Source organism: Denticeps clupeoides, chromosome 17, assembly GCF_900700375.1.
Source record: "Denticeps clupeoides chromosome 17, fDenClu1.1, whole genome shotgun sequence".
Lineage (NCBI taxonomy): Eukaryota > Metazoa > Chordata > Actinopteri > Clupeiformes > Denticipitidae > Denticeps > Denticeps clupeoides.
The window spans coordinates 18921685-19063193 of NC_041723.1; the positions used below are offsets into that span (position 1 = coordinate 18921685).

Below are 141509 nucleotides of genomic sequence, written 5' to 3' on the forward strand. Positions count from 1 at the left end.
AGTGGTTTGCTTCCTACCTTGATGAGCGATCTTACTAAGTGACTTGGAAAGGATCCACCTCTGCCTCACGTAGACTCTCCACTGGTGTCCCTCAAGGCTCGGTGCTAGGTCCTCTCCTTTTCACCCTCTACACGAGATCACTTGGTGAGGTCATTTCCTCACATGGATAATTCTACCACTGGTGACGACACACAACTCATCTTCTCTTTTCCTCCATCAGATCCACATGCTGCTTCCAAAATCTCTGCATGTCTAACCGACATCTCACCTTGGATGGCAACCCATCACCTCAAACTCAATCCCACCAAAACTGAACTAATATTCATTCCAGCAGATTCTTCACCACATCAGGATCTATTTTCCTGGACAACTCACAGCTCTCTCCTTCTACAACAGCCCGCAACCTTGGAGTAACAATAGATAACCAACTCTCCTTCACGACTCACATCAGCAATCTTTCCCGCTCATGTAGATTCCTTCTCTACAATATCAGATGAATCCGCCCTTATCTGTCAACCCTGGCCACCCAGATACTGGTTCAGTCCTTATTAATCTCAAGACTGGACTACTGCAACTCCCTTCTAGCTGGTCTACCACTATGCACCATCTGACCTGTACAATTCATACAAAATGCAGCAGCACGACTGATCTTCAACATCCCAAGTTCTCCCACACCACCCCTCTGCTACGTTCCCTCCACTGGCTCCCAGTAGCTGCACGCATCAGATTCAAAATACTGATGCTGGCCTACAAAGCCAAACATGGAGTAGCACCATCCTACCTCACAGCCCTTATTACACCTCGCACTGCACCTTGTATACTCCGAGCCTCCAGTACTACTCGCCTGGTCCCTCCATCGCTAAAGGTAAAAGGAAGACATTCATCTAGACTCTTCTCCGTCTTGGCCCCTTGGTGGTGGAATTAACTTCCCCTTCAGAACAGCTCAGTCACTAAGTATTTTCAAACGACAGCTCAAGACCTTCCTCTTTAAAGAATATTTAGATTAACTTGTAACTTTCTTATTGTCGAACTTGTGTACAGAATCTATAACAGAGTGAATGAAAAGGTTGTATCCATAGTTGGGGTCCTAATGAACTGGAACTGATCACTTCATTGATGATAACTTGAAAGCACGCTGTAAGTCGCTCTGGATAAGGGCGTCTGACAAATGCCTTATATGTAAATGTGTGTAAATATGTAAATGCCTTATATTCTGATTTTAGTTGAAAATTAATTTGGTTTATTTGCAGTCTTGTACCTTCTGTACAAAAGTAGCCATCTTCGGATTGCCTTTTGCTTTCCTTATCTAGTAGTGTGCATAAAATGGACATAGCAAGAGTCAGAGTGAGGAGACGTTGGCACAGAGCTAGAACAGTTGTTTCTGATTAAATCTGAGCCAGAGTAATTGACCTGTTCCTTGATCACAGGCTGTCCCCGAGGGATTCAGGTCTGAGGGTACAACCAAACTTGCCTAGATCCACAGTGGCATCAGTAGTGAGGATTTTCAGGCTACAATACATTATTTTGATGTAATGTGCATGTACATGTAAATTAGTATAGTAATATGATTTAGGATTACTACCCCAGGACACAGTGTTTACCTACCACAGGTTAATAAGAAAGAATAATTAAACCTGAACAGGATAACCTAGTTTTATATATACAGTATATTGGTATATAAATGCACACACACATACACACATTTCGTTGTGTGGACGTGTGCTGTGCTGCAGTGTGTCACAATGACAATCACTTCACTTTCATATGGGTGTATTGTATATGAACCATCACTAATGGCTGCTTAGTCTACGTGAAGGTGTAGGTTTCTTTTTGACATTGGTGGGGACAAATGAAGTCCATTTGCCTTTGCACTTGTACTACATCCAATCTCATCTCAAAACTTTGGTGGTAACATGTTCCCACCATTCCATGCTAATTTTATGGCCTTGGTGCATGGACATCCATGTCAGGACATCCAGATCTGGATAATACATTTGAAGATCATTTTTCCTTGGTCAGACAAAATATTTTGTGAGATGTCAATGACAATTTATGGGCAAATGTGGAGGACTGAATAAAAAGTAGGCAAGTCAACTGTATACTTGGTATTTACAGTGATATTTTGGAATTTTGGAGTTATAATTTTTCTTCTCACCCAATTGGGTGAAGTATGAAGTGTTTTCATGGTTTTAGTGCACATGCTAAAGTAAGTGAAAAGGCAGACATGTTATTCAAGCAATTGGGACAACAATTGTAAATTGGAGGCTTATTGACAATTGTTTGATATGCATAAGGACATTTTCTCAGGTCTTGTGAAACAAACAAACTACATCAAGTGGAATGAAGAAATGTGTGGGTTTATATCAGCTACAAGCACCCCCTCCCTGTTTGGAGACCCAGGTTGAAACCCCATTTAATGTCCCTGAGCAAGACACTTAACCCTGAGTGTCTCCATGGGGGGACTGTCCCTGTAACTACAGATTGTAAGTTGCTCTGGATAATGGCGTCTGATAAATACTGTAAATTATGTTGATGAACACTTGGGTTAAGAAACAGACAGAAAACATCAAACATGCAGAAAGACAGTTTAATTTTCCTGAAGCACTTTTACAAAGGCCCATACAAAAATATGCACTAAAACAGATCTCTAGAAATAAATAAATACAACTACAGGTGACTGGAGTGTTAGTTCGACATCTATGCAGACCAGTGTTTCTCAGTCCTGCTCTTTTTCGATCATTTTTGGACCATTCCATCCCTGGAGCCAGGCCTGTATCTAATATATTATTTAATTCACCACAACCCCATTAATCAGATCTTTTGAGCTTTTGGGGAGGTTGAAAACCTATTCAAAAATAAATTACAATGTACGTTGCAATGTTTTTAGCCATTTTTTTGGGTGAAAAGTAAATTACAGGAAATTCATTTAAAAAATAAAAAGCAACTTGCTTCAGAGAGGAAAAATAGCACTGTCTTCAGCAATATTTTGTCCCACCTGTGTGCATGCTCACATGTTTATGAATTGATTTGTAAACTGCGAGAGCATTTATATGAATGTGAACATACATGCTGTTTAACGGAACAGTCATAATTTTATTTAAATAAAAAGCATTTTGGAGTGAAATGAAAAGTCCCTTCTATTTTGGTCTCTTTGGACACGTATGCATGTGTCACATTGTTTTACTCATGATTAGTAAGACTGTGGTAAGAAATTGGTCAGATTTACAGAAAGGTTGTGGTGATTGGACAAAGTCGCAAGGTCATGCAGGACCGTAAGGGGTTGGTTGAAATTGTTACAATTTCTATTGGACAACTCATCACAAACCCTGTACTAACACCATTTTCATTTGCAAATAAAACAAAACATACTTCTGGTCCATCGCTCCCACTATGGCTCTACCCACAATAGCAGTGAGAAGAGCTAAAGAGGATGTGGAAATAACGGAAAACATTTAAAAAGCACAAATGAGACCAAAATCTCTACCAGACTCTAACCACCTTTATCACCAACAACCCAACCCCGATCCCAACCTACCTATAAGTCACGTCCACTTTACAGACAAGTGCTTCAACCCCCTAAATTCCCTATGGAAATACTGCCACTGACTTACAATAACTCAGACACCAGTGGTCCTGTACTGCACGCAGTCGAACACTGCTGAAAAATACAGATTTGAACACAAAAGTTAGTTTTTGATGTATGACAAAATGTTGTCACCTAATTTTGATTTGATTTTATGTCAATGTAAACAAGTGTAGGAACATCCTTCAGGCTTCATGTCCTGCACTGCCATACAAACACACCAAGGTCATAACCATAATTCATAATTCTAGAATACAACATTATGACTGAGATGTCGTTCTAACAGATCGTCAGCTGAATTTGTGAAAATATAAAAACGATGGAATGGAATTTCTGCATCAAACATCCAACAGACAAGGCACAGTAGCAGGAAGGAAATGCAGTGGGGCATGTTGGAAAATTAGACACTCACTCACACGCACATAAAACTACATCTACCCCTCATCCAAATTATGTGTATTACAAAACAGGAAATGGCCAAAAATAAGACAGAGCATGGGGCTGCATTCCCCGTGTCCCATGCAAACACACGCACACACTCACACACTCATAAACATACACACACTCTCTTCATCATTAACACTGGCTATTAGAAGGCTATTAGAAGGACAAGCCATTTCACTGGACCCCACAGCGCCCAGCAGTGAGGACCAGATGGACTGAGCAAAACCCTCAGACCAATACACAGTACACTGTTTGACTAAAGCTCTTCGCCTGAGTGGGCTGGGTTTCTGCACAGTCATCCAATCACATCAGAGGGGTGGGCAAATGGGGTGGGTCAGCCAAGGGCACCATTCTTCATGACTCCTGTGGGACCACCTCCATAAGCTTCTGAAACAACGCAGTGGCTGAAACTAGAGCAGGAGAGAGAATGCAAGTCAGGGATTGATAAGAAGCTCATAAAATCGCCTGAAGGGGTGGATTTCAGCAGCCTGCACATACTGAAAGATCAGATATTACAATTTTTTCAGGCCACTAGATCCTAATGTCCTTGCTGATAATAAGAGCTAGATGATAAGAGCTGAATAAAACTCACACATGAATCTTACAGGATCATCCTGGTCACTGTAACCGAAAAAGCCAGACTGGGGACATTTTCTCATAGACAATCAAGCGTACACACACACACTTTTGTTTTTGCGTCCTTGTGAGAAGCAAGTAAGCAACTTCCTTTGAAATGAATAAAGTTTTCTGATTCTATGTAACAGGAATTACATGGTTCTGTACTCTCCTTCTGGGTATAAACCAAATGTTCAGTTGTTTCAATATTTTGAAATACTGTGAGAGCTTTTCCACAACCAATAGCAAGCGTCTTCCGACATGGTTGTTTTAAAAAAAGAAGGTATTCACTGCATTAGTTAAGAAATAAAATCTATTAATGACTGCAGTAATTTACGATATTAATCCAGATTTTTGCAGGGCAGTGTGTATGTCCCCTTTACCTGAAAGATGTGTTTGTGAAGACAGTTGCTTCTCACTGAGATACAAATACAGGAACGCACGCACACTCACGCATGCACACAGACACACACACACACACACACACACACACAAACTCACAGATCGCCTGAAGGATCCATTTAGGTTTGCTTTGCCACCACACCCCAAAGTAGTAGATGGGCACCCCGGTGGCAATGATCCCGAAGCCGATGCCACACTCTGACGGTGTCTTCCAGATGGACACGACAATCAGAAAGAGGCAGGCTAGCACAAAGAGAATGGGCAGCAGGATGTTGACCTAGTGTGCGGGATGAAGACAGACAGGGAAGAGTCTACTGGTTCAGTTTAGAACGAACGCCATCTGTAACCAGTCAAACCAACAGATCTTCATTTCATCACAAAACCATTTAGGTTCACACATATGTACACACATGTAAAAGTGAAAATCTGAATTAAAATTTACTAAAATTGTGAAGTGAGCAGAAAATAAACACATTTCTGTAACATTTTAAGCAGACTTTTTCCCCCATTACCAAAAAAACAACAAAAAGTGTGAACCTTGAAGTATGGAAGTATGGGATGGTAGTAGCCTAGTGGATAACACCCTCGCCTATGAACCAGAAGACCCAGGTTCAAATCCCGCTTACTACCATTGTGTCCCTGAGCAAGACACTTAACCCTAAATTGCTCTGGGGGGGACTGTCACTGTAACTACTGATTGTAAGTCGCTCTGGATTAAGGCGTCTGATAAATGCTGTAAATGTAAGTAATCAGTACTTAGTTCACTAGGGGTGTTAGAAAACATCAATACAGCAATATATTGTGATATTTTACATAGTAATTTTGTATCGATACAGGGACATCAAATATCAATATTTTTGCATACAAATTCAGTGCAAAATTCAGTTCTGAGCTATGTAGCTTTTGTTGAATTATTAATGTAATGTGATCCACACAGATCGTTCACAGCATCTTGTATATCTATGAGGCCATATATCAAGAAAAGCTTGCACATCCTGCAATTCGCCTTATTAGAATTGTCTGTTCCACCTTAAATGTTGATCAGCAGACTGCAGTGTCCATATTACAGGTAGTTCAGCGAGGCTAACAGTCAGGTTTTTTTTATAAAAAAATGTTTTTTCTAACAGTCAGGTCTGTTTTATAAAAAAATGTTTTAAATCTGTATGTAGTGATGATTCTCTTTCTCTTTTTTACTAGGGTTCATAAACATTGGGCCACTGAAAACTCACTTGTTTAGGGTAAAATAGGATTTGTAGAAATAGTATCAAGTGCTGTGACGATGCCATTAGGCTATTACTTAAATAAATGGTTTGACTCAGTGCTTCCTGACATTTTCCCAGGATGGTAAAATTTGCTTTCACTGTTCTGTCTGAATTTCCAGAGCCATGGTTCTGTGAGCGGGACTAGCTGGGCAAGCTGGCCAATGGCAATGCTCTCTGCACGAACCTCATTAGAATATTAGCTTGCACATACACTCATGCATGTACATACAAAGCTCGCAGACACACAACTTTTTCCTCGCACACATACCACTTACGCCGTGCACGCATTCACAGTTTTTTGTGTACCTCACACATGACATTTAAAAAAAAGTGTGTATGTGTAGATGCGTGAGGAATATATAGTGCCTGTGCGAGGTTTGTATGTAAATGCATGAAGAATATATGGTGTTGTCAGGATTGCCTGCAGCTGGGCTCCACACCTGACTCCAATCCTGACGCCCCATAAATGCCGGATGTTTCCGCCCCTTCTAGGTCTCCGGCATTTTTGTGGACTCTCTGCACGAACTTGACCTGGTTTAGTTTCATATGTGTTTTGAGTTCTGGCAATCGCCACACGCCTACGGGTTAGTTTGTGTTTTTTATTGTAGTTAAATTGTTTTCGGCCACCGCGCCGCTGTTTATTTGTATTTATTGTTTATTTGTTAATAAAACCCCATTCCCAGCATGTCAGACCTCTGCGCTTCCTTCCCCCGTAAGTCCGTAGTCGTGATAGAATGCCGGAGACCCACCCAAAAGCGCAGAGGTAAACAGCAGAGAAGAAACGTTGTGAAGGACGCAGCCCGGCGCGACGAACGCGGGTGCCGGGAGAGAGACACGCCGCCCGTTCTGGTCAAGCGCTTTCTCCCCGACGAGCCGTGGCGCGCGCCGCCGCGTGATGACGTCACCCCCGGGAAGCCCGGAAGCGACAACGTCGGCGGGTGAAGGGGCGGAGCGAAGACGATGGCGTGGGCAGCAGCGAGGAAGTGACGTGGGCAGCGAGCGCAGAGGACGCGAACCCCACGATCTTCGGCATGTCGAGCCAGGAACTCTGCGCTCTGCTGGCCAAGCTCCCCGTGGACTGGGACGACACGGACGATGATGACGACGAGAGCACGGGAGACGCGAGTTGGGCTCCACCAATCGCGCCCGTCCACGATCGTCACGAGGTCCGTGGGGATCCACGTCACTTCCAGGGGTGTAAGCGGCAACAACGGCGGCGTTCCTCCAGCGAGGCGGTGAGCAGGCTCCAGCCCGAATGGCCAGAGTACTGCCCATGGGAGCTGATCGCGCCATGGGTCCAGGATGTCCGCAGGGTGGACGACCCTCGGAGTCACCGGTGGGAGGACACGGATGACGAAAGCGATGATGACGTGGATTTTCGGTGGCCGGTCGTTGCCGGGATGGCTCCGCCCAGCGTGCGCGTCCGAGATCATCGCGGCGTCCGTGATGACCCATGTGACTTCCGGGGGTACGAGGTTGACACGGACGACGACCAGGATGACGCCGTTTGGGCAGTCGGTGCCGGGATGGCTCCGCCCATCGCGCCCTTCCAGGATCGTCACGAGGTCCGTGGAAAGCTGGTGGAAGAGGGCGACGGGAGGTCGCCAGCCAGCAACTGCGCTGCCGGGACTGCCTCGCAGGGAATCCTCCATTCCTGCTCCAGTCGCCGACCCGCCTTCCCTCTGCCCGGACGTTCCCCAGCGAAATGGCAGCGCAGCACCAGCGTCCACACCTGCTGGAGAAGACGTCCACCCCCCTCCACACCACACACCTACCACCATCTCCACCCATGAGCCCAGCCCCGTGTGGGACAGCCCAATGGTCCCGGGACCCTTCAGTGGGGCAGCAGACACTGCGTGTCTGCTTGGGTCAGCATGGGGCTGGAGCGCAGCCCTCTGGCAGCAGGGAGAGACCGACAGGAGTTTTCGGGACTTCAGGCAGAGACTGAGGGCGGAGTTTGATCGGCCAGAGCCTGAGCCAGGGATCGAACTCTGCCCCTCCACCACGTCCCGCGCCAGTCAGGATCTGGGGCAAGAAGACCCAGCACTGGCGGGCGACTAGAAGGTCACACCTCTCGAGATCCTGACTGTGCCCCCTGAGGAGGTCCCGGAGACCCCAGAGAGGGAGCCAGACGACCCCCCTCTTCTGTCTGTCTCTGTCTGTGTGTGTGTGTGTGTGTGTGTGTGTGTGTGTGTGTGTGTGTGTGTGTGCGTGGTATATGTGTCCGTATGTCGCCCCCACTTCCCCTCTTTGTGTCCACCAGATGGCGACCCAGCAGCAGAGCCGAACCCCAGGGAGGGAGTTCCCAACCTGACTGCACCGGTCCAAGGCGAGGTGGACGAGGCCGAGGGACCGGGGCAGCCACGCCTGACCACGCCGGGGAGCCAGGCCGAGGGACCGGGTCCTCCAAGGGGAGGATACAACAGGGCAGGAGCCCTGTGGTTGCCGCCATCTGCCCCGCCGCCTCCACTGATGGTACTGCTGGGGCTCCGAGGACGTAGCCCTTGGAGGGGGGCTCTGTCAGGATTGACTGCAGCTGGGCTCCACACCTGACTCCAATCCATGCCGGATGTTTCCGCCCCTTCTAGGTCTCTGGCATTTTTGTGGACTCTCTGCACGAACTTGACCTGGTTTAGTTTCATATGTGTTTTGAGTTCTGGCAATCGCCACACGCCTACGGGTTAGTTTGTGTTTTTTATTGTAGTTAAATTGTTTTCGGCCACCGCGCCGCTGTTTATTTGGATTTATTGTTTATTTGTTAATAAAACCCCGTTCCCAGCATGTCAGACCTCTGCGCTTCCTTCCCCCGTAAGTCCGTAGTCGTGACAGGTGTATGTGCAAGGTTTGTATGTAGATGCGTGAGGAAAGGCAGTGAATGTGCAAGATTTTCTGTATATATGGTCTAGGAGACACCTCATATATATATATATATATATATATATATATATATATATATATATATATACAGTATATGCTATGTTTTTACATTTTCAGTGAACTGCAGAATATTGTACAATATCACAATATATCATTATATAATCGTATCATGAGATCCCTTCCAATACACACCCCTAGTTAACACTATTTTTTTCAAGTATCACATCTTACAAACACTTTGTGTGGCAGGTAAGAGCCATTTCTCCTAGTAAAAGGCTTCTAATTTTGCAAGATTCTTGTCTCCACTATCCCGTACTGGGTGGAATGCAGCAACGTGTTCCTTTATTTCAACAGTTCATTGAGAAAATGAGTGAATGGAAAAGTAAAAGCGAGGGAGAGATCACAATGGCCTCTCAGTGTCCCAGTTAAACCTGATGCCCTCTACCCCTCCTACGCCACGACCAGTCAGTCCTTAATCATGCCTCACCTTGATTGGCCGCTCCAGCTCAGGCTTCTTGTAGCGTAGCCACATCATGCCGATGATGGCCATGGCAATGCAGAGCCAGTTAAAGAAGCTGAAGAAGTTGATGACGGAGAAGATATCATTGGAGAAGGCGTAGAGCAACGTCATCACACACTGGAAAGATGGAGATATGAGCACAGATGATTATGATAAGGGTGGTAGTAGCCTAGTGGGTAACACACTCGCCTATGAACCAGAAGACCCAGGTTCAAATCCCACTTACTACCATTGTGTCCCTGAGCAAGACACTTAACCCTAAATTGCTCCGGGGAGGGGACTGTCCCCGTAATTACTGATTGTAAGTCGCTCTGGATAAGGGCGTCTGTTAAAGGCTGTAAATGTAAATGATAAAAAAGCTGTGCCTTTATACTTCACCTGACTAATCTGTGGCTCGATGGAGGACCAAACCTGAAACCTGACCGTGAGACCAGACAGAGCCTGGCATGCTGCAGGTTTGAGGCCAATCACATTATTGTAGAAATTTTCACAATCTCAAATAAAAGAAGTATCATTGCACATGCTTGTGATTTCCAATACATACAAGTTGGATAAGGTAAAAAGTACTACTTCACTTGTGGTACAGAAATTAATTAAATAAATTGTATAAGAGTGATTGTAAGACATTATACTGACTCATCCAAGCTGACTATTAAAGAGCTTCAGGTGTTTCCCTGGGCTGGGCGGTGTGTCTGTTTCAGCAACTTATTACCCATAACTGTCATTCCTACTTAACGTACCACAAGCACCTCCTATATAAGAATAGGATTATTAAATGTTAGATCTCTCAAACCTAAAGCACTCCTTGTTAATAAAATTATTACAGATCAGGGGTTTTATGTTCTGTGCCTGACCGAAACTTTGGAACTAAATGAACGAGCATTAAATGAGTCTACCCCTGCTGGATACAGTTATGTACACCAACCTTGCTTTAATGGAAGTGGAGGTGGCGTCGCAGTAATTTATAATGGTTTTACACATAAAACTGTCCATTAATTATTTTGAGAGTCTCTATATGAGCATCACCTGAATATAGTCTCACAAAATTATTATGAATTTACAGATGCTGTTTTAAACCTGGTTGTGTCTGTGGATAAAGCCTTAATTTTTCCGACATACATACATTTTAACCATCACCCTTGGTGAGCAGTGGGTAGCCATGAAAGGCGCCCCGGGAGCAATGTGTGACGGTTCTTTGCTATTACTATGGAAAATAACCTTCCAATAGCATACCACTGATTTGAATGCTTAAGCATAAAGAGCCTGAATTAATTAAAACTAATCTCATCATCAAATCAATGTACTTGAATATTAGATTCTACAAGTTTCATTAAAAAAGTAGCACCCAATGTTATAAAGCCTAACCTTAAAATTATTAATTTGTCGTTTAGCACCTGCCACATACCAAGTTTGTTCGAGGTAGCAGTCATCAGACCCACCGATATTTTAAAAAGGTCGTAGCCCAGCAGCTTTGTGCATACCTACACAGCAACAACAAGTATATCAGTTGGGATTTAGACCCTTAGTACTCAGCGATAGTTAATGACCTGCTGTTGGCCTCTGATCAGGGCCGCATCTTGCTGCTTGTCCTGCTTGACCTGAGTGCAGCGTTTGACACTATTGATCATGCTATTCTCGTTGACAGGTTAAAGAATGTTGTTGGGATCAAGGGGATAGCCCTTATATGGTTCAGATCATATATGACTGATCGGTACCAGTTTGTGGACATTAATGGTGATTATTCTTCACATAGTAAAGTGGAGTTTGGTGTTCCACAAGGTTCTGTCTTAGCTCCACTGCTATTTTCCTTATACATATTACGTTTAGGTCTAGTTATTCACAAACATGGTATTAACTTTCACTGCTATGCCGACGTCACACAGTTGTACGTATAGGCAATGCCAGACGAGAGGCAGCAGCTGAACATATTAGAGAATTGTCTAAAGGACATTAGATAGTGGATGCTCAGCAACTTTCTTCTGTTAAACCATGACAAGAAAGAAACGTGAGTCAGATGTAAGCTGACTGACTACATCATATAACTCTGGATAGAATTTAAAGTACAGAAGTAAAGGATCTAGGTTTCCTTACTGATGCAGGTCTCTCATTCGATGTAGATAATACCACTAAGACACAATTCTTTCACCTTAGAAATATTGCAAAGATGAGAAATATGATCTCAGTGCATGATGCAGAAAACTTGATCCACGGCTTTGTTACATTACATCAGTAGGTTCATGAGAAAGATCTAACTAGAACCAGAAAATATGACCATATCACACTGGTCTTACATTCACTGCACTGGCTACCAATCAAATTTTGGATTGACTACAAAATCCTACTCTTGACCTATAAAGTATTTAATTGTCTCACCCTTCTATACCTGAGTGAACTTTTAGTTATTTATGATCTGCCATGACCCCTGCGTTCGAAGGGTGCTCCCTGCTGGTATCCAAAGTACATCACAGCTGGGAGCAGATCTTTCTCTTACAGAGCTCTGCAGTTGTGGAACGGCTTGCCAATCAGAGTTTCAAGATTCAGACACTATCAGTGTTTAAATCTAAACTGAAAACACATCTGTTCACTCTGGGCTTCTGTTAAAATCCCAGATACAGTGTCAATCATTAAGTCCACTTTAATACACAGTCACCGAGTCAAGCATGGACAATGTTCAGTTGTTCACCTAAGTTAGGCTGTCCTAGTTAGGTTAACTGGCCACTATTACACAAATGTACCATCGTAACCACATATTTCTTTACAAGTAGTACAATGCCAACGTCTGTCGCTGTTTCTGTTTGTTCTCTCAAAGGGAGAGAACAATGAAGCCCCGAGACCACCTCCAGAGTTCAATGATAAGACCACCAGAGAGATCCTGGTTCCTCGCAATGACTGTCTGACAAGACGATACAGCATGAAATGTATCAGTTTCACCACAGCAACCACCATCGCGATGACTAAAGCTTCAGGGATCTTCAAATGGACGAGTAGCATTATACATTTTGTAGTTTGTTTTGCCCACCTTCATTACTAAGACTGACCAATATGGGTCGATGTTGGATCTTCTCCTATTAAACAGACTATCTCAGGCATGTGGGTTGGGTTTGAGAAGAATGTTTGAGACTTGTGACTTGAGAGCAGTTAAAGACCACAGAAGGGATTATAGTCACACCATGTCCCACATCATAATTTGTAGTACGCTTCCATGCAGTACACGGTGTACTGTGTACACTATGGAATTTCTAATGTGTGTGTGACAGTGTGAATTTTGACAGGGAGGTGTTGTCCGAAGGCTGGCAGTTAGTGGAAATAGCGATTGTAGCATGTGACTACAAATATCACCCACCAAAATATCATATGGAATCAGAAACATAAACAGCTGATGCTGCAGTAACTATGTGGGCTCTTACACAAATAACTGCTGGATTTTCCTTGCATGATTAACAAATTTCCTGTTCTGAACATTTTCATAATCAAACTTTTTTGTTAAAGTTTTTAAAAGAAATGTATTATTGATTTTTCATGTGTATCTGCTTTACATTTAATTTTCTTTTTCTTATTATTCAGTCCTGCAGGACAAGGTGCTTCATTTAACACACCACATTTGTCATGCTTAACAGCCAGGTCTTGACGTATCATTTGCAATAACCCAGGATACTAAGCTGTTCAGGACTGTGGCACTCTAAGAATTAAGTTGGTTCCAGGACTCCCCTCTTCCATGTATGTGTGTGTGTTTGTGTATGTGTGTGAAGGCTCTCACAGTAAAGATGAGTGATGGTAAAGGGGTCAGCAGTGTTGGGTGGATCATGGACAGCAGACTGGGAAGGTGTCCTTCACGGGAACCAACGAAAAACAACCTGACATGAGAAGAGAAAAACAGTCTTACCCACAGCATGGTATGAAAGCATGTGTGTGTGTGTGTGTGTGTGTGTGTGTGTGTGTGTGTGTGTGTGTGTGTGTGTGTGTGTGTGTGACAGATATTTAACAGAGATTTTGTGGTGGTAATAGCCTAGTGGGTAACACACTCGCCTATGAACCAGAAGACCCGGGTTTGAATCCCACTTACTACCATTGTGTCCCTGAGCAAGGCACTTAACTCTAAGTTGCTCCAGGGAGACTGTCCCTGTAATTACTGATTGTAAGTCGCTCTGGATAAGGGCGTCTGATAAATGCTGAAAATGTAAATGTTAATAACTATAAGAAGGTAAGACAAAATACGAGATAATGATGGGTGATTTCAGTGAAGTAATGTGGTATGTCAATACCTGGAGGAGGTGAACAGTGATCCGTTGACAGAACCAAAGCAGGAGAGACCCACAAACACTGGAATGATCCAAGCCATAGGACCCAGGTGCTTGTTCCCAAAATCCTGAAAATTTACAGTCAAAGTAAGTCATGAACTCTGTATTTAAATTTCACAATTTTTTCCATTGTCAGGTTCTGGTGGTCATACGGGGTTTCTATAAAATTCAGTCATCAAATCTACATTCATATGTCTTAATTAGGTGGGTTTGATGTCATACATTTCTCAAAAAAATGTTTGCAACTATCTTAAGTTTGGAAACTTAAATTAAATTCTTTTTTTTACTATTTCCAATTCCAAATTTAAGTTCCAAATGTTCTGCTTGGGAAGCAACATGTCAGAATTGTTCCAATATCTGTGCCCTTTGTTCTTTACTTTCACTTAATGTTGAGGGTGTCTTACTGTCGGTTTCACAAGGTAATTATTTTGCACACAATCTGGCTTGTGTTAAAAAACCATTTTTGCAACTTGGAAAACATAAGGAGCAGTGTGTGGGGCCAGTGGCACCTCAGTGGTGGTTCGGGAATCGAACCAGCAACCTTCTGATTACAGGTCTGCTTCCTTACCTAGGCCAACCACTGCCCAAACTACAAGCACACAATCACCAAACTCCAAATCCATTTGTTGTGAACTTACACATACGACTTGTAAAATATGCGGGGTGCATTAAGAAAGCTACGCCTTTGTACAGGTTGGTGTGGTTTTGAACGGCAAGGAAGAACTGAGCGCCATACTTGAGAACCCTGAAGTTATAGAATCAGTTTCCATATGATCGCCATAAGATTTGTGCACACGATCAACTGCATGACTAACCAATTGTAAGTATTGTTTAAATACGGCCATTATAGTGTGATCCATATGTGATGGCTAATAGCTGATGCAGCTCTGCGTGTTCTTGAAGCCCACGTATCTCACAGTGAGTGTTCCAGGGAACTGAGCTGTTACTGAAATACCAGCTGGCTAATGAGGTGAAGCCCCTCCCACACAAGACAGGCAGTGTAAATGTAAAACAGGGCGTAGTGACTGAAAAGCCAGCAGTGAAACTGTAAAAACAAGCAGCAAAAATTAAAGGAGCGAAATGCAAGCAAAAACATATGTTGTCAAAATTCCAACCTCATATTTTACATTTCAATGACATGTAAATGTCCTGACTAGGCTATTCCTGATCCCCCCATGTTTGTTTGAGTTCTTGGATTTCTTTTTTCAGTTTAAAGCTTGGGTTTGTTTTCTTCATCATCATTTCCTCATGCGTACAATTCTTGGCTCTTAGTTTGGGTCTGACATTCCTCCATTCATTTGTCATTTTTATTCTATTATATGAAGAAACAAGTTTGTTTAGACTGTGAAATCAACCTATTATACATAATAATGTAACCAAGAAGTCTGGTTATAGTTTTGTAATCTTTTTTTGTATTTGTGTGTGTGTGTGTGTGTGTGAGACTCACCACAGCCACAGCCTCAGAGTTGAGCATTAGATCAGGAGACAGTGTGGTGAAATAGGCCAGGTTGGTGAGAACGTACACTACTGTCACTATCGGCAGAGAGATGATGATTGCCCGTGGCAGGTTCCTACACATCAGTTAAAAAATGACACAACAATACACATCTCACTCACATTATCACACACAAACACACCTAACAATAATCTATCACTCACTTGTATGGCTCGATCATTTCTTCTGTGACAAAATTCAAATAATTCCTAGAGGAGCAGAAATGAGAAATATTAGTGAAAATGCGGCCACACGCACGTATTTGTATTTACGTGAGTGGTCAAGTATGTGTGTGTATGATGAATCTTCCTGGTACTGTAATACCAGCAGTGCCATTAGATCCAGGTCAACTGAAAAGCTGAAATTTGTGATTGTTCTAAAGGCCATCAGAACCTCAATGGATTTTCAGAGAATGTGCATGAAAATAAGAGCACACACGTTGTTCCTTTTCATCTGATCAGCAGTGCCAGGCCAGGCCAAACTCACCATCCTCCATAAGCGAACAGGCCGCTGTAGAGCGCAAGACCCATGTTCCCAAAATCCCACTGCGTCCCTTCAAATGACTTACTGGGATGCAGGTTGGTTGCTTCCCCTGTAAGAACAGAAGAGTCCATCAGACAAATCAGACCAAAAAGGTCAGTACATAAACACATACATGTCAATCCAAGCTTTACACACTCACTCAGATAACATGACCCATATTATCAGTAAACATTATATCTTTGCCCATGTGGATCAATCCAAGCCTCATCAACCCATTTTTTCTGGTCACAGAGAAAACAAGATCTGCATACCTGCAGCGACTCTACACAGTAGCTCAAAAAACTGCACTGGGAGCAGTGAAAGAAACTCAATAAGCGCGAGCAAATCCCAGTTGAAAACTCCAGAGGGGAACTGGTTTCTCCTGCTTACAAAACCAGCAGTGGATCGACATTTCAGATGCAAGTCTGTGTGTAAAGAGGGTCTCCAGAATTCTCATGGCTCTTGGAGTGTGTGAGTGTGTGTGTGTGTGTGTGTGTACAGGGTCAGGCATTCATCTAAGGCTACATTTCACAGACCCTTGAGCTCTAAGGCACTCAGGTATAAAAGAGAAGTGCTTACACTGCAGATCCCACAAATCAACAAACACACACACACACCAGACACCAGTTTCTAGGTATTTATAAGGACCAGGTGTGATAATTCAAAAAATAATTTGTTACATTTAGAATTGATAGATTATATTAATTTGTATTTCATTTTAAATTAAAGGAACAGTTCCTGATATCAGAAAAAAATCTATTTGGTAGACATTATGAAGATGATAAAAGAACACATAAGGAAAAGCAATTGACCTGAGAGTGCATAATTCAGTCAAGGCACATAGACTTTTCAGTCTTACTGGAGGATCTAAGCAAATTCAAATTAAAACAATTTTAACAAATTAAAACAAAATGCTTTAGCGACTGCTATAGACCTCAATATTGCAAATATTGAAAGTATTCAAGTGAAACCAATATGAAAATATTTGAAAACATAACCAAATATTACAATTTTAAACATAAAATATGTGTAACAGGTAGGATGAAGGTGTGCAAATGTGTAAAATAAAGTGATAATTTGTGCAAAATTCTGGGGGTTGTGTCCAGAAGTGATTGAAAGTGCTGGAGTGTATTAGACTTTTGTCCTATGTAGTGTTGTTGTTTTAAGAGTTTGTATAGCCTGCGGCTATAAGCAAGGGTGAGTTTTATAAGATGGCCATGTCTGTTTGTATAAGGTTCTGCTGCCTAGTACTTAACCTCAATACTAATTAATGAATTATCTTTCACTAGCCAGTATCAGTCCTAAAGTGAACCTTGAGCATGCAACAATACTGGCTGCATTTGTGCAAGTCCATGATGATCGTGACTTTTGGTGTCACATTTCCATTATTAGACATAACTTTGATCTATTTATGTATCGTAAAGACAGCCCTAGCTGGAACAGTGTAGTGTGCTGTCCCATGAGTTCTTTTTTAAATAAGTGCAACTGATTGAAAGATGTGTTCTGTTTCAATTAGTCGCATTTATTTAAAAAAAAAAGTCATTCGCGAGTCATTCGCGAACAATTCCTTAGTATAATAAACACGAGAAGTGACAAAACTTTGAACAAGGATTTCAGTAGTATGGTGAGTGAGGGAGGGATGGAGGAGATTGATATTATGAAGAATGCAGCATTCAGACCATGCACTGATGTTGAAAGGATGTTTTAAAAGAAAGGGAGCAGTCGACGATCACAGCCAGACTTTTAACCTGCTGAGAGGGGCATATGGAACAATTGAAATTGAAATACTGTCAGCTTTGGATAAGGTTAGTTTTTACAAATGTGTTTGTCAAAAGAACACAGCCACAAGTTGGGTTCACAGGCTCCTCCTGCTCCTCCTGCTACACACTGAATGATTCGGTGAACAAATCTTTCGAACAAATCTTTTAGTGAACTGATTATAACGTTTGATTACATGTGAAAGAACTCCCCTGCCCATCACTACTCAGGTGTGAGGTGTGTGAGGACGCTCCACAGCAGGAAATATGTGTGTGTATGTGAAAGTGGAGTTAGGAGGCTGTTTCACAGGGCAGTGAGAGGACCAGACTGATTCAGTATGTGGGTCAGTGCTGTGAGGGCAGAGCCAGGCAGCAGCTCCACAGTAGCAACGCTGTAAATAATCCACCATGGGATCCCCTTTCACTTGCCCAACCTGTTGCTTCCTCCAGAAAGATTTTCATTCAACAAAGCCTGTCATTTCCTGACATGCCCCTCCTATCATTCAGTTGTATTACAGACCACAAACATCCAGCTCTTGCACCAAGTTTGCACGCGCAAACTCTCTCACCTGAATGAAGCACCACAAACATAAACACAGACACTCACACACTTTACAACTCACACCGCTTCATGCCCACATACGTCACACAAACACACACTATAAATCACGCCACCCTGCACTCAGATTTAGAAGCTGCATCTCCATCCCCCAGCACAAGGGACAATCAGGAGCACTGTTCAAGCCAGCCGTCACCTACCAATCCGAGCGGACAGGGCATGGCCACACATACGGATACGGAGCAGAAGGGTGACCACAAGTCTCATGCATCGGAATCAGCATGGGCCACATGGTCAGCACCTACACTTTCCCAACACTGGACATCACGTCAAGTCACAAAGATTTAATTGTGTAACCTGCATGTGAGCTGACTGATACCCTTAAAAACACATTACTCTACTGAACATAATTCCATCCATAATGTTGGTCCACAATATCCATGGACTTAAAACAAATTTTTACATGTTTCCACTATTTCAATATTCATCGAAATGAGTCCTGTCAAAATTAATATATTCATTGTTGTGATTATTTTTTATTAAACGGCTGGGGGGGTTTTCTGTGTTGGGTCTGACCCTTGACACGGATGTCACAAAACTGATGGCCAGAGACAGTCCAACAACAAAGATGAAGAAGAAAAATAACTTTCAGAGGGAAAGTTTACACATTAAACATTGCCTGACAGAAACATTTTATGAAAAAAGTAATATGTAAAGCTAAATTCAAGCATATCTTTCAAATATCACTTCAATGCAAGACACCCCACAGAAACAATGTGTGCTGCTCATCAGGCTACATTACAGTAGTGTGGCACTCATGGGCCAATACCTAAGCCAGTAAGGGAACTCTAAACAATGCTTGGATAGCAAAAACTGCCAACCCAGGAGCCTAGCAGAAGACGGTGGACTAACAGAAATAATTTGGTTAGCGTCAGGAGACACAAAAGCACTTGTAATATGACTGCAACTGTTGGACAAAATATACAATTATTGAGTTAAGAAGAAATTGTATATCGGAATTAATCATGATTAAAATAAAGATTTTTATTTGGATTAATTGCAGTTAATTAATGGCATAATGTGAATTTTTTTTTATCAATTGACACCCCTAATATAAATATATAAAAAATGATAAAGAAACTGTTTACTAACAAGGGGTTGTAAGTTTTTCCAGATACTATGATACTTTCCATCATACCATTACAGAATTTGTCTAGAAATAGTTAGTCATACTAGTTCATTATGACAGAAAACAAGCGATATATATTTCATCAAGGAATGCACTCATCCATTTTTTTTTCACTTCTAGTATCAACACCAGGGGCATTGGTGGCCTAGCGAGTAAGGAAGCAAACCCAAACTGCCAAAGTGCCATTGAGCAAAGCACCGCCCCCACACACTGCTCCCTGGGCACCGTTCATGGCTGCCCACTGCTCACCAAGGGTGATGGTTAAGAGCAGAGGACACATTACATTGTGTCACAGTGTGCTGTGCTGTGTTTCACCATGATAATCACTTCCCTTTCACATAAACTGTCACCAATAGTTTTCTGGACATTGTCTGATTCGTAATGCTGATCCGATACTAGTACTCAATTAAATTTCCTAGTGTTCTTAGGCATTATGCCTCTGTACATGCTTTATTATTACTTTATTTATTTATGTTATTTATTCATGCTGCACCTCTCAAAACGTGCGGATATTGTAAGTAGCCATGGAAATTCTTAAAAATATAGTAAACATATAAAAAATATTTTACCAAATCTGTAATCGATACATACATAATTTATTAGAAAACCTATAAAATTAACTAAAAGTATGAAAATAATTTAAAGAATGAACAGTTGTGAGCTTCTAAATCTTCTAATGCCAATCAGCATCACCAATGCTTCCACTTTTGCCTCATTCTTTAAGTGAAGTGATTGTCATTGTGAAACACTGCAGCACAGCACATTGGCAGATTGGGATTCAAACTGGCACCTTCCTGATTATGGGGCCACTTCCTTAACCACTAGGTGACCGCTGCCCCACCACTTCTTCATGAGCTCATTATTACAACCTGCTATATCATTGCCATAACTGCCATCAGAAGGTCCTTCTAGTACAGGGGTTGGCAACCCGGAGCCGCAGCGCTTTCATCCTTACATTGCAGCTCCCTGTGGCTTTGAAAAATAAATAATCATTTAAGTGTATTTTATTTTAATCTGTTGTTTTTTTATTATAGTTAGAAATTTGAAGATTATTGTGATCTTTTAACATTAATGTGTTAAATATTTTGTCACTCTTGGTGTGAGTAAACAGTTCTTTGCCATATTTTTTTGTTTAATGATTTGCATATGCTGACTAAGTTGATAAGTAAGTTGTCATCGACTTCTACACGCATGGTCATGCTAGTAAAAAAAACACAACCACTCTTCCACCATGTCTCTCTGTTAAAGGTTTCCCTCTTCTAGTGGATGTAACATCAACATGAATGTAAATTACGTAGATGCTGTCGGTTGGTTATTCAATACACTATGTGTGCATGTGTTATGACATAACAGCACAAATTGAAAAATAAGTCTATTTGTTCTCATGGTCTACTATAATTCCTTTCAGACATTAAGAAATCTGGAAAGTTTTTTCAGACTCATTGCCAGGAATGGGCTTAATACACTCGGATTTTAGATTCTGTGGGTTTAAAACAACACCTGCCCATTCAAAGGCAACAGATTAGCGTTAGCTTGTTAGCATGGTGCTAGGCATTACTTTGTTTTCCTACCCAACAACTGTACCAGTGCAGATTCACTTAAAAATGCTCCACCAATCCCGAGCTGGCATCTTATGACCATTCCTCATGTTCAACTTTCTGATGCTGCTGCACAAGAGGGCAAAACCACACACAAAAAACATTTTATACAAATGGAATTTATTTAATCCCACTAATAAACCTCTGAAAATGAAACTCAACACCTTTATACTTAACACTTCAAAGACACCACAGGTACGTTGGTGGTGCATTTTATCTACAGCACTAGCTCCCTAGATTCCAGTGGTAAAAGAAGTTGCTCCTGCAGGGATGAAGGTGTGCAATATGTATGTAGTGCAAATGTATGTGTCACCTTTGCCAATCACCACAAAGCCAATGATGATGACCAAAACCAGGGCTAGGAGCTTCGCTGCTGCAAATGCATCCTGGACCCGTGTGGCAGCTTTCACACTGTAGCAGTTCACAGCAGTCAGCAGCACTGCAGAGTGAGAGTGAAAGGGAGAGAGAGATGGTTTTAACATTGCGAGAGAGAGAGTGCACTATACAGCTCATTTAGCATCAGTCATATTGAATTCTGTTCAATTACATATAGTTTGGACACACCTCATTCAAAGTGTTTTCTTTATTTTCGTGACCATTTACATTGGTAGATTCTCACCAAAGGCATCAAAACTTTGAATGAACACATGTGGAGTTATGTGGAGTTAAATGCTGTAAATGTAAAAAACTAATGTACTTAACAGAATGTAAATGGTCATGAAAATAAAGAAAACACATTGAATGAGAAGGTGTGTCCAAACTTTTGGCCTGTAATGTATAACAATGCTGCTGTAGGTTTCTAAGTGAATTGAAATGAGAGACAGAGATTCTGTTAACATTGTATTCCCTCTAGTAACCACATTAATAACATGTAGTTACTGCAGTATAAAGAGGAGCTGTCTATGGTGCTGATGCCTGGTGTCAGAACCTTCTCCACACTTTACTCTGAGATCTAATTATGTGCGCCTTGACAGATTCCAACCTGAATCTACTACGTTCACATGGTTGGCTCATAGATGGGTAAGTAGAAAGTGTAGTCATGACCCATGATTTATCTGCTGTAGGCTTTTAGAACAGGCCCCAAAAAAACTCCATACTCCTCCCCATTACAAGTGATTAAGTGACCAGCACTTCAAAGCTGGATCCACACAAACAATAGAAGCAAAGTGCCCTGTCGCCACGACAACAAAGGAGGTCTGTGTGAAAGTAGTACAGCAGTGGTATACACACACACAGAGAAATATGCAGACTGAATGCACACACACAGACAGACAAACATGCTCAGATAGACTTTCTAAAACATACACACTTGCACACACACAAGCTGACATACAGAAACCTCATTATGAATATGTATTTCAAAATTCATTATGTTCCTTATAATGATTGTGTGTAATGATGAATGACATTGCAGTGCATGTTATTACCAATTAAAAGTCCTTTGATTCAATATAACAACTGAACAATTGTTCTGGTCCAATAAATGTAAAAAGACAGACTTCAGAATAAAATAATCAAATGTCTCAGTTAGGAACACAATCAATCCAGTAATTAGAGATGAGTGGAGCAACAGCTAAACAGGGTAAGGAAGCTTATATATAGGATTACAGTAGTCGCCCCAGCATCCCCACCCACACCCACACAGGAGAGCAGGGCGTTAAGCTGGTCGGCCGGTCAGGACCGCTCTCTACCTGTCATGTGGTCAGTCTTACCGGATTAACCACATCCACCCTCCACCCACGGCTCTCTCACCCACACACAGATCCTGAAATATTCAACAAGGAACATGCAGGCAGGTAGACAGACAGACAGGCAGGCAGGCAGGCAGGCAGGCAGACAGACGGACGGACAGACAGACAGACAGGCAGGTAGACAGACAGACAGACAGACAGACAGACAGACGGACAGGCAGGCAGGCAGGCAGGCAGACAGACAGAAATACAGACAGGCAGGTAGACAGACAGGCAGGCACATTAGTTTCTGAATTTGAAAAAGGAGCCTGGCTTCCTGTGGCAGGAGGACATTATGAAATCAGCTGCACGTTTACAACAGGAGCCCACGTGTTCAGACCAGTCCTGCTCCACCACCACCATCACTCATCTTTAGCACTTACAGATGCAGAGGCAGGCGACCAGCTTGGCCCCGTTCTCGGGCACGGGGCACGTGGGGAAGATGGGCTTCAGCAAGTAGGTGGCGAACACGTACGCCACGATGTACTGCGAGGACGGCCGGATGATCAGCAGCTCGATCCACAGCTTCAGGAAGGCCGGGAGGGAACCGTACACCTCGAGGATGTAGGCATAGTCGCCGCCCGACTTGGTGATGGTGGTACCCAACTCGGCATAGCACAGGGCGCCCACGGTGGAGAAGACGCCGCACACTGCCCACACCACCAGGGACGCCCCGACGGAACCGGCCTCCTTCACCACGCCGGTGGGGGTGACGAAGATGCCGGAGCCAATGATGGTGCCCACGATGATGGCCACGCCGTTGACCAGGGTGATCGTTCTCTGGAGGACAACTGTCTCATCCCCCGTGGCGACATCCACGGGCGCGGGACCCGTGGAGCGCCCGGTGTTCCCGTTCTCCCCCAGCATCCGCTCCGTCACCTGCTTCAGCTCCTCCTCTCGGTCGGCCGAGCCGTTGGAGTTCCTCTTTTTCACAGCTGACATCGCGGCTTCCAGTCGAGTTATGTAGCCCTTCAGTCGAGCAGCTCCGCTCCTCCCGGCTCCTTTCGCGGAATGAGTCGGGGGAAAGCTGCGTGCGAGGTGTACATCGTCTTCTCAGACGAAGAGCGAGGTCGCCGGCGCCCTCTGCGGGGAGAGCGACCCACATCCTCGGAGCCGATTGGCCCGTGTATGATCATAACGACCAATCCTGAGCGGAGCAGCGAGAGGGGGCGGGACTTGTCGATGAGACGTGGAAGTGGAAGACTGCACCGACTGAAATAAAAAATTATCTTGGTTTGAGGTTAAAAAACAAATATTCAATATTGAAGAACCGCTACTTTTGTAGCTCATGTTTACAGTACAGCATTATGTACATTAAAGACATATTTTTTTATATGCCTGAAACTTCAACTGTGTTCAGCTGTGTAATATCCAGCATACAGTTATGTAATATTCATACATTGCAATAGAACAGCAATAGACTGGACCAGAGCCAGGGTCACAGACACCAGTCCTGTATCACTGGATAGCCTTAAATAAAAAAATTGAATCATGAATACAAGAGGCTCAATGGCACCTTAGTGGTTTGTGAAATTGAACCTGTGACCAGTAATCAGTCCTTATTTGCGTAGCAAGAAATATTTCCTGAGCATTTCATAATGGTGTTAATTAAGTAAATGATTATTAAGTAAATGTGTTATTAAGTAAATGTGTTACTAATGTAATAAGTAGAATAAAGGTATAGTTTGTAACATAAAGTCAATTCCAATCTCAAATTTTTAGAAGACATACTTTTTTTCTTTTCCTCAGTTGGGGGGACAGTTTTTTTTTTACCTTGGTTAAGTGCATGATTTGTGCAGTTTGTCCACCAGTGCCATTGTACCATCCTCAGAAGACCTGGTCAGGCATCTGAAATGATGTCACACTTGTGAACCCAATGGCACATTTCATGTGGAACATCAGATCAAATATACTGTTCATTTCCTGACGTTAGGAGAGGCAGGCAGGGGTCAGTGGGATCTGCTCTTGGTTTTCTGTTGGTCAGATGCAGGTTTATTACTTTCACTGTGTTTTGATTATTCAGGTTTACTGCTTCCCTGGTAAAATACCCATGAAGGTCATTGGCATCTTATCTGCCCCTTATTTGCAGCCTCATACTTCCAGTTGTTTTTCTAATTGTTTCTGGAAAGATTAACCATGAAGCAAACAAAACCCAGCTGCTGCACTGGTGACACACCACTTTTCTTTGGTAAGTTCTACCTACAAAAGGCCTGAACCATATCATCTGGCTTTCTTTTGCTCTAGAACATTCAGGCTCCTAAATCTGTTTGTTCAGCTGAAGCTCATGAGAAGCGGGTCTGAAGGTTATTTTTTAGTTGGAATGGAGGATCTCAGGTTCCTGGTGGTTACAGACAGACCCAGATGGGGGTGAGTGATGGATCATTCTCGTAAAAGACAGATCCGGAACAACCTACGGTTATCTTGGCAGGGTGGATATGAAAAGCCCCAGGATATTTCAGTGGAACAGCTTCTTGTGTTTATTGAGGATGGACACAATATTATGTTTAATATCAGTCACCAGTTTCTGCCCAGTGGTGCAGCATGTATTTTATTACCACATTAATATTCATACTTTGTATTCATACCATCATGGGCCAAAATGGCTAAGTTTGGAGAGCGTTAGACTGAAGATATAAACGGTCCCTGGTAAAATCTTGGGTTTCGGCAATTTTTTATAATTTATTTTTTTGTGTGATTTTTTTATCAAGGCAGTGGTGGCCTAGCAGTTAAGGAAGCGGCCCCGTAATCAGAAGCTTGCCGGTTTGAATCCCAATCCGCCAAGGTGCCACTGAGCAAAGCACCGTCCCCACACACTGCTCCCCTGGCGCCTATCATGGCTGCCCACTGCTCACCAAGGGTGATGGTGAAAAGCAGAGTTCACATTTCATTGTGTGCACTGTGCTGCAGTGTTTCAAAATGACAATCACTTCACTTTCACTACTCAGTCTCAATCAGTGAAAGCCAATTAATTAATGTTAGTGTAATACTGATGTAGTACAGATGCACCAGAGCTATAATGAAAATGTACACACACAATGGCCATTAAAAAATAGGAGTGTTAGACTCAGCGAAGGGCATCAGAGTGACTTGTGTATCTGGAGTGTGTCAAACCTCCATGGCCGGGACCAGAAGTGCATGATGTGCTGAAATAAAACATCTTGGCATTCAAAGTTCTGAATGCACTACTGGCTCAGTGTACACATGGGACTCAAGAATCTGAACTAGACACCATGTGGAGGTTAAAATAATACAAAGTGCATGGTGCAGCATGTGCCTGAGTAAAGCGAGTAAAATAGTTCAGGTGAAATACAAAGCTATCCACATACTGGAGATTTAATACCCCATGGCACACAATTGTATTTGACAGTTTAATTTTATCACAAAACACGCATGACAAAGTCAAACCGGTCAAAGTGGAGTTTATGCTATGAATTCCTATACACTTCTATCCACATCTCCATCCTGCCACTACAAAGAAAACACCCTTCTGCACGTAGTGCATGAAACAGCCAGTTACAGTCATTTCTGGGGCACAGGAAGTGAGGGGGACTTGTGTGTTGTCGAACCTCTGGTTCCTGTTTATGAGACTCTGCCTTTCATTCGGGCTAAAATTACCTTAAAGAGTAGCAGCGTAAAAAACGAGACCCTGTATATGGCTTGAAACAACATAATAATCACAAAATAAAGTGTTTTTTCTTCTAATCCATTTAACATTATTTGAATATCTTTAACCACACACTGCACTGTCTGTTCTGTTCCTTCTACTTCTACTTCTCAGGATTTTGTAACATGGGTAGAAAAGAAATGGACTTTTAAATAAACAACATTCTCTCAACCTGGAACACACACATATTGTGTCAAGGACTCCAAAAGCTTTAACTGTTTCTGAAGTTTAAAAAATACATTTTGCTTCATGCAAAATGCAAGATTTGCCTCAGAGCTGATTCAAACCAGATTACAGCAATTTTACTGCCTCAAAATAAGTCTCAAAACAATTAAGGGTTCCTGAATATTTCAGTTGCTCTTGTGCAGGTTTGACTGATTTTGTTTCCTTTAATGAAAGATGTGTTCAGCTGTTTCATATGATTAAAATGGTAGGTTACAAATTCCATCCTGATTTATCCATTAATATTGGGTATGTCTCATTTTGCAGACGCTTTTTACAATCAAATGGGATATAATCAGGCTGATAAAGCTGCGGCAATTTTAAGGGTCCTTTAAACGTGCCCCACAAAAATGTCCTTCATTTCCTGGGCCATGAAGCACTCATCTGATTATTTCTGTGTCGTCCGATCTATTACATAAACCAAAGCACAATTTTTTTTCAGAGCAGGAATCATACCACAAAGGAAAACACATTTCTTCAGGTAAAAGGGATAAAATAAAGAAGAAATTATTTTATGCTCCCTTAAATTTGTTCTGTGCTCTGGCAGAATAATAAAGGAGACATGAGGAAAAATGTATAGTTGTAGATGCTGTGATTTTCTCTAGGCTAGACATTCTCATTAAACAATTATGCAAAAAGTCTGAGGCTTTGGAATTCAAAAATGTGGACAGACCTCCATCGGATTCAACATATTATTTCAGACATGCCCACGGACTTGGTGGCCACCCTAGGGTGGCGATGAGATGATGCCTCAGTGAGGAGGGAAGAGCTGAGCTGAGAAAAAAGAGAAAATAAAGAGACTGTGGGGGCTATACAATGATGAAACAAGGACAGCACTTTCCTAATTTGCTCTTTTTAGGATCATTTAGGATAACAGTGAAAACAACAGAACATTAGTCCTCCAGGTCATCCTGTTCAAAGGAACATCAGAGTGCAGAGGCTGGGTGAGTGGGTCTGATCTGTTAAATGTGGTGTGATGGACTAGGTTTCCTGACTCAACTGAGCCCCCTCTCTTACCTTTCCATCAAATGTGAGTTTTTAACTGTCAGACTGAAAACAGGAAATATCACACATCCTGGATCCACTCACATTATAGATGTCCAGATCTCCTATTGTACTTCTTTTAAAGGCCTTCAAAGAGCATCTACTCTGACTCTCCCACACAATCATGGGAAACCATTTTTTTTTCCCCCTGCAATGCTCCACCACTCACACGCCACCGGCCAAGTCAATGGCAATAAACACACACTCAGGTTCTTTTTGAACCTGATTGAGATAAAACTAAACCAGGTTTCCTAAACATTTCAGAGCACCCACGCCCGGCCCCATTCTCTGTTTTGTCTTCAAAGCACCGTTTATAGAGCTTCAGCATTGTAGCCCCTTGGCTCCTGTGTCTAGACAGAACAATAGAAATCCAGTTCTGACTGGACAGCCTGAGTAGCCCTGAAGAGGACAGTTACGGTCTGCAGGAGGTCTGGGGTAGATTAGAATTCCTACAGCATGCAGCTATAGCCATGTTAGTGAGGCTCAAAAACCAAAAGGTCAATTTCCTGAAGAAGCCCAGGTAAATACACATTGAATTATTTCTCTTTTAATCCACACTTCCACATTAATACAAGAAATGAAGAAAGGTTCCTGTTGTGTGAGAGTTCCCATGCCATTCCAGTAGCGCTAAGCGCAACTTTCTACTGATTGTTTGCTTCATCTTCATTCCGTTAAATGTAATTTTTTGTTCCTCATCGGTCTTGGTTACAATGCAATCAGCTGGAAAAATGTATTGACCAGCTCTGATGAAGACTACTGTGTTGAGCCCAGTGTGCTGTGAAGCATTTTATTTCTTATTTTATGCTTATGAAATTCACTACCACCCTAACTCTACCATTAGCATTATAGATCATAATTATAAGCATGGTCACTCATCATTTCTCTTCTTCATATTATAACTATTCCTACAGTCAGACACTTGATATATTCGCTGATTATATCTGTATATAATACACCAATCAGCCCCTCTCTATTGCCTACACAGCCCGATACAGTTGAGAATGGAATGCAGCTCTGCAGGCGCAATAAATCCTTACAAAACCAACAAACTGAGGCAACACCTTGTAGTCAGGGTTGAAATAAAACAGAGTACATGTAACAGTGATACAAATAGTAATCATCTTCTTTCCCTGCAAAAAATACACCGTCACCTGCAATCAAATATGGCACATTTTACAAAAACCTTAATTTCAAAAAAGTATTTTTTGTGCATTCCTTTTTTTTCTATTCAACCCATTTGTCCAACCCAACCCAGTCTGACTAGGTTACTGTAAAAAACACAAGCAAATTGCATTTCATTATAAAAAATATTTAGAAAAAAGATGGAAACACCACACTATGATTTCACATGTACTAACTTTATTCGGTTATTGACAAGACATATAAATCAATCTGAGATTTTTTTTTTTTCATTTTAATAATAATACATTAATTTATAAAGCATATTTTCCAAAACAGAAAGCTGTTTACCAAAGTGTTGTACATATAAGAAATAATACACAGAATAAAACAACGGGTGAGGATAAAATTAATAAATACATCAAGAGTATTTATTACTATTATTTTTCATTTTGAGTCACATGAATCATCTCTAATCTGCAAAACTTGAAGATATGCAAAATAATAGAAATCAACAATGAAAGATTAATCTCTGCAAGCAGCACTTCCACTAAGTAACATCACTCTTCATGTGAATCAGCAACATTTGTTTGTTTTTTAGCCAGTGATTTACATGTAACATACTCATTACCTTCCAAAACTCTTTATAGTTGTCAAGGCAGAGCATCCTGCAACATCTCTACCCACTGTAGGACAGAGTGTCTGGGAAATAGAGAAAGCAGTCAGAGTGACTAGCATTTCCACTCATGAATAAGTCTGACTATATTCCTGGAGACTTCCCTGATCTAATATTCTTATTCCAAAATTCTTTCCAAACTGCCAGAAGGTTGTTAATGACATCTGGGAACAGGCACAAACCAGCTGCATTGTGATCACCACACAGTTCCACCTGCTCCACCTGTCAGCCTTCAGACCACCAGGAAACAGCACAGTGGACAATCAATAAAAAAAAAACTAGTGTAAATGTGGAGTAAAGATGGAGTAAAGAATTGCCTAGTGTTCACATCTCACATGTTTCTTCCAGCCGTATAAAACAGAACATGTTAACTTGAAAAAAGATACCTATGCATCATTTTGTTTTTTAAAGCTACCTATTTTTTCAATTGAGAATGAAGTTAAACAATTATATAAATATATGTATATATAGGTTCTTTTCCACTTTCTACATCTCAATTCCACATAATGAAGGCATTAATCAACAAAAAGGTCAGTTGTGCGTCAGTTTTTCAGAATTGATAAAAATAGGCAGTAATGGTAAATATAACCTACAGTACCATGATCTCTAGATAAAATTAGTATTTAAAAAAAATCTGTCTTAAATAAGATTTTGAAATTAGAAAGTTGTCTATAAGTGTGCATTTTTCACAAAAAGAAAAATAATCTCTCTCAGGCTTTCATAAAACATGGTCCAGCTGCATACATTATGCAAGTCCTCTCCATGCCCTGGAAGTTGGAGCTTGGAAGATGGAATGGCTAGAGAGGGTGGAAAGCCATGGTCGCACCACTCCCCGTTGCTCTGACAATGGACTCCAGCTTTTCAGATCGGGTTAGCGTCAACCCAGTGGCGGGAAACAGGTGGCCCATTGAACGCTTGCGGGCTGCTCCAGTTTGCACAGGGGCATTGTGAGGCCCTGATTACAAAGAAAACCATCCCAAGCAAAAAAAACCCAACTAAAACAAGCATCAGGGCTCACAAGCCCCTTCTCCAGCAGGGCCCCTCACTTCCCACATCCCCTCTATCCTGTGCTGGACTTCACAGGGACCTGAAAAAACAGAGGGCTGTGGAATGAAAGGGTCCTGCATCCTCAGCTAGGACAGTGAGACAGGCAGTCTCAGCATGGCTGCATGGGTTTTTCAAGATCTCTAGGTCCCCATAGTGGTCAAGAGTGGGAATGACAGGGAGAATTTGCTGAGAGAACTTTTCCTGACACTGCTAGTTACAGAAAATGCTGAGCTGAATGAAAATCTGATCACAGTCCAGACCTTCCCAAGAGCAGAAGAATATTTGTGCTTCACATCATGTGGTGGTAGGGAGAAAGAGAAACAAGGCACAGACAGGTCAGAAACGCACAATGCAATATTACAGTAACAAAATGTCAATAAAGGTCCCTCTGTGAAATGTTTTTTGTAAAAAAGGCATTGAATGGCCATGGAAAATGTACATACGATACTTGATCCCAGATTTTGATCCCAAAATCTAATCTGGGTGAATCAGTAAGGCAATTTTCTTTCACAGCAGAGGCATCAGGTGAAGCCCCACCACCCATCTACAGCTCATAGTAAATAATTGACATGTTAAAAGATGTGTTCAATTATGTTTTTCTGAACTAAAAGTTCTCATCTTTAAAAATCCCTTTCATCTTGGGTTTTAAAGCATGTGGCTGGGCAGGTTAAATGTTCTGCAGTCCTTGGACATTGGGCAAAGTTACTGAGGGCTAGGTGGCACCCCCTGGAGGAAGGGGTTGAAGGAGGAGCGGACAGTGCGACCACACAGTGGCTGCTGCACACGGAAGTTGTTGACCATGCTCTTCTGTACCTCCTCTTCGGCTGATGTGAACAACAGGCTACGAAACACAGCCAGCTGCAATGAGGAGAGCAGAAACAGGAGGGAGTGAGGGAAGAAGAGAAGTAGCTGGTCAGTAGGTGGTCACCTGTTGCCATGGCACTGTGGACCCCAGCAGAACAGAAAAACAGGATGTGAGCTTGGAGGCACTGGTCTTTCATACACAGGTTGCAGGGGAAAGAGCAAATCCCTCAAAGTCATTCTCTCATTCTTGTTATAAGCAGCATAATAACAGTGTAGTTTACTGTACAACATACATGTGTATTTTATGATGTATATATTTAACTTTAAAGTAAATAAGTTTTTATTTTAACCTAGTCTGTTATTTTAGTTATTTTTAGTCTTAGTCACGTCCAGACTCATTTAGTCTGCTCAGACTCTTATAGTCAGAATTATGACTATTTTAGGCTAGTTTTAGTTAACAAAAACTGATGACACTTTAAAATACAATTTTCTTTGTCAAAAAATTTGATTATCATTATAAATCAAATTTATGACTATGTAATTTTATTGAATGAAACATGTGCCTCATGTATCAAATCATTTATTCGACAAGTCTGAGCAATGAAAAACAACAACAACACTAATAATAAAATGATTAATGAAACACCCCCATTCTTGAGGTGGTGGTGGTGGATTTAGTGGGATGTCACTCTTACCTCTAAATAAACCAATTGCAAATTAAGAAATAATTATTTAGAAGAAATGTTTTTAAAATATGAGTTTGAGCTTGTTGACATAAAAAACAATCACCCACGAGCAGCAAGTAAAGCTATTTATAAATATTTATAGACATTTTTCGATTAAAACAACAATAGTTAAGTCACACATCTGTAACACTGAGAGCCTTGTATTGCTATAATTGTGAAAGATTGATTGATTGGTTGATAAATATCCATCTATCTATCTATCTAACAGAGAGCAATATAAAATATAATTTCAGGGAGGTTGTTTAAAATACTAGTATAATAGTGTTATTCATTTTTATAAAATGAATACTATAATATGATACTATTAACTATAAACAGTGATGTTAAATAATGTCTCACTGGCTGATACTGAGCTTGTAAAGTGTAATATGTTGCATTAGCGTAGCATGAAAAATACAACCTTGAGCAGTACTTGTGAAAACTTCAACTTTACACATGCTATAAAAGACAAAGCACATGGGGAGTGTTTGCTTTTGTCATTTGAAGTTTCACTTCTCCCTTTCTCACCATGTTATAGACATCTCACAACCATATCTGCTACCAAACATTCAGATTATCAGCACTTTAATGCAAGGATTCACATTGCTGAATTAATGAATGTACTGTTCTCAAAAACCAATGTGTTATGTCTTAGTAACTGTAAATAGTAACTGAATTACAGAACAGTCACTCACCTGGTCATGGCTGACTTCAATGTGGTGCTTCATGAGCATCCAGGTGACTGCTTCAGTCAAGGGGGGTGTAGTGAGTGAGCCGCTGTAGGTCCAGTACTCCTCCGTGTTTTCAGGAAGCAGGCAAGCGGGGTCAAACTTGGTGAACTCCACCACACTTCCCTAAAGAGAACAAAACAGAACAGTATTAGTACTAGACTGTTGGTAATAGACCTGACACATAACATCTGAAATAGGACACACATCACTCAATAAATCTATTTCCCTCCTGTGCCCGTATACTGGGGCCAGTCATAACATGAAATTTGACTAAACTGTACATGGAAACATAGTGAAGAGCTTTGGTGACAGATTGGACATACATACAACTTACAGGTTTCATTTCCAAAGTACACTGCTTATGTCAGAATACAATGATTTGATCATATGTGTGTGTGTGTGTGTGTGTGTGTGTGTGTGTGGCATTGACTGAATGTTTATTCTCATGTAACTGTAAAACATGTACCTCATAAATGTTCAAATAGGTGTAATATCGAGTTATGATATACAACAGTAACATTGTAAATAAAATAGCTCTTGGATCTTGCCCAGCTTCCAGGCTGGTCATTGCCCACACTGGTTCAATCAGTGGTCATCATTTTGGCTCCACCACTTGTCTTCTGTTTATAAATATATGTTAATATATGTTTTTCCTATGAAACATCGTTTAGTAACCTTGAATCAGCCACATGAACCTGCCCAGCCACATGCTTTAAAAGCTTTGGCTTTTCCTCAGACCTTTAAGCAGGTTGTAAAAGGGTTGACCAGTGCCACCCCCTCTACACCAGTCTAATTTAAACCAGTCTCCCCTCTGGACTCACCTTGTGTCTGACTGCCGGCAGAGCGTCCACCAGCTTCTGCAGGCCCTCATGTCTTTTCCCAACCTGAGCAGAGAAATGCAAGCAAACATAAACACTACCACATACTTCACTATTATTTTTCTTTTATTTTAGCTGATATTATTGTTCAGTACAGTGAAATTCAGTACAGTGTGAACAGAATGCAGTCATATCTGACTGTGTAAATATATGATAAGAGTACAGTGGTACCTTCAGGAAAACTCCAATGACCGCGAGACCGTTGTCTTCACTCACCGCCTCTTCGAACAGATTGTACTTATCTCTGTTCCAGTGCACCACGTGGAGCTGCACAAAACACAAAAAAACAAGCTGGGTCACCAAAATCTTAACTTTAATATGGTATGAATCAAGAAAGACTAGTTCTGATTGGTGAGGGTAAGCTGATACCACAACAGTGTTCTATATCAGGCACTGATAAACCAGAGCTCAGGACTACTAATTCAGGAAAAAAGGCCTATATTTGTGTTTGTGTGGGGGTGCCTTACACAACTCAAATCACAATGAAAAGCTAAGTGCTGAGATAAGAGTGCAGAACAAACACACACCAACATTCACTAAGACGTTCAACAAAACCATTGGTTCTTATTTGGTTGACTTACTCAACATCTTACTAAAGGACTTGCGTAGCTCTTCGTTAAAGCCCAATTCAAGTTCGCTTTCAGGCTTGGCTGGATTGTGCAGCGAGGTTCCCCGGCTCCTCTTAATAAATCCCCCTGCACACATCTGCTCCCTCTTCACTCATGGTACTCATCTGAGCCACATGAGTTTGGAGCGCCAACGTAGCAGTTTATAATTAACTTTTTTTATGGTACGCTTGCATGTGCTGATGTATACTTTTCCCCCAGTGAGTCTAATTCTTCCCACCCTGGACAGGGTGAGGTTTGGGGCATTCACAATGACCATCAGAATTGATGATTGGCGGAGGTTGACCATGGAGATAGATCAGCTGCTTTACGTATCACTGTGGTGTCTCCGCCAGTTCAGGAAATTTCTGTATCATGCTAGGGGAAAGACTTTTCATCCCTGTCTGAAGATCTGGGCTTTGTGGGCCAGGCACATGACCTGGATGGTCAGTGTTTGAGAAGTGGTGAGTGGAATGTCAGGTGTTGTCCTATCGGTTTCCTATTCCCATGCTGCTCTAGTTTTTTGCAGTAGATATTGTAGTAGGGCAAGGCCTTCTCTACTATAAAGGTGTATGTGGCAGCAATTGCGTCTTGCCACATGGAGGCAGCATCAGTGGGTGCTATGTGTGTGCCTTCTTTTGACAGAGGTGAAGTTGAGAGTGGTGTCTTATAAGACATACCTGCTGCTTGCTTTGGTGTCAGCTAAGTGGGTAAGTGAGTTTCATGCCCTCTCTGTGCATCCAGCATGTACTCAGCTTTCTGAGGGTGATGCAAACAAATCTGGTGTTCTCAAGGGTTTTGAATTCCATCAACTGCCTTCCTCACATGTAGGAAGGACGCTGGTCTGTCTGCAGTCGGGGGACTTGTTACAACTGGGCACAGAACAGGTCACATTCTGCCCTCAGCTCAGACAAGCCTGAAAAGGCCACGCTGATCTCACTCTACACTGAATTTTATGGCTCACTTTGGGACCAAACTGGAATGAAACTGAATGAGGATCCTTCCAAAAACTGTTCTCAATTGACCATTCAGTTACTATGGTAATGTAACTGAAAGAAAACTGAAAGAAAAACTGGTGCAACTAAAGACACACAGCAGTTTAAAGAGAGTGGTGATGAGAGTTTTGAGGATCAGGTTACTTGTGTGTTTGTGTGTGTGAGCTGGCGCTGGGGCTTCATTGCTCCAGCTGTGTGATCTCCACCCTCACAGCTGCAGAGGAGAAACAGCTCTCTAATTCACAGGAACCAAATGTAAAATGTGTGTAACATGACCCGCAGATTCCATCAGTCAGCCTGGGAACAGATGATGGGAAATCATTTCTCATACAAAACCCCCTCATCCGACACACCTCTGCAGGAAAAAGGCGTCTGTCCACAGAATGCTCTGAGCCCCAGGCATTGGACTCGCCCCAGTGGAAGTGAAACTGGCAGAGGCGGAACCGGTCCTCCAAAGGGCCGCCCTGAAGCACTATGACAAACAGAACCAGGAACATGGATCAGCTGCAGAACACACACACACTTCTTTATGAGGATCTACAGGAATGACCCTGTAACTATGTAACTTTCAAACTTCTCTAATATCAACCCAATGAATTCAATCTTATTTTTTGGTAAAATAAAAGCATATTCCTTGACAGAAAGAGAAAGAAGGACTGAAAAACAGGGTTTGAGAGGACATCACGTGGCCGGACTCTTACCGGACCGGTCGCTGGTGTCATCGTATTCCACGATGAACGAGTATCCGTTGTTCCAGATCTGCTGACACGTCCGCGGATCGTAGCGCATCTGCAGCGGCCGCAGCCGCGGGTCGAACTGGGTCCGGCGCACCGCGATGTCGATGGGCGACTGGCGCTCTCCGCCCGGGACGGCCAGCGGCTCCTGCCAGATGGGGTGCACTGCGGACGGACAGCAGAACTCAGGCGACGACATCGCTCTCGGACGTGGAACCAGGGTCTTACGCGCGCACGTGATCCTCAAGAACCGAGAAAAGGCTTCTCTCCTGTTGATCACGAGTCCAGCGGTACTATAATCCGCTGAGAACAATCTTATCGTGACTCTGACCAATCTAGTTCTATAGCTTCACATTGTTTACGTTACTATAGAACCAGATAGAAATGCACTGCCGGGAAAAAACGACTCACATTTAACATTTATTTCAGTCCAATGTTTTTTTAGTCCACATTTTTCAGAGATTTAATTTTGAGGATGGAAAACTATAAAATAATAAAAAATTATAAAAAAAATAATACAAAAATAATATTTCATACCCCAGATTATGATGGGTGCATCACTATGGATATGGTTCACTCATCACGTGATCCATATTCCAATCTTTGTGAATTTTTATTAGCAAACGTGTGAAGTAACCAATTATATTTACTCACGTGAATGTAATTGAGTAGTTTATGTGAGTAATTTGTAATTTTTTAAAGTTGTTTTTGAAATAGGTCATTTTACTATTGCTCAAGTACATTTTTACATGGAAAAAACCCACATTACTAAGTAAAAAATAAAATGCAGAAAAAAGTCTGCCTGAACTGAAAGGAAAGTGCAAAGGTGTTCACATGCAGCATATTTCTCAGACCACATATTGTAGTGCCTCACTACACAAGCACTGTGTCCTATAGCCTGTTAAGTACCAGCCAATCAAAAACAGAATAAGTCTACACTATAGCCAATCAGAACAACCAATAATCCAAGATTTCAAAAATAAACCAACTATCCGTGAATTCTTCTGCTACTTGATGAAAACAATGATGAGCTTCGCATAACAAATGTACTATTTGTTTGACACAAACGACAACTTGATTGCTGTTAGAGAACGTTACACAGATAATTAGCATCAGTTTTTCGATGCTGAGTGTCTGTAGCCTAAACTTTTATAGCCTGCAGCATGAAAGCATGTGGTAATAAGTAGTAATAGCCTATACAGAATATCTGTAAAGTACATCATAGTACATCAGTTTTTCCACATTCTGCTATGTTACAGCCTTATCCCAAAACACATGTATATAAATATTCACAGCATTTACTCAAAACTTTGGCAACAATTACAGCCTCAACTCTTTCTGAATATGATGCTACAAGTTTGACACACCTATCCTTGGCCAGTTTGGCCCATTCCTCTTTGTAGCACCTCTCAAGCTCTCGGGTTGGATGGGAAGCATTGGTGCACAGTCATTTTAAGATCTCTGCAGAGATGTTAACTTGGATTCGAGTCTGGGCTCTGGCTGGGCCACTCCTTTGATATCTTGCCTGCTTAGAGTTGTTGTCCTTCTCATGAACTGAGTTCAAGAGTTCTCTGGAGCAGGATGTTGCTGCAGTCATCTTTCCCTCTATCCTGACTAGTCTCCCAGTTCCTGCAGCTGAAAAACATCCCCACAGCATAATCCTGCCACAACCATGCTTCACTGTAGGTATTGGCCTGGTTTCCTCCAAACGTGGCACCCGGCATTCACACCAAAAACCAGAGTCCTTCAGGTGCCTTTTGGCAAACTCCAGGCATGGTTTCATGTGCCTTTTATTAAATTGTCCTGCAGTGGCTTGAAATGATGATATGTATAAAGAGTGATTTGGCCATTCTGCTTCACCATTCAGAGAATGGCAGCTCAGACGGTTGGATCTGTATTTTGTCCCCTTATGTCATCATTGGGGCAAAGGTTACCTCCAGTTTCTTATGATTTATCCGCCCAGAGAATTTCCCATCCCTCCCCTAAAAAAAGTAACTCCACCGATTGTCATGGGTTCCAAACATGCAAAGCATTCCAATTGCTCGATGTGAAAATTAGCAAACAAATTTCCATCACGCTAGACCCTGAAGAACCAGTGAGATAATTAAAATAGTTTCTTCTGGAAAAACACTACTCCAAATAGGAAGCGCTGATAACATAATTTCTGCAAATGCCTGTGCACTTCAACTGGCTGCTCTAGTCACCGTCCCACCTCTCTCCTTCTCATTTACATTTTACGGACACACACACTGGAACGGAGAATCAGAATCAGCTTTATCCACATACAAGGAATTTGTTTTAGTGACAGAAGTGCAACAAAAAGTGTAGTAAAAAGCTCTTATGTACAGATACAGAAAACACAATATAATTATATATATATATATATATATATATATATATATATATATATTTTTTTTTTTTTTTTTTTTTTTTTTTTAGGAAAGCTGATTGTGTGACTGGCTAAAAGTGGCTGTTCTGCTCCAAGGCAGAATATTGGAAAGAGACTTCAGATACTGTATTAAGGGACCACTAAGATATATATATATATAAAAGCAAAAAAAAAATCAAAATGGGGTGGTTCTTAAGGAGTGGTTTCCATCTGGCCACTCTACCATACAGCCCTGATTAGTGGATTGCTGCAGAAATGGTTGTCCTTCTAGAAGGTTCTCCACTGAACATTGGGTTCTTGGCCACCTCTCTGACTTAGGCCCTTCGTCCCAGATTGCTCAGTTTAGGTGGCTGGCCAGCTCTAGGAAGAGTCCTGGTGGTTTTGAACATCTTCAACTCACAGATGATGGAGGCTACTGTGCTCATTGGGACCTTCAAAAGCAACAGAATTTTATCTGTAACCTTCCACAGATTTGTGCCTGGAGACAATGCAGTCTCGGAGGTCTACAGACAATTCCTTTGACTTCATGCTTGGTTTGTGCTCTGACATGAACTGCCAACTCTTATATGAAGACAGATGTGTCTTCATTATTTTATGTCAATTCTCAAATCTCGTCTATGTGCTTTCTCAGTTTTTCTATTTTTCATAAATTTGCCACAACCTCAAGTAAACTTTTTTTCACATTTTCATTATGGGGTGTTGTGTATACAATTCTTTTTGGAATAAGGCTGCAAAATAAAATGTGCAAAAAGTGATGTGCTGTGAATACTTACTGAATGTACTGTATATGCTTTTTGCTTGTGTATTTCATACATTACATTGCACAAACTAAACAAGAGCTTTACAGTCTAATACTGTAGTATTTGGTGGGGCAGGGCTCTTTATTTAATTTCTTATCAGCAGTCAGTGTGCTCATTTGTCAGTAAAGACAACTGATATTTATGCTTGCTATAGAAAGAATGAATAGCACACTTTGTTAATAAGAAAATGTTGAACATTTTCACAGTTTTGGATACTTTGGCTTTATTATTGTAATGTTGGACCATAAAATTCTGTTTTATGGTCTGTTCTTAAAAACTTGGGGCAGTGGTGACCTAGCGGTTAAGGAAGCGCCCCCATAATTAGAAGGTTGCCGGTTCGAATCCCAATCTGCCAAAGTGCCACTGAGGTGCCACTGAGCAAAGCACCGTCCCCACACACCCCGGGCGCCTGTCATGGCTGCCGACTGCTCACTGAGGGTGATGGGTTAAATGCAGGTCAAATTTCACTGTGTGCACCGTGTGCTGTGCTGTGAAAATCACTACACTTTATTTTATTTTATTTAGAAAATATTTTATGGGGTTTATACCGCCTAAAAGTTAAATTAAAAACAACTATTGGTGTATTGGATTTATGACTAGTCCTTTTTTTACATCAAGTAATTGAAAGTAAGTTTTAGTCAAAGTAAATTCTAAAACGTCATTTTTAACTTTTACTCAAGTAGATTTATAGATTATTACTTTTAATTAAATGTTTTCAGTGCTTTTACACCTCTGTTTATTAGACACACCAAGAAGTGTTCTTTAACCACATAACAGTTAATTTATGATCTCCTTGGTTGGTTTTATTTGCTTTATTTGCTTAACATTTTACATTTACAGAATTTATCAGAGCGACTTACAATCAGTAGTTACAGGGACAGTCCCCCTGGAGCAGCTTAAGGTTAAGTGTCTTGCTCAGGGACACAATGGTAGTAAGTGGGATTTGAACCTGGGTCTTCTGGTTCATAGGCGAATGTGTTACCCACTAGGCCACTACCACCCTTTTGCTTGATGGAGGCAAATAATTTCACACTCTGACATAGATGTTTAAGAAATAAGACGCAATTCACTGCATACATATCATAACACGTTACCAACTGAAATATATTAATCACTGCCTATTTGCCTATTAAATAAGAAGTAAACATTTTAAAATTATTCACATGGATACAGTAAAGTAGCCATCTATGCAAGCATGACAATGTCTACATACAATATATTAATTGTAAATGCATTATAATGTAGTCTTGCTCTCATGCAAGTATGTCAATTGGCAGCTCAACCGAACAAATTCCCTCTAAGCAAGGAGGAAATTAGTTAGTTAGTAAGGATTTGTTTCTAAGACAGATCCCAGATCTACATTCTATGGTTTTGCAGGCTGAGAACTCAGCATAGATCCAGATGTTCCTGCTTGCTGGTGTCTCTGGTCATGCTGATTAAGCCCAGTTCCCTGAATGTCATGTGCAACAGAATAGAAGAAACATCCACTGCTGGGTGGATCATTAAACACCCTACCTCAAAAGAATTGCAAAGTACAATTTCACAAGAAAAAACACCTGACTGTTCATGGGTGGAAGACTAAAGGGCAGAGGTTTACATGACAAAACAGCACACAGGGTCAGTTACACACACAAAGCATTTCTGTGTTCAAAGCATTAGTGACAGGGTTTGTGTTTCACTGAAAAAAACACCATGGCTTTTATGTTTTCACACTAGTCATACCAGCTTAGTTTATGGCCACACTGTGTGTTTAATTTAGTAGCACAGAATGGCAGAACAGTTATGGAGTACATGCCATGTTCCCTCAATAGGAGAAAGCTGTTGGTGGGGTAGACTGACAAGAATCCTGAATTTTCACTGGTGATCAGCCTTTCCAGACACTGTCTTACAGGATTTCTTCTTTCAATCATATTACTTAAATTAGAAGCAATTAAAAACCAATAAACCTATCATGGTATTCAACCACACAGAATAAACAACTGACCTATCAGAACCACGCTGTTCAACCAGCATCACCAGCAGGTTTGTCATCCAGCAGCTTCACACCAGAGCTTCATAACATAACAGACGCTTCACCCACCTGGAGGTCAGGGGTCATAACAGTGATACCGCGCATGCGCCACTCACTCTGCGATACGACGAATTTGCTGGAGCACGCGCTCAGGTTGCACCTCCGGGCAGGTACCCAGCGCCTGGTCCGCGCATGGAGCAGGCGGCGGCACAGCGGCGTCAATACCGCGGACAAGTGTACCATGATGGAGTCCCGGAGTTCCCCTAGTACGCCACTATAAGAGGCCAAACGAACCCGCCCGTGCCGCTTCCGCACGGTCTGGGCTCCACTGCGCGGCGACGCGCCGTGACGTAATCGCTCCCAGCAGCCAATCACATTCATCTGAGGAAGGGCGTTCCGCTCGCATTCTTTTGTTGACGTCCAGCGCATGAGCAGCGATAACATGCCGTCGGTGTTTAAAAGGACAATTTAGAAACAATGAAGAGTAGTCATGAGCTCTTTTTTCACTCCTCTGGTAATAAAGTTCCTGTGCTTTACATGTGTGCAGGTACCGATGAAGACACATCTGCACGTGGCATTACCTACAACAGAACGATGAAGAAAAGAATAAAAGCCGGATGTTCCATCTTCTTAAACGGGTGCTTCAGGTCCTACAGGTTATACATGTTATTGTCTAAGAAAAAATATACTTACTACTCAGAGTAAAATTATCCATTTAAGGATCTACAATTGGGGTGAAAACACGCAGTGTAGGGTTCCCTTCAATTAAGCAAATTCCCCTTTATTTTGTCTTACTGATATCAGCATTATACACAAATAAGTGACTAAATTCAAACAGCTTGTTTCTGTACATTCCATACTCCTAGTATGGGTATATAAATTACTGCATGAGGTATTGGGTGTGAAGGTATAGACTGGTGCTGCTTACTGTCAATTGCAGTACATTTTTGTGATTTTATGCTGCTGGGTGTAGCTTAGTAATATTGGTGGAGATTGCTATGTATTTTTACAAGCACTGACATGTAGTGCTGGGTGTAGACTGCTGAACATTTACTATGCAGGCTATTTGTGTCTATAAACAGAGGCACGTGCAGATAAAAACTGTCCAGGTACACGTTGAACTCCAACCCCTGCCACGTAACGTTTGTTTTCATTCACATCTGAGCAAAGGTAACCTGCACCTTCATTTACACACAGAACATCTCCAGCTATTCAGTCTGCACAGATTATTCCTGCAGCACTCAAACACACACACACAAGCAGCATGCAAGTCACCGATCCATTACTGTTTATTCAGCCTCGCTCTGCTGGCTCAGAAATGAGGTTTCAGGCTTCACAAACAGAACTCCATGAAGACACAGTTCATAGTATAGAGCAGGATCATGACTCCAACACGCAAATATGCACCACTGGCTTCAATTATTTCACAGAGCTTATTCTTATAAAAATGTTAAATATGGAAAGTTGCCAAAGAGTAGAATAAGATCAGGTGAAACGAGTGTTGGATTTCTTGTAGCCACCCTAAACCAACCAAAAGTCCTAACTACTACTGACAAAACACTGTAAAAATACAAAAATGGTTTCTCATAAAATATTTTCCAAAGTGCTCTCATCAACCATATTCCAGTAATAAGAGCAAAATGGAAAAAGATGCACAGAAAGAACTTACAAGGTGTCAACATTTTTGTACAGATATATTTACAGGTTTGGTAAGAGAAGCCATAAGAAAATAAAACAAGGCTTCTGAGTGGCACGCTAGTCTAAGGCTATGAGGTCATCATCATCTTCATTGTCAGCATGCTGCTGCTGGCTGAGTCGCTGGCGTTTGGCAGGAGCTTCGCCTGTTTCAGCATCCAGCAGTTTCCGCTTGAGGGCTCCACAATCAGAGCTGGAAGATGGTTCTTCATCGGAGTCAACAATCAGAACGTCATCTTGATCTGTAGGAACTGAGCATATTGCACAAAACATTAGAAATGGTGTTTGCTCATTTAATAGTGTTATGATTATTATGCAGTATTTCAGTTTTTAAGGACCTTTTAACCAAAAGAAAATGTCATATAAAATCTTTTCATGGATGTAATTTTCCAGGTTTTTCCATGATGTATGAGAAGCCTACAGAGAATAAGTGTGTTTGATCTGATTGTATTCATTTTTTTTTCCCTGACATGATCCTGCTAAACGAATCACAGCTGCTCTGTGGGGACATGCATATTGTTACCTGTAGATGAGGTAGAGGGCTGTGCAGAGTCTTTGTTGCCATTTGTAATATTTTTGCCTTCCTCCTGTGTACTGGGGGTGGGGGCCTTGTCAGGGGCGTCACCCACCACTTCAAATTCCATATCTTTTCCCAGTTCATCACTGTCAGACGACATACACAGTTTGTAACACATTACAACCAAATTCTTTGCTCAAAATTTGAATGAGCGCTGATATTTGACCATGGTCACCCTCACTGAGGACCAGTTGTATTCAGAGGTAACACATGTTATTTGAGAACATACACATACAGACCTGTGCAGCACATTCACAAGAAGAGTGTAATCCTGAAGGAAGTCGTCAGCTTGCAGGCGGCTGCCATTACGAATCCCAAAGTCAGACAAGAATTTACTGTTGTTTCCTAGGGAAAGACATACAGGATTACAGAAAAGACAATCTGATGTCCCATGACCCCTCGGTTTTGAGTGTGATATGGTCATAACTGTGTTGCAACCTCACCTTCAGTCTCTCCCTCCTCAGAGGAGATGAGGATAGTGCCCTTGCCATCCTCTATCTGAACATCAGGTGCTACCATGCCAAACCTCTCCTTTAGAATCTGTGGCATCAACAGAACAAATTAGGTTACAAGCAGATGAACACAGTACCATGGTCACTCTCATTGAAGCTTTTAATTAAATTTTAATTATAAAGGTATGATATGGAATGACAAAAGAACAAAAAGACTTTTTAATAATCATGATAATAGAACAGCGGCGTTATTCCTGAAATTATAGAGGGCTAGAATAGAAAATTACCAGAACACTTGTGCAACACATCCAACTCACTCAGCATGTAGTCCCATGAATGCTCTTTAACAAATAATTCATAAATCTTTCCTCAAAACAAGTTTCAAATTTATATATATATATATGAGAGAGAGAGAGAGAGAGAGAGAGATAGAGATACTCATGGGATTATCAATATATAGTCAGGGAGATTTTTTTTCTTTTTCTACCGGTGTGAAAGAATGACACTTCACGACATTGTCAGTTTGTGTGTAAATCATATTGGCAAACAGCGTGCACTAAGTGGCATAACACATTATGAATTATGATGCATGAACACCATCAAGGGAAGGTATCAGCACATGATGCCTATTTGGACTTCTATTGAATGCTTATTGAAACAGTCACCCACCTTATCCTGTAGGGTCTGTATCATGGTGGAGCTGACATTGAGTCTGACAGTGACCTCTGGTTTGCTGGCACATACATAACAGTTGAGGTTGGGTGGGTCAAGTGCACATGGCACCAGCAGTTTCTTTTTTGGGTTGGGCTGCTTATTCAAGAAAATCTGTAGAACACCAAGTATAACAAAAGTGGCATCAATAATGGTGTAGGACATCACATTCTGAGAGAGAGAGAGGAAGGGGTGGGAGGGCTCACCGTGCAGCACTGATCCAGATCACCTGATAGGACCTTTAGTGCCTCCAGTACGATAAGTCCAGCAATGACCGCGTTGGTGGTGGCAATTGCTGGAATGATGTTTCCTGCCATGGCTGCAGGAAATAGGCGTAAACTTCAGCGTGAGATGACAAATCATGTCATTAGGGTTCCGTCTAATCAAAACACACACTCACATTTAATATCAAAGCGGCTCTTCATGTTCATGCTAAAGACATGCATGCGCAAGTTTGCTGCTGCTGTAACAAAGTCCATTGCGGGTGGATCATCCTGTTGAGAGATTAGAGATCATGAGTTACATTACACAGCTATATATTCCAGTTTAATTTGGATATGATTAAGAACCAAATTTTTAGATTCATTTAGCATCATGTGAAGCTTTATTTTATAGCATTATTTGTATTATTAAATGCATGATTGACAATTACCACAAAATACTAAATGCTCTATATTCAATAGAGTATAATAGTCACAAAAAAAACCCCAAAACAATCACAAAAGTTTTGACTGCAGTAACAACGCAGTTTTTTTGTTAAACATTGAAATGTGAAGGTCATTCATTCAGGACAAGCATCTTATTGCATCTGTACATACACACAGTATGGTAAAAAGTTATTACTTCTTGATTCCGGATTAATAAAAGCCCTTTTCTGCTCCACGAATTGAGCATTTTACAGCATTTCAAGTATTTGCTCTTGGTGGGAACACATATGCAGTCGTGTTGGGACACATCTGACCGGTGAACATTACCTCTAACAGACAATGGTAGAGAGCTGGTCAGTACACTTATTTCATCTGGTTTCCTTAATCCAAACTATTTTGATTGCTTTGCTTATCTGGTCCACACGAGAGCAACTTCATTTTGCAATAAACACATAATAATAGCAGTAATACTGCAAAACGTTTCACACACACCTTATCCCAAACAAGCTCTGCACCAGCACCCCGTTCAGCCAGCTGAGAACTCAAGGTCTTCACACTCTCTGAGAAGAGCTGGGAGTATCCATACACACCCAACACATGCTGGTCCTTCAGACCGCCACCCAACATCTCCTCTACAAGAGAGACTGCAGAACGTGTACACATACAGGCACACAGCATTTAAATGATAAATATGGTTAACCAAAACACTAAAAGGGGTGTTGACAGTGTGAGTGTTCACCTTGTTTCTGAAGCTCAGACCACTCAAGTGGAAGAGGAGCCTTCCTCTTCCTCCAGAGCTTGTCCATGGTGAGGAGGTACATGATGTCATCTTTAAAGAGCTGGTGAAGGCAGAGACAGGGTGAGCTGAAAACCACGAAGAGGCCATCACACCCCATGGCATATACTTTCAATGGGCTGGAAAGTAGGTGTGCGCGATATACATTGTGCGAGATGAAATCGAGTATGTAACTAATGCAACAGTACTGAGCATTCATAAAACATAGGTGCACGTTCAGCAAGCCAGATGTTAATGGGGCTCGCTGCTTCAAAATGAGCCAGACAAGACCAATGACCAGTTGCAAGCAGAACTGTTGCACTGTTGTTGATGTAGATACACACCCTGCCACTGTGAGATTTTCCCCTGAGAACATTGCTATACCTTCTTTGGTATACCCCTTCCCAGTAGCGTGACATGGCATGTAGACTACCAATCTGAATGAAAACAGAGCCGCTGAAAAAAAGCATTCTATTTCTAAAAAAAAACTTTTTTTGTTATGGGTTTAAAGTTCTTTTGTGATATTGGTAATGTTGAAATCTGTTAGCACTTGGAATTATTGTGAAGTAAAAGTCCTATTATGTATTGAGTTTTTTTCTAGTAAATCACACCGCTACTGGGAAGGGGTACACCCAGGAAGGTATAGCAATGATCTCAGGGGAAAAACTGACATCTACAACCGACGAACACAAGCAGAATATTCACACTATTCTCCAAACATCGAATCATATAAAGATCATATAAATCACCGAGCCCTAAATCATTTTATAGAGATCATATAACTCACCGAGCCCTAACTTACACCAACAATACTAATAGAAGACTAGACCCACTACATTCTGCATATTGACCAAATCACTCCTCTGAGGATGTATATCCACTGCCCTCCTCCATCTGGAGAAGTACATGTCCAGATTTTTGTTTAGCCTTTAATACAATAATCAAATAAAACAATAAACACAAATAATAACACCTGGGCCTTGTAAAATTTGATTCTGGACTATGACACGCCTCAAATAGGTTGGACAGAGCATACTGAGCAACTTCTCACTACTGGCTCTCCACAGGGGCATGTACTGAGCAGGCTTGGGGAGTAACAAGATACATGCAACTGAAATCTGTTATGTTACTTTAGGATAATCTGTAATTAAATTACAGTAATACTGTGTACAAAACTTTGCGGATATGTTCTGATGTATCCTGCCACAATGGTAGTAAGCGGGATTCGAACCCGGGTCTTCTGGTTCATAGGCGAGTGTGTTACCCACTAGGCTACTACCACCCTAGTGGGGGCCGTATTCCGCTCAGTGGCACCTTGGCTGTTCGGGACTCAATTCCTTACCCACTAGGCTAACCACTGCCCCTTATTAGCAGCACAGCAGTCCATTTTTTAAAGCTGATATGTTAACATTGTAACCACATTTGAATGACAAAGGACAACCAATCCATGCCAATCTATTCTCGCTCCAGAATCCTGGCAGACAGGTTATTGCTCTTACATATGTTAATGACTTCTATATTAAATGATCAAACAAGATCATTCTTTTTTTTTCATAACGTGAAAAATACATCTTTAAATGTTTTCTTATCTTTAATAAACTATTCTAATCTTGTTATTTGAGGTTCATTAAACCAGTAAAGAAGAGAGGAAGTATCAACATTATAGCACATCATGAAATTAACAGTGTGACCCCTGAACCCTTGCTGTTTGCTGAATTGGTGTAATGCACCTTGTTGAACAGTTTGACAGGGTCGTAGCCAGTGGAGCGAGCCCAGTCTTTGGTTGACACCCGTTTGATATCTCCATCCTGTTCTGAGGCTGTGGCACGAGCAGCAGCTTCTGATGGGTCCCCTGTTGAGAAGACCCACTAGCCTCAAAACACACACAGCTGCTACACCAAAACAGAAAGACAAAAACAGAAATAGCATCTAAAATGAGCAGACAGCAGAACTCACATGCAGCCTCAGGGTCCGCCGTGTCTGGGGAGACCTCCTGATCAGCGTCCTCTTCTCCAAACAGCTGGCTGGTAGAATATCACCGTATTAACATTAAAAATATGTACTTGCATCTATATAACAATACAACTATGTGACTAGACCTATAAGATTAATTAACAATTTTTCAAACCAAGGAGGCATCTGGTTTTCATTTGACCAGTACACTTCTTGTGCTGCCAGGTGAATAAATAAAAGAAACCTGGTCATTTCACTCACTTGAACAAGTATTTTGCCCACACAATGCAATGGATGGGCTCTGAAGGGGTGTTACGAATGGTGCATCCTGGGAACGTTTTCTGGGTGGGTTTGGGCTGGCACTCATAACACTCGGTCAGACCCTTCAGGAGTAAAATAGCAATGGAAGATGAGCAGAAAGTGATCTCAGCAGCACATCCACAAAATATAATAGTAGGGAGGATGATGAATATAAATCAAAAATCAATTCATCATGGTAGAACAATGTAATCACATGTATTGTGGGGTTGTGCATAAATCTGCTTTATAAAACCACTTTTAAAAGAGTGTTATTTCTCTTATGCTATTTAAAAAAAATAGCTTTTTGTCCACTTAATTACAAAAATAATGCCTGTACCTAACTGTCCCTACTTTTAACGCAGCCACTTGTAAAACAGTTAGGGTTCTGTCACAACTGTATGTAGTGAGCCATTCTACCTAATCATTTTTGATTAATTGTAATGGTATTTTGCAGTTATGTGGTTTGTGCCCATCCGCACAGTACAGGCAGAGGGACCAAAAAGTTCATAATAACTGTTGAGAAATCCTACAAAGGGTCTTGAGACCAAACTTCCTAGCCCTCTGTAACCAGTTTACAGTCCAAATGTTTTGAGAATAACAAATACTGGTTTTCACTAAGTTTGCTGCTTCTGTTTTTATTATGGCAATTTGCATTTACTCCAGAATGTTATGAAGAGTAGTCAGATGAATTGCAAAGTCCCTCTTTGCCATAAAAATTAACTTAATCCCCCAAAAAACATTTCAGCCAAAAACCGACCTGCTCAGATAATTTCAGTGATCCTCACACAGGTGAGTTTTGGCAAGCACAAGGCAGGAGATTATTCTGTCATGCTGATTGCGTTAAAATAGCAGACTGGATGATTTAAAAGAATATTGACTTGTTGCATAAACTTGATGTAATTGTCAATAAAAATGTAATTGTGCATGTGCCAGCCAGGAGTGTTTTCTGGATTGGGGGGGTTCTCAAGAGCAAAGTCAGTTGGTTTTACATTACAATTTATCCTTGATTGTCATGATACAGTCATTTACTACATCGCATGTAAAAGTAATCGCAATACAGCAAGTATATTCAATATATCGCCCACCCCTACTGCAGATGTATGTAAGGAGTTTAGTGATTATGCTCTTACCTTTTTAATAATGGTGACTTGACCCAGGTACCCAGCTGTGCCACTCTCAATAAGCGGAATATCAGCAGCCAGACACATTCGATTCACATGATTCCGGGCAGCTACCACAAAACCAAAAATAAAAATATGAACAAATAGCCAAAAAGTCACCTGGAAGAATGAATGAGATTTACAGGGAAAAAGAATTTAACCTCTGTTATCCAGAGCATTCATCACCAGTGCAAAGTTCCTGAAGAACTCCACGCTGTAATCTGGACTGCAAACGACAAGGACAAAAAGACGACGACAATACAAAGCTGCAATAAAACAGCAATACTGCAACATGATAGGGTGCTTGGGCTACATGGGTAATTCAGATGTCACATGGAAATTTCTGCATTTTTCACGTCATTGTGTAAGTGAAGTGATTGTCATTGTGATACACAGCACAGCACACAGTGACAACAAAATGTGTCCTCTGCTCTTAACCAATCACCCTTAGTGAGTAGCGATGAAAAGAGCAACGTGTGGGGACTGTACTTTGCTCCGTGGCACCTTGGCGGATAGGGATTCAAAGCCACCTTCTGATTATGAAGCCACTTCCTTAGCCACCACTGCCCCACAATACAGAGGCATCAACTGCCCCAAGAACTACTTCAATCTCAATCCTTACGAAAAGACGGCGTCTGGCTAGGATGAATTCTGCCTCCATCACTGTCAGAGGTCAGCCTCACACAGGAAGCAAATAAAAAAATAGCAGCAGTGGATATTTAGAAATTATATTACAGAGGTAAACAATCACTCTGACATGCCATTTTTAATTACATGTATGGGAGGATCAATCAATTAATCAAAAAGATGTTGGCCACACCTCAAAATTGTGCTATATGCATTAAAGGATCTGTTTCTTTTTCACTAGTTGTAAAAGTTTTCCCCCCTCAAGACATTATGTTTTGTTATAAATGTAAGGACGTGAAAGCATAAAACATGACCATTTTGTTACTAAAGTTGCTAGATGTGAATGATGTACATACAGACAGTTTTGAGGCACATATGTATTGCATGGCCATGGTTTTGATAAATGTAAGGACACGTAGACTTGATAGAACTCATCCCCAGGCAGTTATCTGTAGTTGGGAAACCATACTCACTTCATAATGCTGTCATGGTAGGCTGTGATGTTGGCTTTAGGGCAGAACTGCACGACACTCTCTTTGGCCACCTGAGCAGAATTGGTGATTGTCCAATCAGTTCCAAAAAATGACAAAAATTGAATTTAGGGTGCGGGTGCATACAGCACCTACCTGAGCTTTGGATTTGCCCACATGTTTCTTCTGAAAGAGAAACTGTCTGTTCAGATTGCTCACATCTATGGTGTCCAGATCAATCTACAGAAAACAAACGAAGCACACGGTCCTGTAAAAAGTGCAGATGTCGCAGAATTAACATGTAAACGCTTAATGGTGCAGGAAACCGGGCGGAAAATAGATAACGACAGTTCTACGTCACTTCAGGTTGTGTCTAACGGTGAGCAAATGACAGAAAGCAGGACTTTACAGGCAGCAGAGCTGCTGCTCGTAACTGTAGCACATTTGGGCGCGAAGCTCCGACGCGAAGACAATTTCCACATAAGTGAAGGGATTTCCTCGTTCCCACAACTCCAATCCTTCACCCCGAACCCGCGGAACGAACGCGTGGAGCTCCGGGCCACAGTCCGGTCCGTTAGCTAGCATCAGCAGTACAAAGACGCTGCGCTCACCACCTCGATGTTCCTGAAGCCGGTGAGAACCAGGTTCTTAAGCAACTCGCAGCCGATGCCGCCGGCCCCCACCACCAGCACCCGGCAGGAGGACACAGAGTCGGCCAGTTCTTTACGGAGAGGCCCCACTAGCTGCACCATTGTTACGCGGTGAAAGACACGGTTCTGCTGCCCTCTTCTCCTCCTTTCTTCTCACAGAAAGCAAGCTATTGGCGGCGCTCTGTGGAGGAGGCTCAAGAGTCAAACAAAACGATCCTCCTTTTACCGCTAGCGCCATCTGTCGGCCTGGCGGACCTTCTACAAGCTGACATTTTCTCACCTCGAATACACTGTACGTCTCCACTTTACTTATCCTATTGGCTAAATTTCATATTCATAAATGTAGATTCATTGGCAAGAATCCCCAGTTTATTCTATATAAAAGGAGGCTGAACAGTACTATTCATCTTATCTGGTAATTCAAAAGCTAAAAAGAAATGTTAAGTATTGTTCTTCATTTAACATTCTTGCATGAATCATTGTTCAGTTTGTATTGTTTATGTTTCTTTCTTGACATTTAACTTTGTTCCCTTAATAAAGCTGTTGTTGAATGGTATTGTAACTGCTTGTTTTAATTACTAAAAATGTAGATGGAATACTAATTCTTTGAAAATTGTCTCCCTGAATAACATGAATACATTTTAATAACATAATAACATTTTAAAGTACACCAATTAGCCATAATATTAACATCACCCAATTTTGAGAAAGTCCCCCAATTCACAGCCAAAATAGCCATGAATAAATAAGGCAGTGTTTATCAACCCAAGAAGCACCTGAGCCTAAGTGAAATACGATTGGAGTGAAGATTGAGTTTTGATGTGATATCCAAGCTGTCATGACATCCTAACCTGCAAAGACACCTCCCACCCCTGGAGATGTCACACCTCCCCATTCAATTTGTGAGCATCAGGGACTTCTGGGAGACTTGGGATGTCTGTGACAAGATAATTGTAATAAGATAATCAATAATAATGACTTTATCAGCCATTGGTGCTAATGTTATGGATGGTTGTAGCATATTTAAAGCAGGGCCAGTGGCACAATGGATAACGCATCTGACTACGGATCAGAAGATTCTAAGTTCGACTCCTGGCTGGCTCATGCTTTGGGCCAGTGGAGGCCTAGCAGTTAAGGAAGCGGCCCGTTATCAGAAGGTTGCCAGTTCGAACCACTCAGTCACTTCACTTTCACTTCAAATATGTAAATTCAAGAATGTGCTCAAAAAAGTTCACACAAGTACCAAACCTACTACCTTGAAATGATCACTGGTTCCCCTCATGTTTGAAAAAATTGTCATAGTGAATTGATTTATATGTCTTGAAGGTTCTCTTAGTGAGGATGCAAGAAAATCTTATAGGCAAAAAGAATATGCATGACTGTGGGCTGTATTGATATCTTTATTAACAATGAATGAAAAAGATTAGTTCAATCTATGCTGTAGCCGTTTTATCATGTTTATGGTATTTGATACGTATGGTTTTTCTTCTTTGTCATCTTCCTGAGTCTTGGAGAAGTTGTTTGTTGGGGCCAGTTGAAGATCCTGCTAACAACACAGACACATTTTGAACAACAATCTACCAGACTGTATTTTAAAGTCTGGTTGCAATTTTCCCACAGTTAATAGAAAGCATTCTATTTCTTCCCTAAACTTATTTAAGATATACTTGCATATAAAAATATTCCAATATGCATGCACAGCTGCACCACTGTCTGGTACGGCAACTGCAATACGTCTGACCACAATAGCCTATAGAGGATAATGAAGACCACTGAGAACATCATTGGGATGCCTCTCTCACCACTAATGGACATATTGCACAAATGCAGCGTCTGCAATGCCTGTAGCTTTGTGCAGGACCCTTCACACCCCTCAAGTATGGCACCCTGCACTTTAATCTCCCACTGACTCACACTGTGTTATTATTATTATCATAATAAGGATTTTAAATTATACCTGACTCAGGCTATCTAGTTCAATCAGGTGGTGCCACAATGGGGCCAGGATGTCCTGCTCACTCTTCTCCATCTGCAAATGTTTGTTCTAATCCATGCGGTCATAAGAGAGGGAGGAGAGAATCAGAAGACAGACAGAAAAAAAAAGAAAACTAGAATGACATTCTGAACCAAACATCTAGCATGAAAAAGAACAAAATCTGTACACATGTAATGACTACTGTTTACTTTCATTGGGTATTGCACAATGGCTACACCACTGGAAAATGGGGCCCGAAGAGAACCTATTCTACAGCACATTATTTGTAAAAGTATATGAGACCTACTATTCCTCCATAAACTGGGTGTGGAGCTCACTTATTGATTGATTGAGCAGGCATAACAATCCACAGATGGACCAATGGCAGCTGCACACCGGGAGGCCCACCTCACTACATCAGTCACACCGGAATGGCCTCTCTCACACTCTTTCCCGTAAAGATCTGTGGACTTTCCTCGGTGCCCAGACTGTGGCTGCCCCCTGCAGACAGTTCACAGGCGAGCTGTCAAGGGCCTTGCCATAGAATGCAGGCCTGCAGTTGCTTTTTCTTAAGGTACCAAAGCTTCATTTTGCTTAATTTCTGGGGAGGATTGCGGTCTCAACCCCCCTAACCCCCCGGGACCTGTGGGTTCATGATCTCAGGCAAGGACTTCCACCCTATGTGCACTACGTGCTGACCCGGATGGCTGCGTTCACTGCAAGACCATAAGCTTTTTTGTAACCACGGGCTAAGGGCTGCTCTGTTTTGGACATTGGCTGCATGGAGGAGCTGGGCTCTGCACCCATAGTCATACTACGGGTCTCGCTGTCACGTGGCTGACCTATTTGGCCCAGCAGTGGAGGCAATGCAACAGAGGTGCGACCTCCGGAAGATAGAAGGAGAAGCCTTTTTACTGTGGAGAGGTGAAGGAAGGAAGGAGAAGCAGGTGTTAAAGTGTATTTGGCGAATATATCATTAATAGGAACCTTTATTGAGGTTGTGGGCAATTATGGAGGTCACATGCCTGTGACATGGCTCTCAGTGAGTTTTAATAAATCCAGTCTCACCCTGTAGTTTATGAAGATTCTGGTGTTCTCAAAGATCGGCAGTTCTAGCAGGATATTCCTTTCCTCCTTCTTTCTTTCAAGTAGGATTCCGCTTACCTAGAGCACATGACACAAAAACATCTAGACCAAAAGACACATGTGGACTCACCAACCCTTTCCCGGCCCAGTGACAGGGGTCTGGTTATATGACGGATTTGGGATGCTGCACCTCAAGACTCACCTCTACCTGTGATGTGTTTATTCTGTTCAACACTTTCTGCTCCTCTTCTATCAGAGCCTTCAGCTGCTGATACAAAAAGAGGTTCTTCTTTGGCTTCTGAAATGGGTCTGGCTGTTCAAAGAGGACACAAATACAAGTCCCCCAGTGCCACATCTTCAGATTCTGATCACAAGGCCATCCTTCTTACCTGAAAGGTGGATACCATTTCAGAAGTGAATAAGTCAAGGTTCAGGTTTCCAGTGGTGTCTCTGGGTTTGATGAATTTCGTCTCTGCTGGGATGACACTGTTGTTCTCCAAGTGGTATGTCAGATGGATGCGGTCCTCAGATAGCAGGAAGACCTGCTCTGCCACATCGTGACTTGCTGTTTTTGAGCGGTCTCTGCGGAATCGCTCTGTGATTTTCTGCTCAACAGAATAACATGTATGTCAAAATAAAAATATATGATAATATGTTCACCACACAGTTATTACCATTTTTATAATTAACAAATGATTTTACCAAAAATTGCAAGAGATGCAGAAGATCCTGTTACCTGTACAGAACGATTTAGCCTCTTTTTATTCTCAGCAAAAGTTACATTACGGTAGGATGTGAAGATGAAATTATCATCAAATGTCTCAGTCCAATCATTGGATGTCACCACTATCTGGACCAGGCCGTCTTCTCTGCCATGCTTGTAGAACTCCATTTGCCACTCACCCTCATTAGACAGGGTCAAATACCTGTGGGCTATCACAGTGCAAAAATGTTTATGTTCATTTCATATATAAACTCTATTATTTATTTCCGTTTATGAAGATGAGTCAAAAACATGACCATGCACAAAATCTATCCTGTTTAACAGAGGCAGAGCCTGACTCTTAGTAGAAAGAGGGTTAGGTTCAAATCCCACTTACTTCCATTGTGTACCTGAGCAAGACCCTTAACTGTCCCTATAACTACTGATTGTAAGTTACTCTGGATAAGGGCATCTAACAAATGCCGTAAAAGTAAAGTAAATGTAAAAATTGGCCATTACACCACAAAAATACAGGAGCAGCACGAGGAGGATTGTGAGAATGGTTACAGACAAACCACAGCTACAAAACCTGCAAGAACATCTTGCTGCAGCCTTGCTGCGGTGTATCTGTACATTGTTTTACAATTCACTTCAATTTGCAAAAAGAAAGAAGACCTGTCTGCACTCATGCCACAAAGAGTCACTTGTTGTTTAGACAAACCAGCTTGTTTAGACAAGCCAGACTAATTTTGTTCAAAAATTCATCATTGGACTGATTACATTGTATGTGATGGTAACAAAAAGTGCATAGAGGAAGAACAACATTGCATTCCAAGAAAACATTTGCTACAAACTTCAAATTTGGTGGAGGTTTCATCATGATGTGGGGCTGTGTGGCTAGCTTAGGAAATCAAAGGCATTCGTGGAACTTGGTAATGGTCATCAAAGTTCAATGAATATCATTGCAAATTGATGGGATGACTTGCAGCAGTCTGTCCATGCTTGGTTGTCATCATATTGAACTGAACTGGAGAGATTTTATATGGAAGAATGGTCATATACAATACAGGCCAAAAGCTTGGACACACCTTCTCATTCAATGTGTTTTCTTTATTTTGATGACCATTTACATTGGTAGAATGCATGAACATATGTGGAGTTATGTCCTTAACAAAAAAAGGTGAAATAACTGAAAACATGTTTTATATTCTAGTTTCTTCAAAACCGCCCCCCTTTGCTCTGATTACTGCTTTGCACACTCTTGGCATTGTCTCGATAGCACTTGTTGGCCCCTTTGCATTCACTCTGCGGTCCAGCTGACACCAAACCATCTTGATTGGGTTCAGGTCCGGTGACTGTGGAGGCCAGGCCTCCACTTTTTGTTAAGTACATAACTCCACATGAGTGAGAATCTACCAATGTAAATGGCCATGAAAATAAAGAAAACACACTGAATGAGAAGATGTGTCCAAACTTTTGGCCTTTAATGTATATTCAATACAATTCCATAGAGAACAAAAAAAACTAATCAAAAGCTAAGGGAGGATATTATATTAGCAAAAGCAGGCTCAACGTGTTCCCTATAATTAATTTATTTTAACATGTTAAATATCTGAATTAAATCACAGCTATTCATGTGTTGACAGCTCTTATAATAATTCTGTATAATTGTTGATGCACTTAATAGGAGGTACAATTACTTTTTAGGAAATCAGGTCTGCCGGGTCTGAAGCGGTCAGTTTTCACACCACTGCTCATCTGGATCTCGCGCTCTTCCAGACAGTCCTGTCTGTTCTTAAACCAATAATTCAGCACAAAGACATGCTTACCTGCAGAAATCACAGACAAACAGGGGATCTACGAAAAGGACGCCGAGTGATCAAATGTCAGAAAATTCTTGAATGCTTCTCGGCGAGAGTATATGTACATGTAATTACATATTTACATTTTTAATTATGATATGGTTCATAAAGAGATATTGTTCAATGCACTGAATTAGAATAGAATGACACTTACAGTCCAGGTCGCTGTAGGTGGTGACTTGCATCACCAAGCCATCCTTCTTCAGACAGGGGACAAACTTCTCCAACTTGGCCTTTTTGTACTGGATGACTTTCATTCCTCCTGGAAAACTGGTTTCCAAATCTGAAGACGTGAAGGCCCATGAACCAAGAGGCGATAACAAAATCCAGGTCAGACATTGTGAATACACGTCTGTTCTGAACCTCAGCGCGTGAGTCTTGAGATAAGTGAAGTGAATGTTGTTGTGAAACACTGCAGCACAGCACACGGTGCACACCACGAAATGTGTCCTCTGCTTTTAACCCATCAACCTTGGTGAGCAATCGGCAGCCATGACAGGCACCTCAGTGGCACCTTGGTGGTTTGGGATTTGAACTGGCAACCTTTTAATTGCGGGCCTGTTTCCTTACCCACCACCACTACCCAAGATATGCACCATACCAGGAAATGTGACATAATCTGCTAATCTATAGAAGTGAAACAGTTGTGAAGTTTTAATATAAAAAACAACAAAGGCAAAAGGCTTCTGTTACCTTCTTGAGAGATGTGAAGATTATCCACCCAAGACAGAGGCATCTCCACTATCTTACAGTCATCCTCCTACAGGACATTAGTTTCAATTTAGCTATTCACACAACCAGCACCAAAAGGAAACACAAGGGGCTAATGAAATAGTCAGAAGGACACACCTCTTCTTCACTGTCGGGTGGGAGCAGTAAGGAGCTCCATTTCTCCACATCAGCCAGGTCATAGGTCATTTCCTGTTTACAGCCTTTCGTTTACTCAGCTAATATTAATTTTTGTACACTCACCACAAATACAACTTTCACTCTTATCCACTCAATCCTCACCCTGCAGCCATATGTGCAGTCCTGCAGATTCACCCAGTAGTTCTGATGGTTCCACACACTCTCTATACCCAGGAAGGAGTGGCAGGTGGTGGAGAAACTCCTTCCGGAGAGGGGCTCAATGAAGAAGTCCTCTGGAATGTCCTGCATGCCGCTCTTCACTAGAACCCAACTGTGCACACGCAGACCATGCAGTGGGTCTGGAGGGAGGAGCTTGTGTTCCTATAACACACCATCAATTAGAAATGGCAAAACCTACACTCATCACTTTTCATATAAATAAGAGGATGTCCTTCACTGAAGAACGTAGATGCCTGTTGTGAATACCTCAAGTGGTCTATTTGGCAGTGCCGCCTGCGTCTCGGCCTGCTCTTCCTGCGTCTGCAGGAAGCTACTGCGCAGCTCCCTGGATGGCTTAACTCTGTACTTCTGGTCAGACTTCTCAGGCTCAACAGTAGTCTTCTGCAACACAAAGAGAACCGTAAATATTTTATAACAAAGGGTGATGCAAATAAGTAATTCAGCGGTTACATTATTAGAACAGTTTCAGGAATGGCATTTGCTCCTGAAGCCTGAACAGGAAAGACGAAGCAGAAACAGGCAGCAGGGGCAGGGCTGGTCACTCACACTCTCCTGCTTGGCCAGCAGGGGGCACTCCTGGTGGGTCTGGTCACAGAGGCATATCTCTCTTTCAGCGTAGCCACTGATGCAGTATGCATCATAGCCTGCACCCAACAGAACACTGCAGAGCAGGATGGTAAAGTCGAAGCACGTGCCCCTCTGAGTCTTCAGGACCAGCGTGGGAGAATAAAGGACTTTGGGCTTCAGTATGAACAAACACACAATCAATAATAAAATCTTCACATCTGACCCTGGAACCAATGGAACCAGTGTTCTCTTCCTCACCAGTTGACTGGGTGTATCTAAAGGCACCAGGGACAGGTAGTCTGACACAAAGCTGGCAGCGTCTGCCCAGTGGTAGAGCTGTGGGTGGGGCAGGAGGCTGTTTCGCAGGGTGGTGCTGACAAACTTCTGCTCAAACCACAACATGAGCATGAGAAAAGAAAAGAGGCATCAACCATATTGTACTCCGATACTGGTGGAGTGTGCAGGTAAGTGTGAGGTAATACCTGAACTCCATACTCGTTGGGTGGAGACAGGAGCAGGGGCCTGCGGTTAGGGTGCTGGCTGCTCAGCTTCTCAGCAAGGGCCTGGATGAGCATCTCCTTGCTTGAGTTTTCTCTATAACTGGTCTGCTGCAGGTCTACCCCCTGTTCACATGCTGACCGACAAATGTCAGCAGCACCACACCCATCAGAATGCTAGGAACCCACAAATATATTTCACATCTCATATTAACACTCAAATCTCATATTTGTCTTGATTAGATTCTTTAGACCTTTAACTCGGTGCTTACACCATGTCTACACCTCTGTGTTGAGGCGTTACATGCTGGATGACCCATAGCCCAGACTGGGGCTCCTTTTTATTGCTTACTGTATTACTGACAATGTTCTAAAACAATGACGTACCACTTAAAAACTACAAAACATATACAAAACAACAGTGGAAATTTCGAGATGCTACGTCATCGTCATTTACGAGGCTCTACGAGCCTGTATCCGAATCATCCACACGTTCGGTAAATGTAAATGAACTTACATTTTACTAAACTCCCTACATGGTGGACTATAAGGGCAAAGTGGAATTTCGGATATGCAATTAGTTTCTATTTCGACAACAAGCAGAAACAATGTATGAAACCAACAAGTAAATGAAAGCGTTTAGTTGCTTGTACTTCACCTCAGCAGCCCTGGACATCGTCACAGGCGGATTGTTTGCGTCCGTCTCCATAGCGGCATCGGAATTACATCACGTGTGTGTGTGTGTGTGTGTGTGTGTGTGTGTAAAGATGGGGTTAAAAAAATGCAATATTTTTTATGCAATAGTAAGTAATCGAGAAGCTGATATATGTGCCATTTCACCAGAAACATTGACTATTTCTCTTATACTTTAATCTCAACATTAGTATTATCCCCTAACTCACCAGTGGTCAATATCATTGCCGTATTTGGTCAAATGCTGTCACTTCCTGTAAGTAACATTTTAAATAAACGTGACAGAAAACGAGGGAATTTGTAAAATTATGAATGCCTTATTTGAATACACCGAGAACAACATTTTCGGGGTTTGTCGTCATTGTCGTGGACTGGCCGGAACTCGTGCAGGACAGGTGACGTTTGTCCTCGGCAGCTTGTGAACCGTGGCGCCCCCGCCTTCTCCCGGTCAGCAGCAGCAGCAGCAGCAGCAGCATTCACAGCCCCGCTGACCCAGAGAGAGGAGCTGGCGCCGGCAGGACGGGGACATGAGTGGACAGTGGCACCGCGCGCGTCTGGCGCTTCTCCTGCTCGCCGTGCCGCATGCGACGGCCTTCTGGCTCCTGAACGTCATCTTCCCCCCGACTGCAAAGCCGCACATCGCCAGCAACAGCACCCCGCCCGTCATTATAGGTGAGAAGCGCGATCATCGGGCTTTTTCCTTCAATCGTTAAACGTTCCTGAGTGTTTACTGTGTGTTTTTTTTTTTAATAAAGTGCGAAAACGGGACAGACTTCTAGCCCACTTTAAACAGGATTGCACAACCTCCCCCTCCACATGCATCTGCCTGTGACTGAAACGTGTCCACCTCATTTCCTGTCCTTTATGGGGTCGTTGACCTCCTCTTCTGTCTACCAGTTCCAGGGAATTTGGGAAACCGCCTTGAAGCCAAGATAGACAAGCCGAGCCTGGTGCACTGGATGTGCTACAAGAAAACCGATGACTTCTTCACACTGTGGATTGATCTGAATATGTTCATGCCCATTGGGATTGATTGCTGGATTGATAACATCAGGTGATGTAAACCATTCGACTAGCCGAGACTACCACCACCTTTAAGAAGCAGTTGAAAACCCGCTTATTCAAAAAGTATAACACTTACACACGCACATGCAGACACATTGCACAAAACAATACAAAAAAAAATACATAATAATCATTTTTTCTTCGACTAGCACTTAACAAGTTAGGCCTTATCAGGGATCTTAGTTTTTGTTAACTCAAAATCTGTAGAAATCAAATGAGAACTACTTTCCTACTGTAAGTCGCTTTGGATAAAAGCGTCTGCAAAATAAAGTAAAGTAAGTAAAGTAAACCCTAATGCTGATTCCAGGGATAGCTGGAAAGTTCAAGTATTCACCAGCATTTCATACCAGACAGATTACTGGATGTGTTGGTATGCAGAGGAGGCAATGTTGCAGTCCTCCTATGGCTCAGATGATATCAGCTCTTATCTTATTATCCTGAGCTCTACATCTTTGATTCTATGCAGGATAAATAGATTATAGTATGTTTGGTATGCATGCTTCAATTGAATCACTAACATGATTTCTTTACAGGATTGTGTACAACAGAACAACACGTCAGACATCCAATGCCCCTGGGGTAGAGGTCAGGGTACCCGGTTTTGGACAAACGTATCCAGTGGAGTTTCTGGACACTAACAGGCTCACAGGTAACTGCACTTTTTTGCCACAAGTTCAGTCTTAGCAGTATGTGAAAACAAAGTTCTTCTTTCAGGGTACATGCACACCATGGTTCAACATTTAGTCAACATGGGGTATGTTCGCAACGAGACTGTGAGAGCAGCACCCTACGACTGGAGGATTGCTCCAAGTAAGTAGAAACACAGTGGTCATCTGGACTGGATTTGGCAATGAAATGAATAAAAGATCAGTCAGTCATTTTGGAGACTACTGCTGCCTGCCTCTGTCCTGCAGATGAACAAGAGGACTACTTTAAGCGTCTGAAGGGTCTTGTTGAGGAGATGTATGAGGAGTACCAACAGCCAGTTCATCTTCTGGGACACAGTATGGGTGGCAACTACATCCTGTACTTTCTAAACCACCAAACACAGGCCTGGAAGGATCACTATGTGAAGAGCTTCATCTCACTTGGAGCACCCTGGGGAGGAGCAGTCAAGCCCCTCAGGGTGCTGGCCTCAGGTACCTGTAATATGAAATCATGTTTACCATTTTGTGTAGCAGTTGATCTGTCTGTGTGTTTTATTGTAATACTAAAATGTCCATTTCTATTATTAATGTCATGGGGCATATCTGCAAATGTTGTTTTCATGTTTGGATTTTGCGTTTCTCAGGGCTAGCAGACACACAACGGCCATTTGCTACTTACTGTACATAAAGGGTCCAAACCCTGGATCTGAAAGACTGCATGTTTTTGGGGTTATCTACATGCAGAAGATTGTTGGAAGTTTTCCTGCAGAATCATTTGATTTTAGCAAGTTTTCTTCTGTCTGCCAGGTGAAAATGATGGAATCCCTCTTGTGTCCAACATCAAGATGCGGGAAGAACAGAGGATGACCACCACCAACCCATGGATGCTTCCATCAGAAGATGCATGGCCTTCAGACCATGTATTCATTTCCACTCCATTTTTCAATTACACCAACCGTGACTACAAACGCTTCTTTGAGGACATCAGTTTTGAGGATGGTTGGAACATGTGGGAGGACACAAAGGACCTCATTGCTGGATTGCCCTCTCCTGGTGTGGAGGTGCACTGCCTCTTTGGTGTTGGTCTACCAACACCAGTTAAATATGTGTATGATGAGGAATTTCCGAATGCAGACCCCATAGATATGCTGTACGATGATGGCGACGACACGGTGGACAGCCGCAGCATGAGTCTCTGCAAGCGCTGGATAGGGAAGCAGGAGAAACCTGTTCATGTAACTGAACTCCGTGGTTTGCCACATTTAGATATTGTCTTCAATCACAAGGTCCTCATGCTAATTCAGAGAATCTTGGAGGGACGAGCTGGTGAACCCATAGAAGAAACCCCAACAGCTTCTGAACCCAGAAAAGCTCCTTCAACCCAAAACCAGTCACTGCCAGACCAGCCCCCAATTTCTTCACCTCCTTCTCCTTAGCCTTGTAGCTTAATGCTAACATTGTTGAACACAACGATGAATTGACGTTTGATGCCAATTTTGGTGCCAGACTCCTCACCAGCAGATACTCTTCATTATGAAAGAGCTGACCTGTTTTTTAATGACGTTGGCCACTAGAATCAACTCAACCTTAATAAGTTTGATTCCAGGGTGAGAATGTCTGTGAAAATCAATCATTCACAAGAATGACTTTTTTTACTGTTACATACTGTGGCACTTGACTTTCAGCTGCTGACATGGCCGCTGGTGTTTGGCAAGTTATACCACAGTTTGCCTTGCAAGATTTATTTACGGTTGGTATGACATGAAAAGGCAAAAGACAGAGAAAGGTTTTTTTACGGTGTCCATGTTAAGCTGCCATGTGATGCTGTAATAAAGCACAATGATATTTACAGAGAGTGACATTACTCTCAGGTGTTATCTCAGCCACATCAAAACACCAGGTTGGAACTAACTGGTATAATCCATATTATGTTTTTCATTATATTGTCCAGTTCTACTTATACCAAAACATACATATGAATTCTTGTTGTTCATGTATATGTTTATGAAGTTACAGTGGCAATTATAAAACCGCTTTTCTGCACTGTATTATTCTATTGTTGCATACCTGAGATTATCAGATCATTTTATTCAAGACTAGGGTGTTTATATAATTGTGTGATTCATAAATTGACTAATTTTACTTTGTTGTGACAGTTGACAGTTACCCCTTGTCACAGTTCATTTGAGGGCAAAGAGCAACCACTATTGTGCTATCTTTTTACCTAAAGAGAAATAGACAGTTTATTGTATATGAGCCGAGACTGCTTTTTCAGCGCAAGTCAATAGCTGCTGATTAGATTAAATGGGCAGACTGTTGCTGCTCAGTGATGTCTTAACTGCACTGTTCTGTTCACTCAGACACTTCATCAAAACCTGACTAGTTTAGATTGCATTAGAATGGGCTGATCAACAGGTGATGTGCACACATTTGAAATATCAGAATTTTTTCTTTTAAAAATAAACCACCTTTAACCTTAGTGTCTACATTCATTAACTAGACTCTGGATTAATCAGAAAACATCTGTGTGAATATCAGAATAATATCAGTACATGATAAACACAATTATCATTTAATCAAACAATGAAATGATAATATGCACATTTTGTGAATGTGTGATGTTGTGTTCTTACAGCAGTGGTGGCTAAGCGGTTAAAGAAGCAGCCCCGTAATCAGAAGGTTAAAGCCAAGGTGCCACTGAGCAAAGCACCGTCCTCACACACAGCTCCCCGGGCGCCTGTCATGGCTGCCCACTGCTCACCAAGGGTGATGGGTTTAAATCAGAGGACACATTTCATGTCACTGTGTGCTGCAGTGTTTCACAATGACAATCATTTCACTTTCAATTGAAGGAAAAATCAATGGCAATTTACTCCAGTATGGCAGGCGGGGTGGCAATTCATGAACACACAGCATGATAAAAAGATAAACCTATATTTAATTATAAAATGTAGAGGGTATGCAAAATGAACTATTACAGGATTTGAGTGATGCAATGAACTAAATAACACAGAAAATGTGTCAGAAACTGCACATCAGCTCGACGAGACATTAAATGACCAAGAGATCTCAGTGATCTTATGATAAATGCATAACACTGGACAGGTGTTATGGTAATAACCGCAGCACACAGAACTGAAGAATTACAACTTTACAAAGAATTATACAGCAGGGGGCAGTAGCATGCAGGGCAAAACAGGCCAAATGAGCAATGCAATTTAAAAAATGTTATACTCAGTGTTTCATTGAGGTTATACTTGAGGTTAAACACTAATGGGAAACATACCTGCTAGAAAATAAGATAGATTTAAGTTAGATATTTCATTTGCAGGGCTGCTTTTTATTTTTATACTTTAACTTGAGTCAAGGAGTCAATGATTTTACCAGAGTCAAAAACAAATACATTGTGCCAGTAATGGCTTAGTGGGTAAGGAAGTGGACTCCTTGCAGATTCAAATCCCGAACTGCCAAGGTGCCACACACTGCTTCCTTGGTGCCTTTCATGCTCACAAAAGGTTATGTGTTATGCGCAGAGGAAACATTTCGTTGTGTGCACTGTGTTGTGAATCGGAGTGAATCACAATGGCACTTTCACTTCCCCATTGCAATCTCTAAACGTTAGTGAGAATCATTGTCCAATGAGAGAGTTCATATGGAGATAACTGTAATGATGCATAAATGGTTGTGGTTTCTGTTTATAGTTTTTTATCCTAGTTCATACCCTGTGATGTCATGTGATCACGCCGAGCGAATCATGTGACGAGCCAATTACGCAATAGCAGAAGCACCGCCCACCCTTCCGCCCGTTCGATTCTCTCGAGCATCGTTTGATCCGGCCTGGACAAGTTTAAAGCAGATGTTTCAGGCGCGCAGAGCTTTACCAGCGACTGTGTGTTTGGGAGCGAAGTCCTTTCTTGTGTTTCTTCTTGGACAGCAGACTGGATCCATGTAGACAGGGCCGTTGATCCAGCGGAGATGGTGTCCTGCCTTGGGCTGCTGCTCGGTTTGTTGACATCGTTCAGCGGCGGCTCGGCTTTACCGAGATGCGCCTCCCGGGGAACGTGTTCCGACCGGAACCCTGTTGTCGTGAGTAAGTTCATAGAGTGCTTTTTGTTTTATGATCTGCTGATCCACTCACAACTGTCCATTAAGGGTTGATGCAGATTTCGCCGCTGTTTATAGTGAGGAAGTTTCATATGACGGGCTCACATGACCATCACCGGCAGGCAGATCAGAGTCCACGCGTGACCGTTCCTTTCCCCCTTGTTAATAATGCTTTCCTAAGGTCACCTGTCCCTTCTCAGAAAGCCGCAGAACGATGCTTCTTATCTGCAGCCCTTATCTGCTGTTTGTAAAGTCACGGAGTCACATTTGAACTCCGATAGCAGCAGCAGTAGGTCTACTTCTTCTGATTTCATGTGGTTTTCTAACACACAACACTTTTATGAATTACACATTTACACATGCTCACTTATCTAGGATTCAACCATATATCTGTTCATAAGGCCCCTATACCCAGTTCACTCATTTCCGGGGAGACAGACGTGCGTGTGAGACACGTCATCTCAACTTGGGCAGAATTAAGTAGCCATGATCTGATGAGAGGAGATTAATTGATTCTTATCCCCTTTAACTGGCTTATGGTAACATTGTGGTGTCAGTGATAATCTATTACAGGTCAGTGAAAGTACTCTGATGAATAGAGACTTTCTTGATCCCAGATGGAAGTCTAGGCCTGATCACTGTGTCTGTGTCAGTTCCTGGGGATTTAGGAAACCAACTGGAGGCAAAGCTGGATAAGCCCAGTGTAGTGCATTACATCTGCTACAAGAAGACCAGCGACTACTTCACCCTGTGGCTAAACCTGGAGCTGCTGGTTCCCGTGGCCATTGACTGCTGGATCGACAATATGAGGTTCGTGGCATTTGCACATGCATATAAATTCATGTGCAAAACGGGTAATGAAAGTGTAAACTGTACATTAAACTGTACCTCTGTGCGGGGTTTGTATAGGAACTGCTGCCATGAAGCAGTTCCTGCAGGTGGTTCTGTTGAAGGCACTTTCATATCCCTCCTGAAACCTGCATGGCAGAAGAAGTGACTGACACACCACAGAGCACCATACCTTTAGTATCAGGCAGCAGCTGGATAGACTATAAAGTATGAAAGGGTGCAATGTCAGAAAAACACATTGTAGAACACTAACACTGTGTCTGGTGCAGTTTTATTACTGACAATTGGAAAAAGCTGATCATTTATTATATTGTTAGCTATAGGTTTCATCTAACAGTGTCAGTGGCCTCTAACATAGGCTACTTTAAATTTTAGTTTCTTTATATTCTTTTTCCAGTTTCTTTTCATTAGTTCAATAACATTATACACCATGCAAAATTCTGTAGTTGAGAGAATGTAAAATTAATCACCATTTGTATCGTCTGTAAGACTGCAAGCTTACAATGTGTTGCTAATGATTCTATCAAATTTTTATTTTGTATAAGGGTAATGAGATTATCTAAATGATTCCACCCCCTGGTTATGGACAGGGTGGTTGGATCTGGGTTGTCAAACCAACTGTGTGAGCACCCCTTTAAGTTGTATGATGCAGGAAACTTTAGAATTGAATACACTACAACCATTAATCTATAATAAACAATGTTGTATAAAATGAATAAGATTATGCTTTAGTGCACCAATTGTCACAGTTTGTGTGATAAATGTTTAGATAGATGTAAACTAATCACAGAAAGACAAAAGTACAAACTGATACACAGATCTGTAAAAAATGTACTTACAAATAATTAACATAGAGGTTGTTAGACCAAGTCTCATATGCACATATTGATATCTCTCATGGTAATTATAACTATGGTAATCAGAGTGGTGGCCAATTGGTTAAGAAGCGGCCCCCGTAATCAAAAGGTTGTCTGATTGAATCCTGATCCACCAAGGTGCCACTGAGGTGCCACTGAGCAAAGCACCATCCCCTTACTCTTCTCCCCAGGCACCTGTCATGGCTGCCCACTGCTCACTAAGGGTGATTGGTTAAAAGCAGAAGACTCATTTCGTTGTGTCACCGTGTGCTGTGCTGCAGTGTATCACAATGACAATCACTTCTTGTGATTGTCATTGTGAATCACAGCTTGTGAAACCTGTGGTATTTTCAGGATCTGTAACAGTGTGTTGTGAGTCTGTTCTCTGTTTTGCATTTGGCAGGTTGATTTATAATCATACCACAAGGAGCACAGATGCCCCTCCGGGAGTGGACATCAGGGTGCCGGGGTTTGGGGGTACAGAGACTGTAGAGTACTTGGACCCCAGTAAGCGCAGTGTTGGTGAGTGATTTGACACTGGCCCCTAATCCTAAAATGTATTTCAAATAGACTGAAGTCAGTCGGATCAATTTAATAAGACCAGTACAGTTCCACTCTGGTGATTATTTGAATGCTGTGATATTTTGAGTCTGTGATTTATAGCTCTGCATATTTATAGCACTGAATACTGAATCGGTCATTGTGACTAGGATGAGATAATTGGAGATACTGGGCCAGATAATAGTTCAAGATGAGCTTTGTCATTTTATATACATGCATGTTGGACAGTACATACTGAGATGAAACAATGATTCTCTGGAACTAGGTGTGTAAAATTTAAACAAGGTTACATACTTACATAAAGTGGAAGGTGTGAAAGATTGTTAATTGGGCCTCCTTAAAGGGCAAACATGGGACACAGGCAGTGCGAGATGATTGTAGTGATGGGTGCCTAGTAGAAATAGTGCGGAGATTGCACAGTCTGGCAGTGAGGGCCCGAATGTGAGGGGTGTGTAGAGTCCTTCACATTGCTGGTGGCTTTCTGGGTGCAGTGTGTTTGGTAAATGTCCGTTATGGAGGGAAGAGATATTTCTCTCTAGAGGTGACAGCAGGGGAACACATTTCCAAAAAAGATAAACAATCTGTGCTCTGTGTTTCAGGCATGTATTTCTTCCCCATCGTCCAGGGGCTTGTAAATGATGGTTATGTGCGAGGAGATGACATCCGGGCAGCACCATATGACTGGCGCAAAGCTCCGAGTGAGTGATTGCACAGGATAGGATCTGTTATCAGGGGTGTCATTGTGCCCGACAATCCCATTAAACACAGAACGGTCTTTAGTACAGTTCTAAGCATGCATCATAGAACTCTCTGCAGAATTTCTGCACTGATGTTGCTCTTCCTTTGGCTAGATGAGAACAAGGACTACTTTCAGGACCTGCGGCATATGATTGAAGGGATGGCAGATAAAGCTGGGCGCCCAGTCGTGTTAGTAGCCCACAGCATGGGTAACATGTACACCCTCTACTTCCTCAACCAACAGTCGCAGCAGTGGAAGGACCAATACATCAAGGCCTTTGTGGCTCTAGGGCCACCTTGGGCTGGAGTGGCAAAAACTCTGAAAGTCGTGGCAACTGGTAAGAGGGGGGGTTCAATAAAATCTGAATTACTCTTGACCCTCTGAACCAGAAGGTTTGCTCTGAGGACTGGGAACTGAGAACCACTTAAAGAACCACTTTTTATTTTTATATACGTCTTAGTGGTCCCCTAATATTATAGCTGAAGTTTCTTTGTGGAATTCAGTCGTGGTGCAGAATTACAGCCCCTTTGATCCAGAATTACAGCCCCTTTGATCCACAATGAGATTTCCCCTGGACGTGCTGTTTGGTTGCAGTGTGCTTTATATGCTAATTAGGAGGAGAGACAGAGCAACAATATGCTTCAAACGTGATCAATTTCGGTTCTCTAGGACTCCCAACTATGAATACAATCTTTTTATTCACTATGTTGTCATTTCTGTACATAAGTCAGACAATAAGAAGGTTACAAGTTCATCTAAATATTGAAAGTACTCAGTGACTGAGCTGTTCTGACCTCAAGGGGAAGTTCATTCCACCACAGAGGGGCCAAGACAGAGAAGAGTCTAGATGAATGCAGAGACTTTAGAAGCAGCATGTAGAAAAAGGGTAGATGAGCTGTGTGTCATCGGCATAGCATTGGTAGGATATCCCATGTGAGGAAATTACCTCACCTAGTAATCTCATGTAGAGTGGAAAAAGGAGAGGACATAGTACTGAGCCTTGAGGGACTCCAGTGGAGAGTCTACGTGAGTTAAGAGGTGGATCCTTTCCAAGTCACTTGGTAAGATTGCTTGTGAAGGAAGGAAGTAAACCACTGCCATGCTGAGCCCCGATAGACAAGAGAGTCTTGTGGTTAACTTTGTCAAATGCTGCAGAGAGGTCAAGGAGAATAAGAACCGATGACAGTTTTGCTGATCACATATAGCTTCTCAGAAACAGCCAGAAGGGTAGTCTCAGTAGAATGAGCTGTTCTGAAGCCAGACTGCTTAAGATGTAGTGTATCGGGAGTGTTTGCAAATGTCACAACTTTAGTGTCCTCTAGATTTATAGATGTGCTGCTGACTAGTTTTCTGGATAATGCAATCAACTGCCCACCAAGCCCTTAATATTTGTGTGTAAATATTTCTGACACCAAGAAGACTAATTTAAAATAGGTTTTTAGAAACAGTAACTGTAAAATTGGAGGAAGATCTTAATCATGTGGACCATTGAAACACCAACCTGTCTGCTATAAACATTTAGCGACAACAACCCATACAAAACAAACATGCAGATAGATTATCAGCACTTTCTTTCACTAATCCCATTAGTGAATGTGAGATTTCCACACACCACTCCTTAAATAGCCTTTAAATAATCCACCTGGATGAAGCTTGGTTTGATTGATTTATGTGCTGCTGAGTGTTCCTCAGTCTAATCCTGCAGTTTTAATTGCTGCTGTCTGTCCTCCACCCTCCTTTCTTTGCTTGTCTCTTTGCACAGGTGACAACAACCGCATTCCAGTCATTAGTCCCCTGAAGATCCGGATGCAGCAGCGTACCGCTGTCTCCACCGTTTGGCTCTTTCCTTATGCCCACACCTGGCCTGCCAGCAAAGTGCTGGTGGAGACGCCACAGGCCAACTACACAGTACGGGACTTCCAGCGTTTCTTCCTGGACCTGGATTTCGAGGATGGCTGGGAGATGTGGCAGGACACAGAGAAACTGGTGAGCGACCTGAAGGCCCCGGGGGTGGAGGTGCACTGCCTGTATGGCAGTGGTGTGCCCACGGCCGAGTCTTTCCGCTATACCACTTTTCCAGACACCGAACCCACTGTGGTGTATGGGGACGGCGACGGCACTGTGAACCTGCTGAGCGCCGTGCAGTGCAAGCGCTGGGTGGACCAGCAGAAGCAGCCAGTGCACCTCCTGGATCTCCATGGCAACGAGCATGTCGGCATGCTGTTGAACCAGACCACGGTAGCCTACATCAAATCTATACTGAGCTCTCCCTGAGCACCATGGTGGAAAGGGGGGACCATGTGGACCATGTTGTTGTTGTTGCCTTGACTGCCAGTGGCTGTGAACTTTCACAGAACAACCCTTCAACTTTTCACAATCAGAGCAGATTACGTTTTATATATTGCTCCAAATTTTAATGAGCATAAAATCACTATTTATATTTGAAAAGTGGCAGGTGTTGTGGTGCCATTTTAACCCCCTATTAGTCATCAGCAGGAGTGAACTTTGAATGGGTGCCAAGATCTGCTTTTGCTAAAATCTGTTTTTTTTTTTTTTTTTTTTTTTTTTTTTTTGTCTTTTTTCTAATTTTGTTCTGAAGCACTTTTAGTTTAACTACAATTGAGTTTTCATTTAATCACTGGTTTTGTTCACATGTCAAATTTCTATGTTTATTGTGTTAAGAGAAATTGAGAAACATTACTGGTGTGTGTGTGCATTTATTTATTTATTTATTTATATTCCCTTTCTCTTTGGCACTCACACACACCCACATCCTTCAGCTGATGCAACATTTGTCTGTATGATGTTTCCCGTATCGTTTTTGAGATGGGGAAACTGGCCGTAAGCACAGAGCTATGTGGTAAGTGCCGTGTAAGGTCAAATTCATCTGCAGGATTTATATGAATAAATAGATCCAATTGGCTGAAATAACATAAATCTTATTTCAGCTCAGCTTTAGCTGAGAATGAGTTCACTGATAATAATGAATCAGTGCCCAGTACCCCCCACCCCCACTCCCCAGTGTGGTAATAACATTGTGCCATGATGGCACAAACCCGCCCCAACATGGGAAGAACCCGGATTCATCATTGGAGGTGTTCGAAAGGCCACAACGCGGACGTCCATGCCACCATGTTTCTATGTCCAGTAGCTTTTCACAGACCTCTTTCCTTTGAATCTCTGCAGCATCTTGCATAGACAGACTGCTGCCCACATAACGCTACATGTTCATTCATAGTTTTGATGCCTTCAGTGACAATCTACCAATGTAAATGGTCATAAAGAAATGAATGAGAAGGTGTGACCAAACTATTGGCCTGTACTGTAAGTTAAAGATAATTAGCTGGGTATGGAGTTGTGTTGTGAGATGTTGACAGTAATGTGATGATCTACTGAACTTGTAACACATTCGGCCGAACAAGCCATGACACAGAAACACCTTAAGTGTTGATTTATTAATGACATATTGATAATATTTGTGTAAGGTCTCTGGGACAATCAAGACTTTACTAGCTAAGAAGCTTAAGATATATGACTATCGCTCATTCAGATGATCCTGAGCAACGTCATCCAGCAGGAACGGATCACAAAGAATGTTCTATGATTGAGATACTGTCACTTCCTGAATTCTTCTCAGGCCAGTGCCTGTTATATAATACATCAGCCTATGCTGCATCATAAAACCATGAGGAATAAAAATGACTTTAATAAGGGGATATATTCCTTTTTTCCCTGTAAGTTCTACTGGATTCCATTTTATTTGTCAGACAGCCTGACATTATTACAGGTCTGATTCACGCTGAAGCTTTTGTGTGATTATGTTTTCATGCAACATTTTTAGGGAAGGATGCCCAGAACACACAGACTGCCATGCGGTCACAAGATGCACATGTGATGCACAACTTCCCAACACCCTGTTTAACTGAGCTCACTGATGCCACACTGTGGAGATTTACGAAATTTCCCCCGCACACAGCTCAGAAAATCCAGGGAATTGAAGGCCATTATTTAGTAGCCTGTGTTGCAGGGTTTATTTAAAAACAGTTTATTTGGTATAAATTTCCACTTAAAACAAAGATTCATTTCTATTAGTTCACTCTCACATAAGAAAAGTGCAAGTGCGAATTTGCCACATCAACGCAGGGGAAAACAGAACACTTTGTTGCCAGACTTGCAGCGCAGCTCTTCATATTTGATCCGTAGAGGGAAAACGCCCTCCTCAGTCTGCTCCACCACAGTCTGAGTTCAGAGACAGATTATTTTACAACAAAACACCTGCCAACAGAATATTTCTTATTTTGCAGTTAAGGGTTGTAGTTATTAGCATTTTACCTGCAGAATTGATGTAGAGATGTTGCGCAGCTGCTCTATCCGGTCACCCACACACCATGCTATGCTGATATGAAAAGACGGGTTCTGGCAAAGAGCGGAAAAGTATTCCTTGCTTATCTGTATATTATTAATCATAGTAATATAAATAATCATAACTTAATAGACAATTAAACAGACAATTATTAATAAGGTGCACATGGTTAATAACATGTTGATGCATGTTGAAGTCCAATGAGGTGTGTTTATATCTGATATGTATAAAAAAAAACTTTTGATGATGAGTAATTGTTTCTGACACATAAAACAAGAACTTTTAATGTTTAATATGGGTTATGAGTTTAGTTATGAGTGACAACTTTCACACACCCACTCCCATCAATACTTCACACACTGCAATGTAGTGCCCCATCATCTTGGTCCTTTCTCCTCTGTTTCGATCAGTTCTCAACACTCTTATACCCTTTGTATACAGGTTCTGGTACAAGATATGTTCTATCTTATATAGCAGCATGACACTCAGACCTGGTAAAACGTTGGAAGTCCGAACTCCTCCATTGTTCGGTCTATTACTTGCACCAGTTCCAACAACTGAGCATGCCCAGATGACACCTCCACACCCAGAAAGGTCCTGTGAATACAGAGACAAATCTCATTATGTCTATTGGTTTAGGTGGTAAATCTTCAGGAATTTGATGTGTGCTAATACCTGGTTTTCTCACTGTTTGAATACACTTGTAGTCCCTCTGCGAGACACACATGCCTGTTTGTTATAAAAGTGTTCACACAAAGTTTTAATACTAAGGTTAATGTAGGGAAAGAGTAAAAATAGTCAAAAGAGCCAGAGAGTGACCGTGGGCTCTGGGAGAGTGATGTCCGGAGGGACTGTATGAAGGGCTGGATCCAGTGGTGGCGAAGCACCACCGTCTGAGAGAGACTCAAATGAAAATCTTCTACTTGAGTCAAGTTGATGCCACCGGAACGGGTTGCTTCAACCAATTGCTCCAGCAGCTCTGGAAAGGAGTCGTCTGGGATATCTGGGAGTAGAACAGTACGGCATTACCTCAAGTTTGGCATTACCTTTTTTCTCCATGTTGGTCCTTACAAGGAAGATAGACATATGATGCCCAGTTGCCCCTCTCGTGCTGGAAAGACCGGATCCGCCCACCATGCTGTGAGCGGTCTTCGTGGCACTGGTCCTCAACATCTCTAAACATCTCCAGCACTGTGTCTGGTAGGGGCAGGCGTTCTGGGTCTCCAATCAGACTTCGTTTTTTTTTCTGCACTCTGTGATCCTCCTCACTGTAATTATTAACAAGGTGTGATGTAAATTACTTCTTTTCATTATGAAACAGAGCACAGCACTCAGTGCACACAACAAAATTTGTTCTCTGATTTTAACCCATCACCTTAGTGAGCAGTGGGCAGCCATGAAAGGCACCTGGGGAGCAGTGTGTGGGGGCGGTGCTTTGCTCAGTGGCACATTCAGATTACGGATCTGGCCTTACCCGCTAGGCCACCACTGCCCCAGATCGGCGGTCACAGGACAAATGCTGGCTGGATATTATTGGGTGATAAACCTGATGTTTGTGCAATCAACGTTGACCAAAACAAAGAAATTACTATTATTTATTTAAAAATGTATTGATGTTGGCTGATTTTCTGTGAATAACACATTCAGATAGTTTGCTTGTCACGTGACTGCCACCAAATAGCAAAGTGGAATGATATTTAATGAGACGTTTCTCACAGTTCAATTTGGCAATGCACAACGCCGCTTAGATCTATTAAAATCGTAAAATTGCACAGCTGAAGTGAAACCGAACAGAGCGAAATGCAAGAAACTCCTAATTCTGCAGCTGTTACCTGCTTCCAATAGCGCTTTTGCGCTTCTTACAAGATTTGCTACTGAAGTCGTCGCCATCTTCATCATAATCATCATCAGAGCTGCTGGTGCTGCTGTAACACACCAGCATCCGACTGCTGCTCATCTTCACGGATAAACACAGCAGCAGTGTTTCCGGCTAAGAGCTGCGCAGTCGCATTTTCAACACTGGGGGCAACAAAACACATTCAAATGGTTCCGCATGAAAAGCAGTAAAAGTGGTAAATACACGGGTAATAAATGAATAGTTCTGCAAATTCGGATTACATTCGGGATTTTACAAGTCTTGTGTTTTAATGGATTAATGACAGTAAGTAAATAAATTGTGTGTAATGTATGTATTTTGAATATCCTGGCTACTTCGGTCCCGTCTACAGCGCAAGGCGACTTCCGGTTTTGTTCTTTATTCAGGTTCCTGTCTGTCGGCCTGCCTGCGTGCCTGCCTGCGGCGCTTTCGCGCTTCATCGGCTCTCTGTCCTCCCAGGAACCGTAACCGGGTGCACGGTCGCCTTCAACGCCGTGGGCCGGCTACTCAGTCCTGCTTTGGCGGATATTTTCGTGTAAAAGGCGGAGTTTGGCGACTGGTCGGAAGAGCGGCTTGTAGCTGCACCGGTGCATCCGGACACGGAGAGCGGCCTACGGCGCGGGGCTGGCCACGACAGGGCGCGGATGTCCGAGCATGCAGGCCCACGAGTGATTTCGGGACCCAGTGACCCCCAAAAAACGTGACGGAGGAAGGCGTGTGGAGGTATTTAAATTCGAGCGCGCAGGAAAGTGCGCCGCGCTGCGCGAATCGCCCAGTTTCACTGGTCAGCAGCACCAGCCATTACGAGTTATGAGTTGCCAGGTCGCTCGGCAGGTTGGGTGCGTGTTTCGGTGTGAGTGTGTTTCTGTTGTATGAAAGTGTGTGTATTTTGGCTGGTAAGGGTGTAGCAGCTGCGCTTTAATTTTTCACGGATTTTGACGCATCAGATTTAGTAGCCTGGTGGGTTCGACACAAAGTCCCAGGTTCAACCCCCACTTACCACTATTGTGTCCCCGAGCAAGACACGTAACCCCGAATTGCTCCGGGGAACTGTCCCTGTACCGTCGGGTAAATGCTGTAAATGTAGAAGCACGTTAATGGTAGAGATCGGGAGGGGACGTGGACATGGTCCTTCATGGGGATGCACAAACCGGAGCACGTGTGTGTGTTCGCGCATGTTTTGTTTACCAAGCATTATTCTGCACTTTTGTGACTGTGTACATCACAACAGATGTGTGATGTACACCTGTCTAAAACATTTCCATGGGCTGCCTTTCTCCTTTACTGTTAACTGTGGCATTGCAGAAGCTTATCAAAACAATTTCCATATAGAGTTTGCTTCATTTTTTACCAAGATCTTATAGACATGGTGGGACAGTTGGACCGCTGTGCAAATGCTTCACCAGAATTGGGACTGGGGTGGCCAATACGTATGTGAAAGTAATTTCATGACTCCGGAACTGCTCGTTTACTATTTAAGCCTGATTTATTGTGCCATTGTCATCTGAGAATATGCCCGTGCTTTCAGGGAAGAATAAATTCACTGATGGAATAACCTGGTCATTCAGGTAGTCAGCTGACCTCATTCTTTGGGGACAGATCATTGCTGATCGTCGACCTGACCAACTGCAGCAACCCCAGATCATAGCACTGCCTCCACAGGCCTGTGCGGTAGGAACTAGTCATGATGGCTGCATCACTTCATGCACCTTTCTACTTACTTTTATTTCGAATTTAAATATGCAATACATACTGACATGATGATATTTATAACAAGATACGCAAAACAAACAAGAGCTGAAAACAATCATGATGGCTAAATCTCAAGCAGTCAGAACTTCATTGACTTCAGTCGTTGCCCCTCCAAAAAACCACACACACAAATAGTTAATTGGACCGCCTTAAGCCTTGATTTGTAGCATGCATTCGCATGCGTTTCCTTACACATCAATGCATAAAAAAAATATCCAATGCTCCTTTAACCACACTTTCACGATATGAGACCATGGCCCATGCCATCAGGGTCATTCAGTAAGTTCAGGTAGTCAGCTGACCTAATTCTTCAACAACCCCAGATCATAGCACTGCTCCCTACAGGTTTGTACACCACTCGTCTTACCTTGATGAGCCCATCATTCTGAAACAGGGTAATTCTGGACTAATCAGACCTTCATGGCCTTCTTTCACAGTGTCCTGGGTGTGTCCTGGGTGGTAGTAGCCTAGTGGGTAACACACTCACCTATGAACCAGAAGACTGGGGTTCAAACCCCACTTATTTATCATTGTGTCTGTGAGCAAGACACTTAACCCCAAGTGTCTCCAGGGGGACTGTCCCTGTAACTACTGATTGTCTCTCTGGAAAAGGGCATCTGGTAAATGGCTTAAATGTAAATGTTGTTCCAGTTTTTAATAATGTGTTGGACCATTCTTAACCCAATTTTATTATTTTCCGAAATCTCTTTAGATGTTAACTTGATTGTTTCAGGCCTGCATCAGAGTAACATAATGCTTAAGAAATGCATCTGTTTGGGTTAAATGCCTATAAACCGAAACATAATCATCCATGCAGTTATTATACAATGGGAACCTCTTACCTATTTGCTTTGTTAAATCCAGATGTGACTTTTTTTACATTTTTTTTTTTTATAATCCCTCAAACTTTGTGTGATTTTTGAACATCTTGAACATGTCATGGGATTTATGACAAAACTAGCATTTTAGCGCTGGCTGTCTGCCTGCATTATTGATATGGAAATGTCATGCTGTCTCACTTATGTGCAGTTTACTTACTTGCAGTTTTTTTTTCACTGTTTCCCTTAGGAATGTGTGCAGTGAAGAAAACAGATCAGTGGATCAAACAGGGACACAGAAACAAAGACTTTCCCACCCTTTTCCAAAGAATCTCACCTGAAACTGTCTCATAATTATTCCAAAAAGAAGGTTTCTGCCAAAACAGACTTTTTTTCCAGATTTTTTCCAGAGGCTAATCCTGAACTGGCAAAATACGTGTCCCTACAACCCAACCCCCTCCCCCCCATCTGCCCCACCACGGCCTGTCCTTCAACCACTTCTCATTGGATCAACACAGTAAGAGGTCCCACAACATTACAAAGCTGAATCCCTACAGCAGAGCCAGGATGACTGAGGCATGGCAGCAGCATGCCGTGGCCCCGCCCCCCGTGGTGCACACAATCCCACCGGGCGCGGAAAATGCCCTGGGCTGCGCCGTGTATGGCATAGTGCTGCAACCGGACCCTGCCTTGCAGCAGCAGCAGGCACCGCCCCAGCCGGCACCTCACGGCCACGGGCAGCAACACAGCCAGCAGCACCCAGCACAGGCCCAGCAACCCACCCTGCAAGTAGGGGCGGAGGGCGGACACAAATGTGGCGCGTGCGGCCACGACATCTCCCATTTGGCCAACCCTCATGAGCACCAGTGCATGGTGAACCAGGACCGCTCCTTCCAGTGTACGCAGTGCATGAAGATATTTCACCAGGCCACAGACCTCCTGGAGCATCAGTGTGTGCAGGTGGAGCAGAAGCCATTCGTCTGCGGTGTGTGCAAGATGGGATTCTCATTGCTGACCTCCCTGGCCCAGCATCACAATGCTCACAACAGCAGCAACCCCATGAAGTGCTCCATCTGCGAGAAGACGTACCGGCCTGGCTCTGCTGGCAATGCCACGCCCACCTCCTCGGCCACCAACCCCCAGCAGCCGACGGCTGACGCAGCGACAGCCAGCGGCAGCGCGGCCGTGGGCACTTCCAGTCAGCCCACCTTCGAGCCCTCTGTGCCCGACCGGCCGTACAAGTGCTCGGTGTGTTCCAAGGGCTTTCGGCACCTGTCGGAGCTGACGCGGCACGAGCGCGTCCACACGGGCGAGAAGCCATACAAGTGCGACACCTGTGATAAGAGCTTCAGCCAGTCGTCGCACCTGGTGCACCACCAGCGCACGCACAGCTCGGAGCGGCCCTACAAGTGCGCCGTGTGCGAGAAGAGCTTCAAGCACCGCTCCCACCTGGTGCGGCACATGTACGCCCACTCAGGAGAGCACCTCTTCAAATGCAACCTGTGCGAGCTGCACTTCAAAGAGTCGTCCGAGCTGCTGCACCACACCTGCCAGCCACAGGGGGCGCGCCCCTTCCGCTGCGCCACCTGCGGCAAGGGCTTCAAGCGCCCGTCGGACCTGCGGCAGCACGAGCGGACGCACTCCGAGGAGCGACCCTTCCACTGCGAGGACTGCCAGATGAGCTTCAAACAGCAGTACGCACTGGTCCGTCACCGGCGCACTCACAAGAGCTCGGCTGACCGGCCCTTCAAATGTAACCTCTGCGACAAGGGCTTTCTGCAGCCATCGCATCTGCTCTACCATCAGCACGTGCACGGCATGGACAACCTGTTCAAGTGTGCGTCGTGTGGCAAGGGCTTCTGCCAGTCCGGCGAGCTTCTGCGGCACAAGTGTGGCGAGTCGTCCAGTTCCAGCAACCCGGACAAGCCATACAAGTGCGACGTCTGCGGCAAAGGTTACAAGAAAGCGGCGACACTCCAACGCCACCAAAACTCCCACTGTTCCGAGAAGCCTCTCAAGTGCTCGCTGTGTGACCGGCGCTTCCTGTCCTCGTCAGAGTTCGTACAGCACCGCTGTGACCCGTCCCGCGAGAAGCCGCTCAAATGCCCCGACTGCGAAAAACGCTTCAAGTACTCGTCAGACCTCCAGCGCCATCGCCGGGTCCACACCGGGGAGAAGCCGTTCAAGTGCTCGAGCTGCGACAAGGGCTTCAAGCAGCGCGAGCATCTGGCCAAGCACCAGAGTGTACACGCCCGCGAGGCGCAGTTCAAGTGTGTGTGGTGCGGCGAGCGCTTCGCAGACCTCAGCACCCTACAGGAGCACACGGTGCAGCACACCGCCGAGGGAGGGGGCTACCCTGTGGCCCCCTTAATACAGTAAACCTGCTCTGCGGAACGATGGCCTCCTGCTGTCCCCATGGTCCAGTTTAAACCGAACTCTCTGCCAGCACCCTCTACAGACAAACGTTTCACCTCAACAGACATTGTGCCCCTTCATGTCACTAATTAGGTAGTTCTAGGGGATTTTTCTCAGTAGTAAAACCATAAAGTGTTTGAGTGTGTGTGTGTGTGTGTGTGTGTGTGTGATATAAGAGGTATAAATGGAAAGTTGACACTGTCCATCAGCTTAGGTGAAGAGAAAAGATAAAGGGAAGTGTCTTGTTTGGTGTGTTTTTTCAGTTTCAGTAAAGAACAGGAAATGAATGATTTGTTGCCCTGTCAACACTTCTCCACATCTTCTACACCCCCTGTGCTCTGATAGCAGTGGTTCTCCGATGAACTTGAAATGTGGTTTAATCTGCTGCTCATGTGGGTGGTCTTATCATCTGCTGTTGCCATGCTGGTTGTTCTTCAGGGTGTCACAGTGCTGCCCCAAAATGTGCCTCTCCTTCAAGTTAACACAACCCTTACTCCCTCAAAGACCTCATTGTTGTTGAGAAAGTCCTGGGTCAGTGCTGGTCATCTCTGCGTTTGGTCTGTACAGTTTGTTAACTTCTCTTTGCAGGGCCCGTTTCCACGTTTTGCAGTTTTGTGAACTGCAGTTGACCTGTGGTTAGCGTTTTAAAAAATAAATAAATATATGTATACTAAGGTGGGGTTGAGCAAATGTTGTGGTGTGTGTATATGCTCATTGTGGTGTGTTCCCCCAAAACTGAAGGAAAAGTACCGCTGTACTGTATCAGAGCTCAGAGGGGCCAAGGATGTTAACCAGCTTTAGCAAACCAGCCTTCTAGGCCTCTGCATTTCACTGATATACATATATGTATAGAAATTGTATTTAAAATATATATTTCACTCATTTTATCACAGAGACATCTATCAGTCTTGATAAAACCCTGAAAAGCTTCCTCTATTACTGTATGTACATAGATAGTATGTATACAAATGTTGACTGGTTCTGTTATAGATAAACATTTGCATTGTCTTTCTAAAACTGTTACTTTTTATCACATGAATTTTTGATTCATATTGTTTCTATTTCACTCTTGCTTAAAAATAATACTTTTAACTGTAATGTGTGCTTTGATGTTGAGATTAAGCCCCTATGTTTGTGGAGAGGAGGAAAACAAGTGGTTCTTTTGGTTCAGTCTGCAGTCGCCCTTCCTGCAAAAAGAAAGTATACATTCACCTGAATGTCTGACTGCATTCCAGCCGTTTTACCAGCCCAGACCGGGTTTTTATGTCCCTTGTAATTAGTCAACAGGCCTGTTCTGTGTCTGAATTTACTGTAGTCACCTTGCTTTAATGGAAGTGGATAAAGCTGGTAGGCACCTACAGTTGGTGTAGAATTTCATTAAGGTTGTGCTCCACTGGTTGGCTGTGCAGTATTATTCCAGCTCCTGCTGTTCTGTTGACACCCCAGGGAAACTGTTTTTCTTGATCAGATCATATACTTTTTATATCTGTGGGGAGGGTGGACCCGATTTATTCTCCAGGTTGAATCAAATGGAATTCAGATTCAGTGTTTATGTCTCCCTGTCATGTTTTTATGTTCCCAAGTTCACATTGTATGCTCATTTTTACCAATATGGTTTAAAATATATAAATATCTATATTCTTGGTTGGAGTTGTCAAGTGAGGGTGATTTGGAGTGTCGCTGGGAACGTGGATCACGTGCCCAGTGGCCTGCCTGGTGCGTCTCCACCATGTGCATGCCTGCTGTGTTAGTCCTGTAGTCTGCCCCACGTACCTGTGCCCTTTGGGGGCATTTAGTCACATTTAGATTCTTCCCTCCCCCCTCTCTTTTTTATAATTTTATTCAATCTGTAGATTGTGGATGAACTAGTTCAAATGTGGCGATGGATGTGTACATTCATGATAAAATAACTATGTAGCATTTAATATACACAGCACTAACAAATAAACTTTTTTTTTCATTTATTGTGTTTTTCTTTATTTTAAGAAGTTAATTTAATTTAGTTAAATGACTGGATCATTACAACTGGGTCTCCTCTTCAGCACTGGGATATAATCATGGTATGTGGTGAAACAAATTGTAGATAACTGGGCAGAGCATAATTAGTGGTAGGGATTAGATGTCTTTCCAGCAGCTTCACATAGCAGCTTCCAGGCTTTGGTGTTTGACTTCAGCACCATCTGCAAATCAAAAGAAATCATTACGGATAATAGAAGGTTATAACTTATACAAACTGAGTAGGAATGAGAGTCATGATTACAACAAATGCGGCAAAATTTACGGCAAAGTGGTAAGAAAGTGGACTCGAAACCAAATCTTGAACTGCCAAGATGCCACTTTTGTGTTCAGAATTTTTTTTTGCAGAATTTGTTTTCAGAATTTTTTTCCATGACTATAAAAGCTAGAAAGCATTTCCATCAGTGGGTCTCACTAAGCAGCTCATAGCACCAGCAGAGGGAGCAGAACAGACCGCATTCACCAGAGACAGCTCAGATTCACTTTTAAATTATTATTTTTTTTTTATCTGGCGCACCATCTCCATCCCCAGCCAATTGACAACCTAACTGCGTTTGGCTAAGTTATGTTAATCAATAATACCTGTAGCTAATTGGTAAAAATTAGAGAAAACAGGATGATTTTCAGGTAAATTGTTGTTATCTGGTCCAAAATTTAATTGAATCATGCTTTCAGGTCATAGTTGTAAATTAAGCTTGTAATTGCACATGGTTTCAGCACCTTCATTGGATACACAGGAAAGAATATTTAGTTATTTTTAGTTTTTCTATGGCATGCTCCCTCTTATATCAGAACACTAAATTAATATATATCACAATGTAAACCCCAAAACATTAACATTAAAAAATATATAATATTATGTGACTTTACATTCTGTACGTTTTTCAAACTCCTTTATCATCTGATTACTGAGCAAGAAGTCCCTCATTCATGCCTTTAATCTCACTCCGGAGAAAGTAGAATGTTGTGGGAGCCACATACCACCCCTTGACATAATCCAACTCGCACCCACTGTTACACAGCTGATTTATGAGGACCAGCCTGACACAAAAAAACAGTGCATGCCTAGTCATCCGGATTTCCTCACCTCTGCTGTCTGTACCTTGTGCTCCCAGACTCTAATGGCCTTTTCCAGTTGGCTGCGGGAGTCCGTGGCTGACATATAATCGGCAACATCCGGTGCACTGTAGTCTGCCAGTCGCTGCCGCAGATTTCTGTTCAGAGCCTCAGCTTCCACTTGCTGCTGCTGGCAGCACAGAGGTCACTGGTCTTAATTCAGTCAAACGGAATTAAAAAGTGTTAAATGACCTCTGACCTCTTCCACCTGCACCATTTCATCAGTCTTCAAGAGCATTTTCCGCCGTGCAGAGATGTCAGTGCTCAGCTGTACGGACTCACTTGTCACGTCTTGCAGCTTCTTCTGCAAAAAGCGTTTTGTTAAACATGTACACTTTTTTCATATAACCAACACAACCTGTGACACAGGAGATCCAACCTTGTATGTGTTGAGGATCTGCTGGGAGTTTCCTGCCTGCACTTTGAGGTAGAGGAGTTCCTGGTTGTGGCAGTCAATGCTCTCCAGATAATATCTGTTCCCTATTTGGAGCTGCTGGAAGTCCATCTCCTGGAGATCCTCACTCACCTCCTCTTTCTGCCGAAGCTGAAGCTGCAGCTTCTTCCTCTGCATGCACAGAGATGCATTTTTCTGTAGCAGCTTCTCCACCTGAGATTTCTAGAGATGAGTAGAGTTGATGAGAATTACAGGGTACAGAGTAGGTTGCAACTCAATTTAATGAGGAAAAAGTGAACCATTATATTTTCTTGGTCCCACCCCTTCGTATGAAAAGTAATTGGGTGTAGTAAGTAAAGTAAAAGGGTGGTAGTAGCCTAGTGGGTAACACACTCACACCAGACGACCCACGTTCAAACCCCACTTACTACCATCGTGTCCCTGAGCAAGAAACTTAACCCTGAGTTTCTCCAGGGGGGGACTGTCCCTGTAACTACTGATTGTAAGTCGCTCTGGATAAGGGTGTCTGATAAATGCTGTAAATGTAAATGTAATTGTGCCAAGTTTCATGAATATTTACAGGTATCTCAGTGGACTCAAATATTCATGCTGCATAGACTTGCAAAAATTCAAATATTAGACATAAAAGGCAGATATTGCAGATTTATTCCCAAATCTATCTGAAAATTGAAGGCAATGATTTTTGCTTATTTATATTTCCATATCAGTGTCATGCTTAACATGCAGGCACCATATAATGGAACTTATTGTGGCAAAGGTGTTTGATTCACTGATGGGACCCTCTAGTGGACCAAACATTAAATTGTTCCAGAGATTTTGTGAATATTGGTGCCCGATTGACAAGTCGGCTCTCAATCCAGTTTAGAATGAATTCATTAATTTCATTCAGCATCAGCAAACAGTGTTTCAGCCCAGAGAGGATCATCGTGAGCTTCTGCAACTGACTCTTGCTTCATTTTCTCAAAGCAAATTGTATTGCTGATGTAAACATTCATCCTTCCTTCATGTGGAGAACTCTGATTCAGTGCTAACCATTCAAGAGGAACAGAAACAGAAATGCTAGAGGATTATCATTTGGTAATGTTTGTCACTGTTGAGCTCCCAATAAATATTATCAATGCACATCCATTTTTGCCGGGTTTATTCTTTTGGCTTTATGACCACATTTTTGGGGTGGGAAGATGACATTTTTTTATTTTTTTTGAGTGGCACTCTAGCACAGGGGTTAGCATTTCAGTATCCATTGCTACATCTGCACAGACCTTCAGATTTATCTGATCCTTGATGTAACGCCTTGCCTTCTCTGCATCTATCTTCAAGCCTTTCCTGTTGTGCAGCACAACAGCCACGTCACGGTTAAAGTCATCTCTCGCTTTCTTCACCTTCATGAGCTGTATCTCAGCTTCCTTCAGAGCAGCCTGTCACACATAGGTTACTTGTGTCTGTGTCAGTTACATTTTTACATTTATATTTAAAACAATGTAATTAAGGAAAAATAAGTCATTGTGACTTCTTATATGCATCATATGCAAATATATTAAAATCACTCAAAAGAAAACTGACTTGTAGCTAGAAAAGCAAGTCTACAAAAGCAATTTTGGGTTAAATGTGGAAAAGAGATTTGATTTACACACCACAGGTCCCAAAAATGTTGGCACGGGGATAGCTGATGGCTGGAAAAGCAAATAAAGTTTAAAAAGACTTAATTGATATCATGTCTGTGACATGATTAGCCATAAAAGGGACGTCATAGAGAGGAAGAGTCTCTCAGAAGTAAAGATGGGCAGAGAGTCTATGAAAGATTATGTAAAAAGATTGTGGAACAATGTTCCTGAATATCAAATTGAAAAGGCATTGCAAATCTCATTTCCTACAGTGCATAACATCATCAAAAGAGAAACTGGAGATATATATGGGACAAGGCCAAATACATTTATTAGATACCTGTGGTCTTCAGGTAGTCAGATGAAACTGCATCACTCATCGACATGATTGGCAATGACATTACAAAATGGACCCAGGAATACTTCCAGAAACCTCTGTCAATAAGCACATCCCACCATATACCATCTGCAGAGACCATATTGCTCTATCATGCAATTAGGAAGCCATTTGAAATTGGTCCAGAAGTCATGTCCTGTAAGCCAAGACTGGTTTGAAACAGACTGTCTAAAAGTGGGAAAGACTTGTTGGTTATCATGGATGCTGTGTACTCTAGGCTTAAGAGGATGGAGACTGAATGTGAAGTTGAGGGAACTTAAAAAATCTTTGCATTAAAGTGAGCGTGACAACTTCAAAGATAATTACCGATAATGACACTAAAAATGCATGTAAAAACCTTGTTTTTACAGTGTGGTAAGAAGATGAGATGCTACACCATGGTAAAATGTCTGTGTATTTTCTGTTGGCTTATGTGATTTGAAAGTATTTTAGTGCTCATTTAAATTCAAACGTCCCAACATTTTTGGAATTCAGGCTGTAGTAATAATAAAAATAATTATTAAAACCACTGTGTACCTTATTATTGACCATGTGTTTCTCTGAAAACGCATCCAGCGTTTCCATCTCTTTTTTAACGTTTTCCAGTTCAAACTGTGCCACATGGCACTTTTGTTCCCAGTTCAGACACCCAGACACATTCTGGACCTCCGACGTCTTCGTCCAGTTCTGGAAGCACACAACAAATCCTTTTTTTCCATCCCACCAGTCGCATTAACAGTACATATTTTACTGATGTTTAAACGTACTGCGGCGTCCAGAACGTTTTTAAACAGAACGTTTTCCGCCCGCAGCGCCGCGTTGGACTTTCTGCAACCGGAGAATAAAGTTCAAACCCGAGAAGCGAATAAACACAGAAACACAACAGCATTTACTCCACCTGAACCCATCCATTCGTCCCGCGATGTCTTCCGCTTTTGGGAGTTTGCCCTCTATGGTTGCCATGGTGGAAAGACGCGCAGTAGGTGGAGTGCGCATGCGTGTCTCCTCGACCTATTACATTTCGTTTTTGTTAATTCCTTTGTGGGTGCAAATATTTTATTAATCCTGCGAACTCAATACTACTACGGAGCCAATCTGTGCGCACAGATTATTTAAACTGGGTGGTAGTAGCCTAGTGGGTAACACACTCACCTTTGAACCATAAGTGAACCAAGCAGTGGTGGCCTAGTGGTTAAGGAAGCGGCCCCGTAAGGTTGCTGGTTCGAATCCTGATCTGCCAAGGTACCACTGAGGTGCCACTGAGTAAAGCACCGTCCCCACACACTGCTCCCCGGGCGCCTGTCATGGCTGCCCACTGCTCAGGGTGATGGGTTAAATGCAGAGGACAAATTTCACTGTGTGCACTGTGTGCTGTGCTGCTGTGTATCATGTGTGACAATCACTTCACTTTCACTTCACTTTCATAAGACCCAGGTTCGAATCCCACTTACTACCATTGTGTCCCTGAGCAAGACACTTAACCCTCCAAGGGGGGACTGTCCCTGTAACGCCTGATTGTAAGTCGCTCTGGATAAGGGTGTCTGCTAAATGCTGTAAATGTAAATTCATTCACTATGAATTCATCTGTATAAACTTCAGATACACACAGACACCACATGATGGAGGGGTTTTATTTTCATCTTTCTCATGATCTGAACTGGCCCTGATACTCCAATTCAAGATTTCCTTATGTTTCTTTTCCTGTGGTTCCTGATTCTGTTTCCACCTGGACATATTGTATAAATGTACCTTGTGTGTCTAATCAGCTGGCTACTATGATCGTTCAAATTAAAAAAAATTATTTGTCACATACATAGTCATAAACGGTATGATATGCGGTATGATATGCACGGTATGATATGTTGTATTGAAAATGTTGCAAGTATACAATGAAGACCAATATGCAAATGTTGCAAACATAACCAAATATTACACTTTTACATCTTTAACATAAAATATGTGTAACAGGTAGGGTTAAGGTTTGCAAATGAGTGAAAGACGATGTATAAGATAAGATGTGTCTTCTTTCTTGTAATGTATTGTTTTAATATTAAAACGGAGTCGTGGGAATGCGTCCTTCCCTGCACCCCGTGACAATATTGGAATATCATACATCATGCAGTTGGGCACATTTTCTGTCCATACCGAAGTATAACAAGGACTACACAGACGTACGTCGTGTTATTAACTTCATCCAGGAACATTTACAAGGTCCGGGGAATACGTGGATGTTGATGAAGTGCAGAAAAACCTAAATAAAGAGTTAGCCGAGTTGGATTCTAAGCAGTCAGTAAGACTTGTGCACAGAAATTTATTTTCACTTCATGGTACAGCAAGCCAATAGTAAAGTTGCTGGCTGGCAATGAATGATTTCTCCAGCAGGTGTCAGTGCTGCAGTAAATCCTATATTGCCTATATTGCGGTAACCGAGTCCTAAAGCAGAGTGTATTTTGAAGTGAAAGTGAAATGGTTGTTATTGTGAAGCACTGCAGCACAGCACACGGTGCACACAACGAAATGTGTCCTCTGCTTTTAACCACTACCCTTAGTGAGCAGTGGGCAGCCATGACAGGCACCCAGGGAGCAGTGTGTGGGGATGGTGCTTTGCTCAGTGGCCCCTCACTGGCACCTTGGCGGATCGGGATTCGAACTGAAAACCTTCTGTTTACGGGGCCACTTCCTTAACCGCTAGGCCACCACTGCCCCTTTTTTCATATTCCATATTCCATAGAGGTTAACAAGTCTGCAGTTCAGCGTATTTCAGCTTCCTTTGTTTCCTTGCTGTTTTAGGCTTGTATTAGTGTACTCTTCATCCCAATAACATGTTTGCATGTATTAGGAAATATTATATGCCAGTCAAGTGAAGTGTTTGATAAAAATGTTGAACGTAATAAAAAGGTAAAGAGGATGAGAGACATCAGAATGTGTTTTACAATTTTGGAGACAGAGGCCAAAAATTGAGCTTTCATTTCAGCTATATACATGTTAGACAGTACACAGTGAAACAAAATAATGTTTCTCCAGAACCTGGTGCTACATGTAACATTTGAACAACTAGAAAATTTTACATTCTGACATAAAGTACATGTGTGTGACACAGACAAACGTAGCAACATAAAGTGCAAACAGGGGACACAGGCAGTGCAAGAATAGCAGTTAACAAAAAACATGTAGACAACAGTGAGACAGACAGCACTAAACAGGTGAAAGGAATAACAACAACAACATTTATTTCTTATATAGCCCAAAATCACATACAGTATGTCTCAATGGGCTTAATAATAAATGTGCAAAGTAAAATAGTGCTAATCTTACTGTGCAAAATGGAACGGTGCATTAATAGATAATATTACAGATAAATAATATTACAATATGACAGATATAGTGAGAGTGTGTGTGTCAGTCCAGATAGGTAAGTACCTGAGAGTTCAGATGTCTCATGGCCTGTGGGACGAAGTGACCTAATTAATAGACTCATGCCACTTATGGCAACAAATTAAATTCAAGGAACACGGATCTTCCAGGAAATGCTCGTTTAAAGTACTACGCCACACGTTTTTCTGACCTCCATTCTTTCAAATGAAAAATGAAATTAAACATGAAAGAACTATTGCTGGTAAACTGTATAATAGTCTATTAAATTAAACAGTAGATCATGTCAGTAGCATCTGATGCACTTTATTTGTATTATTTGTATTGCTTGAATGTATTTTTTGTAAAAATGTCTAGATCATTCTTGTTATTATGTGGTTTAAAGGACAGCAAAAGGATGTCCAGGACTTCTTGTAACTTCTACCCTGAGTGACTCAGGTTACTGAAGTGCTGAGTTGAGGTGCTGACAGCATTTCTCAGATTAAATTCATCCTCCCCTCACAGTTGAAAGGCCACCATTCGGCTGTCCATTAATTAAAAATGAAGACTCCCAAACAAACCCCAACCTTCTTTACTCTTAAGAACATTTAAAAAGCTTGTGGCTTCTGCAAATTGTGCTCTTCAGTGTTTTCTGTGCTACTAACTTACCTTCTCTCTACGGGTTCCCTGCACTACACTGAACCCTGCACTGACACCATCTGGGGCAGTGGTGGCCTAGCGGTTAAGGAAACGGCCCCGTAATCAGAAGGTTGCCGGTTCGAATCCCGATCCGCCAAGTTACCACTGAGGTGCCACTGAGCAAAAGCACCGTCCCCACACACTGCTCCCCGGGCGCCGGTCATGGCTGCCCACTGCTCACTCAGGGTGATGGGTTAAATGCAGAGGACAAATTTCACTGTGTGCACCGTGTGCTGTGCTGCTGTGTATCACATGTGACAATCACTTCACTTTTTTTCTTTTTTTTTTTTTCTTTGCAGGCTCACTCTACCCTGGAAGGGGTCCCTCTCTGTATCACGCCTTCCCAAGGTTTCTTCCTTTCTTTTTATTCTCTTCTGGAGTTTTTTTGTGTGCAGAAGGGTCAAGTGTGGGGGTGTCAACTGTAGAGTCTTTCAAAGCCCATTGAAACATACTATATGTGATTATGGGCTATATAAGAAATAAATGCTGTTCTTGTTCTTGTTGTTCTCTGAAATGATGGTGATGTATTATTACCCAAGAGGCAAGGATATGTTTCTTGGCATCATAATTACCTTTGAGAACTTAGCTGCAAACAAATCAACAATGATCACATTATATTTATATGCTTAATTATAATACTAGGTTGCATATTTCCTTTGAACAAGAGTTCACATTGCAATAAATTCTGTTCTTGAATAAAGCAGTTTAGCTGTTATTCCAGTTATTATGCAATACAACTGTATGTTACTTTATGAACCTATGTATTTTTAGATTCTATTAGTATATCACATGTTATTTTGCAGTAAAATAATACAACAAAAACAGACAGGTATTATAAATAGTGAATAATGAAAAATAAAAATATTAGCATTATCACATATTACAGAACCTAAAACAGCTGTATTTATCACATGATGATACATTGTTTCTAGTGAATATTTTCATGACAACATGTTTAGCATTAGGTGTTGTTTAGCCCTGATGATCCCCTGTTTAGTGCTGAATAAAACTACAACTGCACTGCTGTTTATACCATAATGGATTATTATTCTAGAAACACACATTTGGCCCTGCGTAATGAACAAAACTTTGGTGGGATAACAGAGTGTTTAAAGAGGCTGTGATTACTGTCAACCTCGACATAGAGAATGAGGATTGTGTTTCTCTGGGCTTTACTGCATGTTGAATGAGGAATTGACCCCTGCATCCTATTACTTATACAAAAACCACTCATTGAGAAGGGAAATATTCTCTTCTGGTCAGCACTATCCTAGTGAAGAGTGAGATACATCCAGGAGTTGCTTGCATAGTGAAGATGCTACAGTCCAGTTTTGTTAGAGATATGTTAGAGTTCTAGGGAGGTATCAGCAGACCTGGTCCCCCCATCGCTAAAGGTAAAAGGAAGACATTAATCTAGACTCTTCTCCGTCTTGGCCCTCGGTGGTGGAATGAACTTCCCCTCGAGGTCAGAACAGCTCAGTCACTGAGTATTTTCAAACGACAGCTCAAGACCCTCCTCTTTAAAGAATATTTAGATTAACTTGTAACTTTCTTATTGTCGAACTTGTGTACAGAATCTACAACAGAGTGAATAAAAAGCTTATATTCATAGTTGGGGTCCTAAGTTGGGGTCGCTCTGGATAAGGGCGTCTGCCAAATGCTTTAATTGTAAAATGTAAATGTTTTACAGGCCAAGCTAATTTAAACAGGGACCTTGGAGGTCAAGGATGTCACATGATCACTCCACACCAGGATGATCTCTGGGAGAGATTTACCATCCACACGGGAGTGAATATTGAAGGAAAATGCTGCATTAGTATTTTCAGTTGACAGTAAGTGAGGTGAGAGCTCAACATTTCCAGCAGAACTGACTTTTGCAGCATTGCTATTAGTGAAGGGAGTGCTGGTTAACAGTTCTATTGTATAGGTAGGTTTTAAGCCTATATTATAATATTGAAACTGTGTCAAATGCCCAATTATTTCTTGGAAGGTTTTCGATAGATTTGGAATTTTTTTTACAGTCCAATCTATATTCTGGTAATCTACATCTAGGACCAATCATCAACACTTCAGTCTTATATGAATTGCATGAATTGTATGAATTATATGAGTCATATAAAGAAGGTACATGTAACATACATAAATGCAAGGAAAAAGAAATACATAGAATGCCAGGCAGAATGGAAATTTAAAATGGATGAAATTGCTTGGCCAGTGTTTGTGTGTGTGAGTGTGTTTGTGTGTGTCTATTAGAACGTGACTGCTGTATCAACTTCCTACTCAGGGTGACACATGAACCTCAGTTTCCTGTGCAATAACCTAACAGCCTCACCCCCATAAAAATTTCAGTGGTTCAGTTGCTAGATCCCGAGCCAGAGCTTGGCTCTGGTCACCGCTACTGTGCTCTCTGAGACCTGTACTTAAACTGTACATGAACAGCATCTACATCGCCTGCTACCAGAACCCGCCACACCCAGTCATGATGGAATTATACAGCAAACTGACCTACTTTTTTGTTCAAGTTCAATATCATATTTTTTGCCTATATGAGTAAATATTGAGTAACTGCTATTAGTGAGTTTCATCTGCAGAAAATACTGGCTTCTGTCTATATGGCCAGGACAGCTGTCAGTCTGGATAATCGTTTTTCTGGCAAGGGCCTTCATGCCCTCAGCCCATCTTTCCTGTCCAGCCAGTTACCTCAGCCAGTGACCCCACCTCATCCCATGACCACGCCTGTACCTCAGCCTGTGATTCTGGTGTTGACACAGTCTGTATAGCAATACTATTCAATAGCAATACTATTATAAGGACATGTTTCTCCTCATGTGGAGGTCAATTCTTGTGTCTGCCAATGTGCCAAGCGGTCATGCCGTTGACCCTTGTTTCTTCTCAAGGTTTCTTCCTTTTTCCAAAAGTTTTTCCTTGCCACTGTCACCTTTGGCTTGCTCACTAGAGGCCTTGAGCACTGTTCTAATGTGAGGTGCTTTGTGGCAATGTAGATTGTAAAAAGTGCTGTACAAATAGAATTTGGTTGAAATTGATTGAACCTGTGAACTATTTTGGGAGCTTGACCAACTTTTTGTTTTTCTATTAATAAATATATATTTATAATACTTGTGCTAATCGAGCGGCATTATGTGAGAATTTACCTTTGAAAATTAAAACCAGTCAAGTGAATTCACAGCAAATTTATTCCACACATAAAGCTCAAAAGCCTAAACAATGATAACAATACACATGTTTGTTGCACTGCAATTACATTAAAATGGAACATTCTTAAATCTTGTCTTGTCAATTTTGTTATTCATGATATTAATTCATGAAGAGAATCAATTCATGAATAAATAAAGATGGACATTGGAAAATGTTTCATCAGTGAAACTTGTGGTACTAAGCTGGTCCTGCTAGGAACAGAACATTTAATTTTACAAATTAATCACTCCTGCAGTTAGGGAAGGGCCGCATAATAAAAAAGGCACCTGAAGAACAACTGTGTCCATTTCCTGATGGCTGTGATTACAGTGGCACCTAAAAAGACATCAGGTGTGTAGTCCAGAAAAAAGGTGATATATTTAAATCCTTTGTGTTAGATGAAGATGGGTATGAACGAATCAGTGAGAAAGCCAGGAGAAGTGATGTCTCTTCCTTTGATCCTTCTCAACTAAGAAAACATGTTGATCCCTTGATCCCTTGATCCCTCTCAACAAAGAAAACATGCAACATTGGGGTCTCTTTCAGGGAGTTCTGAAGCCCTTTGCGCTCACTGCCTAATAGAGGTCCACTGAAGGTCTGCTCCCAGACTAACCTGCTCTTTTTATATTGGCCGGACGCCTGCGTCTGAAGCAGGCTGGGAGACACCGCCGCTCAACTGACTTAATGGACGGAGAGCTGGGGACAGGTAGTGGAGACCCTTGTTTTCTGCAACACAAAATAGCTCTCCATGAGTAACAGCACACATGTATCAGCTACAATAAATTCATGCATTCAAAAGGTCCAAGATGGAGGTCCAATATGAACCCCAAGAGTGCAGCAAAGTGCTCACCAGGTTTGGTGTAAAACCCGATTTAGGCTGCACTAGACTCTAGATAGCATCTGTGGTTCTTCCAGTTTTTGTTGGGGGGGCATACAGTGACACAGAATATTGAGTTGCAGAGGTACGGGCTGTTAGCGAGACTGTAGCAAGGTGGCACACTAATATTACAATTTTATGCCCCGGTTGTAAGTCACTCTGGATAAAGGCAAATGGTCATAAAAAAGTGAATGTATTCCATGTAGCATGTAGCATCTGTGGAAGGATTCCACAGTAAGGATTCCACATGTGAATTTATTACTAGCACGGATATGCATATAAGATGTGACGAATGTTTAATCAGCTAAAAAACCCAGACAACTCTAGAAACCTGTTCGGATATGCACCCTCAGCATATGCAAATCATTAAACACTACATATTGCAAATATTTAATATCCATGTATATATATTTTTTGCTTTTATATCGTTCTTAGTGGTCCCCTAATGCTATTGTGCAGAATTACTGCCACTTTTAGCCAGTCCCACAATTTTTTCCCCCAGGATGTGCCATTTTAAATGCAAATGAGGGAGAGGTGGGATTTTCTAGCAACTGCAGGACCAGAGACAAACTAGGGGAATTAGTATTAATGCTAAATAATCTCACGAAGTGAAAATTTCATAATAGGGGACCTTTAAATTGTTCAGTAGATAGAGAGGACTCTCACAAATTAATATTCACTTCTGGAATCACAATTTGGTTCACAAGGATAATAACACAAACAAGAAGAGGACTAATAATGTCTGTAGCCATATTGATGAGCTGAGAATCACCACTCTGCAATGATATTTTAATTCTTGATTGTTACAGGGTCAATATCCCTTCCCAGCCTATTGTCAGCCAAAATGTATTGACTAGGTTGTGCAAGCAATATATATAGCTAAATTGTGAAAATGGTGATGGTTGTTAGGAAGATTATTTCCCTAATGACAAGAGTTTTATTGACTTGTTCTTGTCGAGTCCATGACCTGGTGGGTAGGTGATTTGCAACAAACCACTGTTGGCTTGAAGTTTCATGACTTAAGGTTTCATGAATTTGAGCCTGATTGTGTATAGACTGTAAAATCTAAGCAAACAATTCCAAAACTGAAATTTGTAAGACTGTGAACCTCATTTAACATGAAATAACCCCAACAATTTGATCCAAAATCAGATAAAACAGAAATTGTTACTAAGGTCAATCAACTGACCTGGCAGCGGCAGCAGCGGCAGCAGCCTCTCGGGATCTGAGCTGCCTCATGACTCGGAGCATGTAGCAGATCTGCCGCAGAGTCATCTTTGGGGCATGGCAGGCTAGGCGGGGTCGGGCGGTTTGCCGAGGGCCATGGTATGTCAGGAGGGACATGTATGCCCCACCAGCATTCTTCCCAAAAAGCTGTAAGGGTTGCACACTGCTGCTGGCATAACATGATGCGCACTGGAAGAAGACAGAGGAATGGAGCAGTGAATCAGTTATGCTCATGTGTGAGTCATCATTACAGTGAAGAGCTACTTGAGATGAGACAAAAAATGTGTCCCACAGGAGCAGACCTCCTGTTGAAGCCAGAAATGAACACAATAAATCACCATTCCTTTGAAATGTGATGACAGACACACACTCACATCCACAAATCAGCAGAACACTTATCGAAGGATCTGTTCTCCTCTAAGGTGCCAGACAAAGAGATTGTTTGACCTGACATCTGATGACCACAACATACTTGAAGTGCACATCCACACCTTGATATGGCAGTAAAGTCTCACATTAAACATGAGGGCATTTAAAGACGTCAACCACATCTCCACACTCCTCCCAGCATCATAAAACAGTGACTTTTACAGAATATTTCAATTAGTTTACAAGGCCTGAATAACATCTTTTTTCAAATCTCATCAAATTCCAATACTCACTGGTACAACTGTAGCCATGGTGGTTGTCTCTGCTCACTGAGGTGAAAATCTGGCCTGCAGAACGCTTCTGCTACCTTCTTCTACCGAGTATGGACATGTGCCGTTCATCTGAAGAAAACAGCGAGTCTCTCCACCCCTTCTGAAGTGACATCACAAAATGAACTCACCTTGTTCAGAGGAACAACATGGGGCAGGGCAGTGTCATGTTACTACTGCCCAGAACCACTAGAGAACAGTGAATAATTTAGAAACCTTTTGTCCTCAAGGGGTAAAATTAGAAGCTGGAGTGGGAAGGGTGCAGATACTGCTCATTCATTACTACCCATAATATATTGCTACTGAGTGTCTTCCTGTTTATGACCCCGTTTGTCCCAAGTTTTGGATTATCCCCATCTGTCATGATGTTTGTGGATTACCGACATTTCCTGACCCCCGAACACCACTATTACAGCATGTTGAATTGGACAGACAGAACTTCTTGTTAATGACCCCTGCCTGCTCATGATTCAAGATTCAAGATTGGTTTATTGTCAGTGAAACAGTATACACAGTATACACAGTATACCCTGTGTTGAAATAATGTTTAACCAATCATAAAAGAAAGAAAAAATATATGTACACTAAACTAAACTAAACTAAACTCAAATACTCTACAGATCTCTATAAAAGAAAAGTAAAACATTTCTGTACAATGAACAGGACACACAGGACATAACTGGACAACATCATGTAGGATTCTTGTTAGTGGATATGTTACATATTTCAAACAGGACACACAAGAAAAGACAAACATGTGCAAAATGAATTGAGATGTGCAAAATGGTCAGTATGTTAATAGGTGCATAGGCTAGAAGTGTATTGTTGTTGAGTTTATCAGTTTTTGGTGATGGCAGTGCATTGAGAGCATTGAGAGCTCTGACTGCTTGTGGGGCCCCCCAGGGCCTGCCTCTATTCCCTTATCATAATTAAGAACAAACAAACGTCTGCCCAGTAGTAAGTCTGCCTTTCATGACTGGTGGGAGCCAGTGGACCTCCTCCTCTCCACACCCTTGTCACATTTTTTAGCTTCTAGACTCAGGAACGTGACAACCACACATTCTGTTTTCTTTTTACATTTTATGGAAGAAAGTAAGTACAAAGGTTGCTTCATATTTTCCAAAAAGTATTTTCCATATTCTGTACCATAAATGTTCTGAGGCTGAGGCAGAAGAATGGTCAAGATTGGCAACATCAGAGGCAACAACAGGAACACTAATCCAGAAGAATAGTCGGGGGCAGTTGGTTGGCATGAGGCAGTATAAATCCTGGCACTATCATGTCTTGCAACAATGAAGAAAACAAAATTGAGTTTGTGGCATTCAAGATGGCAGCCAGAGCTACTGGGGGTGTAGGTGATATCTGGGTACCACCCTCAGTTGAATGGCCAAATGGAGCGGGTTAATCAGGACGTGGAGACCTACCTGTGCTACTCCTGTTCATCCTGATCAATATCCTAGTCCAAGCACCTCCTTCTTGCAGAGCTCACCCAGAACCAGCAGTTATCCTCAGCCACAGGCCTCCCACCTTTTGATTTGTCACTGACCTGCTTGGATCCTGAACAAACCAAGCTGGGGTCCCATGCTGTCAGTCAGCCTCCAACACCTCCGACAAATGTGGTCTCTGGTCCACCACGCTGTTAGTGAAGACCACCTAATCTGAGACCAAGACATTGCCCAGACTGAAGGGTGTCAAGACCAAGACACTGGTTGAGACAGAGACCAGTACTTAAGGGCCTTTGTAGTAGTGATTTAGCTGCTTGCATAAAACTGTAAGATGGGGCGTCACAGGACCATGGCCTTTCATTTTGTTTTGCATGACAGGCATCTGTAAGAAGAGATGTGACATTCCTGTGCCTTTGTTGTGCATGAAGATTCAACACCTTCGTTTTACATATCTTTTGTCGGACGGCAGATATGAATTCCCTAATAAAGGTTTAATTCTCTAATCATATTGCAACAAGCGGGATTTTTTATTTGTATTTATTTTTCCGGCCACTGTTGTTGATTGGACTCGGTCAATCGATGCAGAGTTATGAATTCCCTGGTATCATTTTAAGCCTCCCACTATATTTACATGTTTTTGGCATTACAATACCTGATCATTGTTGTCATTTGTTTTTCTGGTTTGGTTTTAATGTACAATAAACACTGTTTTTCTACATGTACAAACTACAACCTTTTGACTTCATCAGACTCCAAACAATGAACCCCACCAAGTGTGTAAAGGCTTTGATCAAGTTGAATATTCTATGTATGCTGCTGTGTTTGATCTCTGTCAAGAAGGCAGGTCTCCCTACAAGGGTGATCTCAGACTCCTGAAGATAGTAAAGGACACGGAACCACCACTATCGGCTACATTTGAATTCCCAACTGACCAGGAAGGACGAACAAGCAGATACACACCCATGAACCAATTGTGATCCCCATGGATCACAATTGGAGTGGTTTGAATACAATGCTTAAGTGTAGAGGGAGAGTTTTTTTTACACTCTGTTGTACGGTCTTTTTAAAACTAAATATCTCCCCTTTAACAAACAACAGTACAATGCATGCATAAACTACGTTCTTGTCAGATTGTAGAGTTTTTCCTCAAAGTCTGATGACAAGAAATGCAGAGCTGTAGTGGTAGTTATTTATTTCCTTTTCATGGTTCTTTCTCTCCAGGTGCCTGGTGAATGTACACGTTGTCCCTCCACTCATTATGCTTCTACAGCAGACACCTGATGGATTTTAGCAGGGTTCTTTTCCATAGCTGATTATTATGAACAGTACTCACATATTCACCTAGGAAGGGTGATAACAGACCCACAATCTCTGTTGTTTTGGGGGCATCAGGGGGCAGCTCACTCCAAATAATCTTCTAACCATTTCTCACTCACTAAGAGAGTGTTTCTTCAAGGGAGATCCATCTTTGTTAATCTTTTCCTCAATAAACATTTAAAAGTCCTCTCATCACCTCATCACCTGACTCTCAATCTTTGTTTTTTCAATGGAAAAAAAGAAATATATAAATATAAAAATCTGTATATTTTTAGAAACTATATTTTATTAACACACCAACTACATGGACAGGGTGACACTCACAGGACCTGCTGAAAGGTCTAAGGAGCGTTAAAAGGTTAATGTTCTCATTATTTATGATTAACATGTCACACGTGCCTGACAGCCAATGCAGGGGTTATGGATTTTTAATTATTTAGACCTGCTTCACCACCACCATTTTGAAGCACAATGTGCTGGGCGTGATCAGGTGGAGTGTGCTGTTGCTGTTTCAATTACCTTGTCACCTATCAGTTTCTGTAACTGCCATTAGCAACTGAGAAGCAAACACTGGCTACTACTGGCTCTTGTCTTACCTGTTCAAAGCCATTATCATGTCTGGGCCCATTGTCATTTCTAATCTATTGTATATTTAAGCAAATGTCTTTGTATGGTTTTAAGTTTCTCAAGGATTTTGGTCTTAAATGTGCATAGAGTATTGCTGCTTCTGTGTTTTCAATAAAGGTACAATAATTTCTCACATCAATTTAAATAATTTACCAGTTTAACAGTGTAAAGATTTCTCTGAACACAGTAACACATATCAAACCAGCTAAATATTGCCTTGTGAAATGTTACATAATTATATATGTAATTCCTTGCTATTTACAAAACACCAGCAAGTAGAAAAATATTATTACTTTGTTACTGTGACATATTAATCATCCAAATCCTTTTTTTGTACTGTCCAACATCATAAACAATATGTCTTAAGTTTGACATTGCTGAACAGATTCAACAGTACACCCTTTCTCAAACTCTATTATGAACGTTGATCCTCCAGTCAGGGGTCTGATAGTGTTGAGTGATTTTGGTGTTAGGACACAGCTCTTGTTAAAACCTCACAAACAGTGGTGTAAAAGCACCATCAGTCAATGCAAACATGTTGACTGTCTTTCAGTCGTCTGGTTAGTACTATATTATTCGAAATCACCTTGTGTACACGCTTCCTAAAGTGGAAACCCAATCTGGTATTAGCAATGAAATCTGAATAAACATTGCATTCTTTTGGGAAGGTTATTGGTGGGAATAGGGGTGTAAGAAGCCTAGTAGATAACACACTTGTTTATGAAACAGAAGTCACAGGTCCAAACCCCACTTAATTCCATTGTGTCCCTGAACAAGACACTTAACCCTGAGTGTTTCCAGGGGGACTGTCCCTATCACTACTGACTGTAAATCGCTCTGGATAAGGGCATCTGGTAAATGCTGTAAATGTAAATAAATATGCAGGAATTTCCACACGCTATATGCAATTTTAGGAAAGACATAGTAAATAAATCAAATATTCTGTAATCCAGATCATTGTATTGCAAAGCTTCTTATTATATCTACATTGTTAATGAGTCTATTGTTGATCTAAGCAGTGGTATGCTAGCAGGTAAGGAAGCAGACTCTTAACGGAACAGTTGCTGGTTCAAACTCAGAATTGTCCAGGTGTATTTCATTGTGTGCACAGTGTGCTGTGCTTGCTCTGTATCTATGGGCTGATATTTGTGCCAGTAAAAACTGAATTTAAATATGATTCCTACTCGTACTGTGTGTGACCGACACAAGTTAACATGGGTGTGTCCCAATAGGCCCTTACATATCACAATGTCAAAAAAATTCACTTTCACTAAAGCAACACAATTTTTACGTTTACAGCATTTATCAGACGCCTTTATCCAGAGCAACTTATAATCATTAGTTACAGGGAGAGTCCCCCCTGGAGACACTCAGGGTTAAGTGTCTTGCGCAGGGACACAATGGTAGTAAGTGGGGTTTGAACCTGGGTCTTCTGGTTCATAGGCGAGTGTGTTACCCACTAGGCTACTACCACCCCGATCAACAATTCTACAGCAGAATCTATGTGAAAAATGTACCTTCACCTCAAGGTTAAATAAAGAAAACCTTGAGAAATAGCAAATCCCAAAATGACATTGAATGGCTCCAGTTTTGTGTGTTCACTGAGCAGCAGAGTCATGCATCACATCAGGTTTAGGAGACCAGGGTTGTGCCAGCAGTGCAGGGTTAGGGCTTTTGTTGGAGAATACTGTCACCTACAGGCGAAAACGAGAACACAGCTCTTCTGAATTTACGTAGGCGCGCATTTCCCCCCTTAGAACAGGCAGCCACTGCGGATAAACGATTGAGGTGTATTATTGGTGCTGGTCCCGATCCCGGTTAGATGTAAAGTAAAAGCTTGCCAGGTCAGACCGCCTGTGGAGACCCCTAATTAAGTGAGTTGATTGTATTGTGAAACACTGCAGTACAGCGTTTCAGACAACGAAAGACAATATTTTCAGCATTTAACCAACTTTGCTCAGTGGCACCTTCCGATCATCACTGTCTAAAAAAACTCGATGTAAAATGACTTGGATCACGAAATAACTGAGATTTATTTTAATAGGACAATTAAATGACAAATAACGCGTGTTAAGAAAGATCACAATGTAAAGAGAGACAAACAGGAGTGGCAGCTAACTTTTAGTAACATAAAACTGCTTGAAGTAAAAAAATCTATATCATTGATCGTTCTCTCAAAATACTTTTGCAGTCGCTTAATTACACGGCGAGTCATCGCTGATAGCTGAAGCTGTATTTAAATCCACGACCGAAACCCGGCCACGATAACAGTGATTTGGGTTGTGGATCAGCAGGAAGCCCCGCCTGCGCGCAGAGTAACGAGGAGAACTCCGGCTGTGTCCCGGGAAAGTGAGTTGGCGACAGGTGTATGAATATGCTAATGAGCTGAGGCCGCCGCCCACGACGCGGAACTCGCTCCGTGGCATCTCGCGGCAACTCAGGCTCGCCACTCGGACCAGGACCGCGGCCATGCGCAGCTCGGGCTCCCCTCGCGCGTTCTCCCGGGCCGAGGTGGCCCAGCACGCCACCAAGCAGTCGTGCTGGGTGCTGCTGGGCTCGCGGGTCTACGACGTGACGGCGTTCCTGCGCATGCATCCGGGCGGGGAGGCGCTGATCCTGCGCCGCTCGGGGGAGGACATCAGCGCGGAGCTGCAGGGACCCCCGCACCGCCACTCGGACAACGCCCGGCGCTGGATGGAGCAGTACTACATCGGCGAGGTTGAGCGGGAGGACGCGGGCGACGCGCAGGTACCCCAATCACAACGTTCATTGCAGTCATGTGACTGCCAGGAGGTCAGGAGTGGCATCTGCAACTTTCTCAATACGGCACAATGAGAATGTGGTTTTCAAACCGGTCGGTCTTGTCGAGAGGAGCCAGTGCATCAGCAGTCAGTCATTTACCACTCAGAACTTTTCTCTCTTATAAAAAAAAAAAACATACACACGATTCAGTCTGAAAAGTAGCCACATTACTGGGGTCCACCTTGACGTGTGTGTGTGTGTGTGTGTGTGTGTGTGTGTGTTGCAGACAGCACTTTGAATTTTCCTCCTCATGTTTAGCTTCTCCCTGAGTCCACCTACCTGCTTTTGAATGAAATGACTCCTTGGCTCTCACATTGTGTTGCCTGTGGCTGTTTATTGAGCTGTTAACCTGTAACTTGGATCCTGTGACAGGGGTGTCACTCTTCACCTTTTCTTCATTTCCAAAGGTGACAAAATGGTGTCCACAGAAAACACATCTTAGACACACACACACACACACACACACACACACACACACACACACCAAGAGACAGCAGTGAGTGAGTCCCTGACATGTGACTGTGCTTCTCTGGCCTTAATAGATGTCAGCCAGGGACCAGTTACTGACTTGGTTCTGTAAAAAGCAGATTAACATCAGAGGTCATCTGTAGTACAACGGCAAGATAAATTGATAGATACTTTATTGATCCCAAAGGAAATTCAGGATTATTCATTTATGAATATGACATCTGCTGTTAGCTATGTTACATAGCTTTCCATTGATAGTAGTATTAAAATAGGCACTAATCTCCATCTGCAAAACGTGATTAATAACCAATGATCTTAGTGTAGTTGGGGCATTTCTTAATTTCATATCATAAGATGTTCATGAAATCTTTTATTCACATTTTTCACCAATCAGTTCAATTACAGTTGGATACTTTGAATTTTTTCTAGATTTAATAAAATAAATTTTTTAAAGAGAACATTGGAACTCTAATTTAATGAGGCTTGTCAGACCCCACTGTATTCATGCTGATTGGGTAGATCCTGTTGAGTTAAAAATTACAACAGCTCACAATATTTTTTTTATTTTGAATTACATGACAATGTGTGAAATCTCTTTTGATTACATTTTACAGTTATTGTGAAGATTTGTGGCACAATTTTCAATTTAACATGTTATGATGGGGGCAAAGCAAATTAGACATGCCACAGGCAGCACTTAAATTAAATATAATTTAGGTTTAAAAACAATTCACACCACAATGAATAATATAATTTTTTACAGTATTTAGAAATGTTTTACTGTATGATAAAGCGATTACAAGTCAGATGAATTATGCAACAAAACAAACATTTAGGCTTCATGACCATGTTGGTAGTTCCCAGTACTATATCAGTATATGGCCCAGCCCTAGCTGTTAGTATCTTTTGTTTTATGGTTTCATTTGTGACCATGCAGCTGGTGAAGTATGTGGTCAATGAGAATTTGAAATGACGAATTGCTGAGTTAATGATGCTGATGATGGGACTGTTTAACATGCTTATTGCTGATTTATCATCCATACATTGACATTGTTGTGCAGTTGAGCCGGGGGCTGAGCTGCAGTGAGGGGTCAGCAGTGTTTGCAGAGGAATGAGAGTGGGTGCCTAGTCTGCCTACAACTCTGGAATGTGGATATGAATCTCGTTTTTGTCCCCTTCAATGACTTTTTGTGTCTGTCATTGCTTGTCCCTGAGTGTTTCGGATGTAATAATGGCTACAGTGTGTTACTGTGTTCAGGACATTTTTAAGGGTACAGTGAAGTCTTGTGATTCTTGAGCTGCTATGTAGCTCCTTCCTGTGGTGGTGACAGTGTGAGGGAAGAGAGAGAGATGAGTGTGGGAAGAGGGTTCAAAACAGAAGTCCAGTTTAATAACCTGCAACACCCAAACTCTTCTGCACAGGTGCACCGGCAGGTAACTGCATCAAGGTATTGCAGGCTGGCCCCAGGGCAGAAACAGGACGGCATCATGGGATGGGCAGAACAGCTACACTTATGTCACCCCATGCTGCAAGTAACCTGGGTGTGAGTGTATCTGAATGTAGTCAGGGAGAGGGGCGTAATTTTAATGGCAGTACACGGGGATCTTCAGACGTTTTTTCATACCCGAGAAGCTCACAAAAAAAAAAGATTGACATTGAACCCCTTTGAGCTACTTTGGTGACCATAATCTATTTTGGGTGGTTTGCTAATATTCAGCAGTGGTGCTTGAATTGCAAGGTATGATAAAAGTGATGTGATTTACACAACAAAATGTGTCCTCTGCATTTAACCCAACACCCTTCGTGAGCAGTGGGCAGCCATGACAGGTGCCCGGGGAGCAGTGTGTGGGCCACCACTGCCCTAGATAAGAAGGAAGTGACACCCACACCAGATTGACAAAGTTCTGTGGATGCAGAATGAAACGTCTGTACCTTAAAGAAAGAAAGTCCAGTTGCCATGACTCAACTTTCAGACATTCACCTGGATGACTGAGAATCTTCACAGACACACCTGGCCAGTGTGTTATTTGAGTGTCTGTGTTGTTCATGCAACTCTGAGTAAATGTGCAAATTTTCTATAACACAACAATGCAACTGTGTTTTTTTTTTATTGTGTGCACTTTTTTTATTATTGATTTACAGAGCTACAGCGCATAACTTTTTCCACATTTTGTTATGTTAGTCTTATTCCAAAAGTAGTTAATTAATTAACTAATTAATTCTACACACAACCCCCATAATGACAGCATGAAAAAGTTTTACTTGAGGTCTTGGCAAAAAAAAAAAAAAAAAAAAAAAAACGAGAAATCACATGTACATAAGTATTCACAGCCTTTGTTTAATACTTTGTCGATGCAACTTTGGCAGCAATTACAGACTCAAATCTTTTTGAATATGATGCCACAAGCTTGGTACACCTATCCTTGGCCAGTTTCGCCATTTTTCTTTGCAGCATCGCTCAAGCTCCAGCAGGTTGGATGGGAAGCATTGGTCCACAGACATTTTAAGATCTTTTCAGAGATGTTCAATCAGATTCAATTCTGGGTTCTGGCTGGGCCACTCAAGGACATCTCAGAGTTGTCCTAAAGCCACTCCTTTGATATCTTGGCGGATAGATGAACCGTCGCCCAAGTCTGAATTCAAGAGCGCTCTGCAGCTGGTTTTCATCCAGGATGTCTCTGTACATTGCTGCAGTCATATTGATGTACATTGCTTCAATGTAGGGATGGTATTGACCTGGTGATGAGCGGTGCCTGGTTTCCACCAAACGTGATGCCTGGCATTCACACCAAAGAGTTCAATCTTTTTTTCAATCTCATCCAACTTTGTGTGTGGGGGATGGTGCTTTTTAATGAATTTAATCCATTTTGAAGTATGGCTGTAAAATAGGAAAATGTGAAAAAAGTGATGCACTGTGAATACCTTCCGGATGCACTGTAAGTAAGTCATAAAAGGCTTGGTGCTGCTCCACAAATGTATGATGGGAAACTGTGGGTTCATGGGTGCATTTTTTTAGCTCGTCCCTATTGGCAGCACAGCGTTTTTGTGGAGAAATCCCCCTCACACTCTCAGGTGTGAGCGTGACTTCAGCACAGGGTCTGCTCTGTAAACTGAGTCCTCTATTCACATCTCTAACGTGTCTCATCCTCTGACCTGCATGTGAGGGGGAGGGACAGATGGATGCACGCAGGATGAGAGGTGGGTGGTACTGAAATACCTGATGACCTGATTTTCTGGTTTTGCCAGTTCCCTGGATGAAATTACCCAACATGCTGAAAACCAAAGATGTGTGCAGAGGATGCACAGGAGTTGGGAGGACTCCGTGGCCTGTAGATCCAACTATATTCTTCTGTGTGTATGTGTGTTTTAAACTACATTTGTTTGATTGTTGGGATCGCTAGAGATGTTTGAAGGGAAAACAGGTGCTGCTGGTGTGACTTTAGTTTTTTGAAGCTATGTTGGATAATTAGGACAGTAAGACAGTACTGCTTTTCTACCCAGTGTGCTTTGCATTTATAGCTATAGAGGTAACACAAACTTTATACACCTTCCTATGGCAATATCAACCTCTGTGTACAATGTCCTAATTATCCACGTAGGGTGGTTGTAGCCTAGTGGGTAACACACTCGCCCATGAACCAGAAGGTCCAGGTTCAAACCCCACTTACTACCATTGTGTCCCTGAGCAAGACACTCAACCCTAAGTTGCTCCAGGGGGGACTGTCCCTGTAACTACTGATTGTAAGTTGCTTTGGATAAGGGTGCCTGATAAATGCTGTAAATGTGCAATGTTTGTGTACAAATATTTCATTACAGTTTATTTTTTATAAATTTTTTATTTGTTCAAATTTTTTATTGTTTTCAGTTTAAAGCGGAGATGGATGGATAGAAGAATGCATGATATCTAATTTGATTTACAAAACCCTAGTTTTGTAGCTTATTGTGTGTGTTAAATAGAAACAAAACAAAAGCCTTAAAACAGTCCTTATTTGGGTTATTTCAGTCCAAACTGATTTTATACTGGTTTCCATTTTAGTTAACTCTGTAAAACCCCCCAGGGTGGTGATGAGGGGACAGCAATGTCCCTCCGGCCCTACTGACCACTCTTCCAGGGTGGGACGTTCTGCAGTCAACCACCACCCCTGAAAGTCCGCTAGGCTCATGGCACACTGTCTGCCCTGTTCCTGCAGTACCAGCCTAAGCCTGGCTCCACCCCACTCCTCTCCTTTTGTTCTTTTTTTCCCCTCTCCATCTGCTCATCCTCTGCACAGAGAGCAGGGGAGTATCGAGGCGGACAGAGGCCTTGTCTGTCCTGCAGGGTGTGGGTCTGTGGGAGCACACCAGCTTGCTCCGAACCAGCCCACCAGCTTGCTGCAGGTTTGGTGTCTGACACTGCCACCCCACTGCCTCTCAGAAAGAGGCAGTGTCGCCTCAGTTCTGCCAGTGACGGTTTTCCCTTTCACCTCTGTGATAAGTCAGTCAGAATGTATGCAGAATGTATAGATATGAGAAGCTGAAATGTACTTGGATGATGTGCCGTCAATAAGCGCTGATGACACTCAGGCTGCTTATCTGAATGCAGATGGAGCAGGATGGACTTGTCCATGCTCAGAGAGAAATGGATGGGCCTGATAGGTCCCTGAGAAAAGCTTTAGAACCTTAGGGTAAAAACAAGATATTCTGGGCTGAAAACTACTGTTTAATGAAATCTATAATGTACAGATAAGTAAAAGAAATTAACTGTAGAGCAACTGGAATCATTTACATTCCTCTACATCCATTGAGTAATACACTTTCAAATCAGAATTGAGATCAGTCTGTATTTAACACAAAATGTACATTTATATTTACAGCATTTGGCAGACACTCTTATCCAGACCTGATCTGTAGATATCGTTCGCATAACAACTCTGAACCAAACCTTTTTTTAAATATAGAAAGTGTATGTAAGAGCTCTTTTAGTCAAAATATTTTCTAACCATCTAGTGGAAGTTCATTCCACCACCTAGCAGTCAAGACAGACAGTCTAGATGAATGCTGTCCTAATACATTGAGAGAGGGTGATACCAGTCGAGCAGTGCTGGAGGATTGGAGAGATCAAGGTGCAGAGTGAGAAGTGATGAGAGATCCGAGGTAGAGGATCTCGGTTTTGTAGGCCAGTGTCAGTATTTTGAATCCAATTCATGAAGTTATAGGAAACCAGTGGAAGAGAGGCAGCAGTGGAGTGTTGTGGGAGAACTTGTAAAGGTGACCAGAGATTAGTAAAGTGAAGTGATTGTCACATGTGATACACAGCAGCACAGCACACAATGCACACAGTGAAATTTGTCCTCTGCATTTAACCCATCACCCTGAGTGAGCAGTGGGCAGCCATGACAAGCGCCTGGGGAGCAGTGTGTGGGGATGGTGCTTTGCTCAGTGGCACCTCAGTGGCACCTTGGAGGATCGGGAATCGAACCGGCAACCTTCTGATTACAGGGCCGCTTCCTTAACCGCTAGGCCACCACTGCCCCAGTATCTGAGTAAATGTAAATAGGATTTATTTATATCCATGAAAGGAATTACATTTCCTGAACTTGAAAATGTCTGAAATGTTGTAGATGCTGTTAGTCAGTGGAACCGGTGGGTTTGTCTCAGAGGACATGCTTGTAGGTACTGGGTAGGCAACAGCAGTCATAGTGGGTTGTGTCAAGAAATCAGACCATGTAATTCTGGTTTGGAGCCTGAATGACTCAAATGACATATGACCTAAAACAGATTGAGTGTTTGCAGAGGGTGGGAGGAGTTGGTGGCTTTTTGCCATTATGTAAATAGAAGGTGCACTGCTACTCGGTCCAAGCAGCTCTGCTATCTAACCTTACTTCCTTTATCCTCAACTGCTGGAGGTGCAGAACCATTGAGTTTCCCAGTCTGGTGCTGCTACGCCTATTGAGTCATGCACATCATACATTACACAAACACACACACTTATGTATGTTGGTACAAATGGTACGCATATCTCAGATACAATCTAGCCCTACCCATAAACTGAATAACCATAAGAAAATCTTCTGAATCTTTGAAATGTTTAATATTTTGCACACACACTTGTTCTAGAGAGAGATACAACAAGATACAAAAAGATCATGATGTTGCATACGCAGTAATACAAAACACACAGACACAATCAATACCCTATAGGATAAAAGCCAGTTTGGAGAGTTAAAATACCATTTCAAAGAAAGGCGGCTTGATCCTGATTCTTAGTGGCCACATCTAGCAGTAGAAGGTCAAAGCCTCTGTGTGAGATCACGTTCATAAGCAGGAATTTATACAGAAGTCAGTACTAGTTAGGAGGAGATGAGTGATTGGTAGTGAAGACAGACTGCAGTACAGATGTATGCAACTTCAATGGTCATGGTGAAAGCATCTTGGTGACGTTTTACCGTGACGTTTTACAGTGTTAAAGTATAAGTTCATGAAATCAACTAGCCACATGCTTTCTTTCTCTTTTGAATGACATTTTATTAAGTGCCATCTTAAAACTGTAAAATGTATTTAATTTGGAAAATACACTGTACTGTATATGCTGTAATAGTGTACTCCTCATTTTAGAGTTGAATATTCAGTATAAACATGTACTTATATACCCCCTTTTCTGTAGCTATTAAAGGTAGGGCATAACAGAGAAACCAGTACAATTAAGGTGGTCTTTGAAAGGGTCCTCAAGAACTATACCGTTCAGTACTGCAATGAATGCACTGTTGCTGCAGGGTGTGTCCATGACGGAGCAAAAGGGAGGGAGCCAACATAATCAGGTGAAGGTGCATATTGCTGTGACACATCCACCACATCACTACACTTTCTTTCAGCACGAGTTAAACCAGTTGTCATGTATAACACAAATACAGCATAACGGAACAAATCTTGAATTCACTCACTTATTGTCATTGTTCAAAAGACACATGATGTTCACTCTCCTTAATTAAATTAAACATATTCCGAATAGCTTGGAAGGAGAGCCTACTTAACTATAAGAAGGCTCTCAGCACGGCTTGATCAACGTATCTGTCCTCGTTAATAGACAAAAACAAAAATAATCCCGGATTCCTGTTTAAAACTATAGCCAAACTAACAAGGAATAAGACAGAAACGGATGCGACCACTCAATATCATCATAGTAGCGATGATTTTATGAATTTCTACTAAATACTAAAATTGTCGCAAATAGAGAGAAGATTAAAAGCACAACAAATAGCTCCGCCGATATTTCCATGGAACATATTCTTCTAATAGACGACCACCGATTAGAATGATTCAACCTTATTAAAGAGCATGAATTGATCAAATTAATCTCGTCGTCAAATCAATGTACTTGCGCTTTGGATCCGATTCCAACAAGGTTCCTTAAGCAAATAGCACCCAATATTATAAATTCGATCCTCAAAATTGTTAAATCGTCGCTTAGCACGTACCAAGTTCGTTCAAGGTAGCAGTCATTAGGCCCCTGATTAAAAAGCCGGATCTTGATTGCAGTCAGCTTTCAAATTATAGACCGATATCCAACCTTCCGTTCATATCAAAAATCTTAGAAAAAGTCGTAGCCCAGCAGCTGAGCGCATACCTAGACTGTAACAATATCCATGAAGTATATCAATCAGGATTTAGACCTCATCATAGCACTGAGACAGCGCTGGTTAAAGTGGTTAATGACCTGCTGTTGGCCTCTGATCAGGGACACATCTCGCTGCTTGTCCTGCTTGATCTGAGTGCAGCGTTTGACACTATTGATCACGCTATTCTCCTTGCCAGGTTAGAGAATGTTATCGGGATTAAGGGAACAGCCCTTGAATGGTTCAGATCATATTTGACCAACCGATATCAGTTTGTGGACATCAATGGTGTTTCGTCTTCACATAGTAGAGTCGAGTTTGGTGTTCCACAAGGTTCTGTCCTAGGTCCGTTACTTTTTTCTCTATACATGTTTCCTTTAGGTGACGTCATCCGCAAACACGGTATTAGCTTTCATTGCTACGCTGACGACACACAGCTGTATCTGTCAGCAATGCCAGATCAGAGGCAGCAGCTGAACAATATAGAGAATTGTCTGAAGGACATTAGACAGTGGATGCTTACCAACTTTCTCCTGTTAAACCCTGACAAGACAGGAGCGCTTGTACTTGGGCCTCAAGCAGCCAGGCATAAACTGGCTGACTACACAATAACCCTGGATAGCCTTTCTATCTCACCGAGTATTGAAGTGAAGGATCTAGGTGTCATCATTGATGCAGGTCTCTCATTCAATTCGCACGTAGATAATGTCACTAGAATAGCATTCTTTCACCTTAGAAATATTGCGAAAATAAGAAATATCATTTCAATGCATGATGCAGAAAAGTTGGTCCATGCATTTATTACATCAAGGTTAGATTACTGCAATGCATTATTGTCTGGATGCTCTAGTAGGTGCATGAGTAAACTCCAGCTAGTACAGAATGCTGCAGCCAGAGTTCTAACTAGAACCAGGAAATTTGACCACATCACCCCAGTCTTACAATCACTGCACTGGTTACCCATTAAATGTAGGATTGACTACAAAATCCTTCTTTTAACCTATAAAGCTCTAAATGGTCTCGCCCCACAGTACCTGAGTGAACTTTTGGTTCTTTATGTACCGCCACGCCCCCTTTGATCAATGGGTGCGGGGTCACTACTGGTACCAAAGGTGCAGAAGGTCACAGCTGGGAGCAGATCCTTCTCCTATAGAGCTCTGCAGTTGTGGAACAGCTTGCCTGTCAGTGTCCAGGACTCAGACACAGTCTCAGTGTTTTAAATCCAATCTCAAAACCTCTCTGTTTTCTCTGGCTTTTTGCCAGACCCTCCTAGACCCTCATTTCACTTCTTTTTGACGGTGTCAATAATAAAGTCCAGTTTGTCACAGAGTCCCCCTGTTAGACAAAGTTAAATTCACCCTAGTTAGGCTGTCCTAGTTAGGGTACCGGGCCACTGTAGCACCAATATATTTCAGTATCGGTCGTACAGTACAACCGTCTGCCGCTGCTTCTGTTTGTTTTTCTCCAAGACACGGAATCAAGCACTCAGACTACTGGCAGACCCCAGTGAAGAGACCAGCAAATAAATCCTGGTTCCTGACAACCGCTTAACAAGGACATACCATGAAACAAACCAGAGGGTCACCACAGCCACCACCACCGTTACAACTACAGCTATAGGGATCTTCAAATGGACCAGTAACATCATTATGGACACGTAATCTAGACCATGACACTGGACTACATCCTGGACTTCTCCAACCCTACAACTGTAGGACTTATTATTATATCATCCCCAACCCTGCACTGACACCATTTGCAGGCTCACTCTACTCTGGAAGGGGGTCCCTCTCTGTATCACTCCTTCCCAAGGTTTCTTCCTTTTTTTTCTCTCTCCTAGAGTTTTTTTGTGTGTGGAGTTTTTCCTTGTGTGCAGAAGGGTCAAGTGTGGGGGGTGTCAACTGTAGGGCCTGTCAAAGCCCATTGAGACATACTGTATGTGATTTTGGGCTATATAAGAAATAAATGTTGTTGTTGTTAATCCAAACCCCTTGTTTTTAGCCATGGTTTAGCACTTTTTGCTGTCATTATTTTGTGTGACTTCTTTTTATGACAGCATCTATCTCTTGTACAACTCATTCAGTCATTGTACTCATGATGCACAAAACAACTTCTGGAATTTTCACTTGTTTTTTTGTAATGTTCATTGCAGTTTTGTAGCATTATACAGATTTACAGTTAGTTCCTACCTTGCTCTAGTAGATTACTGATCTGGACATTTACAGTGAATTTAGTTCTAGGGTTTGGCCAGATCCGATTCAATATCGAGAAAATTATGTAATTTACGTATTGAGGATCTGTGGGACAGAGCCGATTCACATTCCAATGTTTCAGTGTGCAGCGTGGTGCTTGTCGTGTTTTCTATAGTGCTTCGCATCTGAAGAGCAATTTTGTATTGCAAACTGTCAGGACCAATAATCACAAAGGTCACAATTCCATTTTGAAGGTAATGCCATAAGAAAATGTGTTTTATTGTAATAAAACTGCATATAAAACTCCACAATGACGTTTTTTACATCGCTTAGTCGAAAAAAAGCGGCATTCTGAACATGCCATCAGTGTTACCCAGTACAGTGTAAAAAAGGCTGTTTTCTTGAGTTATAATGGTCTCTGCCTTGTGTGCTTCACAACCAGTTAAGTTGAACTATCAGGACCCAATCAGTAATTAAGAAAGACCACACCAGTCAAAAACAGATCTTCTATGCTGCCAAAAAACTGCACCCAGTTAGGACAATACTCGTATTTTCGTGTTTGTAGCCTAAACAAAGTGATACACTTGTTTTAATCTCCTTATCAATTAACCAATTAGTCAATATTATGAAAAATGATCTGTTTTAGCACTTAAAAGTTTTGAAATTTTTTGTGTGTCCACTAGGTAGGCAGAGCGGAGAATAAACTGACTGCCAAATTATTCTGAAAGCCAAATTGCTATAATTCTTCATATAGTTCTTCATTTAAAAAATGTGTTAGTAAAAGCTTCAGCCAATAATGGCAAATTTGTGTTGTTACTGAGGCAGTTCCCTGTTTGTGTGACTGGGCCAGAGGCACAACACTCCCGGGTTTTATAGAGATGCGTTCTCTCATGGATGGGGCCTTATGCTGGAAGCAAATGGAGCAGGTTTGACAATGTTTGGTGAGGGGTTGTTGGAAAATTTTTCACTGGGTGTTCTGCTGTTTTGGCAAAAAAACTCTTCTTCATGCTGTCTGCTCTGCTTGATTTCTTTAGTTTCAGTATATAAGCATATTTTGGTGATTTCTGATTTAACTCTTTAAAATATATATGTGGTTTAAATAGTTCTGCAATGTAATAATTGAATAAACTTTAATATACCTGGCTGAGGGAGAAACCAGGACCTCAGGAAGAATTTCAGGCCAGGACAAGTCCTCTCCAAAGCTCCTCCTCTTTCTGAATCTCATTCACTCACATTTCATTATCCATTTCCCAAAACTCCTCACATGGATATTTCCATTTGTCCTCTTAATCCCCCAAATATGGCCAGCCAAGCAACCCAGGGATAGTGAAGTTGTGATGTGATCTGTGATGTGATGTTCGGGTTCGCTTCCTGCCTGTATTCCCGGTCTCACTTGGGCAGCGGAGAATGGATGCATATCCCCATAACCATCTATCCACCGCTCTGCATAAAATGCATGCACCACTTCCTCGTACTATCCACTGGTCCGCTGGAGTAGCACGAGGACTGATCACACCTCGCTGGGAAGCGGGCTGTGTTTGGTGTGTGGGGATACTATTACAGCTGCTGAGGATGTGGGGGTGCAGCAATAGAGTGGCATCTTGCTGGGTCTCCACCAGGGCTACACTTAGGAGGAATTTCGGGAGTGTCTTACGGCTGGTGATAGAGATGGTGCATTTTAAAATGTGAATATTAAGGCCCCATAGTATTACACACCTTAAGCCTTTTTTAGAAAAAATTCTACAACAGCTGTGCGGCTGAATAAGTATAAGTTGTGATGGATAGTGAGTGAGTGAGAGAGTGAGGGCTGTCTTTTTGCCATTATCCACATTGTCCCAACCTGCTCAGATTGGGGACAACATGAAAATGGTAGATGGTGGAGGAGGAGTGGAAGTACTGCTTTATCATTGACATGATCTGTGGTCTAACCTGTTTTTGTGCACTATCTCATGCTTCCACCAATCCTCTAACAAAAGCACAAACTAAACCTGCTCTTGCAAAACCTAAGGTCCATTAATATCCTGAGGTAGGGACTTTATAGATCAAAAATGTTTTTTCACAGCTGTGTGAAATACATATTCGCTTTTCACCAAGTGAAACGCTTGCCTAAAAATTTTATTTTAAACACTTAGCCAAACCGGTATTTGGCCAATACCAAATAACTGATGATTATTTAGTGCATCCCTGGTCATTTTAATGATATTCAAATGCTGCCACCACTATTTGCATAAGAGGTCAGGTGACAGTCACCATTTCTCTGATGAGAAGAGTGTCTAATCCTGACCGTATCTTGACTGGCAGTGGAATTTGTTGGTGTCATGGTCACTGGGACTTTATACTTTTTTGCTTTACTAAAAAAGTAGATGGGCAAAACAAATTTTCTTCTATTTCTGAAAGATTACCTGCGCATGTGGCCGTCCATTTTGTTTTAAACTGTTAATATATATTTTTTCTAATAGCAGAAATGACATGGTGGTATATTATTTGCCGCTTTTTGCAAGGCAATAATACAATGTGTAGTTTTATTATGTTCCTGGGTAGTGAGTAAGTAAGTAGCATGTACAATTTGCAAATCAGTTATGGCTGTCATGGTTGTTCAACTACTGGAATTTGGTGACCTGTATTATTAGAATGATCCTATTGTCTTTACTCAGAAAAACTGTTGACTACAAACAGGCAGATAAATATGCATAGAGGTTTTGGCTGTTTTATTGTGAGTTGCCAGGTCAGGCAGGATAGATGAGGCATTTTTTGTTGCTTGGTAGAAACAGTTTCTATAACTACATATGTTTGTGTTGAAACACAGCTCTCCGGAGTCCAGTGTCAAGTGCTGCTTCAGTGTTGTTCGCCCTGCTAGACGTAACCTGTGTTGTTTCCAAGGCACGTATGAAGCTGTGTAGCCGCACACCACACTGCAACTTGTTCCTCCTGCTCAGCGCATGGCAGAGTAAATAGGATCTGTAAGGATAAGGGGTTGTTCCTCCAACTCACTCTCTGGGTGTGTGTGACAAGGGATGATTTTAAAAGCAGCTGGAATTTCTGGTTGAATTTCTGGTCTTGGTTTCATTGCACCATTAATTCCAGCAGAATGGAGGAAACAGTTGTATCGGTCATTGGTGGGGGATCTCTTCTGGAATATTAAGGTTATATTAATTAATATAATACTATTAATAGATTATATTAATATGTTCATAGAAATTATCATTTGTGGCTGAACACGCTGAACATTCACTGATTAAAACCAACATTCAATTAAATAATGTGTTTGTGCCAATTAGAGGCTCATAATCTTCAATTCTGAAACTAAATGCCACTTGTCTCAACAAATCTGTGTGCTCTCTCATGCAGGCCCTGAGGATGATAAAGAGGAAGAGCAACCAGGCCACAGAGCAGCAAGAGCCCTTGGGCATCAACAAGTGCAGCAAAGTCGACTATGACCATGTGAGCTGGGGGAAAGAGGGTAGGGGGGTTTGGAGGGGTGTAGTCCTGCATTAAGGCCAACCTCAGACAGAGTTGACAAGGTGATTGTTCAGGAGGCCATTCACCCTGTGACTGTGACCAATCAGCAGCCTCTTGTACTGTGGGAACAAGAAAAACTTCCAAAACTGTACACTTTAATAAGTTATTGCACCAGAAAGACATGACCACGATGACTTCAAAACAAAAACTTTGCATTCAAATTATTTGGATTTTTGAGGTGCACTATCTAATGTATTAAGTTGACATTTACCCCACTTACTAGGATAGACAGCAGCTGACATTACTTCAGCTAATATAGAGGAGTGGTAGTAGCCTAGTGGGTAACACACTCGCCAATGAACCAGAAGACCCAGGTCCAAACCCTACTTACTACCACTGTGTCCCTGAGCAAGACACTTAACCCTGAGTGTCTCCAGGAAGATACTGTCCCTGTAACTGATTGTAAGTCGCTCTGGATAAGGGCGTCTGATAAACACTTTAAATGTAAATGTAAATCTATATTCTAAAAAAAAGAAGACTGAATTATTAGATTCTTATTATTTTGTACTGTAGAATGTAATCACAATTCTGATTTAATGCATTGACAGGTCAGACACACCACACACACAGAGATATGTTGTCCTGTGGTCAGAAAATTCCTCAGCTTCCTGATTTTCATATTTGATGGTCAACCCCTGCTGATTGCACAGATCTGCCATGATTCTTCAGAGACACTCTGCTGTCCCCTGCTGGCCAGACAGCAGCTGACAGAAACTAGTTCTTCCGGTGCTGCATTTTAAAAATTGAATCATGTTAAATTTCCACATTGTACTGTATTTCTTCTGTTTCGTCATCTGGCACTTGTCTTTTAGTTTTGGAATCAGACCTAGAACCAGCTTTGATCACTTATAAAGTGGCAAAATTGAATGTTAGGGATTAGCTTACATTTCCTGTATGAAATACATGACTGCAACACTCCTGTGCCACTGTGCATATCATATACATTTTGAGAAACATGGGCAAATAGTTGCTTTTAACCTGGATCATATTTCCTGTTGTAGAGTGTACAACCTCTGTGTTCATTACTAAGAAAACTCCCTTGATGGAAAAGGCAGATAGCTAAATAAAATGCGGACTAATTGGATGTTCCACTACTTGAGCTCAGAACTTGTCTATTCACAATGAAATTAGCATTGAACACAAATCTGTGCATTTGTAACCTTAGTGCACACTAACATTTTAAAGCATTTATCAGATACCCCTTACCCTTGATCATCAGTTGATGTGATTGGCTGTAAACTTTGGAGACATTTGATTGTAGATGTTTTGCAGTTACTGTGGCTGAAGACATAGTTGGTAGTAAGTTGGATTTGAACCTGGGTCTTCTGGTTCATAGGCAAGTGTCTTACCCTCTAGGCTACTACCACCCTGATTGGCTACCTTTTGGAAAGAAAAAAAAACACATTTGTGAATCGAGCTGTCAGAGAAGTTTAAAAATCCAGAAATATACGAAAGGGTATTCACAAATATATACGGTGGTTTGTGAATAAATGTAACTGCACTGAAAATTGTCCATCACGTAATTTTTTTTTGTGTTGAGAAATGTGTTTTTGAATGGTGTTACATTTATTTGTAAGTCATAAATTATGACTTACAAATTATATTTGTGAATCTTGTTACATTTGTTGCTGAATCAAGAAATCTATTTTTGAATGGTGTGATATTTATTTGTAAATTTTGAAACTAAACTATCTCCATATTTCAGTTCTTTGGCATTTGAGCTACACTCCCTTTTTTCCGCCCTAGCATTTACATATCCACATTGTACAACACAAGAAGTATGGGATAACTACTTTTATCAGACACCCTTATCCAGAGTGACTTACAATCAGTAGGTACAGGGACAGTCCCCCCTGGAGCAACTTAGGGTTAAGTGTCTTGCTCCGGGACACAATGGTAGTAAGAGGGGTTTGAACCTGGGTCTTCTGGTTCGTAGGCGAGTGTGTTACCACCCACTACTACCACTACCACCTAGCACTGCTTAGCTTGGCGAAGAGCGGTTCTGAACTAAGGGGAAATAATGACAACAGGTTGTTTTATTAGGGGTGTGGCCCCTCCTCCTTTGCCCCATTTCCTGCCTATAGTCTGAAAGTTGAGTGATGGTAACTGGAGTTTCTTTCTTTAAGGTAGAGACGTTTCATTCATCCACAGAACTTTGTCAATCTGGCCCAATTCACACGTTCACCAGGTTGGCCACATTTAACGACCCGCTTAATGGGGGTAGGAGGAGCTGCCAGGGCGGGGCTGTCACATCTACCCACCCCCTCTCCCTGCCTTTGTTCGACTTAATGAGCCTATTCAAGGCGGGATTGAGGTGAAACCAACCTAGAGGATAAATTTGTGGGCACAAGCCAACTTCCCTCAGATTGACAAAGTTCTGTGGATGCAGAATGAAACGTCTCTACCTTAGTTTCCATGACTCAACTTTCAGACAAATTCACCTGGATGACTGAGAATCTTCACAGACTTCCTGCCTATAGGCGTGATTAAAGGTGTCTTCAGTGGGGCACTGAGAGGCGTAGTTATCCCATACTTCTTGTGTTGTACCTCATTCCTCTTCCTCAGGGAACAGTGGTTATATGCATAATTTGACATTCAGACATCATTGACGCAAATCTAAAGCTGCTTTCAGAATGAAAGTGACCCACTTTCAGCCTCTAACTTTGGTAGAAAAGGAATGTGGCATGGTGTCACAAAACAGGGCTCAGCATCTTCTTTTAGTTGAATCTTTACTGGGTCACACTCAAGCAGATCAATGTCCCCATACACTTACCAGCACACCTGAATCAATTGATTCTCATTATTATGTGGGGATGTAGCTCAGTGGTACAGCTTTGCATGTACGAGGTCCTGGGTAAAATCCCCAGCATCTCCATGGTGACTTCTCTTTTAAAGCATTCCACTGCATATCATATCATGTATGACTATGTATGTGACAAATACAATTAGAATTTGAATTATTATTCAGACAATTCTAGTGGGTTATGAGCACATGTCCCCTTTATAATGGTCACACAGTATTTGTACTAGTGTATAGCCTTGTAGCCTTGAACCTGCACGAACACCAATACATACAAAACAATGTGGGTGCTGTGCCAAAATATTAAATGCAGGCTGTGACATTACTGTGATGTCCAGTGTAAGCCCATCACATATAGCGAAGATGGATATTACACACATTTCCTTCAGGACACTTACTCGCTCACTAGCTCACTGTACATAATCACGGAGCCCATTCCGGGCTGCTGTGTATAGGAATGGTGGGAGGGAACCAGAGAACACATAGGAAACCTGTGCCAACATGCAAACTCCACACCTTAGTTCCAAGCCGGGGTTTGTGCAGGTTGGAGGTGTGAGACACAATTAACAATGAATATCAGTCACTCTTCACAATGCATTATGGCCAGTCAACTGATGAAGGCTGTATTTTATTGTTACGTTCTGGTCTAGGTCAGGCCACAGCCAACAATTAGAAAGAGGGAGGGAAACGTCACAACCGTTTGAACGAGGTGAATTTTAATAAAACGAAACAATAGAAGTCACGCCTTGATACACAGTAAGGCCACGAAAAAGCACCGGGTAGACTAATGGGAACAGGGAATCTGTTCGGCATATTTTCCCATTCTTTCCTTCCCTCTCTCCCCTTTTCATCGTCTTTAACGGCCTCACTCCGACAGAAGCACAAATCAACGTCAGGTCTGGGAGGAGTTCTGTAAATTTCAGGCTCCTCCTACAAAAATGAAAACTACAAACATACAGACCACACATCACTTCATCACGGGACGTAACACCCCCACCACCAAGAATCAGCATCCCATATTGATTAATACCACTTTCAAACTCAAAAGGCCCGTGACATGGTGTCCGCTAAAACATTATCCCCTTCCCACTTGTACTTAATCTCTAGGTTAAAACCCTGTTGTACCAAAGACCAGCGCATAATACGCTGGTTTGAGTTCTTCATACAGGCTTAAAACACTAGGCGATTGTGATCAGTAAAAACAAGGACAGGAAGTGTCGTGGACCCAACATATACCTCAAAATGCTGTAGTGCTAAAATCAGGGCTAGAGCTTCTTTCTCTATAGTACTGTAGTTCAATTGGTGCTTTAAGAACTTTTTTGAGAAAAATGAAATGGGATGATCAACCCCACACTCATCCTCCTGTAGAAGCACCCCTCCCACTCCAACAGCACTGGCATCCACATCCAACTTAAAGGGGCTCTGGAAATCTGGGGCAGTGAGGACTGGAGAACTACAAAGAAGAGACTTCACAGCCTTAAACACTTTGACAGTCCGCAGACCAAACAAAGGATGAGCCGCCATGAAGCAGCTCGGTTAACAGGCAGACCACGTCAGAGAAGTTCTTACAAAACCCCCGATAAAATCCAGCCATCCCTTAAAAAGGCTGCAAGTCCCGTTTCGAAGTGGGGACAGGAAAATTCCTGACCGCCTGAACTTTGGCCTCCACAGGCCAAACTTGACCTTGACCTACTTCTTTTCCTAAATAGGTCATAGTTGTTTTCCCAAATTCACATTGGTTGAGGGTTAGTGACTCTTGTTGAAGGCCCTTAAAAACAGACTCTAGTGTCTCAAGGTGCTGGGTCCAGGTGGCTGAGTAGATTATAATGTCGTCTAGATAGGCATCACAGCAAGGGACTCCAGCAAGCACTTTACATATTAAGCACTGGAAAGTAGCAGGCGCATTGCGTAAACCAAATGGCATCACAGAGTACTGCAGAAAGTTATCAGGTGTAACAAAGGCAGAGATCTCAGTAGCTCGAGGAGTCAACTGAACCTGTCAATAATCCCGCAACCGGTCTAATTTTGTGACTACTCGGGCTGCACCAACCTTGTTTATACAGTCCTCCATCCGAGGAAATGGAAAAGAATCTGGTTTAGTGACCACATTAACCTTTCTGTAGTCAGTACAGAATCGAAAGGTCCGATTCCAGCTTAGGGACCAGTAGTCATGGACTACTCCATGCACTGCAACTCTGCACAGCCAGCTTGTTCTCCAACAAGTAGGTCACTTCAGACTGCATCACCTCTCGCTTAGTTGGATTCAGCCAATATGGGTGCTGCTTGATGGGAGAATGACCACATCATGTTGCATGACAGACGTACCTACAAGGACATCAGAAAACAAAGCAGCATGTGACTGAATTAGTCTAGTAACTTGTCTGCAGTCTGCCGCAGGCAAATGAGACAAGTAAGTTTCCAAATCCTGCAGAATCTCACTATTCTGCAGCTGGGGTGAAGCTACAGGGACATCACGCAAATATAGTCCATCCTCAGCCGCAGAATAAATAACAGGGACTGAAACTAATGCTGCAGAGATAACAGGTTTTCCCTGTTCCTCAGCTTTGTCTTGTACCAATACGTTCTCTCACTCAACATAGCTTTTAAGCATGTTGATATGGCACACTTGAGTTTTCTGTTTCCTGTTTGGCGTAGAGTTGACATAATCGGTCTCACTCAACTTTGAATCCACCACATATGGAACCACAAACTTGGCCTGCAAAGCAGATCCCACAATAGGCAGTAAAACTAAAACCTGGTCACCAGGCTCAAAAGATCTCTTATAATGAGTCTTCATGCCCCTCTGGGCTGAAGACAATAAGGCTAGCACCACTGAACACGCCTTATGAAGGCGTTCCCGAAATGCACTGATGTAATCTAAAACATTACTGCTGGGAGCAGGCTGCTCCGACACCCATGTCTCCCGTAAAAGTCTAAGGGGACCACGCACAATGTGACCAAACACTGAGTCCGCAGGACTAAATTCCAGGGACTCTTGGACAGTCTCATGAACAGCGAATAAAAGCAAAGGGAGTCCCTCAAGCAGTAAGCCTGAAGCATGGTTTTCAGGGTTTGGCGAAACCTCTCTAGCACCTCCTGTGACTGAGGGTGATAGGCACTAGAAACAGCATGATTAATTCCAAGGTGGGACAACACCTGCTTAAAAAGACGTGACAGGAAATTGGACCGTTGGTCCATCTGCACCACCTTTGGAAGCCCAAATAGTGAAAAGAACTGGGTCCGTGCTCTCACCACGGCCTTAGTTTTAAAATTATTTTCTCAAAAGGTTCCGCTAAAACTGGAACGGGGTACAGTGGTGCAGGTGGTTTTGTCTGGTTCGGCTTCCCAGCCAACTGACAGACATGGCATGAGCGACAGTGCTTTGCTACATCTACTTTTAAACTAGGCCAAAAAAAGTACCGCAGAATCCGATTGTAGGTTTTAGTTACTCCCAGGTGACCTGCAAAGACATTATCGTGCCCCAATGTTAAATCTGCGACTTGAATTTAATCGAACCACTACTTGTAGACAGGAATTCCAAATCAGCGAGGCGGCTGCGCTGTGGGCGAAAATGCTAAACCCGGTGCAGAAATAAAAGTGAACATGTGAACAGGGACAGTGATCATGGAATGAGCCCCCATTTGTTACGTCCTGGTCTAGGTCAGGAACATGAACAATTAGAAAGAGGGAGGGAAACGAGGTGAATTTTAATGTAAAAAAAAATAAAACAATAGAAGTCACGCCTTGAAACACGGTCAGGCCACGAAAATCTGTTCTTAGCAGCTTATCAGGAGTCAGTTTTGGGAGTCCAATATGCTATTTAAGATTTTTCTCTTCTTTCTCTGCAGGATTTGGTAGACTGGAAGAAACCTCTAACTTGGCAGGTGGGCCACCTGGGAGAAAAATACGATACATGGGTCCACCAGCCGGTGGATCGCCCCATTCGCCTTTTCCAGTCAGAGTTCCTAGAAGCTAGGACCAAGACAGCATGGTACAGTGTTCAAGTTTGCATAAGCATTAGCATAGATAGTGCCAGTCACATCTTCACACAGTGCCACCACTACATTTACATTTACAGCATTTATCAGACACCCTTATCCAAAGAGACTTACAATCAGTACCTACAGGGACAGTCCCGCCCCTGGAGCAACTAATGGTTAAGTGTGTTGCTCAGGGATATAATGGTAGTAAGTGGGATTTGAACCTGGGTCTTCTAGTTCATAGGCGACTGTATTACCCACTAGGCTACTACCACCCTAGACTAGACCACTAGAAGGTTAACCTGATTCCTCAGTTAAGTATGATATATGTGGGTGTGTGGGATTGTTCATTATTAAATTTTATAATTACCGGTCACCTTTTGCTAATAAAACTATTATCATGTTAATATACATTGTTGGAGTTTGATTAAGTAATAGCTAGTGCATGTAAGCAGTGATCTAATTTCTGTTCTCTGTGTGTATATAGGTACATGGTACCAGCTGTCTGGATGCCACTGGTGATCTACCTGATCTGGTACTGCTATACCCTCCTGTCTCAAGAGAGTACCAGACTGTTCTTCACTTCAGGTGATTTCCGTTCTATGACCAATGATTGCCCACCTTCAGAGTTATCAGTGTAACTCTCTCTCTCTGTCACCCTCCTTATAGATTTCTCCATCCTGGTCCATAAGTACAGTTTCCCATTCATCTTCATCCTGGGCATGTTCCTCTGGTCCTTCATTGAGTACTGTATCCACCGCTTTCTGTTTCATATGCGCCCTCCAGCCCACAATTATTACCTCATCACCCTTCACTTCCTCTTGCATGGGCAGCACCACAAGGTAGCCACTCACAACAATGGATCATAACCTACCAAGCTAGAAACCTACCCAGTCTAGAAAACTGTTCTTTTTTTCTGCCAAAGAGATTGAATCTATTATGGTTTAGTAATTGCTTAAGACTAAAGAATCTTAATGTTGAATATAGCAAAAAGTGCATTAAAACTAATGTAATATCATTGTACATCCCTCCCCTTCATGTTGATGTTCCCCTTTGTGCAACTCTGTCTGAACCACTGTGCTTTTGTTCTCTCTCAGTCTCCATTTGATGGTTCCCGTTTGGTGTTCCCACCCAGTCTGGCATCGATAGTCATTGGAAGTTTCTATCTGATTCTCCGGCAACTCTTTTCTGAAGGGCTGGGGATGTCTCTGTTTGTGGGGGGTCTGTGTGGATATGTGGTATATGACATGATCCACTACTACCTACATTACGGCTCCCCCAGAAAAGGATCCTACTTATATGGGCTAAAGGCCTACCATGTCAAACACCACTTTGAACACCAGAGAGCAGGTGAGGAATGAGGAATACTGTATTAACGTACTAATGTCTCCATTCAACTGGAAGAAAAATAAATAAATAAATAAATAAATATTTAAAAAAAAAAAAAAAAAAAAAAAAAAAAAATATATATATATATATATATATATATATATATATATATATATATATATATATATATATATATATATATATATATAAAAATCAGGGATGCCACCTGCTGATCCCAAATCCAATATCCCTTTCATCTTTTGCTATTATTTCATATCCTGTTTGTGTTGAGTATTAGGCCTGTAACAATAAGAAATTAGACTATATATTGTCCCAGGAATTATTGCGATAAATGAAGTGATGTAATGATAATGACATAATGCAAGTACGCTCTTTAAACAATTAATAAACTTTAATTTCTAAAGAACATTTAACACTGGGACTGGAAGACATTTTTAATATCTAAAATAAACAAAACAACCAAAAACAATAAATAAAATGGACTCCCAGTCTTTGTAAACAAAATTGCCCTTAAAATATTAAACATTAGGCTTTGTGAACAAAAGGTTCTAACTAACAACAAAGCCCTATGTGAATAAAATCAGGTGCAGATGATAAATTGTTCTTCTGCGCTTTTGACTGCATACAACGTTTCAGAATAAAAACCCTAATATATAACCCTAACCCCAAGCCTTATTATGTACGACTTTCACAAGTGTCTAAATGTATGATGTACATGGATTTACACGTGTAGTTTGACCCCTATATTAATGGATGTTAAATATTCCCTATTTTTCAATTTGGAATTTTTTATTTTGAAGCGTTGCATTTCATTTGTTTGTTAATATTTGTCTTTCCTCATCACCCTTCGTAGTCACAGTGAAGCTAAGCACTACATACGGTTAGTCATATTTCCTTGTCCTAAGCCGGTTTCACACTGAATGCGGTAACAAATTTCAACTTGGGTTTCAGAGCATAGCACAGTGCATGCCACAGTGCATGCGTGAATGACTCCCTTTTGGGAGGCTTACAGTTGTCTGTCTCTCAGTCTTTCTCTGTCTTTCTTTACGTCCATGTTAAATATTTTTCCATGGTATCTCTTAAGGGTTTGTTCACAAAAAGCATGTTCCCCAGGGTCACATGCGTTTTTTGTCCTTCATGTGTCCCTTTAAATGTACTCGAAAGAAACAGGACTGTGTTCTCTCTTTTCTGTTTTAACATGACTCTCATCTCTTCTCTTTATTGGTATGCACAGGTTTTGGAATCACCACAAGGTTCTGGGACCGTCCCTTCAACACAGTCATCCCTGATGAACCAGAGTTTTAGTCATGTCTCACACAGTTTTCAGAAACATACCCACAGCCACTTACCTAAACCGATTTCCCACTAAATTTAACCTCCAGGATCTCAGAGAGCAGTAACTGAATGTCTGAGAGGGACTGTGGATGTGTGACCTACAGATGAGAGTTGAGGGAGTAAGCTGGGTTGTGAAATTAGTTGCAGCATGTTGGTGAAACTCAGGGATTTCCCTTTTCTGTTTTGTATTTGTTATTGTCCCTGTTTCTGGTTTCCTCATACTTTTTTCGATGTCTGTAGTTGCTGTCTTCTGTGTTGCTACAAACATTTTTTTATTTGTAGAATTTTCTCTTTAGTGGCACACTGGAATATGATGTGCTCTGTACAACCAAGCCTTCTTTTTTGAAAAACATCTATGTCTGTCTTGCTGTTTTACATAGACCCTGTTTTTTGGAATGACAGTGCAAAGGGCCAATGTGTGTGTGTGTGTGTGTGTGTGTGTGTGTGTGTGTGTGTGTTTTTTTTGTTTTTTTTTCCTGGACACCTTTTTCCAATGGCACTAACCACCCTGCACCAAGCATTATGTTACTAGGGTGCAGGAAGAGAGAATTGGGGTGAGCATATAAAGTCTAGCAGAAAACAATGGTTTGATGGTGAAGGCAATGTTGTTGTACAGACTGTGAGTATATGGTTGTGTATGCGTGTGAAGAGAACATGACGCCAGGTGTGTGTATTACTCCTGCATGCTGGTGCTCTGGCATAAGGCTAGCTTGAGAAGGAAACAGCACATAGATTAATATATTCTTCTGGGTGTGCTGATGTAGAAGATGATTGTGTGGCCAGGGTAGCTACCTCTTAATTGATGATCTACAGACTGGGATCTGATAGAGTTGCAGGTAGGACTCAGGCCTGACTGATTTCTCTACTGTTCTAAATAACTAGAGCCTTAAGATTCAAAACAACATGGGCTGCCCTTTATCCATGCAAATCAAAATAGCTTATTTTAATACTGTATCATTCATTATTTAATTATGTTTGCCATTGAAGAAAATACCATAACTAAGTTATAGCCTAGAAGAGAGACACTTGAGACTCTCTACTTACATCAACTAGTGTTAATGGGCCAAATAAGTCCTGAGGATTCCAGTGAACAACTTGTAAAGCTAAATGTAATTAATTTAACAACCAATGGAATGTCATTTATTGGTAATATTAGACACTCATAATAATCATAACAATAGATTTGGGGCTCATATGACAGCTTTATATGTGATAAAGGCAAATAAACAAAAATGATCAAGCAACACGTTCTAGCAGCTCTCATGTCAGACCAGCAGGATAATCCATCAGTAATATCCCGAATGGAAAGTCCATGTGACTCTTAAGATATACTGAACTATCCCAGAGACCCAGGATCTATCAAACACCAAATCCAACAAAAACCCTTCAAGGCTCATAAAGAGGACACGGATTAATTTATAGAAAGTGGAACGTAAAGGTATAGTTCATTCAAACTAGCTAATTTGTATTACATCTTTAACCCCAACCCCCAATGTGTTTACTGTAATTTATTTTTAACTTGTCTGTCTATGCAAATTTACGTGTAAATAAATGAGTATATATTTCTTTTGATGCAGTGTTTTTGCCTTACTTGATTTCTATTTTGTTCTTTTTACAAAATCCATGGTAGCAATGTGCTGAAGAACCTCCTTGTTTTGCATTTGAAGAGGAATAAAAAAATTAAGTATTTTGTCAAAAGTGTAATTGGTTATAGAAAGACAGTTTTGCTTTGTTATTACCTCATGCTAAATAAAATAAGATGTAGACATGCTAAAATAAGATGTAGACATGTATACTTTTATACGGAATGTTTGTGCAATTGGTTCTGAAAAGGTCACTACCTACAAAACTGAAAAGCACTGAACTTACCTAAAGATATACTGACCTATAACTGACCTGATTATTCTTACTTCACCAGGGCTTCATTATTTGGGCCAGTCAGTATGACAGACCATTTATTATTGTGCTGGCAATAAGTTTTTAGCTCCCTGAGGCTAGCGACCCGGGAGTCATTGAAGCTAGCGACCTGGGAGTCAAGGCGAGGCTAAAGGCCTCACCGAGACCTATGATCTGACATATGGGACGAGTTGGAGCCGCCAACAAGGGTTTCGAAAATCCGGAAAACTGGGAAAAAGGCAAAAAAGAATGTGTTGCATTCAAGGCTGCCTCGCTAAGACTGTGAAAAGCACAGAAACAATGGAGAGGTCAGGCTGAATGTCATGTATGTCAGCATTAGCATGCTCCGAACCTCACCAGTTTTTACGTAACTTATCTTGGCCATGCCCTGTTAGCATTTTTGAGGTTAGCCTGCTAGTATTAGCATGCTAACATGATCATTTTTCAACATGCTCTACACGTCACCAAATTTAAAGTGATGCATCTTGGCCATGCCCTGTTAGCATTTTTGACCATATCATGTTAACATTAGCATGCTAAGATGCTAACATGTTCCAAACATCACCTAAAGTCATATTGGCATATTCTCTGATATTGGCACAAAACTGGACACACAGAGTCTGTGTGTTTTCTTTAGTAATCAAATTCAGTTATATCACAGTTCCTAACACTTATTGGGCTTGATGTGAGCCTTAATATGCCTGTATGTGTGCACATGAAAGAAAAAAATGTTCCAGAGGAATCTATAATAATAGATTGTTTCCTTGACTGTGAATGTCTGATAAACAGCCCACAGTCAGGTACTGCTCAATTAATTATGATAAGAAACAACTAAGTAACCATAAATTGCTCCCTTACCACTAAGACTCATCTTTGGCTCTCTGACCTGGTGGGGCAGGTTTCGATCCATGGCTCGGGCTCTGGCCAATCCAACTCCGCCCTTAGTCTGTCTCTCCTCGTTGCCACTGGGCTATGCTCCAGCCCTAAGCTGACCCAGTCAGATGCATGAGTATGGTGGTGATTTTGTCCGCATCTGAGAGTGAGGGAAGAGCAGCAAGTACACACCACAGGATGTTAAGAAGGGTTTGCATGTACCTGCTGCTGATTAAATAATTCAACATAAACTTCATATCTCGGTTAACCTTTGCACAGAAATGTTTCTCATGATTCAAACCACAGCCAAAAGTTAGTCAAACAGCACAGTTGTGATCAGGTGCCCAAAGGCCTCAGCTTCCTCAGAGCTCACCAGAGCGAGGGAGCGTGGGAGTGCTGGATATTTTCAGCTGCTAGTGGGTCTGAGCAAGAGACGCTGACTAACCTCGGGCTTGGATGTCCACATACTTATGTTAAAAGGATGAGGAACATACTTCTGTGGGCTATTCAAACAACAGGAGATTAATCAGGGAACCAGACCAACATTCAGATATACCGACTCCTATGTGGCCACTCCCACAGGTTGAGAATGCACCTTGTGCTATGGAGATGATAACGTAACAAATCTGCAATGTAGCAGCAGCTTCAGTGATGGTCTCCAGCCATACAGGGCTTATTGCCTCTCTCTATACTTGAATGTGGAATGAGATGTAAAATGGTTTAAAAACATTAAGAACAATATTAATTTAGAACTTGAACAATAAATCAATTATTCTTATAGGTTCATTTGGTTAAATAATAAAATAAAAAGACATTAGTCTACCTATATGCAGGTCATATGGTAAGGTGAATGAAATATGCTTGAATTAAATCATTTTTGAGCAGTGATGGTGTGGAATGTTGGTAAGTGAAGGCCTTTAGCTGAATGCATGCTCTAGGGGGAGCTGTCCAACCACCACTGCAAACACACACACACACACACACTGAATAGATTAAGGCAACAGCCTGTCCCCTACTTTCATTGCAGTTACACATCATGGCTGAAAGTAAATCTTCAGTCTGGTTTTTGCCATGTACATGATGAATCTTTTCAAATGTGAATCAATTCTCTTTTATCTATAGCAGAATCAAACACTCCTTCACTCCCAGCATTCTAGCAGCCAACCTGCAGCCATTATTTGAACTACGTATTAAATAAATCCTTCATATGTTAGTCCCAAATCTGATGATTAATGGACAAAAGCATACTTGCCCTTTCAAAGCCATAACAAGAAGAATACAGATTCTGCCTTGTCATTCAAACTTCTGACTGATTTCTTAAATATACATCTACAGTGGGTTGCAAAAGTATTTGACCCCCTTGAACTTTTCCACATTTTGTCACATTACAGCTTCAAACATGGAATTCCACGTGAAAGACCAATACAAAGTGGTGTACACTTGAGAAGTAGAATGAAAATCATACATGATTCCAAACATTTTTTACAAATATATAACTGAAAAGTTGGGTTCAGCCCCCTTTGGTCTGAGTGCAGTCAGTTGCCATAGACATTTTGCCTGATGAGTGCTAATTACTAAACAGAATGCACCTGTGTGTAATCTAATCTAAGTCAGTACAAATACAGCTGCTCTGTGATGGCCTCAGAGGTTGTTTAAGAGAATATTGGGAGCAACAACACCATGAAGTCCAAAAACAGGTCAGGGATAAAGTTATTGAGAAATTTAAAGCAGGCTTAGGCTACAAAAAGATTTCCCAAGCCTTGAACATCCCATAGAGCACTGTGATCATTCAGAAATGGAAGGAGTATGGCACAACTGTAAACCTACCAAGACAAGGCTGTCCACCTAAACTCACAGGCCAAACATGGACAGCGCTGATCAGAAATGCAGCCAAGAGGCCCATGGTGAGTCTGAATGAGCTGCAGCGATCTCAGGTGGGGGAATCTGTCCATAGGACAACTATTAGTTGTGCACTGCACAAAGTTGTTCTTTATGGAAGAGTGGCAAGAAGAAAGCCATTGTTACAAGAAAATCATAAGAAGTCCCGTTTGCAGTTTGCCACAAGGCATATGGGGGACACAGCAAACATGTGGAAGAAGGTGCTCTGGTCAGATGAGACCAAAACGCTAAGTGTGGGGGAAAACTAACACAGCACATCACTCTGAACACACCACCCCCACTGTCAAATATGGTGGTGGCAGTATCATGCTCTGGGGGTGCTTCTCTTCAGCAGGGAAGCTGGGCAGAGTTGATGGGAAGATGGATGGAGCCAAATACAGGCCAATCTTGGAAGAAAAACTCTTGGAGTCTGCAAAAGACTTGAGACTGGGGCGAAGGTTCCCCTTCCAGCAGGACAATGACCCTAAACATAAAGCCAGGGCAATAATGGAATGGTTTAAAACAAAACATATCCATGTGTTAGAATGGCCCAGTCAGTCCAGATCTAAATCCAATCGAGAATCTGTGGCAGGATCTGAAAACTGCTGTCCATCTAATCTGACTGAGCTGGAGCTGTTTTGCAAACAAGAATGGGCAAGAATTTCAGCCTCTAGATGTGCAAAGCTGGTAGAGACATACCCTAAAAGACTGGCAGCTGTAATTGCAGCAAATTATAAAGTAATGCAACGTTCTACAAAGTATTGACTCATGAGGCATAATAATTATGCACACCCCACTTTTCAGTTATTTATTTGTAAAAAATGTTTGGAATCATGTATGATTTTTGTTCCACTTCTCAAGTGTACACCGCTTTCATGTGGAATTCCAATAAAATAGATTCATGTTTGTGGCTGTAATGTTCAAGGGAGCCAAATACTTTTGTAACCCACTGTAACTGTCCTGCAACCATATCAAGAAACAGAACTTCTTAATTGAGATGCATCCAACAATGAAGTTAGGTGGCGAAATATTCATTGGCTACCATCCTTTAAACAACCAAGCACCTTTGACTTGCACTGGAGAAGTTTTATCTAGATACATCTGGATGCTCTTGGTTATCTCTCGAGAATGAACTGCTACAAAGGACTTGGTAAGTTCTTCTTTTTCCTTTCTTTTTTCTGCCCATTAAGATAGAACCTAATGTTATGTATGTATGTATGATGGATGGAGAGTAGGCAGTGGTGGCCTACCAGGTAAGGAAACACGTAATTGGAAGATTGCTCGTTCAAATCCCGATCCACCAAGGTGTCACTGTGGTACCACTGATCAAAGCACCATCCCCACACACTGCTCCCCGGGCACCTTTCATGGCTGCCCACTGCTCACCAAGGGTGATCGTAAAATGCAGAGGACACATTTTGTTGTGTACACAGTGTGCTGTTTCACAATGGCAATCAGTTCACTTTTTCCACTGATGTTCTAACCTGAAATTGTTGGATGTAATTAGAAGGTTACTTAAGTAATAATAATTTCTTGAATTCTTTCTAGCTTATAGGAAGTCATGTTTTTGTTACGTGACCTCTAAATCCTCATCCACCTTTTGGTAGAAATCTTTACCAGCTGGTAACTTTGGTAGTAACTTTGGATTCAACCAGCAGGATGTGGTCAGTACACACAGTAAAAGTTCAGCATAATCAAACGCCTTCAGCTGCAAAAACTACAGTAGTCACCGTGATCAACAATGCCACTGCTGGTTCACCAGAGGCCAATGATGGTATTCAAAAGTAACTATTACAACAACCTACAGAATTTGTGCAGAGTTGAAAGTAACACCCACTCTCATTGGCCCTCTAATGTGTATTCATAGTGCCGGAAGAAAGCTTCTTCGGAACAGCATTTGGTTGGTTCAGCCTTAATACTGCCTCCTCAATACTACTCCTTAAAATAGCACAGGGATGTTCTCTCGATTCCATTTTACAGAGAGTTCCTTCCATCAATATCTGGCTTCTGAATAAAATGTTGCACAACCTCAGCTCCTCTTTATTACCCAGATGGAGTAAAGACATGGAAAACCTGGACTGATCTGGGAGAGTTAAAGGAGCAGGATGTAGCAGGTGGACAAATGCAGAACAGCATTTTGATTTTAAGGTCACCCCCCTCACTGGTCTTCTGCACAACCACATTCTATTAAGGTATCAAAGATGACCATTACTGATGTCATACACAGCATAGCATGTAAAGGAAGACATTTTTTTTCTCATCCTGCAGGTTTGAATATAATGTTTCCATATATTGTCATCAATACATCTAGTTGCTTTGTGGATGTATAGACACCTGTTTTTTGGGATGGTCATGTGGTCCTCATACTTGTGAAATCAGCAAATTAATTCTTCTTAAGGAGAACAGAAGCTGAGAAATAAGATGAGGATGACAAGAGGTCCTTTAGATGGGAGGAAGTGCTGCGGCAGTGAGAAGGCCTGGTTCTCTGAGGTAGACTGTGACTTGTTGTCGGACCAGAAGATTTACAACAACAAAATCACTAGTCTTCCACAAAGTTCCCAGCCAGATGCTGTCCAACTGCAAGTGATTTCTTTTTTCCACATCAGAAATATATTTATTGTCATTAAACATACATTCTGTCAGAGTAATGTGAATTTGTCTTTTTTTATTACAGTTAAAAAAACAATAACCAACATTAATTTGATCAAAAGGTTGTTGCATTTTATGAGCCACAAAGTGATACATATTTGACATTTTTGACCTTCATTTAATTATGATTATTATTGGACCACTGGCCTGTTCAAAGAACATTCTGTCAGGACAGATACTGTGCTGAAATACCACCCTATCACCTGAAGTCCACTTGGCCTTTCCTCTTCACACGTATGGCACCTCTGTTACCTCATTAATGAGAGGAACATTCTCAGAACAAGCTTCTGAGCTGCACATGCTGAGGAAACCTGAAGTCACATTCTTCTTATTCTCTCATCTAACAATGTAATTAGATTAAGATTGTTTACCGTGACATGACAGGGTCTGAAAATGAAATCTGGTATGGTTGAGTCTAAAATAAAAACAACTGTTTTGGAAATGAACCATAAATAAACGAATAATAATATATAATATAAAATGATGCCAAAAGAAAATTTGTTTCTTCATGAACGAGTTAATTGACATTTAAGGCCTTTGTGAGGACATTTAATATCAAAACACACTACAAAATTTTAACCTGGGTGCCTTCTCAGTTAGTTTGACAAGCTCAAGTCAGAAGGCACATTTTGCTTTTGTGTTTTAATGAACACTGCACTCTCAGTCATGAATAACCCTGCTGTCATAATGAAAAGACGGGCAGGTGGTGTGGGGTGGGGTTAAGACCTCAGGCGTGTTCAGGTTTCACACACTCATTCATTTTGTATAAGGCGCTGCTTGGGTTAACACACACAAAGCGCCAGCAACAATCAGCACAGAATTGTGCCACTGCGGCATTCAGTGTGGACTGACAGCAGCTCAAATGCCTGCGCCGGCCCATCTGAAGCCAGACTGGGGAGGGAAATTAGCCTGCATTGGCCATGGCATCACCATTAACAATACATATTAGCGCTAATAGCCATAATAACCTTCTCAGCTCATGTGATTAAGATGGAGCCTTCACTTTTTAATCTGAGTATGAGAACCCATCTCTGCATACACTTACACATTTACTCCAGATTGGAAAAGTGAGAGAGCGCGAGAGGTGAGAACACAGGCCGCTTTAATCTCCAGTCGGGGGCCCTGGTTAAGAAATAATGGCCTGAGCTATTGAATAGCAATGCTCTATTAATGTGACTTCAATTATGCTCTCCAGGTTAGGATGGCTGGTGCTTGCCACTCATGGTCAACGGCAGAGGGAGCGGCCCACAGTTCAGCTTTTGTACCATTAGTCTTAGGGAACGATGCTTGATTACCACTGTAGCCACTTTCAGCTCGATGGACTTCGTTATTAAGGGTCGACATTGTGAACATGTTCCACTTTATAAATGACAATCACATACGTTTCTAGCACCAGAAAAAAAGCATTTCTAGCATATGAATTTTTTTTATATTTGCTCACAGATATTTGTCATAAGTGTGGTGACTTCAGAGGGGGTAAAACATGGCATCAATGTGTAATTGAGCTGAATGAGCTGAAGTGAATGGACTGTTTGGATCCTGATGGTTAATGGACTAGCTTTTTATTACATATTAAAATGAGTAGAGCTGGAGTTATAGAGTGTATCCGAATTGACGACCTCTAAAGTTAAAGCAGCACAACATCATCTGGATACCTGCTCATGAGCACATTCAACACATTCCAGAATGTCTGCTTCCACTCATCTGAATGGTCAAGCTTAAAGAAGAAAGAAAAAAAAATACAAGAAATGAGAGAATACATCCTTGAATTTATGCAATTGCAGTTAAGAAGAATATACATTAGGGTGCGGGTCAGGCATAGTTTTGTCTTTATTAACATTATCAGCTGAATTGAACTGAATTACCGCATCCTCTCAAGTGCAAGATATTTGTTAATGGATTTTTAGCTGCATAAAAGTATACCAAATTTAATTCATTTGGGCTTAATTTCTCTGCATTTTTAAATATTTTTGCACAAGACAAAATAAATAAGTATGAAGTTTGTTTTAATTTGAGAAATTTTTGTTTGCATTACTCATTAGCAGGAACAGAGAATAATGAATAATGTACTTACAGAAACATTTGTAGACTTTGTAGCTCAGAATCCATCTCGCTGTCTTGATCTTGCCAGAGGAAAGAATGGATGGATGATACAGGGCAATCAAACAATCACAGACTTGCACCCTGAAATGTGAAACTTAGTCCCAAAAAAACTTGCCCTACATCCTAATTCTTCCACCATCTGAGCCCCACATAACCAAGATTTAAAAGATTTGTTTAAATAAGCCATCATGTTACATTGTAGTGCATGACTCATGGTTTAATGCAACGTTAATGCTGATCAAGAGCGCTTCAATCATCATCAAGTTTAGACATGAAAAGTCCATAAAAGTGTTATCTGTGAGTCCTGGTGGACACTTGCGGAGTCCAAGCTGTAATTGTTGGTGTTGTAAACAACATGCTATGCAGAGTTGGAGTCCAGCTGTCAGTCAGAAAGGCAGTAATTAGCGGTGGTAAGAGCATATGATTTACAGTAATTGCCTTGACAAGGGAGGCAGCAAGCGCTACACTTAATTACCTGAACGCGTTGTCTCTTAGGAGCTGATGGAATGGCCTTTCCGATTTTTAGGCTGTTTTTTCTCTTCCCATTTCTGAAATTGGGTGGATGTGGGGGCGGATTTTTTTTTTGTCTTTGCTTTGCAGCCCCATGTGCCTCTGCTGGAAGCGAGAAAAAAAATTACAGAACAAACTCTATACTAGGCACTCATTCTGTGGTTAATGTACGTCTTTAGAAGGATTATCATTGTTTTCTACTGTATGTTTGTGTGTTTCAGAACCAGACCAGACCAAACCTAATGAAATTCATAATCATACCAGTGTTGTGCTAAATATAACATTATTTCTGACCAAATAAAAATTATAGTTTTAAATTCTATGAGTAAAAGATAAGATCAATGAGCAGAAAAGTACATTTTATAGTGGTTAAAAACACATATACATTCGTATTCAGTTACTATATTAATAAGTACAAAAATTATGCACTTACATTTAAGACATGTTTGACATGTCTGTGGACTTTGTGGGATGTTCTTAATGAGGGAAGAGTCCTGGTGCCCTCCAGATGGAAGGTTGCTACAGAATATGGTTTTATACAAATCCTTGCAAGAAAAAACATTTAGGAAAACACAGTACCACAGTATGTCTTTTCTCTCCTTTCTTGCTCACACGGTTACTGCAACACTGTTCATCACACACACTCATCACATGGTGAAATTAAATCTTCCTCCTCCTGAATGTTTGCTTGTTTAAAGTGTGTATGAGCTTGTATATGATCTCTGTGTGTTTAGTGCAGTCGTGGGCAATATTCATATTTATTGGGGACCATATGGGATCCAAATCTACAGGGGTGTCAAAATTCTTATTGCATAGTGGTAGTTTCATATTTATAATATAGATATCATAGAGTTGCACAGTTATTACACAAAAATGTGACTGTGAGAGAGAGTGGAATAGGTGAAATGAGTATGTACTCTCTTTGTGAGAGTACTGAAACAGCATGAGTTCATGGGGCAGAATGTTTGTGGATATGTGTATAATGTGTGTGTGGTGCTACATAACCTTTGCCTGCACTGTTCCTCCAGTCCATCTCACTGTCGTGGTACAGGTATTGGGCTCTGTTGATAATCAAGAGCTTCTCACGCTTCATCTGAGTGGCTAAAGTACAAACAAAGGACCTTGAGAGACCCAAAAATCAAAGTTTAGCTCACAGACTGACAACCTAAAATCATTCAGTTTCAAATTCAACTAGTCTTTTCATACAGCCATTTAACAGCTCCACATTTGTGTCTGTGTGGCTTGTGTTCGGTGTTGCAGGTGGTTGCATGGTCCATGCTGTTAAGATCGAGACAAACAAATTGTTATAAACAGGCCTTCTACAAAGGACCAAGGACCATAGGATTGCAAGGAGTTTAGCATTCTGCTCTGACGTGCTCATGGATAAAACATAAAACCAGATCCTGGGATGAACCCATTAAAGTCAAGGGAATCAGCACCACGGACAGTGAATTTTTAAATGATCACAAATGTTAAGGATGGGGTACGTGGAATGGGTGTTAAAGGCTATGTTTTAAGGATCTTCTGATTAGATCCCACTGCCAAGACAACACACAGGAGAGGAGAGAAGAGGGGAGGAACATGTACATCCCCAGGGATGACAGGCAATAATCAGTTTCACTATATTTCCAATAATTTCGGCAGATCAATAAATATGTAATAAGAAATAACTGAATTGTCTGATCAAAAATGAATTGTCCCACAGGCATTCAGGTTAATGCTTTAGAAATATAAAAATGAAAGCACCGACTAAAAAAAACATCTTTTAAATGAATTAGATGTAATCTACACTGAGCAGATTTTATGGGTTGATGAAAACCGTTCATGTGTATGGGGTTGTTCAATTTTCTTGTCTCAGTCATCTCAGTCTGCCACACGCAGACAGGAAAGGCTCCCGCTTCAACTGAACATATGCACACATTGACATATTGAACACCTGCAATGAGATGTACACCCTTCCCCCACCAAAATGTGTGCTGCCTTAATGAAATCACAGCTCCTCCTGCACACACACATGGCAAACTCTGCAGGCCTGCCTCAACATTGTGAAGTTCAATTTGAGATTAAATCCCAGACGCGCTACATTGCTTACTCTTACTCCGGTGTGTAGAGGAGTACACAGGACAGTACAAGGACGGCTCAGATATATAACAAAATATTCATATACTCTTAACACCAAAGCATGCAGATTGTTCATTTTTATTGACCAAAAAATCCAGAAATAACTAAATAAATCCTGAAGTCCATCTGTTACTGGGAGTTTATAGGCAGTGCACAGAGATAGCTTCTCTCATGTTTTATACCTTATTACACACTAACTGTAAAACACATAAAATAAGTCTAAACTCAGCATAATTCAAAATGATGCATTGTTAAATTACTGCTGTGATAAAGATTTTGATAATAAAAGGGCAGTGAAGCACACAGGCAAGAGTTTTCCTGATTATTCCAACAATAAAATACTGGACAGTTCACTGTGCTTCTAAAGTTGATTATTTTACACACTCATGTATGCGCCTTCGTCGTGTCTGCTTACATCTTTTCAGATATCTGGAGGGATTCCAAGCCATTTCACACGGGATTGGACATGAAGTGGATCTAGTTCCAAATAAATCATTCATTCGGTCAAGTCAGCACCATGGGCTGTCCATCTCTGAAGAAAGGCACTGAGACATGACCTGCACACGCACTCACACAGTAACCAGCTGTCCTAACCAGCAGAACACACTGGACCCTCAGAAGGAGACAGTGGTTTATTGCATTCACTGTCATCGATTTCTTCCGTGATCTGATTTTAAAAAGTCATAAACGAACGTCGAATAAAAAGCAGGTGCAAAGGTCAAGCCAGCGCGTCCACCCTGTCCGACTCCAGACGGACAAGCCGCGGACGCGCATCCTTACCTCAGCGCGCCGCTCCCTCCGCTGCCGCTCGGCTCCGTCTCCTCGGTGTTACCTCGGTGTTACCTCGGTGTTACTACTGTCACCGTAGTGGTACCGTTTCTGCCAGCCGCTCCGGTCCTTTAAAAGGCGCCGCGTGCCCACAGGTGGCCTGTCCTCTATTGAGCCCCCCTGACGTCATCGCATAACAGGCGAACGGTGGAACATCCATTTCGGAACAGAAGTCCGGGGGGGGGGATCACATCCGACAAGCATGGAGAAAGAGCAGTGTACGCGCATGCGCAGTCTGTTTACATATGTGCAGGTGAATGCATATGTAATCTACACCCGTGCACGTTCATGTCGACATCTGAGTGATGTTTTAGTATTGCGTGTCAGTGTTCGTTGAGCCTGTGTGTGTGGACGTCTTTATGCGGATATGGGGTGTGTTGGATGTGACGGTGTGATGCATGTGCACATTTTATATGTGAGTATGTACATGTGTGTACTCCTGCTGTTCATTCAGAGTATATTTTGGATACGTTCACATTTATTCCCACTGATCTCCCCACCTCAGTTACAAAAGTCCATTTCTTTACTTATGCTCTTGTCTAAGATCATGGGGAAAACTGACCTGCTCTGTCTACAAAAACCAGACAAAACCTGTAGAGAAACAGTCAGATTCATCGCTGGGCCTGAACTGACCCGGACAACCTGCAATTTATGTAGTATTTTAGCTGCTTCTGGCATAATTCTGCATATTTTCAATTTCACGCATATTATTCAAATTCGAACAGTTGCTCTTTATTTGCTTCAAAAACCAGTTATCATCAGAAGCATTACTAATAATGCTTCAGAAGCATTATTAGTCATTTAAAGGCTATAAGTTAATTAAAAACTCCAGTTATTTAGTTATTCTACTTTTGATCTGTGTATTTTTCAGCAAAGTTTATTGAACTGAAGAAGATTCAGATTTGTTTCATTAGTGTGTGTGTTTAAGAATGGGAGCATGTAGTATTATAGTACACAGTACATCCCAACAGCCCCTACAACCTTTACATCAGGCCACTACAAGCAAAGGTCAAAACCCTTGTTCGCATTCTTTGTTTGCATTACACTAGCCTATTCTCATTGAATGATAGTAGTTGGACATCGTCCAAAAGAGATTGCTCGCCCAATGGCTGTACGGTAAGCTGGAAAAATGTGCCTTCCACCAGTGTTCCACCATGTTCCTGGGCGTCACCATCTCGCCCCAGGGTGTGGCCATGGAGCCCGAGAAGCTGGAAGCAGTGGCATCATGGCCCCTACCCACAACACTAAAACAACTGCAATGGTTTCTTGGGTTTGTGAATTCTGTCACCACATTGGATCCACCTGCAGTCTCTCCTCTGGCTATCACCCTCAGACCTACAGCCAGGTGGAGAGAACCAACTAACAGCTGGGACGATACCTGCGGTTCTTTGCTTCGGACCATCAGCACACCTGGCCAGGCTAACTCCTATGGGTGGCGCTGGCCCATAACCTGCAGTTCTCCTCTGCCACCATACACAGTCCATTTGAGGTCTGCAACGAATTCCAACCGGCCGTCTTCGCCAGGTGCCTGAAGGTGGGTTCCCATCGGCCCATCAGATGATCCGGGGCTGCCGAAACGCTTCATTCCCCTGTCAGCCTGCAGATGTGACAGAATGGCACAGCCCAAACATGAAGTGCAGAAGTAAAAGGATCCCGGACAACCAGAAGTGGGGTTAGCTGTGGGTGAGTGGTTGGAAGGACAGCCAGTAGGATGTGGTCAGAAGCGAGGGAGACATGTGGGATGATGGCGCAAGGATCGCGTTTCCCACTGAGCACGCGCTGGCCAGCGTGGACTTCTGCAGGATCCTTGCCAACACCCAAGTGGACTGGGAGAATCAGACCTGGAAGATGTCAGTGAAGAAGAGGCTGATTGGTGTACAAAGGGCACACCCACCATGCACTTCCTGATGGGGTGGGAGTCCTGCATCATTCCTCACCCCTTCCGGGTCTGTGAAGAGGTGAGCTGCGAGGAGGAGGAAGATGGCGACGGGCAACTGTGCTGCCTAGCCTGCCTTACTGGGAATTCATCCCTCCAGTGTCAGTCCTGGTCTCCACGCTCCTCTGCCCAGGCGTTCCCCAGTAGCTGCAGAGAGTGCCAAATCTCCCAGCCGGACACTGGTACCAGCTCCACGTACCCACCTCCCACCATCTACAGGTGTGCTGAGGGAGCTGCCCGCAGCTACCTCCACTCAACACACACACCCTACCACCTGCAGAGACACACCCACCCTCCTGCCTCCCATACAGGCAGATGTACCGGAGGTGTCCGTGTGTTGCCCCTGTCTACCCTCCTGTCATCCCTCAGGTGGCTTTGTGGATCAGAACCAGGGCAGGGCATGATGCCATGGCCACAAGTGACCCCTGAGTCAGCCAGGGGGCATGCTCTCCTGAAGGGAAGCAACAGGGCAGGATTCTCCGGTAGCCAGGGCGGGCCAGGCATGGGCCTGGGTTCACCCCCAGAGGAGCGGAGCGCCACAGAGCCCCCTGGGTGGCATGAGGATCCAGCTGGGATGGGCAGGAAGAGGGCCTACCCGTCTCAATGGATGCAGAAGGAGCTGAACCATGAGGGGTCTGGCGAAGCCCCTACACTGCCAGAAGGGGCATGCAGTGGCAAGGGCTGCATGTCGCCAAACGGCACAGCCCTTCAGGTGGTTAAATGGTCGCCGGAGGGTCCGGGACCTGTGCGATGCGGGAAAGGGAGCTGGAGACTCCAGCAGAGATGTTAGGTAAGCGGTCGCTGGAGGTTTTGGGGCTGCCTCCCTGTGTGGTGCAGGGAGAGCAATGCATGAACCGTCAGAGGGACGTGCAGAGAGACCGATGCCACCATGCCGGACGACATCTGGGAGGGAGGACCACTAGCGACCGCAGTACTGGAGCCCTGTGGTGTCCACCGCTGTCCCCCCCTCCGCCTGTGATTGAGTTTGGGTACCTTGGTGCTGCATGTATGAAATTCCTTGTTTGTATCACGTCTTTGTCAGGTCATTCTTTGTGGTATGTTTTGTCCTCTGGGATCATGCAAACTTTGTTTGGTGTTTGTAAAAAATCCCCCTAATGTTTTAGAAAAGTGGAAATGCGTCCTCACCATCCTTGCCAGCGCCAGAATCATGACAGCTCTGTCGGCCTATTTAGATTGTGATAGCCGAAGGTGAAACAGCCCCTCAACCCCAGACAGTGAACATTTAGCAAGGGTGTGATGTGGTTTTGTTGTAAAAATGCTTTAAAGTAAGGGAGGGGTATGGATCTGATCACCCTCTGCCAAACCACAGTAGGTGTCAGCTCTGCCCCTCCCAAGAACCCCCAATGTCTAAGTGCAGGTCATGGGGACAGTTTTCAATGCACAAGGCTGTGAAAGCCATTTGGAGTGTATTAATTTCCGTGGTGACATCGTCTAGGACAGCCAACAAGCAGACTGAAGGGGAGGCCGGAAAATAACTTGTTGATGTTCTAAGCATCTTTTTTTGTCAATACCATATTATTTAACTAATACATTGAAGGAAATAAATTATTTAAGTATTTAATGCCTTTCCAGTTCCAATTTGAGAGGTTTATCATGTCATTGTTTTATAGTATTTCTGGGTTCGACATGGGTGTACGTTTGTCTACCGTAGGTCTACCAAGATGGCGGCGCGTGCACACGCAGCGGCTTCTCTCTCTCCCGACCAAACAGCGTTTTCGTGTTTTTCGTCCTGTAAGTCACAGTGTTTTTGTACGTCTTCGTCGCGTTTATCTGCCCTTAAGCGTTCGTATAGCCGAACATTTTTGCTCGACGTCGGAAGAAACAAAAAAAAAACTCTGCCAAAAAACTCTCCAACGCATAGT

General features: G+C 42.1%; 10 protein-coding genes and 2 long non-coding RNA genes across 29 annotated transcripts; 4 read left to right on the plus strand and 8 right to left on the minus strand.

Annotated features, from left to right (window-relative positions):
• Window positions 1-2573: 2573 nt before the first annotated feature.
• Window positions 2574-23937, minus strand: slc7a5 (solute carrier family 7 member 5). The gene is made up of 10 exons (XM_028959387.1): window positions 23235-23937; window positions 21435-21560; window positions 15983-16088; window positions 15661-15705; window positions 15449-15572; window positions 13966-14069; window positions 13461-13557; window positions 9671-9820; window positions 5144-5321; window positions 2574-4437 (listed from the first exon to the last, which is right to left on the minus strand). Exons 1-10 carry the CDS (start codon window positions 23791-23793, stop codon window positions 4382-4384), a joined length of 1545 nt encoding a protein of 514 aa, XP_028815220.1. The 5' UTR covers window positions 23794-23937; the 3' UTR covers window positions 2574-4381.
• A 5219-nt stretch (window positions 23938-29156) lies between these two features.
• Window positions 29157-41621, minus strand: ca5a (carbonic anhydrase Va). 2 transcript variants are annotated; one of them, XM_028959388.1, is made up of 7 exons: window positions 41412-41621; window positions 36063-36260; window positions 35715-35833; window positions 33933-34028; window positions 33705-33767; window positions 32848-33006; window positions 29157-31481 (listed from the first exon to the last, which is right to left on the minus strand). In XM_028959388.1, exons 1-7 carry the CDS (start codon window positions 41536-41538, stop codon window positions 31326-31328), a joined length of 918 nt encoding a protein of 305 aa, XP_028815221.1. In that variant the 5' UTR covers window positions 41539-41621; the 3' UTR covers window positions 29157-31325. The 2 variants fall into 2 exon arrangements, with proteins under 2 accessions (XP_028815221.1, XP_028815222.1); XM_028959389.1 differs by having other exon boundaries at window positions 31437-31565.
• Window positions 41622-42560: 939 nt separating this feature from the next.
• uba2 (ubiquitin-like modifier activating enzyme 2) lies at window positions 42561-51518 on the minus strand. The gene is made up of 17 exons (XM_028959196.1): window positions 51274-51518; window positions 50819-50902; window positions 50666-50736; window positions 49727-49791; window positions 49536-49636; window positions 48367-48488; window positions 48109-48176; window positions 47883-48004; window positions 46117-46216; window positions 45870-46021; window positions 45131-45224; window positions 44937-45049; window positions 44689-44844; window positions 44011-44107; window positions 43807-43912; window positions 43514-43653; window positions 42561-43241 (listed from the first exon to the last, which is right to left on the minus strand). The coding sequence occupies exons 1-17, from the start codon at window positions 51412-51414 to the stop codon at window positions 43051-43053; spliced, it is 1923 nt and encodes a 640-aa protein (XP_028815029.1). The 5' UTR covers window positions 51415-51518; the 3' UTR covers window positions 42561-43050.
• Window positions 51519-52698: 1180 nt separating this feature from the next.
• On the minus strand, window positions 52699-65684 carry ccdc135 (coiled-coil domain containing 135). Of its 7 annotated transcripts, none has more exons than XM_028958281.1 (16): window positions 65378-65684; window positions 59077-59228; window positions 58853-58978; window positions 58574-58768; window positions 58274-58408; window positions 57950-58168; window positions 57788-57859; window positions 57632-57698; window positions 57093-57221; window positions 56777-56905; window positions 55110-55306; window positions 54763-54978; window positions 54576-54686; window positions 54356-54451; window positions 53270-53356; window positions 52699-52858 (listed from the first exon to the last, which is right to left on the minus strand). In XM_028958281.1, the coding sequence occupies exons 1-16, from the start codon at window positions 65442-65444 to the stop codon at window positions 52736-52738; spliced, it is 2121 nt and encodes a 706-aa protein (XP_028814114.1). In that variant the 5' UTR covers window positions 65445-65684; the 3' UTR covers window positions 52699-52735. The 7 variants fall into 7 exon arrangements, with proteins under 7 accessions (XP_028814114.1, XP_028814115.1, XP_028814117.1 ...); XM_028958282.1 differs by lacking the exon at window positions 65378-65684 and adding an exon at window positions 59750-59816 and having other exon boundaries at window positions 58574-58732; window positions 59077-59268; XM_028958284.1 differs by lacking the exon at window positions 65378-65684 and adding an exon at window positions 59750-59816 and having other exon boundaries at window positions 54576-54638; window positions 59077-59268.
• Window positions 60094-63975, plus strand: lcat (lecithin-cholesterol acyltransferase). The gene is made up of 6 exons (XM_028958287.1): window positions 60094-60456; window positions 60682-60838; window positions 61383-61498; window positions 61564-61659; window positions 61764-61988; window positions 62304-63975. The coding sequence occupies exons 1-6, from the start codon at window positions 60312-60314 to the stop codon at window positions 62930-62932; spliced, it is 1368 nt and encodes a 455-aa protein (XP_028814120.1). The 5' UTR covers window positions 60094-60311; the 3' UTR covers window positions 62933-63975.
• On the plus strand, window positions 65292-71272 carry pla2g15 (phospholipase A2, group XV). The gene is made up of 6 exons (XM_028958288.1): window positions 65292-65586; window positions 66254-66410; window positions 67710-67828; window positions 68467-68565; window positions 68719-68943; window positions 70369-71272. Exons 1-6 carry the CDS (start codon window positions 65472-65474, stop codon window positions 70878-70880), a joined length of 1227 nt encoding a protein of 408 aa, XP_028814121.1. The 5' UTR covers window positions 65292-65471; the 3' UTR covers window positions 70881-71272.
• Window positions 71273-72627: 1355 nt separating this feature from the next.
• On the minus strand, window positions 72628-74953 carry usb1 (U6 snRNA biogenesis 1). Of its 2 annotated transcripts, XM_028958675.1 has the most exons (7): window positions 74802-74953; window positions 74041-74237; window positions 73789-73972; window positions 73645-73698; window positions 73461-73566; window positions 72939-73022; window positions 72628-72845 (listed from the first exon to the last, which is right to left on the minus strand). In XM_028958675.1, exons 1-7 carry the CDS (start codon window positions 74924-74926, stop codon window positions 72741-72743), a joined length of 855 nt encoding a protein of 284 aa, XP_028814508.1. In that variant the 5' UTR covers window positions 74927-74953; the 3' UTR covers window positions 72628-72740. The 2 variants fall into 2 exon arrangements, with proteins under 2 accessions (XP_028814508.1, XP_028814507.1); XM_028958674.1 differs by having other exon boundaries at window positions 73645-73972.
• A 273-nt stretch (window positions 74954-75226) lies between these two features.
• znf319b (zinc finger protein 319b) lies at window positions 75227-81794 on the plus strand. Its single transcript, XM_028959141.1, has 2 exons — window positions 75227-75568; window positions 77666-81794. Exon 2 carries the CDS (start codon window positions 77983-77985, stop codon window positions 79792-79794), a length of 1812 nt encoding a protein of 603 aa, XP_028814974.1. The 5' UTR covers window positions 75227-75568; window positions 77666-77982; the 3' UTR covers window positions 79795-81794.
• An 8-nt stretch (window positions 81795-81802) lies between these two features.
• Window positions 81803-86317, minus strand: cfap263 (cilia and flagella associated protein 263). 5 transcript variants are annotated; one of them, XM_028959144.1, is made up of 8 exons: window positions 86256-86317; window positions 86125-86185; window positions 85895-86044; window positions 84640-84795; window positions 83342-83578; window positions 83162-83263; window positions 82934-83092; window positions 81803-82010 (listed from the first exon to the last, which is right to left on the minus strand). In XM_028959144.1, the coding sequence occupies exons 1-8, from the start codon at window positions 86267-86269 to the stop codon at window positions 81933-81935; spliced, it is 957 nt and encodes a 318-aa protein (XP_028814977.1). In that variant the 5' UTR covers window positions 86270-86317; the 3' UTR covers window positions 81803-81932. The 5 variants fall into 5 exon arrangements, with proteins under 5 accessions (XP_028814977.1, XP_028814976.1, XP_028814978.1 ...); XM_028959143.1 differs by having other exon boundaries at window positions 82934-83089; window positions 83162-83266; XM_028959145.1 differs by having other exon boundaries at window positions 82949-83092; window positions 83162-83266.
• A 6266-nt stretch (window positions 86318-92583) lies between these two features.
• LOC114766553 (uncharacterized) lies at window positions 92584-95498 on the minus strand. The gene is made up of 3 exons (XR_003742831.1): window positions 95369-95498; window positions 94669-94895; window positions 92584-93328 (listed from the first exon to the last, which is right to left on the minus strand). It is a non-coding gene; the product is annotated as an uncharacterized LOC114766553 (long non-coding RNA).
• A 5610-nt stretch (window positions 95499-101108) lies between these two features.
• Window positions 101109-126404, plus strand: fa2h (fatty acid 2-hydroxylase). 2 transcript variants are annotated; one of them, XR_003742825.1, is made up of 7 exons: window positions 101109-101541; window positions 115197-115289; window positions 122016-122158; window positions 122635-122735; window positions 122817-122989; window positions 123245-123572; window positions 123665-124723. XR_003742825.1 is itself a non-coding variant. In XM_028957396.1 (7 exons), the coding sequence occupies exons 1-7, from the start codon at window positions 101263-101265 to the stop codon at window positions 124800-124802; spliced, it is 1113 nt and encodes a 370-aa protein (XP_028813229.1). In that variant the 5' UTR covers window positions 101109-101262; the 3' UTR covers window positions 124803-126404. The 2 variants fall into 2 exon arrangements, 1 of the variants encoding a protein (XP_028813229.1); XM_028957396.1 differs by lacking the exon at window positions 123665-124723 and adding an exon at window positions 124732-126404 and having other exon boundaries at window positions 123245-123497.
• Window positions 104586-137921, minus strand: LOC114766552 (uncharacterized). Of its 5 annotated transcripts, none has more exons than XR_003742827.1 (7): window positions 137643-137921; window positions 135175-135842; window positions 134707-134846; window positions 134203-134610; window positions 133784-133845; window positions 127587-127761; window positions 104586-104942 (listed from the first exon to the last, which is right to left on the minus strand). It is a non-coding gene; the product is annotated as an uncharacterized LOC114766552 (long non-coding RNA). The 5 variants fall into 5 exon arrangements; XR_003742829.1 differs by having other exon boundaries at window positions 104588-104942; window positions 127615-127761; XR_003742830.1 differs by lacking the exon at window positions 127587-127761 and having other exon boundaries at window positions 104924-104942.
• Window positions 137922-141509: the final 3588 nt, after the last annotated feature.

Coding starts and splice junctions, on each gene's coding strand:
- slc7a5 (XM_028959387.1), bottom strand. CDS start 23,793: ATGTCAGCTGTGAAAAAGAGGAACTCCAACGGCTCGGCCGACCGAGAG. Junction 15,706..15,982: donor CTGTTCGCTTATGGAGGATG/GTGAGTTTGGCC, acceptor CTGCTCCTCTAG/GAATTATTTGAATTTTGTCA. Junction 14,070..15,448: donor ACTCTGAGGCTGTGGCTGTG/GTGAGTCTCACA, acceptor GTAAATTTTCAG/GATTTTGGGAACAAGCACCT.
- ca5a (XM_028959388.1), bottom strand. CDS start 41,538: ATGGTACACTTGTCCGCGGTATTGACGCCGCTGTGCCGCCGCCTGCTC. Junction 34,029..35,714: donor GACGCCTTTTTCCTGCAGAG/GTGTGTCGGATG, acceptor TGTTTTGTGCAG/CTCCACGTGGTGCACTGGAA. Junction 31,482..32,847: donor TTGAAGTCAGCCATGACCAG/GTGAGTGACTGT, acceptor TCCTCATTGCAG/CTGGCTGTGTTTCGTAGCCT.
- uba2 (XM_028959196.1), bottom strand. CDS start 51,414: ATGGTGCAGCTAGTGGGGCCTCTCCGTAAAGAACTGGCCGACTCTGTG. Junction 44,845..44,936: donor ATCTGGATCAGTGCTGCACG/GTGAGCCCTCCC, acceptor GGTGTTCTACAG/ATTTTCTTGAATAAGCAGCC. Junction 43,913..44,010: donor TGAGGAGGGAGAGACTGAAG/GTGAGGTTGCAA, acceptor GTCTTTCCCTAG/GAAACAACAGTAAATTCTTG.
- ccdc135 (XM_028958279.1), bottom strand. CDS start 59,800: ATGGAGACGGACGCAAACAATCCGCCTGTGACGATGTCCAGGGCTGCT. Junction 54,687..54,762: donor AAATGGTATCCACCTTTCAG/GTAAGAAGGATG, acceptor CTCTTTGAACAG/CCAGACCCATTTCAGAAGCC. Junction 54,452..54,575: donor TAAACACATCACAGGTAGAG/GTGAGTCTTGAG, acceptor CATGTGCTCTAG/GTAAGCGGAATCCTACTTGA.
- lcat (XM_028958287.1), top strand. CDS start 60,312: ATGAGTGGACAGTGGCACCGCGCGCGTCTGGCGCTTCTCCTGCTCGCC. Junction 60,839..61,382: donor TGCTGGATTGATAACATCAG/GTGATGTAAACC, acceptor ATTTCTTTACAG/GATTGTGTACAACAGAACAA. Junction 61,660..61,763: donor CGACTGGAGGATTGCTCCAA/GTAAGTAGAAAC, acceptor TCTGTCCTGCAG/ATGAACAAGAGGACTACTTT.
- pla2g15 (XM_028958288.1), top strand. CDS start 65,472: ATGGTGTCCTGCCTTGGGCTGCTGCTCGGTTTGTTGACATCGTTCAGC. Junction 65,587..66,253: donor CCGGAACCCTGTTGTCGTGA/GTAAGTTCATAG, acceptor TGTCTGTGTCAG/TTCCTGGGGATTTAGGAAAC. Junction 68,566..68,718: donor TGACTGGCGCAAAGCTCCGA/GTGAGTGATTGC, acceptor TCCTTTGGCTAG/ATGAGAACAAGGACTACTTT.
- usb1 (XM_028958674.1), bottom strand. CDS start 74,926: ATGAGCAGCAGTCGGATGCTGGTGTGTTACAGCAGCACCAGCAGCTCT. Junction 74,238..74,801: donor AAAAGCGCTATTGGAAGCAG/GTAACAGCTGCA, acceptor TAATAATTACAG/TGAGGAGGATCACAGAGTGC. Junction 72,846..72,938: donor TCTCTACATCAATTCTGCAG/GTAAAATGCTAA, acceptor CTCTGAACTCAG/ACTGTGGTGGAGCAGACTGA.
- znf319b (XM_028959141.1), top strand. CDS start 77,983: ATGACTGAGGCATGGCAGCAGCATGCCGTGGCCCCGCCCCCCGTGGTG.
- cfap263 (XM_028959142.1), bottom strand. Junction 86,045..86,124: donor AAAACGTTCTGGACGCCGCA/GTACGTTTAAAC, acceptor GTGTGCTTCCAG/AACTGGACGAAGACGTCGGA. Junction 83,267..83,341: donor AGATCCTCAACACATACAAG/GTTGGATCTCCT, acceptor CGCTTTTTGCAG/AAGAAGCTGCAAGACGTGAC.
- fa2h (XM_028957396.1), top strand. CDS start 101,263: ATGCGCAGCTCGGGCTCCCCTCGCGCGTTCTCCCGGGCCGAGGTGGCC. Junction 122,159..122,634: donor GCTAGGACCAAGACAGCATG/GTACAGTGTTCA, acceptor GTGTGTATATAG/GTACATGGTACCAGCTGTCT. Junction 122,990..123,244: donor TGCATGGGCAGCACCACAAG/GTAGCCACTCAC, acceptor GTTCTCTCTCAG/TCTCCATTTGATGGTTCCCG.